We start from the raw sequence: 142,676 nt of genomic DNA on the forward strand, positions 1-142,676 counted from the left end.
GTAGACAACACTGGGAAAATGGGAGGCAAACTGCAGTGTCATAAGAAGTGGCTGCCATGTCATGTTCATCAGAGGGGGGGCACATTTGTTTGCGCTGTCCCAATAACGAGGGTTGGGGTAGCGAGCAGTGATGTGAAAGGAGAAGTGAAAGGAAAGGGGGGGAGACATAGAAAGTCATCTCCCCTGGATTGATCTATGGTTTTGGCAGCTGTCATTACACCATTGGCAATGGCGAGACTTTTAAGGTAACGCAAGCAGTTCTTTTGAATTAGGTTCTCTAGAAGAGTAAATATCTTCAAAAGGGGTTTTTCAAGCCTCCAAACCACTGAAAGTGATGGACATGGTGGAGCTGCTCGTATGTGTGCTCAAAAGAAAAACAATTAAATACCAATGTGATAGACTAGCATTGCATCCTCTATTGTTTATCAAGAAATTCACTACTGTTCAATCTGTCAAGGTAGTTGTTTAACCGATCAAGTTATGCACTGGTATTCCGGTGATATTCACTGCTACCAAAACAAAGGTGTAAAATTTAGACAAGATATCACACTCATCTTTATGCAAACCACAACCAAATGGGAAAAGCAATCTGAAGAACCATAATGTAAAATTCTTCAAGCTTTTCCCATTTTTGTCTTTGCTAAGACAGACAAAAATTTCTGTCTTAACAAGTGTTTCAGTCTTTAAAAAAAAAAACTTATATTTTTCTCTCAAGAATAAAATATTGGCTTGTTTTAAATTACCGTTTGCTTGACAAGTGAAATTGTCTTACGCCACAGGTAAATCTTGAAATGAGTCCAACTGTCTCATGTCATTGCCAATCTTTTTGTATTATTTAACAAAAATAATAGAAATATAAAACATATGTTTGTTAAGATTGACATTTCTCATAGACTCATATCATATAGACAACATATATTTTGTTCAGGGCCCACAAAGACAAATTACTTCAGGTCCATACCTCTACCCAAACCAGAATGAGGAGTCAAAGTTTATAACTTAGGAACTTTGCTTCTGGATTCTGTCATTTCCATATTTCATATAAGCTGCAGACAAGCAGTAGATATGGTTTAGTTAATAATTCTGAGCCTTACTGCATATCAGTCAGCAAGGTGGATATCAGGTTAGTTGTATTGTTTTTAATTTTATCTTTTTTTAATTTGTAAATAATCTAATTTTATTGTGTATGCCATATATCTTCTTACCATTTCACAGTTTTTCCCAGGTCTGCTTTGTAATATTTCCCAGTGAATTCAATATGGACTCTAACAAATGTGGCCGTTAAAACAGCCAATTAAATTAAGCGTGCATGGAAACTCTGTAAACAACAACTGTGCACTTGTTAACAGGCTGATTATGATTGTTTCATATGCAGGAAATCACTTTGAGAATGTTGTTGAAGGAAATTTCTAGGAGACGTAACTGACAACAGATGGATTGGTGCTCTGGCTGACTTTCAAAAGCTATTTCAATTCTGCAAATGCACTGGCACTTATGAGATTGCATTTGACTAAACACTATTATCTGCTGAGTAAAAAACAAAGTGAGCGACTATTATATGTCAACCTATATGATGAAGCTGAGCTTCCATTGTGGTCATTTGACTAATACATTATTATCATGCAACATGTATGCTCTATAACAATGAATTACCTCAAAGTGAATTAACAAATTGTTTTGCTGTCTGATTTTTGAAGTGGCCAATTTCACAGCAGGATCAACAGTGAGTAAGGTCGATTGGCTGTAACATGAAAGAGCCAACATTTATTGATCCTGTTGATTTTGGAATATCAGATAGATATGCCTGACCAATCAAGAGGGATTTCTCCAAAATGCATGTGCATAGCTATCTGATGCATTCTGTTCAGTCTGCTTATGGGAAAAGGCAGCCATTAGCAATGTTAACATTATATTAAATGCAACCTGTTAATTTGTTCATATTAGAGCAGTATTGTCACAATGCAGGGGGTTAGGACCCAGGCGCAGAGTGAAAAAACACTGGAGGCTCCACAGGTAAGTTTAAATAAAGACTTTACTTTCCAAAAGACAACGCAAACGCAAACAGGGAACCAAAAAGGCACGAGGGGCAAATCTCAGAAACACAAAAGTGCTAGAAACAAAAATGACTACCCGAGGAACTCGAAATGTCAAAATACAGGAAACTCAAAAAAAGGAACCCAGGGAACTAGAAATTCTCAGAAGCAGGGAACACACAACGAGGGCAGACAACAGTACAGGCAGAACACAGTCGGGCAGAACACAAGGCGGGCAGAACACAAGAGGAACTAGCGCCTGAGTCAGGCAAACAAAGAACTTAAATAGACAGGGGCTAACAAGACACAGGAGGACATAATGCACAATTAACACAGAGAGGTGAGGGATAATGAGAGGCAGACAAAAACAATGATTGAATAAGTGAACACAATAATACAATTAAACGCAGGGGAAAGCAATGAGGGAAACAAACTGAAATGCAAAATTGAGACATGCCGCCACCTGGCGCCCCAAAAAAGGAATAACTGTAACAAAAAGACAGAACCATGACAAATGTAGCTTATGAGAGATGTAATATTTCAGTGTATGTAGGTTGTGTTTGGATGTGAGCAGCACCCTTCTGCTTTACAAAAGCCTGAGCAAACTAACTACATGGATAATATATTTTCTTTGTAAAGCACTTTTCACATACCAGGAAATCGTAATTTGACTTTTGGGCTAAAATATATACTAGAACACAAAATTGAGATAGGAACAGTTTAACAGCCTCAGTTACTCTGTTGCAAAATTATATGTGGTATTGCCAGTGCTGTTAATGCCAGTGCTATTAATTTTTTGTTTGTAAACTCATATTATTTTAATCAAAGGAGCTGAGAGACGTTCTTCCTGTACTGAGAGTGAAGGATGTGTGTAGAGATACACTTGCACGAGGATGCTTTGAGGGAAAGAGGCATTTTTTTGGAACTTCACTCAGCTACATTTCTCGTAAATCAGGCTCCTAAATGTTCAAAGAATTTTCCATGAAACACTTTTTCTCCAGGCCCAGGACATAGACACTTGGCATTTAGTGTTAGTATATTAAAAGCTGACAACGACAGGGTGCGAATCGCAACAGGTGTGAAATAAAAGAATTGAAAAGAACCCGTGTTCAGCAGTTGTCTACGATCATGAAAATGCACTTTTTTGTACGTCACTTTGGATAAAAGCGTCTGCCAAATGAATGTAATGTAATGTAATGTAATGTAATGAATAGAGGAAAGCTATAAACCATCATAACAATTAGAGGTTAGGCCTACGGTGCACTTTGGAGGCCAGCTGACTCTTGATCCCCCCCCCCCCCCCCCCCCTTTGTGGCTGGGGTTCGACTCCTGCATATAGAACAGCTCTTCCTTTCTAGTCAGTGTAAACCTTTTAACGAACGTTAGATAAACGTTATGGCAATCAAACAACCCCCACACGTAAGCACTACACATAATGTATGACAGAGAGCAGGACCTGTTTCCCAGCATCTCGCAGATGTCCAGAATCTGATAACACGGATAGAAGTTATATGACAGCCACATCAGAGAACAGAGGACCCCTGCCTTTGAACCGCATGATTTTTTTGGATCCGACATCACAGAGAGGGCAGCTCAGTTTTTTACGATGCCGGGGGGTTGGATTCCAGAAACCAGGACAGAGACAGTACAGCTTTGCAGCTGCGCTGTTCAGGTATGGGGAGCAGAAGTCAAGCGCTTGGCCTGCGAAGACATTTTCCACCCTAGCTGGCCGCTACGTGAGACCCATCCCTCCGCCCTGTCCACAATTTGCTCTTAACCAAGGTCGGCCCTTGGCCTTGGTGTTACCAGTGTCCTCCAACATCAAGTCTGGGGTTTTTAAAAAGAATTCTCCTTCTTCTTTTTGCCCGACCACAGAGAGAGTTGAGGAAACTACCAGCCCCTTTTTCCTGCTGGTTGTCCACCTGCTGTGCTCTGAACATGTTGCGCACAAAATGTACAGAGGAAGTGGTTTGAATTTGGCCAACAGGCACGCGCATGGTTATCTGATGCAGCCTGTTCATTCTGCTGATGGGGAATGGCAACCATTAAGAGTGCTAACAGTGTAAACTGCTGTTTGTTCACACTGGGGCTGTCTAGTTTATTAGATGTGTCAAGTATGTGTGTAGACATAAAAGTAAGTCACCATTAGAAAAACTTCACAACTTGATCATCCCTAACTACAAATTTCTATGTGAAGTGCTTCTCATATAAAAGCAAATCAAATTAACTTCTACATGTATATGTATATAGTTTAAATCACAGTAAACATATACTGTAAGCTATAATGGTCATTTTGGGAAACTTGACAGCTGTAAAATATTCATTAAGATGTGTAATAGATCTGCAAGTCTGATTGCAAAAGGTTTTTGTTGTGAAATGCTATAATGCCCCTTTGAAACAAAGCACAACCCTGCAATAGCATTCATAATAAGGGAAATCACATTCTTTCCTGGCTTCTTTGACAAGACACAGCAATCCTATTATACACTTGTGTGCAGATCACTGTTCAGGCTGGACATTGGTAAACCCATGACTAACACTGGAAGTTAGTTACCTTTTCTCTGGGGGAATTGTGGGATAGCACAGGCAGCCTTGCTTGATTTACCACGCAGACAGAGCATTCCTCTCTCTCTATCTCCATCCTCTGGGCATTGTAAATCAGGCAGTGGTCAGAGATCTCAATTAAACACAGGGAAACGAGACATACTGTAGGTGTTCATCATGGTCTCCTTCGCCTTCTCCCTTCCCTGAGCCACCGTTCGGGCACCGAAGTGCTGACTGATTGCACACATTTTCCAGATTTTTCCGTTTCAGTTTAGCCAAACTGCCTGGACCACACCAAGAAAAACCCATGAAAAATGTGCGTGAGGTGAATTTCTGCGGTGAAGTGCTTCCATATACATATATATATATATATATTTTAAAAATCCATAAAAGAGAGGAAATATCATGTGGATGTCCTCGGGAATCAATAACAACATCAACTTCGTGCCAATGGGCCGCAAAATCAAGTATACCCACAGATGTTGCCTGGTCATCACTCAAAGGTGAGATGGGTTGTCTAAGATTTACACAGGAATCAATAAGGACACAACTCTAAACCAAACTGCTGCACACATCATATACACCCACACATTACAGCCTGGCCATAATTCAGGCCAGGAGCAAGCCATGTGTCTTAAATGGAAACACTATCTAAGATGGATTCTCCAACGTTTATACGTTACAAATAGTTAACGGATATGACATCTAAAAAAACTGTGGTTGATTAAGTGCAAAATCTAGGAGATATTTAGTCCAGATGTAGGCCTTTTTCCTTGCCAAGCCGGAAAGCAAAAAAAAAAAAATCAATGTCAGGTGTAATTTCCCTGTAGTCTAACGTATCCATCTCTGTCGTACATAAATTAAGCTATACTTAAGCCTGGGCTGTTCATTAGGTCAGAGTTTATCTCATTTTCTATGGCTTGAAGCGGCTCAGTGAAAGATAACATACACCCCCCTGAACAGGGCTATCCGAAGCCCATCAAACACATCTACTTCTTTAAAACCAGCTGGGAGCCAATTCTGTACCAGCATTACTGACATACATGATCTTCTGTGGCCAGGACAGATGCTCTGATTGTCCAAGGCCTGGGTCATCAAATGTGCTGGCATCAATGCAAAATTTTAATTAAAATGAATTATTCAACTTACTAACCCAGGTTCCAGGATTCTTTGCAGTATGAACAAGGCCTGAGATCATGAACGCGTGGCTTGTGTTTCCTGAGCTGATTTCTACCGTGTAATGCTCATTCACAATTAACGGGGTGAATGGCCGAGTACATTGTTTCTTTAAGTCACCCGCTTCACGCAACTTTAAATATGCAAAGTATAAACAAAGGCAAAGACCTTTCCTGGGCCTTTTATAAATATGTTCAGATTATCTAATGTGTTGAATCGACGCTCGATTACAAGCTCAACCTCACACGCAAGATACAATTTCAAATTTTTTTATTTCGTTTTGGCAGAAAACCATACCTAAGGGAGAAATGCTCTTAATACTTGGTGCATTGAGTAAGACGGAAAAAACCAAACATTTCTACAAATTCCCAAACCACAAGCAATCACATGCAACAGCAATTATCTTGGAGTCCCGTTTGGCTCTGATCCCATTTTTAAGCCACAGCCCACACCAGTCATTGCAATTACTTTGACCGCAACAGTCATCAGACCTTCAGCATTACTTACTTTATTTTGACTTGAGTGTGGTCAGAATTCTGAAATGGACATGACCCCCCCAGATACTGTGAAGCACTGGCCTTGGTTTTCGTTGAAGCAAATCGGGAATTCCCTCCTGTCAAATTAAGGTCAAATACCAGTTGTGCTGTAAGCCCATTCCACCTCTGGGCCTTATAACAGGTTTGTGATGGTTGACCATTACATTACATTACATTACATTGCAGGCATTTGGCAGACGCTCTTATACAGAGCAACGTACAACAAAGTGTAGAACCAAAACCAGGAACAAGTTCGTTGAAGGCCCTAGAGGGAAGTACAGTTCCAAGTGCAGGAAATGACTGCGTAACCCTTTGAAGAACAGGCTTTCTCGGAATGCTTTTTTTCAAATTCAAAGTCAGTGTCTTAGAACTCCATTTACCAGTAGATATTGTTACATCAGCTGGAGCATGTTTACTTAACGTTCTGATCGCACATTTGTGATCTTACGCCTTAAAGGGTTAAATGAAAGACATCTTCTGAAACTAGGAAGCGTGTGGGGTCTGCAGTTGCCCTTCCTTATCTCAGCGTACCTCTAGTATGCAAACACTGTGCAGGAACATATTCCGGGAGGTCCCTTGCTGAACTATTAATTTTTAACTTGCGGTTTTGGCTTGAGTCCAACTCAGCCCATCTCTAACCAAAAGCTGGTTCACCACAACACTTTTAAAAAATCCCCCCCACCGCTCCATGGAGGGAAAAGTGGTGTGGTCTGTAGGCCAGGAAAAAAAAGGCTTCCAAGGAGAAAATAATCGACAGGGGTTCCAGAGCCAGACGACACGCTTGTTTTCATTCACAGTGTGGAGGATCGTGGGACCATTCAGCAGGGCAGATTGGCAGAGGGCTGAGCGTTGATGGAGCTGGCTGCGTCCGTGGGGAGGCATGGAGAGACAGGACTAACACACGAAGAATTCAGACAGGGGAGCGGAGGTGGCTGGAGAACGTACAGACGCACAAAGTCTCGGGGAAATGCGTTGCGGAGACGAGTAAGAGGGAGTAATGACACGGGGCCTGAGAGAGCGGTTGTAAGAAACAGCTGCGTGTGTGGAAAATAGCTATTCACAATCCCAGGCAGACCTGGGTCAAATGCATATTTGTTTTGGATTAAATTACTTTTCTACGCTTTACTGATCTTGTCTCGTGTATTGGAACCAATTAAATACTCTGAAAAAAGTGCAGACCCCGTCTTCTGGTCATAATGGCGGGCTCAATTACACCAGGCATGATCAACAGAGCACAGAAAAGTATTTGAATCCAAAACAAGCACGTATTTGACCCAGGTCTGATCCCAGGTCAGTCTGATTATTTTACCCTCAGATGTCTGGGATATTTCTCCAGGAATAACAACCCTCTAACAATATGGACCTGCAGCCCTGTCTCCCAAGACATCAGGCGTTTCTTGTCTTTAAATGCAGGTGTGATGTCTCTCTCCTGCCCTCCCTCAGTTTCCCAGGGCGTGAACCGATCCATCCGTGCAGAACGTGTAAGTGCCGGTTTTGCATATGTCAAACAGTGGGCTGTTTCTGCACTTAGTGTACTTAAGATTTCCATTAGGAATAATTGCTCAGGGGACAACAGTCGCAGAGAGAGGTCAGAGTGACAGACAGGAGGAATGTCTGGAGGAGGCATTCTTCACGCTGAGGTCAATGTGTAATTTGGCTTCAGATGGCTGAGCTGGCTCATACATTTAAACCATGTCTTACAGTATGTCAGTGCATATGTCAGTATATTAAAAAACACAGTTTATTTTAAAAATTGTCAGTTCACAGTAAACAGTTCTATTCTAACAAATGTATTCCTATTAAAACACACGTACACACAAACACGCACACACACACACACAAACACGCACAAACAAATAAACACTGACAGCAAACGATAAAAGAGACCGATCGAAAGGCAGCAAAACCCAGACAAAATGAGAAAAAGAAACAGTGGCGGAGATGAACCTGACCCACGTCTTCCGACGTCACCGGTCTCCCTGTCTCCCCCTGAGATGAGATTGGCCTCGCTCTCAGAGACCAGGGAACCGAAGTAAACGCATTAAGGCGATTGCCTGCCCCCTATATGAGCTCACAGACCCGTCCTGGAACAGGGGAGGATAATGGGACCTGCCTGCCCTTGAGCACACACAGAAATCTAATAGGTCTGCGCTGTGGTCGGCAGAAATACTGTCGATCCGCCCGAACCACCTCTCTCTCCCGCCCCCTCTCCCACACTTCGTGTAATCAGACTCTACCGAAGGGCTGTGGCAGAGAAGCTGTGTCTGAGGGCTGCCGCTCGTCCGGACCGCCGTCTTTTACAGGAGCCTCCGACCCCCAACACCGCACACGCAGCAGCATCGTGTTTTCTTCGTTTTTTTAAATTTTCTCCGCTGTTTTTCTTCTCCTGTCTCCAAACGCATACGCGCTGTGATGTCACTGCCGCGTCATCCGTACCCCCCCCCCCAGCAGGGTGTGTGACGCAGCCACAGTCCCCCGCTTGTGCTTGCCTGTGAGGCAGCCATTATCTTCCGTAACGACAGGTCGACAGCGTGATATGGGACAGTCACGACCCGGCACAGGAGAGCTGCGTCTGCCACTGATGACTCCTGGCAGTCCGTGGGTATATAATGGGCATGTAAGTGGGTGTTCGTGCAGCAGTGCGCCGGCGAACCCTGGCTGATCTATGCCCACCCAAATCCAGCTGGACAGCCACCACTATGCTGCAGGCTTCAGTCTACCAACTGAGCTTTGTTATTTCTCTTGTGTGTCACACCATGAGGTCATCACATTATTTCACCTTATTTACAGTAAAACATGGCTGCAGTAAATGAACTTGGGCTAAGGCATTACGCTTCGCATCCACTTCATAATTTTATTAAGGTTATTATGTTATTTGCATTACAGCATCTGCGTCATTAATATGCGGCATAAAGGTATTATAAAATGCAGCATATGATACCTGCGGGCAGTACAGCATGATGCTGTGTGAACTGAGGGTTCAGTTTCAGGACTGTGGGTTTGATCCCAAGGTAAGGCATCACCATTTTTCCTTTGAAGATGGCACTTAACCTGAATTGCATCTACCCGTTCTTACTAGACTGTTATAAAGAATAATTTCTCATTCATGAAAATGTTTAGAGGATGATAAACGATGCTCACCCCTAATTAAGATTTATTTATGAGAACAGATATGCATCATGTTGCAGCTTCTGTAAGTATATATATTATATATTATTTACTGTAGATGAGTGTGTTATTGACTCATTAACAAGCTCATGAATGTGATGAATTGTGAATGTTAGTAAGCGCTATACAAAAAAGGGCAATTACTGGATTACCTAAATATGACTTTGAATTCTATCCAGTGCCAACTCAATGGCAGAGCCGAGAGACCAGTACAATGTGCTATTCTCTCCATGCTTCTTCAGGCAGACAGACAGACAGACAGACAGGAAAAAAGTCCAGTGGACTTCACTTGTGTTCAGAGAACTCACCGGCCGGTTTGATTCGAGACGTAATACGGCAACCCCATTAGTCTTACATTGCGGGCACATTATGAGTGATTGCTGCTTCTAAATGTTTTACAGAAGGGCTGAAATTGCAAAGCCGCTCGCGTGCAGAGAGGCGAGTCCGCCGTGGACGTTAGATTAGTATGTCAAAAAAAGGATAAAAAGATAAGAGGAAAGATGAAAAATGTATCGAATTGCGTTACAGTAAAAAAAAAAACGTTAAAGATGAGCAGTTAAAGTTATGAGCGGAAATTGCGAAAGGGGCCACCCAGAAAGATTTCCTGTCACGGAACGCCGTAACCCCGCCCGTCCCCCTCGCGCGCCCCGCGAGCACGCCCGGCACCTCTGCTGACGTTCGCGGGAACTAATATCGCCTTCCCAAGCCATGTATGTGACAAATGGACATCCTGTTGGGAGGCATAAAACAAACAGGAGCGGTAATCAAACATGCCTGCAGTGCAAAGAGATTTATGCACTGCAGGACCGGGGCTTGGTTGAATCAGCAAGTGTTTAATCAGTGACTGGCCCTGGTTCCCTGTTCCGCGCCCTCGCGCATCGCTGGCTGCCTTCACGCACCCTCTCCTCCGTTTCATCACAAGCGCGGCAGTAATTATCTCCGCTGTTTATTAGCACGCTTCTTCGCCGCTTTAAATGTAATCTATATCTTTCATAATAGGCTGATATCTATCCAATCACTTCTATATCCATCGCCGCACTCTGTGGAGTCTTGTAACATGTGCATGTGTATGTGTAAGTGTGTGCGTGTGCGTGTTTGTGTGTGTGCGTGTGTGTGTGTGCGTGTTTGTGTGTGTGCGTGTGTGTGTGTGTGTTTGTGTGTGTGCATGTGCGCGTGTTTGTGTGTGTGTGTGTGTTTGCGTGTGTGTGTGTGTGTTTGTGTGTTCATGTGCGCATGTTTGTGTGTGTGTGTGTGTGTGTGCGTGTGGTTTTTGTTTTTTTTTGCTTTATCATGTCCCAGACCGCATTTTGTTTCTAAAATCCTTGAACAAACCTCCTGCAGTGCACTTGCCACTACAGGAAAAATCAGATGCATCTTATCTCAGCTCCTAACTCCATTTCCTGCACTTGGCCCCAGCTATGACCCGTATCCCAGCTGGAAAATGAAATGGTTAACATGGTTTACACAAGGATAGAGCTATGTGTGTCATGGGATTCATTGTGTTATGTTAGTGTTATTGTTAATGTATGTTTAATGTCAATGTTTTTGTCCTTATAGGTTGCTCTGTTTTCTTTACGCAACCTCATTTACATGCATTTGTTTGATTTATGATTCAGTATGTTCCAAGTAGTGTTGCATAATCGCAAATGCACCTGAAGCCTTCAGACTCATTTCAGTTCCAACCAACCCCCATTTAATCTGGTAATAATAGTGCGCATGATTACATGACTCAGATGTGCGAATCCACCTCAACTAAATCCCACTTAATTTGAATCTCACTTATCTCTGTGTGCTAGGTACAAATTCCTGACTAAAATAATAAATAAATAAAAATTAAATTAAATTAAAATAAAGAAAAAAAAATAATAATAATAATAATGAATATTATCATCACGTCTCACCTCATCATAAACTGGAAACATATCACGATTTATTATATCTGCAGTCATTCTTCTCCTGATAGCAAAGTACAGACAACATAAATATTCTTAAAATTGTATTACAAAATATACAGCAAAATGACAAAAGAAACATTTTGGGTACTATTCGCAAAGGTCCCTTATACCTGAAACCATCACTGATGTCTGAAGCCTGCAGAAGGTATTAAAAAGGGTTTGACAGTTTTCAGCAACTGCACATTTTAATTCAGAAAAAAAAATTCTGTAGTTCATCACAAAGGATTTGACATTAAGCAAGCTACAGTATTGGTTCTGCTCAATAAAGGTTGTAAAATTCAAGATTCAGAAGATAAAGCTTCCATAAAATACAAAAACACATTTATTTAAAGTTAAAGTGCAGTTATATAAAGCGTAATAAAAAGCTGAAGACCAGAAATTCATTCAAGTCAAGAACACCTACTCAATACATGATTATTCAGATTCTCATAAATACATCTTTTCACCCTACAGAGTGTGAAAACAACTGTGTCTTCTTAAGTCTAGAACTTATTACCATTCAACACAGCAACTTTGCTCTTGTTTTACATCCCATTCAAAAAAGTAATCAGAAAAGTTATTGATTTTCACAGGACTGCATCGGCTCAAATGAAGAAGATTTAATCGTTCATAAATCAATTGGATGGCGTAAATTATTTGCACAACAAATTTGCTTGATACAGTATCTCAGTATTCATTGTACCTGTATAATCTTTAATATTTTTGGCCTTCGCCTTTTTTCAGGTCTACATACGATCGATGTATACACATGCTGAGGGACTGTAATACTGAAACTCTTATCTATGTGACGCCTCAGATAACAGATAAGGACAGAAGAAATTGGGACTACTTAATCCCCTTTGTACTCTTTTCTACGAGGGATTTTCTTCATTTCAGTTTCTATAGGAGAGGCAGCCAGACAGAATTCTGAACCAGGATAAGCTGGCATGAGGGGAGAAATTAAAAACTGGGTTACAGAGGGAGGTCTGCAGTCTAGAAGGATAAAGAGGAGCTGAGTATGCACAGTATCTATGATCCACACGGCAGTGTCCTATCGCATCTCACGATGACCGAAGACACTTTTCCACCTCCGTCCTTAATGTAAGATGATACAAACATAATTGCAGTCAGCAAACCTGAAGGATGCAGAGGTCAGTGTGTGCGGGGAAATCTGAGTAAGAATCTCATCTGTGTCTGAGGTCTGCTCTGGTCACCATGCCGCATGGAAAGGGCAATATAGGCTTTAGCTGGAAGGTCTCCATGGGAACCATAGCAGGTCACTCTCAACAGTTCTTCTTTAGGGAAAGAAAGCCATCAGATAAGGCTTTAGGAGCAGTCGGTGCACACTGGCACACACTGTAACAAAAATGGGTGTGCTAATGAAAAAATATAAAAAGTGAACACATGAACAGTGAGTTTGCAAAATGCGCAAGTTCAAAAGGAGAGAAGGAAAAGAGAAGCATGGCTATCCCAAACTGAAGCACCAGTGAGGTATGGTAAGAAACCATTTTTCTGTATTGCTTCACATGGTTGGTGATCTGGGGGAAGAACACGCACTGAGCAAACCTTGTTCTAGTAGACCGCACTCCAGGCTGTTTTAAATTGAATAACTTTTTCAAAACTTCACTCAAGATACATAATGGCATCAAGAAACAATGATGAGTGTTCAGACAGAACTGAGTACCAATATGTTGCCCATATTTAACAGAAAAATTTCCTCCAGTGGAACTTGCATAGCAGTCCCGCTTTCATAGCTGGTGCAAACATTCAGACACCTTTTTACCAAATGAAAATGTTCGCTTATAATGAATATGAAAAGAATCTATCAATAAACCAATGAATAAGACATGAATAATACATACAGAAACACACTATAAATCATTGCAAAGCGTGGGCGATTCGGAACAAGATGTAAATGAATGACACAAGCAATGTCTGTGGAGTTTGGCAGTAATGATTGCAGATTTTCACTGATGAGATTCATTCAAAGTCAATTTGTCGAAATTCAAATTCTCCGATCCATCTTTTTGCCTTGTGCCCTACAGAGTGCCCCCTGTAGTGTAAAAAAAACGTTTTTTAGTGTAAAAAAAAATGTTTTTTTACACTAGAACCAATTACCGTTCAACACAGCAACTTTTCTCTTGATTTCATCCATTCAAAAAAGTTACGGATTTTCACTTATAATGAATAAAAAAGAATTCATCAATAAACCAATGAATAATGAATTTCATGCATAATGAATACATACAAAAACACACTATAAATCCACGCAAAGCAATGTAAATTAATGACACAAGCACTGTTCGTGGAATTTGGCAGTAATGATTGCTGATTTTTCAGCGATTCACGCGTGCAGGTGCCTCACCACCTTCTCATTTGACTCTATTCTGATTCCTAGTACACATATACATTGGCGACATAGTCAGGAGTAAGAATGTCTGGCTGGAGGTTCGTTCAAACCCCCCCTGGTGTCTCAATTTCTTGACGACCCTAACCCCTAATGCTCTGGCGATAGGTTCTTGTAAGCTTTGAAAGCGCTATATAAATGCAGTCCATTTACCATTTACACTTAACAAACCCAGTGATAGCTCTGCACTGTCTCATTGGCTAATTGCAATTCCAAGCATCCACCATTGCAAGCAACTCAGTTAATGGTGTGCAATATAAAGTTCCATAAAAAGCTTTGCATTCGTGATACATTTAGATTTATACAGAAAAGATAAACGTAGAACACTGACTTATATGCTCACGAAATAATAACGTTCAGTTGTGTAAATCTGACTGCGCGTGTATTTCTTAATCAGATATGCAGTCCCTGGCTCTGATACAAGCTAGAAAATACAGTGAAGCAAGTGGTATCATATCTACCAGGGAAAATAATAATTCGGTATGTTACTTGAAATCCCTTTTGATGAATTCTGCTGTAAAAAAAATATGCAACACAAAACACGCAATCAGAGGTGACTAGAGGAGACGGACATCCTGTTCCTGAGCAGGCCCACGTTACCCTTAGTGATCACAAACAACGCTTCAAAACAACTACACACCCAGGATCAATTCAGGCCAAGGAAAAGGACAAGTGGCAATCTTCTCAATGCGAGTTAAAATGTGCCGTACATCTCAGATCTCATATTTCAGGAGACGGTGGCATCAGTTTTTTATATAACTGGTTTTTGGCCTCCCATTGTAAAAAAAAAGAGTGCATAATGGATTATATATATATATATATATATATATATATATATATATATATATATACATACATACAGAAGGGTGACAAATAAAAGGAAAAGCCAACATAAAGTGTCTTAATGTTGTTAAGGTGTTGGGCCACCATGAGATGCCAGAACAGCTTCAATGCACCTTAGCATAGATTGTACGAATATCTGGAACTCGGGGAACGTGTCATGAATAGACTTTATTGGTCGGGGGTGGTGGCAGAGGTGGTGAAATATTGTAAGTCATGTCTTGAAAGAATCACGATGGACCTGGGGGGCCACTGGTGAAGTCTGCTCAGGGACACCAGTGTGTATTCTGGTCACTATGGATTATACACCTCTAGTTACCTTGAGGCAATACCCGATGAAGGGCATTGTTAAGGAACTGTTCTTCATGTTTGTCAGAGTCGGGATACCAAAGGACACACTGACAGATAAGGGGACCTCATTCGTGTTAAAGATAATGGAGGACCTCTGTCACTTCCTCAAGGTAAAGCAATCTCACGCATCAGTGCATCACCGCCAAACTGATGCGCTCGTGGAGCTTTTTAACACGACTCCAAAGAGCATGCTGAATAAGGTGGTTTATGAGGACGGAAGAAATTGCGACTAGTTAATCCCCCTTTGTACTCTTTTCTATGAGGAAAGTGCCACAAGCATATACTGGATTTTTATCCATTTGAGTTGCCATATGGGCGGCAGCCACGCAAAATTCTGGACCAGGCTAAGGAGGCATGGGGGGAGCTGCCAAGCCCCCATCTAAGCCTCATTGAGCATGTGGAAGAGACTCTGGAAAAGATGAAGACTATTTGGCCCATGGTGAGGGAGAACGTGGCTCAAGCTCAAGAGGCCCAGAGGGGGGTTTATAACCGCCCCACTCAACCTTACCAAAGTCTTACTGGTCCCAACCTCAGCCAATTGGAGAGGACCATGTGAAATTGTACAAAAGGCCAATGAGGTCACATACAAGGTAAGCCAGAGCGGCAGAAGAAAACAACTGCAACTATACCATGTTGGTTCATTAAAGGAGCGGGTTGTTGATGAGGTGTTGTTTCTCTTGTCCCATTGGTCCCATAGGTCCTGCTCCAGCACAGTCGGCGGATGATGTCACAGTTGTGGATCTGGGCTGCTGGCTGAGCAAGGTCAGGACCTACGGGAGCCAGAATTGTGACGTGTTTTCCTCACGTCTGGGACACACTCACCTAATCCAGCACCATATCCACACAGAGCCAGAGAAAAAAGAGAGAGAAGCTACGCCTTCACTGAGGTGGTGATTGAGGAGTCCCACAGCGGATGGTCCAGCCCCATTGTGTTGATGCCAAAGTCAAATGGCGCCATCAAGTTTTGTAATGATTTCAGGAAACTGAGTGAGATTGTCTTTTGGAGAAAATAACTTCATTTGTCCGAGTACTTGAGTTCCCGCTGTGACCGTTTCGGACGGTGAGTTCCAGATTGGCGTAATGACCTCTGCAGGTATTGTTTCTGCTCTTTAGCCTTCTCCTGCCAGTGTACAGATGATAGGCAGTTTAGCTGCCCAGCATGAGGCCCGAAAAAGAGCTAGTGTTTGTTTCCCATTTCGTGTTTGACTTTTTTTTGTCCGGAGATTCTTTTAAACTTTTTTTTTTTTCAAAATAAAAGCACTGAAATAAATTCCTCACTACAACATCTGCTGTTGTGTTTTGTCCTTATTATTGTGCTTTGTCCTTACCCTTCCCCGGGTGCAAGCCATATGGTGGGTTACCATGTATCTATTGTATCTTGTGTGAGGGCACAGGGATTGAGTTATGGCTTATGGGTTATGGCTAAGCATCTATATTCCATAGAGCAAACAAACACGTATTCGTATTCTGCAGATATGAATCACTGTTTTGCTGTAATAGTGTGACACATGAACTCAGCCACGAGAATGTTTTATGTCCAAAGACCAGTCATCATCATTTTGTAGAACATTGTGTCTGACACTTTAATAGTCATCCTCATCTTGTAGAACATCCTTTCCAACAGCTCAGTGGTCATCCTCGTTCAGCTGAACATGCTTCCTTTCACCAGCAATCTCCTCCCAGTGTTTATTGGCTTTTTCCAAGGTGTCCTTGGCCAAGGTGAAACCCAGCATAATTCCACATCATTGGCATTCAGTGTCTGTGTTCAGTTGTATGCTGAACGGCAAAAAAGTGAAGGGGAAACGTTGGTCACTACGGCAGTGTTTAACCTAGGATTTTGCTCCATATCGCGCAGGAGGTCAGTTCTGTAATATGCTCATGGAGAGTGCTGGTCTGATGTTCTGAGAGACTTCACTTTATCAGTCCGCCCATTAATCTTCTGTGACTAACCGCCATCTTGCCTTGTTTATCTCTCACAACTATGCCCAGGATTTGGAGGCGGTGTTCAAACGATGAACAATTACAGTCAAGTTAAAAGAGAACAGCTGCGATGTTCCAGTAACCCGAGTTTGTGTGATTTCTGACTCGACTCAATGTTTTTCTTCCTGAAGGTTAAGGGCTGTGTACAGTCTCCATGTCTGCCCCACTCCACTGCTTTCACTGTACCCAAGAGCCGGGAAACCCAAAGTAGATATTCATCACAATGTTCTCATTGCTGTCTCTCTGTTCATCATTAGTTATTAAAGCTGTCCGCATCCAATGGAAACAAATGAATCTGGTCAGCAGTTTATTCAAAATTACTGTTTTTAATACACGAGACACAGACTTTACAACAACAACAAAAAACAACGGAATACTTGACAATCTTGCTATTGACTTTATTAAACTTTTTTGATAACATGAACCACAAAGGGTTAACTTGTTGAAGCTTGTAACAATGCTTAATGCGCTGCACATTCTTTTTCTCCCAGAAATATTTTTATTTCCTCAATTTTCCAGTCTCCTCAGTTCAGAAATTGTGCATGTATGAATCAATAAACTAACTGAATTTGCTTTGAAACTAAATAAAAAGGAATTTACAGTGGAATTGACTGGCATTTTTTGTTTCGATCTGCCTTCCTCTCTGACATCCTAAAAACTGTGGAAACTGTCCTCAGTCTGAACTCCCACAACCAACCATTAGACTTTAGCTCTGTCAATTTCTGTTGCCAAAGAACACCAGTCTTTCTAAGATTGAATTAAACCTCACTGGAACTGGATATTGCTACAGTACCTGTGGTTTTATTATATGTGGAAATTGTGTATTATTTGTGGTATCTGGTTAAATTATACATGATTCGTGTTATTATTATAGTCACATTTCCCTCATTTATATCTCATTTAAAGGTATATACTCTTTCCTGCATTAAAATCCCCATTTCATAATAGCTGCACAGACTCGTTCCTTAATAAAATTCATCTTGAAAAATGAAGTCTGAATGTTAAAATTGGAAAGACCATGTTCCATTTTACAAACAGAATTAGGTTTGTGGGTATTTTTTAGTTGTTCCAATGACCTTCGGAACGCACTTATTGTATGTCGTTTTGGCTAAAAGCGTTTGGCAAATAAATGGTAATGTAATGTCTCTGTCTGATATTGAGATTGTGATTATGCATTTCATATGTGTATGCAGCCTATAATTGCAATGCCTTAACCTCCATGTTCTGTACCTGTGCTTACTTGTATCAGGTGTGCTTTGGTCAAAAACCTTTGTCTCTTGGCATTAGTGAGCCCAGAGTGCACACAATTGTATGGCCCTGGAATGTGTTCTGTTCCTCTAGTCCAAGGGCTGTCCAATCCTGTTCCTGGAAAACTACCATCCCGTAGGTTTTGATTTCAACTCTAATTTGGCACACCTAGCTCTACTGTTCAGCCGCTCAGTGAGATCTCACGCTGCTGAATGAGGTGTGTGCTATTAGCATTACAGGGATATATTTTCGATATATTTTCGACTTTATCCTGGTCTCCCTGGTTGCTATGATCTTAAGTTGATATGATTTAAATTTTGTTTAAAAATCAATCAATCAATCAGGGAAAACCTACAGGACGGTAGGGTAGATCTCTGGGAACAAGGTTAGGCAGGCCTGCTCTAGCCCTTGACGAGACCGTTGAATGCTTCTCATAGGTTGTGCTTCATAAAGCATAAAATGGTTCTCAGGTGGTCCTAGACAAAGGCTGTTGCCAAATGGATAAATCATATGAAGTCGCAGAAAAAAGATTGTGTGGTATTTAGAGCAGACAGCCAGATGAGAAACACATACAGTAGGTGTTCCCCACATACTCAGACAGACCGCAAACTGCACACAGGTATGCATTCTCATGAGGATGCCCAAAAAAACGAATTTAGGAATATACTGTAGGCACATCCAAACACACAAGCACATGCACACATGCAGACACTCACAGATGATTTTTTTCTTGTGAAAATAGTAAACAAATTGTGGATATTGTTGGAAGTTTGGAACTTCCTGGCTGGCGTTGGCTCCGTTTGCTGTGCGTTCCTTGGGGCGGCCAGAGCAGTTCCGTGGGTGCCAGCCCGCTCCAGTCTTCAGCCCCCCCTGTGGACGACTCAAACAGAATCAGATGTTTGGCAAAGGGGACCCAGCCGTTCTCACTGACACTTCCGCAAGAGCGTATCCATCCCTCGGTCTGCTATTTCCTTCCCGGGGCGACTTCTTTCACGGTTTAATTGACTTTTTTTTGTTTCTATGATGTCTGACGATTTTAGCTAATTTCCTCCGGTTACCGTGGGCAAACATTCCCTACGTCGGCCAAAAGGCAGAAAGCAAGAACATACACACCAAAGCTCTGAAAGGTCAGCTCTACCTCGGGCATCTCCAACTCCCTGTAAACTTAAAATGAATTAAGTTTTCAAAAGTGCCTTTGGAAAGGTTGTTATGAATCTAGATAGCACTGAAGAGTTTTTTTTTCAGAAATGTTTGGTTTTTTATGTATGGGGGGAAAATTAAGAAAATCGGACGATGCTCTAGAAGGCTCTCTCTTAAGGCCTTCTTTTCACTCGAGCCTGTGCATGTACACGCACAAAAAATGAGATCCCTGTCTAACACGCCCACTTCCTCAATCTCATTATTCTCGTAGTCACCTGTCCTGATTTCCCCTTCCATAACTCCAGTTCCAGCTCCAGGGTCTCCCTCCGTGGAGGACACACCTTTTCCCTTTGGGAGTGGTCCCGGCTTCCTTTTCTCAAGGGAAACAACACAAAGCCTTTGTTTATTCCCGATTACCGGCAGGAACAAAATCAGCAATCAGCAATCAGCAATCAGCACTCAGCGACAAACACCACCAACAGCACGCTTGTGTAATTGCAAAACCCGCACATTGCAACCAGAATGTCAGCTCCTCTATCTCCTAACAGAACCATCAGTGGTTTTAGGGAACAAGCTCTACGATGCAGTAGAGGGTGAAAATTCTGGTCTGCACATGCCAGGCACGTCTCCTCTCTGTTCTGTGCCCCCCCCCCCCCCCCCATGGCGGACCCAACCTGTTTTCAAATGCAGTTTTAAACCCCGCCTCTTTAGCCTGCACCATGGTTTCCCTGGACCTCCTTAGTGGTCTTCGTCATAAATTTCTTTGCCTTCTAACTTTTCTAAATCAGTTTTGTTCTTTAGCTCTGGTGGTTGACATTTTTTCTAACACAATTTTCAGACAGACGTTTCAGATGTTTCCTCTTCCAGACACTTAACACAATTTCCTCATCAATAAGCATTTTTTTGTTTGTTTTGCCCTTCAGTGACTGAACGATTTACACCCCTGTTGTTCGATGCCCCATTTTGCAAAATGAAAATGAACAAAGACAATGAGATGCAGAAGAACTGTGCTGCCGGGATTCAGATGGCTTCAGAAGAAACTAATGGAAGAGTTCAGAGAAGGAAACACTGTGTAAATGCTGGACTTGAAGGTTCCCTTTAATTCAGAAAAGGAAACTATTACATCGAGGTGGGTAACACTCAATGTTTTTACTGCCAGAAGCTCAAATTGCAATTTTCCATAAATATATCCGCCAAATTATAAATTTGTCTGCAAGACCTGGACTGCATAATTCCCCTGATCCCAATTGCACACATTCTCTCTTGAACCCCTCCATTTCCCCAGCATTTTTCAAAACCAGATTTTGGTGACGTGGTTTTGAATTTAATCAAACAAGAACATGAATATATTTCAACTGTAATGTCATCTGAAAACATGCAATGTGTTGTACCTTTGTGCAGCGGGGTTCACTCAAGCTGAACTCTGAAATCCTTCAGTTGCAATAATAATAAAAAGCACTGATGCATGATCACAAAGGTTTCAAAAATATTCTTGAAGTGGAATAATGTATTTTGTAATTAATTAAATAAATGAAAAGGAAAATGAGAAATTGAAAATTTACTACCTTCTGAGCGCCTGGAATTTCATCGTCTGTTACAGAATGACTGATTTGTGTTCCCATGGTTACCAACGAACAAGTCAAGCGCAGCCATTTACAATGGAACAGTTCATGTACTTTTGTTTTTGAAACATGTAATGCATGGCTGTTCTCATTACATGTTACAAGAGACATTATAAGAGACAAGAGAGATTATAAGATGTTTTCAGGACCAAAAAAGTGATTATATTAGCATGTAAATTCCTGATAGCTTCCTGCTAAATTAAATTGAAGAGATGTTAACTTAATACTTCACTGGGCGTGACTCCACTTGACTTGTCACATGTTAACCCTTTTGGAAAGAAATACATTAATTAATTTGTGTACTTATTAAAAATGCAAGAAATTCCTTTACGTAATATAAACTGAAAGACTGACATTCACACGTTGCTCGTCCTATAAAAATCTAATGAGCAACCAAACACCAAACTACGCTTCGGACACGTGTTCTCCTTTCATTTAGAACCAAATGTTGTGGGGGGGAAAATGCATTGAATAGTCTAAACACCATTATGACCAAGCATCTTGTGTTAGCACAAACATTACAGGCATTTAGCTCTTATCCACTGCAACTTACACCGTTGTGTAAGTTGCAGTGGATAAGAGCTAAATGCCTGTGATGTTATATATGTTATATATGTTATATGTTATATATCCAGCTGCATCCATTTATACAGCTGGATATATACTGAAGCAATGCAAGTTAAGTACCTTGCTCAGGGGTACAACGGCAGTGTCCTACCCAGGAATTGAACCTTTGGCCTTTCGGTTACAAGCCCTCTTCCTTACCCACTATGCTGCACTGCCACCCGCATAAACACACATTTCCCTCTGCAGCAGCTTAAAACATGTAACTGCTGAATGATGTCAATGCCAGTACAGCTCAATCCAACGTAGTTAATCAGATGCAGATGGAGGAAAAACCTGCAGAGACGGAGGGGCCCCCAGGACTGGTGCAGGGAAACGCGGGTCCACCATTATCAGCAGCGTTTCAGAGCAGGCTCGCACAGTCTTTTCTCCCCTTTTTCCCCCTCACATTCACCCACAATGCCACATTTTCACCTGTAATTTACATAGAAAACGGCGGTGTTTCACACTTCAGCATGGGTATGATAGCTTTGGTCAGGCAATAATGATTTGTTTGCTCACAGAAAATGACTAACATGTGAACGGTTTGTGCTGTGTCATCACCACGAAAGACTTTTGATAAATATGCATAAATCTTTCCACAGGGATAGCACCTTACCGTGCTTTGTGAACAGATGTCTGGCTTTGCCACTGGGGATAACGAGCTCGCTAACCAGAAGAAAGGCACCACTCAGCTGGAATCATCATTCTCTTCAGCCAATTTCCTCATCGGCATCTGCGATAGATTATTTTTTTCTGAAAGGTTTTCTGAAAGTGTTCGTGCCGTATGGCGGAAGGAGATGTTTTGACTGTGCAGGTTAACTCTGTCTGTTCATTTTAGACAGAAAAGTCGTCATCCATACAGGGTTTGCAATACATGAATGACCATTTATTTAAAATGTGATTACACTAATAGGCAGTGGGAAAGCATACTGAAATAATTTGTTTTTCCTGATTAAACTTAAGTATGACCAACATAAGGAGGTTAAAAGGGAACTGCATTGCTCGCGGGTCCATAAATCCAAAGCCAGCGGCCTGCATGAAAGCGTTGAAGAACAGGCCCAAGATGGAGGACGCTGGACTGAGGATCGTCTGGCCTGGTCTCTTTTACCGGCGGCCCTGTGACAGTCACTTGGCGTTGAGGCGTGTTTACGCGAGCCGCTCTCCCTGACCTGACTCACCGCCAGGGAACAGCGGGGGGGGGGGGGGGCCAGCCGCGGTGACGTAGCCAGGAATTCATTTCGGGCAGGAGTTTGAAGTTGTGAACAGAATCAACAAACTTCATAAATCTGTTTGGGCAGGGAGATGAATGATTATTATTTTTCTGGTTTTCCAGCAATCCTTTTTTGTAGCTTGCGTTGGGGCGGGGGGTAGGGGGGGTGCTAAATCAAGAATTAGCATGAAAGGCAATAATGCAATAATCCGCCATTACCCAGGCATCCCCAAAAACACTACACATACACATGCAACCTCCATCCAACCATACTCCATAAATATTCCCAAATATCTCTCTTAAAGGACGGAGTGTAGCACAGTGCGTAAGGAACTGGGCTTGTAACCGAAAGGTCGCAGGTTCAATTCCCGGGTAAGGACACTGCCATTGTACCCTTGAGCAAGGTACTTAACCGGAAGTGCTTCAGTATATATCCAGCTGTATAAATGGATACAATGTAAAATGCTATGTAAAAGTTGTGTAAGTCGCTCTGGATAAGAGCGTCTGCTAAATGCCTGTAATGTAATGTAAAAAAGGAACCACAGAATCAAGTTAAGATCACACAAAGACAAAACATATGATGGTGTATTGTAATACATACACCACATACCGTACTAGCTTCATAGAGATAATGCACAGAGATAAGTATCAACTGCAAGCTCTAACATCCTCTTCAATATCCTCATCCACATCTAACTGATGTGTAGGAGATTTTGTACATTAGCCAAGCTGTCCCAACAGATCTGCTCTCTCTCTGAACCACACTAAGTGCCGTGCTTTGGCAACAACACTGGCTATGAGGATTTATTAGTACAATACAAATAAACAAATATATGACAAGAACAGTCTTTCAAAAATAACATTCAGATCAGTAAATTTTAGTAACACTGCATATCGTACACTCCACAGATCAAACAGCATTGTGGCTGGAAGTTCTCTTTAAACCCAGCAGTTATGTTAGAGCTTTCATCTCAGGTGTATCATAAATTCAGGTTGATGTTATTCTCAGCTGTTTAAGCTTGTGAACCGGCAGCCTTCACAATAAATGAGATGCAGTTCTCACAGTGCTTGGATATGTCTTTCATCCTTTATAATCCCATAATAAAATAATTCAATCCCATCCTGCAGCAAATTGGCCTCTCCAGAAATCTTGAGGTGAGAGAGGCTTGAGGCGAAACTAATAATTCTAGCTACTCGGTTCCGTTCTGCATCCATCGGGGCAGCTTGGTGGTCCTAGGCGGACCTGAGGGACGGGAAACTCAAAAGGGGTGTGGCGCCGTTCACGGTTGCCGCTGTCACTACCCACTCTGTCTCCATGACGACTGCTGGTTGCCTGGATTCATGTTCTTCATATGGGAAATGCAAAAACTCTGAAATGTGTCAACTGCATACGGACAGGAGTCCCCGATTATACGTGCCGACAGGGGCTGAATTTATTATGCTTCATTTCCACATTCATTGCCATACGACTTGGCTGTCAGCTTTAGAGAACGGCTGCATTTTGAAATATCCGTTATTTTATTACCAGCTCCAGACTGAAATAATATACAAATCTCCCGTTGTATTGCAGTAATGGTAGCCTTTTTAATATACTGTATTTCACATTTACAGATGAGCATGTCCCGTTTATTTGACTCGAGTTTCATTTTAGCCTTAACTGCCAGCCCGCATGGAATATTGTTGACCCGTTGATTAAAGCAATATTGGTCACCACAGTAAGACAAACCCGCCACCTCTTCTTTGACGTGAACGTATCACATAATTTGTCTTTGACGGCACTGTTTTAAAACCAGAAGTCAATTCATTCTTTAATATTACGCATTAAATCCGAAAAAGATGCTTAAATATGTTCAGTCATGTATAGCAACGTTCTGATGTATTATGACTTCCAGAATGTAAATATTGCATGTAATATCCGCAATTACGCATATATCAAACGTTGTTAGGATTGTGCACATAAATGGCTCTTGACTTTTTTTTTTTTTTATAAAGCGTTGGATTTGAAGTTGAACCACTGATGAAAGAAACACCACTTGAACTGGAACTGACGCGATCACGCAATCACAGTGATGACACCGGGCTCTCAGAGAAGCTAGTGACCGAAGAAATGCAATTTTAAAAACCTTGAAGGCTCTGATATAGGAATTGGGCCAAACTTCATTTAAACTTGAAACACTTAACGAAGGGCAGAGAATTATGAAGGCATATTTTTGAAAATCCATACATTTACCTATTGCATCTTCATTGAATCCTTCAAAGGCACTTTGTCTATTCAAGTATACCAGACCATAGATGGATGGGTTTCTTCTTTCAAACGTAAAAGTAAATTTAAAAAAAAAAAAAAAACTGTCTCGAAGATGTCTGAATGATGGCGTCAACAAGCACTTCATAACAAAAAGGGCCGATCTAAAGCTTTGACACTCCTCATCTATGTCTAGATAATTATTACAAACTAATAAGTGAGTTGGGGGTGAAAATTTTTTTTTAAAAAGAAACTGGTGGAATTGGGTAGAAAATAGAAAGGGTGGGACGAAACAACATATAGTGAAAAATAAAGATGATGGTTAATTCTGCACAAGTGGTGTGTGTTTACAATTTCTTGTAGTGTGACTGTGAACCAGGGGAAGGGATGGTGAGCGACGCCAAAGTAAATAAAATGACAGAATCAAAACAAACAGACCAACTAAACTGACACAGGGCTCACTGGTTACTTCACTTTCCCCTGTGAATCTAGCCGTGCAAAAATCCTGTGTGTATGTACAACCCAGACAAATGTGAATTATGACCAGGGTGCGTCTCACTTTCCCCATACCAACAATGACTACGCAAATATTTACACAAAGATTACTTAAAAGAAGATATTGGCGAAAACAGTCAAACAATAAGAGGTCGAGTCCTAAGCCACGCAAGGCCAAGGGCAGCATCAAAAGCAGCAGCTTTATCGGGAGGGCAGGTAGGTCGTCTTCTCACGGCAACAGCTGGTTTTACACCAATAACGAAAGCTGGAGTGCTGATTGGTGGAATAACTTGAGGTCGGCAGCCAATGACAAAGGTGCCCGTATACCTGCAGACGTGGAGGAGACAGAGGCAATACAAACAGGACAAGTGTCCGTTATGGCTTAGACCGTAATAGTGTAACAGCAAAAGGACTGAAATCCATTTATGACTTCATAATTTATGCATTCAGACGTACTAGATGCCTAGCCTGGATTGATATGCAAATTCTGACAAAAAAGTTGGGAAAAAAAATAGAAAAGCAGGACTGGATTTGATTCAGATAAAGCTGAGAGGGCCATTAAAAACAGTGTGTGAGGCGTGTTTGGAGGCTCTGGTACTTGACACTATATCAGGGTATGCCATCTCTGCTAAAAATAGCTACAAAAATTGTCTTCATTCATACAAGGTCAAATGAAAAATGTTAAAAGAGGATATGACATCAAGACTGAAATCCATGCCAGAAAATATTGAACTGCAGAGCGTCTTCATCACTGGGAGGGTGGACATGTACAGTATACCTTTGCCAGAAGAAATTCCAGTTAATATCAGTGTTTATGGTGTTGGTGTTATCGGCTATATTACTTTAAAAGGAGAAAAGTTATGCAGGATGGTCTGGAGGTAGTATTGCACCTAAAGGGTGTCCATTTAATTAATGGGACAAAGACGAAAAAGTGAACAATGCCAGCATCTAATGCCAGAACCAAGAAAGTAATCAGGTGGCAGTGTAGTATAATGGAGCTGGTCTCTAACCACGAGGTCACAGGTTTGATTCCCAGGTACACTGCCGTTGAGCAAATTTCTTAACCTGCATTGCTTCAGTATATACCCAGCTCTGTAAATGGATGCAATGTAAATCCTATGTAAAAGTTGTGTGAGTCGCACTGGATGAGAACATCTGCTCAATGTAATAAAGTAATCCATTAGTCCTGTCTGTTATTAGGCCATAAGCATTATCTGCAATGTTCCCCAGTATTTAAAGTTAAGCAAATAAAATCTGAATTTAATTCCGGTTTTACCAGTTTTTTTTTGTGCATTGGATGTTCCAGAGGCCTTAGGGTTAAAATGATCTTTCCTTTTTTTTTTTTTTTTTTTTTGCAAGTTGTGTTGTTACAAATAGGATACGTTACTAAACTGTGGCAAATGTATCTTATGTCACGCCATTATTTCAACATCACAGGGAACATCAGGCCTTATATTTTATAAGAATGTTATAAAATATAAGGCCTGATGTTAAAATGTTAATTAAAATCCTTCCAGTCAGCACGTCACATTTTCAACCTGTTAGAAGCTGAAATGCAGACGGAAAACTTGGGAGTAAGTTTTCGGGAGATCACTCTAATAGCATTCTAATTTGCGCAACCTTAAGCAAACAGGAACTCAGAGACATCAATTATTTCGGTGCTCCCCAAACTTTAAACTTTAAAGTAATACACGTCAGGAGAGCTGCTTTCGAAAACAACAAATGTGAATGGCAGCATTCATCAGCTGCCATTGTGCCCTGCCCCCACCCCCACCCCCAACCCCAACCCACTTCCATTCATTATACAGTCCACTGAAACAGCTGAATGATGGAGATGTGATGTTTTACATGTCGGCGTGGTGCACTTCAGCAACAACTATTTATGAACGATGACCATAACAGAGCACATTGAATGCGGTAACAGAATGAGAAACACAAATGATTCGTTGGCTGGCGGATATTGATTCAAACTGTGACCCCTGGTTTACACTAGAAATAAATGAGTATGTTTACAACAGAAGCACCAAGGGTGATTCTTATAAAATTAATGCAAAATGGAAGTTATATGTGATCATTCCTGATTCTTACTGCAGCAAGTTGCCTTGTTTTACCAATTTGATAACACTTTATTCAAATGGGGATTTTAAAAAATGGTAATATACAGTAATACAGGCAATATGTTACCAGTGAAACAACATTTTATGTACATCATTCATATACTTATAAGCTCAAAGCTATTTTAACATCACAGTGCACTTACATGTATTTATACCAAAATAATTCTTTAAAATAATACCATTTATAAACCATTCTGCCCAGTGCAATTCAGGTTCTATTTCAGATGATGTTAACACAATGAATATATGAGGCAATAAATAAAGTGAATAAGCCTTTGGAAAAGCACATCTTATATATAGATCATTCTTTCCCTGCCCTTACTGCTGGGAGCTATTAGGCAGTTGAGGTATTATTTCATTTTTCTGGCTCATATGAAGCATTTCGCAACCCTGAGTCTATCCTAAGCTATATTGCACAGTGTGGGCTCCTTGGGGAGAATGTGTGAGAGTGTGTGTGTACGTGTGTATGTGCTTTCATGTGTGTGTGTGTGTGTGTGTGTACGTGTATATGTGTCTGTGTGTGTGCGTGTGTATGTGCTTCCATGTGTGAGTGTGAGTGTTGAGTGTGTGTGTGTCTGTGCATGTATATGTGTGTGTTGAGTGCGTGTGTGTGTGTGTGAATGTGTGTGTGCGCATGTGTATGTGTGTGTGTGTTTGTGTGTGTGTATGTTGAGTGTGTGTGTCCAGATGAGTGAGTGTGTGTGTGTGTTGAGTGTGTGTGAATGTGTGTGTGCGTGTGTGTGTGCGTGTGGAGTGTGTTGAGTGTGTGTGTGTGTGCGTGTGAATGTGTGTGTTGTGTGTGTGTGTGTGTGTCCGTGTGGAGTGTGTTGAGTGTGTGTGTATGCGTGTGAATATGTGTGTTGAGTGTGTGTGAATGTGTGTGTGCGTGTGAATGTGTGTGTTAAGTATGTGTGTGTGTGTGTTAAGTGTGTGTGTGCGTGTGTGTGTGTGTGAATGTGTGTGTGCGCGTGTGTACGTGTGTGTGTGTTGAGAGTGTGTGTGCAGATGAGTGAGTGTGTGTGTGTGTGCATGTATATGTGTGTGTTGAGTGTGTGTGAATGTGTGCGTGTGTGTGTGTGTGTGTGGAGTGTGTTGAGTGTGTGTGTGTGTGTGTGAATGTGTGTGTTAAGTGTGTGTGTGTGTGTGTGTGTGTGTGTGTGTGTGTATGTGTAAAAGAGAAAGTGTTCTTGCGTCTATGTATATCTGGTGGTGAGTTTGGCAGAAAGAATTAAGTATCTGTACACCATGTATCTCAGTGGTTTCACCAGGGGACGCTTGCTGTTTATTCTGTTATTCTGTCTTGATATTTCCAAAGGATAAATATTTCAAGTGTCTTTTTTTCTTTTTCTTTTTTTTTTTTTAAAGCATGCATCACACTGGCTTTTCCAAACTTTCTCTAACCACAGCTCCAGCACATTCCACGGGGTGTGACAAAGCAGCGGCAGAAGATTAACGCACCGGCGGCTTCCATTGCAGGGCCTCGTCCCTTCAGAGTCTTCTTTCATCAGAGTCTAAATAAAGCTCCCTGCCTACAGGAAGCGAGGCCACATAAGGCAGGGAGGGGGGGGGGCGGACCCTGAAGCCCGCGTCCGTAAAGGTGCGGTCACGCGGTCCGGGAAGCACAGACAGAACTTCCTCCGTTTCCTCAGACGGTGCCCACAATGCATCACCGTGTGATGTCCTCCCGCACGGCCAGCCGTGCGCAAGCCACCAGACGCATACCTGTGCAACGGCGCGACATTTTTGTTGCTGTCCGTACGGTCTCAGTGCTTGGTTTAATTATTCCCTCTGGAATCGATTAATAACTTACCAATCGTCTTTAAAGCCTCTCATGAGCTTGACAGCTTCCACTAAATCTGCACTGACTCACGGCGGAGTGCAGGTTTTTATGGCCCGTAGTGTTAACTCTTTGCCGGGTTGGCTTTGTCCTGAAGCTGCGTCATCCCAGCACCGCGTCCAGCAGAAGGGATTTTACTGGGTGCTGTTGGAAGACGGCGATCGTTTAATCACACACTTTGTTCGGCAGAAATGCGTTATCAGGAGTAACGGAGAAACACAGAGAAGGTTATTATTTTTATTACAGATGCATAGTTTTCTGAAAAACCGAAGCTTTCAGAACTACTCAAATAAAACAAATTCGTAAAATGAAACGATGATCCCTGCCAGTTCTTCTCGAATTCTAAATTAAACAGGAACATTTTTTTTTAAATCATTGTACAAATATACTGTATGTAAGGCATGAATCCCTTTTGTTTTGTGAGTCAGACTTTGGCTGTGGGTCCATCCAACACCTGCTCACCTCCGTTAGACCACAGAGCCCAGGGGAGAAGGACTGGGCCTTGCAGGTCCACAGAGAAAGAGAAAGCGAGTCCACATCAACACGTGCATCTCGAAGGATTTCCAACGCTGTCAAAACTCATATTTTTGTATTTCTTCGAAATTTCTCAGCGCATTCCATCATCGCAACGCGTGAACGGTGTTTGTGTGTGACACGTTATAAAGGTCGCATTCGGGTAAGGGAGACATTACATCAACAACGTTCCATTTCAGTATTCAGAGGGCACTTATCCAGAATAACTTACAGTACACAGAGAACATTTTTTACAAGCAATCCATTTATACAGACGGACATTTAACTGAAGCAATTCCACAAGAAGTACCTTTGCTCAAGGGTAAAACAGCAGTACCACAGACGATGAGTTACAAGGCCAGGTCCCTAACCGTCACACGGTACAGCTACACCTCCGCCTCATTTTGTTATCGCGTATAAATTCAAACGGACGCTGCAAATGAGCGTGTTGAAATGGTCGGGGAAAGCAACAGTGATGACACAGCAGGAACGCTTCCGTCCTGTGGGCTAATTCTCAGCATCTGCTCTTTCTGGGAATATGTATAGCTTCGGTGTGATGATTCCGTGAAACTGTCAGTTGCGCCTAACAAAAAAAAACTCCAACGCTCTCCATGATTCAATGAGCCGGGAGATGAAACACATCCACGGTGAATACGGGCCGTAAAAAACGCATTTTTTAACAAGAGTAAAAGCGTCTGACCCGAGACGACTGAATGAGTCAGCCGGGAACAGAAATCTCGCAGTTGGAATTTTCAGTGGTTGACATAAAAAGTAACCCTTTTTATTAAAAAAAAAAAAAAAAAAACGCAGATAAAAACAGCGAGCGCTCCATTTGCATCCCACATACGGCTCTCTGAGTCATGATTTAATCCATTTTACCCGCCATGCCGCCCCAGAATCACCATGCTCAATGAGACACGGGCACCGTGCGTCAGGGTACCTCTGAATTAATCTGCTTTAAAAATAGTCGAGTTGTAAGGTTATAGGGTGGTCGGCAGGAATGACAGCCTGGAGGTACATTGACTGGAGATCAGATCAGTGACTTAAAACCCATTAAGGCTCATCTAGACCTAGGATCCAATTATCAACAAAGAACACTGCAGTGCAGCCATAAATGGCCCTTTACCCCAGGGTGTCATGAATTGATATCGAGCTTGGCAGGTTTTTTTTAATTTTAGACTTAATGATGGGGGAAACTGCAGATTAACTGGAAAAGGCTCATCAACATTTCTTTCCACAAAGTCACAAGTATAATTAGAATAAATCTGAATCATTGAACTTTAGCACTCTTAGCACTTACATTGCCTGTGATGTAACATTGCGCTTTTATAAACACACTAAAACCAATGGCCCCCACACTAACGTTCCGGATAATGCCAAATTAAACAGCTTTTAACTTCAAAGTTTCCACAGAGTGGAGAAAATACATATCATGTGTAAATGAATCAAAAGACCTCTTCAAATAAAACTGTTAATAGTAGGTGCTTCTTCAAGGATATTTTTATTATGAAATCAAAAAAAGACAGTTTTTACATGCAGGTATTTCAGCAAAAAATCTCTCCTACCTTCCACATATATTTAATATATTAAAGTTGTGTTTTATTTTAGAATAGTACCTAACACCAACAAAACACAACAGCCTTGTTGTTTAAACCAGCAGTGGTGTTCTTTATTGAGTTGTATAAAAAGTATAACATTTTTATTAAGCGATCACGTGATCTATATTTTTTTCAGATAGTTCACATACCTTTTCTTTTTTCAGGTCCTCATACAACCCGAGAAACCTGTCAAATTTCACCACAACGTTGGCCTCAGCTCTGCTGAGTGTCTTCCCTGCAGCGTGTTCAGTGTCCTGCGGCTAAACTGCTTACTTAGCCGCGGGACAATAAGCGGCTTCGCCTGGCTTCCGTGGGCAGGTTCCAGCCGAATTTCCATCTGCAACCGAAAGCTCTGTTCATCTGCGTTTCTCACACGCCTGATGTCCTTGTCCTTGCTGAGAGCAGACGTGCTCCTCGCACATAAACACACATCGCGATGTGTTGTTGCTGCCCACACATGCTCTGGCCCGTCAGGTGTTTTCCCTGGTGTTCGTTTTTTCTGTGGATTTGAACTGCTCTGACACGTGAGCTATGACAGCTGTTGATATCAGCAAGGAGAGGAACATCGACAAAAGACACCTGAAACATTGGCCTACCAGGCCCTTTGCGATTATCAAGCTCACCAGTGCTCTCTTTCTTCCTAATGATGCTCCGAAAAGCTGATTTTGGTGAGGCCTAAGGTTTAGCTGATGCCTCAGACTGTTTTCTTTTCTTATTTCTCAGCCTCATAATGGAGTTTCTTGACTTTCACTGGCACAACTGTGTCCATTATCTCATTTTCAGAACATTTGCTTTCAGTATTGTATGGATCAATATTTGATTATCTGACATAAATTGTAATGCATTTTTAAGCAGATCTGATCAGAAACACGTCAACTCAATTCAATAAAGAGTAATAGTTTGCATTTGTGCGATTGGGAAGGGGTGTGTTGGGGGCTGGCTCCCTTGCTTTTCTGGCTGTTTTTTTTCTTTTTTTGGACATTTCCTGTGTGACGTGTCGCCACTCTCTTCCCTTTTAAGCTCTGTTCAGTGGTTGTCGGGTTTTTGGAGAGGTTTCAGAGCACTTCTGAACACAATCAACTTTTGAAAGATGGGAAACGCTGAGATATCTCTGGCAATTTGTCAGCGCGTGTATACCGATCCTCGGACCAAACCCTCGAGTCAGCCCAACATCGACGTGAAGCTTCACAGCTGCCACACTGACTAAGCATCACAAAGGCTTATAGTGAACAAATGAGCTCGCAGAGAAAACAAAAGCAGAAGGAAATAATCCTAGTGCCAAAGAAACATTCATCAGAGGAGTTTACCCTTCTAATAAAACAGGGAAAAAAATGTTTTAATCTATACATCTAGGATGCATTTTTTTCTGTATTATCCCTCCATCCATCCATCCATTACTTATATCTGCTTATCCAGGGCCAGGGTCGCAGGGGGGCTTTCTGTATTATTCAAACAATTTTACTGATTTTAATCATAATTTATTACTTTTCGTTGTGTTTATGTTTCATTTTCTTATTTACTTTATTTAAAGCACACTATTATTATTTATTAGCATTATCACTATCATTATGTGACAACTCAACGGTTGCGTTTTCTTTCTCAGTTCTTCTCCATTGAAATTTCTCCCAGCACACACCGTTCGGTTCATATTTAAACATGGCCGCCAGTGCGTGAGGAGGGAGGGAACGCCCTCCATTCCCGTACGACCCTACGACCCCATTGCACTGCCCTTCAGGACTCCTGTCCACACTGAACACTGCCAATGTCAGGTCTTGATTCAGGACAATGGGGTTGCATCAGGTGGTTTTATATTTTTACCCCAGTGTGCCCTGGGAAGGAAGGAATCTCTAACATGAGAGAGACATGAGAGGACTGGAGGGAAGTAAAGAGGAAGCAGAAAGGGAGTTTTCCTTTCCCAAAGCCCAGTACACTCATAGGACTAAATCAATCATCTTTTCATGTATTCCAGGAAAATAGCACTACCACCATAGCATATTTAAATCCCACATCTCACTGTTTTTCCAGTCATTTTGTGAAACTGGAGAAGGAAACACAAGTCCCCACTTCCTCTCCCGATTCACACAACTGAGTTTTCTCCTTAAAACGGTCGCTCGGCAACAGACCTCTCCGTCTGACCAGTAACACCCCAGAACCAACTAAACCCCCGTGGTTCTGAAGTCCATGAGCTCTAGTCAAGAACACATTTTTTTTGCATTAACTTTTTTTTTCCTTTTTTCGCGTGAGACGTCACAATTAGTACCTTTAGGAACATTCTTCATGGCGACAGCGGAAGACTTTCTCAGATCACAATGCCCTGAGCAGGAACTGAGGTACAAATTAACAGTTCCGGGTTTTCAAAAGAAAAAACGCGTCCAGCAAATTATTAGCGTACATGCGACACTGCGACAGGGCCACAGTTCCATTTTTCACCCCTGCATGCCTGTTGTTCAGTTGGTTGGTGGCGTTTTTCCCTCCATCAGCAAACGTGAAACAGATTCTCCATAACCGTTCAGGCGCACTGTGTCACTGCTGCTGGCAGCTCTGCGCCACGGGCACACAGTGGTGCAGACCATGAGGAGAACCAGACAGAAGCTCCGCAGTTCAACCCGATCAGACAGAAAACACCAAAGACACAAGGCGAAAGGGGCATGGGAAGAGAACAGGTGAAAATATTCAATCGGACAATAAGCAAGGCGTCAACATTTTATGGTAAAGCTAGCAGCATCCTTCAGATACCTAATAAGTATTTTCAGGCTTCAACACCACTTAAGCATAAATTGAACATCGATCCAGCATCAATGTTGACACCATAAATACCATTACTGAGCCATCTGTAATGTCTCTCGCGGCAGTTATTGGCTGAGACAGTGAAAAGGTGGGGGGGGGGGTATATATTTTAATCCCGTCTCCAGCCTTTCTGATGTAACAGGAGCAAATGGGCCGGATGACAAGTCCAGCTGCTTGATATGCGGTTACTGATGAGGCCCAGCAGGAAGCCAGCAGTACCCAGCAGGAAGCCAGCACTGGAGTTGCTTTACACTGGGGTCCTAATACAGCAGATTCCAAGTTCCAAGGGCAGCATGACGTCAGCTAAAGCAATCTGAGAGGTAGCGGACGCCCTCCTGACCTTACAGTGCAGTCCAAAACTATTACGTGTTTGTCCATTCGCTTGCCGTTTGCCCTTCTCCAGAAGACATGGTGAACTAGTTCAGCGCTACACTTTGTACTTTGGCATTATTGTCCTAACATGTCAATTATAAAGCCAACAACAGAAGGAAAAAAATTACTTGCAATCCCCACACTTGACCTCAGCAAACAGTAATACTCTGTTCATTATTCAAGTTTTTTTTTTTTTTTACACTGGAGACCGTCTGGAAAAACACAATGCCGCAACTCCACAGTCACAAATGCATCCTTCGAGAACGATTTGAATTTGAAGCCCCAAAGACTTGTGAGAAAACCAAAAGCTTTGTCCAAAAACATGTAAATCATATGATGCTAATTGAAGGTTATGGTTTTCAAAAAATTTGAGCTTGCTGCTATGGGAAAAAATTACAGATCAGAATGAACCGTATGAAGGATTATCCTGAACCTCAACCAACCCCTCCACCATACAACACACACACACAACAAGCACACACACACACACACACACACAGACAAACACACATACACACGCATGAGTATGAAAAAAATATGAATCATATGCTATAGCCATTGCAGTCACCAGATCGCAACTCAATTGAACACCCATGGGAGATTTTGGACCAATGTGTCAGACAGCGCTCTCCACCACCAATGAGGGAATATCTTTTGAAAGAATGGTGTTCCATACCTCCTGCAGAGTTCCGGAGACTCGTAGAATCCATGCCAAGGCACACGGAAGCTGTTCTAGCAGGACAGAGGGTGGGGGAAATTTCGGATGGCGGATGACTGGGGATTCAAGATTTTTTTTTAATTAAATGGATGTTCTTTATACAAAAACAAAATCTTAAAATTGTACTGCTCAGGAGAAAACAAACAGGTGGGTATATGCAGTAGAATCCGGGCAAGAGCCCAGGTTGATCGCTCACTAACTTCTCACCTCATGGTCTGAGGTTGACAGGCTCTGCCCTTGTCTGTTGATCTTTGCTTATGATACCACAGGAAAGAATAATTAAAATGTCTTGGCACCCTGGGCTGAGAATGCTGTAAGATGGCATTCTCAGACCAGGGTTAGAATTTCTTGACACCACGGACAATCTCTTTGACTGTTACCCATTGTCGCATGAACAAACTACATTCACCAACAAGAGAAAGTATAAATACGAGATATTCAACCTGGTCTTAAACACATTTTGGAGCCTTAGCCTTAGTAGATGCACGGGTGCAGTCTGATTGGAGTATCATAGCTGTGCGGAAAGAAGACCAAGCATTTTGTAGATGTTAATGGAAAAACAAGAAAAACAAATCCGCTAAAGGATATCTTTTCTAAAGCAGTGTGTTTTTACAGCGATAGGGATCTGTTTCAGGCTGACAGGTTCTTCCATTGTCTTTTCCAGCCTCCGCGATTGCTGAGCCCATTCTTTCTAGCACTAATTATTCTGTAAGTGAGGAACCTGTAATTTCCAGCTCAGAGGCCCACAGTTAACCAGAATTTTGTGATTTAACTCAAAGGGGTGTTATTTAGACAGAATCCTGATTCGCAATCAATGAGAAGAACACGAAATACAATAGCATAACCATCATAATTGCCGATGTGCGAACTGTTGTGCTGACACTAATAGAATTCTTTGAAACGAACGCTGCAGTGACGTCATTCGGTGCTGTTGTGCTATACTGATGGTTACCCAGACGGACAGCCTTCTGAAATAGGCCCATTTCTTATTATTGAGCCATCGGGCTGTCAGACCTTTCTCCATCTGTCCTGTAATTAATGTCCTCATACGGGCAGGACGTGAGTAATCCTTCAGCGGCCCGCGGGAGACATTATATTCTCTTACTTCAAGACAGAATTGAAAAGATTTGAGCTGGCTGCGAGGGGAGAAGGCTGAGTGTGAGAGAGGCATCCTGGGACGACGGTGACGCCATCGTTACATCCGAGACAGCGGGTACGGCAGACGCACCGGGGATACTGCAGCTTCCATTGCCCAGGCCAAGCAGCCTCCCAGCAGCGTTCCAGAACGACCCTGACCCCGTCACAACACAACTGACTCAAAACCCCCAACCCCCTGATGCCACATCGAGGGCCTGGACGTAGCGCTTCTATTAGCACCAATAAGCGATTGGCAGATAATACATAACTCAAGACAGGGAAATGTAAATCATTAATGGACTTCTGAGAACAAGCATTCTTTCCCAATGAGCGGAACGGACGACTTAAATAAAGGATAAAAGTAGAGCAATTAAGAGCATAGGCGGAACTACTTAAAGGAAGGAAAAAAAAGTCCACAGGGGAAGACTGCAGGGGCTTGATGACTGAAATTTACATGGAACTCTAACCGGAGAACGTTCTAGAACTTGAGCTGCAATGCCAGGAAGAGGAGAGGAGCGGATTTGACCAGTCTCCACGATAAGCTGCTGTTGCTCCTGCATAGAGAACATAAAGGCAACTACTGCAGAAGCAATACAGGCAGGTATTACTACACAGGAAATTAAATTATGACGGGGCAGAATTATAAAGAATGAAACGCAAACACGCTGCTGCCTGGCCCACACCACCGTCAATAATAGATCCTGCAACGTGTTTAACAGTGATACCACCAGGTCTTCATCGACAACCTTGCGTGTGCGTCGAATGTGGGATGAAACAATGAAACGCTCAACCTCAAAACATTTTAAACGGCTAATTTCCCAAGGGTAGTTCTTGTAGGGGAAATGTTATCAGAATTGCTTTGGTCTTTTTGGGGGGGGGATAAAGAGCAGTGGAAGTAACATACTGAACATTTTTTCATATTAAATCTTGAGCACCTTACAGAACAAGCCATTTTATGGGAGGACAAGCAGATGATGGAAACTAAAGAGCGAAAGCCATTTATTGAAGATGGATGGACTAGTTCATTAATGAAACCAGTACATAATGGATGTGTTGCATATTCCCTTATACCTAATAGACAGTGCCATAAACCCCAGTGCATTCTTTATAGTTATCATTCATAAAACTAACATTGAATCCGGTGTTAAATTACTATGCTATGCTGCTCATGCTCTGCTTCCTCCAGCCATAGACAGTGATGGCAATGCGCTCCCAGGGGTTGTGGAGTGCGTTATATTGTTTTGTTTTGTGCGTCGCGTCGAAATAATCCTCTGGTTCCCCTCTGACCGACCGGTCCACCCTCTCGGATACATGTATTCCCTTGTTTGACACATTTAACCACAGTTCAATAGTGCACGCAGAGAAAAGTTCAATTCAATGAAAGCTGAGGTGTGATTCAATTACCTGAGGCATAATAGGAACAGACCAGCCCTGCTCAGGATTGCAACTCAATTCATTAGCACCCGCCTCCAGCATATTTATTTGACTAATTGACTGATTAAACACGCAGGACAGTGTTTTTACTTCCTCACTCAACAGCAAGAAACCAAAATTAAAACTCCAGACACGTCCGTGTCTGGTTCACAAAGCGTACGAGTTCCATTTACATTTAATTTTTTTTGTTATTATTTTTGGTTCCATTTGCCAATGTGAGTCGATGTGAATTCTTTAATTTAATTATATATTAATCACGCCTAGAAAATTCTGAACGGTGTGCCAGTTTGATTCAACATTCTTTAGCTGATTTCAGTTTCAATTCTGAAGTTAACTGGCCTGTACTGTTCAGGTAAGAGGGAAATCTTTAGAAAGGGGAGTAAAGTCAATACTGTTAGAAAGACTAACTGAGTATTTTATTAGCATTTCATCACTATACTATGACCACAAAAATCTATGTTTACAATCACGAGTACACGGTTACCTGTCTTGTAATGAAATAAAGTACAGCAGCAGAACCAAATTCAAACTGAAAGCAACTTTGGCAAGAAAGCAGGTTCCATAATAAAGCAACTGCAAACTGCATCACAACTGCAGCCGTTTGGCTTTGCTCAGAAGATAGGCCAATAAAAAAGGTCCAGTGTCTGAAGCAAAGGCCAAGGGCTTGATTTCCTTATGTCAGAAATGGATCAGTTTAAGAATATTGTAAAATATTGCATTTTGATTAATGTCAATTGCACAAATTTAAAATGGCACAATACCTCACATAAAAATGCATTACAATGTTTTTAAGAGTAATACAAATGGTTGTCTGTAGGCCTTTCTACATTCGTCTTCTGCTCCCTGGTGGTCAAAATGATAACGCCAAGGTGTAGGAAAGAAAACAAGCAATAAACGTTGTAATTTAGCTCTCCGCTGATGGTCTGTCATTGCCAAACAGTCTTTTATGATCACTAGAGCGCCATTCCACATGACACATATGCAATAGAGGAAATGTATATACTTGAAATAGAAGAGTTAAATTTTGGTTCTGAACACCCAACACACCCTTAAGTTTCATTAATGAAAATCTGTAAGCACATTACAAAATTCATGATCCTCAAGACCTAATGACTGATATTAACCATGCCGCAGCACTCTTTATGCAACCATTTTTTAGTTTTTCTGTTTCTCCAATACATCCCGACCATGCACTTTTCATAATATGTAGCTGAATATTCTTGATTCTCAAAATGAACACGTAATTATAACTCCTATCAGTATGTATTCATTGCACCGGGAGAGAAGCGACAATCCTCTCCTGGACGTACGGACATCCCTGTAGGTATTCTCTGGACTTCCTGACCAGAGCCTTACGTTTAAACAAGAAAGATAAAAGGAATGAATGTGCTCATTAACCGTGGAACCTGCCTATACGGAACGGAGTGTAGCACAGTGGGTAAGGAACTGCGCTTGTAACCGAAAGGTCGCAGGTTCGATTCCCAGGTAGGACACTGCCGTTGTACCCTTGAGCAAGGTACTTAACCGAAATTGCTTCAGTATATATCCAGCTGTATAAATGGATACAATGTAAAAAGTTGTGTAAGTCGCTCTGGATAAGAGCGTCTGCTAAATGCCTGTAATGTAAATGTTATAGGTGTGACCAGAAAAAGAGAAGTTAAGACTTGGTCAGTGGCTGAAACTCAGTTATGTTTATTGATCAGTTCCGGGATTCGATACACAGGACTAGCTAAACCTTTTTCTGTGTACAGTAGTGCTTTTCCCCACGCTCGCCGTATGGCCACGCCCACGTGACACGGAGCTGGCACACTCCACTCACACACACTCGCTCGCTCGCTCTCTTTCTCTCTCTCTCTCTCGCTCTCTCTCCTCTCTCTCTCGGCCAGTCTCACTGGCCCAAGGTAGTAGTAAAGGCAGCCATTGAGAGGGCTTAGAAACCAGCCGTCAGCGCCTCTCTCCTTCACACAGTAACACTGAAACGGGGCGGACACAAACAGGGGGGACCCCACCCAGCATCTGACACCTAAAACCTGGAAGAAAGACAGGAGTGCATCTACCGGTTCCAAAAAAATAAAAACTACCCCCCTTTAGGTAGAGTGTTCAGAGTCCTCTTCTCGCCTCAGCACAACAGGAAGCTTTCCTCATTCTAAAGTTTCCCCACTCTCACAAGCACCAATAGTTCAGCTCTTTTAAGAAAACACTAAAAACAACTTTAAAAGTATGCTTCTCTATCTCCCTTTACTGCAAAAAAAAAAACAAAACAAAACAAAAATGCACATTGCAATAAAAACAGCATAAAAATTTAAAATCAATACAACGACATAATTAAGATCACATGTCATAGCTAGGCATTAATAGAGGTAAATAACAATAATAGTCTTAGCCATTTTATAAGTACATGTAGTTATATATAAGGGAAGGTGGGTTTCGGAACAGGCCAGGGGTCATAACGGTCCGGAGGAATGTTGTTGGCGGTGGAACGGACTTCAGTTGCTTAGAGATGGACCCTTCCGTTATTGCTTCACTTAACTGCCAGTGTTAACAACCGTCCACACACACACACACACGCACACACAGAGAGCCCAGCGCCAATGAATCCAGCAGGCCGTCCAGAGGGCCCACAATGCACCTGGGTTCTGTCCTAGGCCCGCGCGGGTGGCGTCCCGCCGGAGAACGACGGCTTCGGGCTCGACGGGGCGCAGGACGGGGGGCGCGGCGCGGACGAGCGCGCAGGGGAACCGCCCAAAACCTTCGCCGCGCGGGGCCTTCGGGCAGCCAGGTCCAACACTTCAGGGATCAGTCCGTGTGAGCGGCTTGCTGAGGTAAGACGGAGGCAGGCGGGCTCTTTGGCACATACCGAGCGCGTGAGGGTCACAGTCCCCGGGCTGGGGGAGAGCACCGGGGCGGGGGGCTCAGTACATTTCGGGTGCCGGGAAGGACTCTCGCGCCCTCCCGCGTTTTGGGCACGGACACAATGCCACACGTAGGAATCCTGTACCTGTTAAATCCAACAAAATAAAAACAAAAAAAACAAACAAACAAAAAAACTATCCTGCCAAAAACCAGCCCGATTTTTTTTTCCAGCATGGATATGATAAGGGACGCAGCCAAAATGTCCAAATATTGGGCCGTCTGCTGACAGACACCTTGAGAACAGGCAGAAGCACACTCGCACACCACCTCCGCACCTTTGGTCACAGTGTGTCACACGGGCGGCCGATTTTCCTTTTCTCCCAGTTTCCCACAGTAGCAGTACATTCCATTCAGCTCCACGCGCTGAAAACCGAAGTAGAACACATTCAAACGTGCAATAAAACAACGACAGAGGACCAGCGGCTCTCCCCCTGGGGGGGGTTTGCGATGGCTGCGTTTGGTGCTGGGTACAGAAGACCAAACGGGATAACAAGGGCCAAACTTGGCAAAAAAAAACGTCCAGTTCCTCCCCCCCCCTCAAGAACTCCCACTGAAGTTCCCCTGTGCGTTTGAGTAGCTAGCAGGGCCCAACCTCCCAAGGCCCAATTCATCCTCTACATCAGAAATGGGGTGAGACCACAAGTGTTGTGCTTGGCATATTCTCTCTCTCTCTCTCTCTTGCTCACTCACTCTCTCTCTCTCGCTCTCTGTCCATCTTGAGTGGCAGAGCACTGTTTACAAGGACACCATTACGGTAAGGTGCCACAGTTGTCTTTTTTTTTCGGAATAAATACGCAATATACTGTATGTACACATTTTGACCAGGAGACCTTCAGTAAAAGCTGATTTAATTGAGGCCCTTCCTTCACGCGGTTTTAAAGATGGCCGAAGAACGGAAGCCGCCGTGGGGGGGTGCTGACGGAGGCCCTGGCTCACCCTGCCCTGCGGGAGGAGCCCCCCCCCCCCCCGTCTCTGCTCACCCTGCCCTGCTGGAGGAGGACACCCCGCGTCTCTGCAGAGCCACGCGCATACAACAACACCTCTCTTTAAAAAAACAACCTTTTTAAAACAACCGAGAACACGTCAAAGAGCAAAAACAGGGACGTCTGAACGAACGAGGGAAGAGGAGGGAAGGAGAGACGGAGGGAGAGAGACTTCTACACAGCCTGCGCAGGGATGGGGAGCGGGGCAGGCGGGGGCGTGGGGGCGCGGGTGGGGGTGGGGGCGCGGGCGAGGGCGGGGGCGGGGCAGAGGTAAGGGTGGGGGTGGGTGTAGGGGTGGGCGTGGCGGCGGGGGTCGGGGCGGGGGTGGACGCGGGCGTGGGAGTGGGCGTCGGGGTCGGGGTGGAGGTGGAGGTGGGTGTGGGCGTGACTCCCGGGACGGGGGCCGGGGTGGGGACGGCGGGGTCCTCCGGGGCGGGCGTGGCGGGCGTGGCGGGGGGGGGCGCGGGCTTATTGAAGTTGAGATCCAGGATGTGCTGCTGGAGGTGCCTGACCCAGTCCTCCTGGACCGACAGGGGCCCCTGGAACTCCACCTCACAGAACCTGGGGGAAGAGGACAGAGGGCCACTGCAGCGGACGCATCGCCCCACACACATCACACACCCACGGGCCGCTTAATCAAAGCCCCCTTCTGTTATCGGTATTTGGGGAAATCCATAACGAACCGTTCGCATTCTAAGTAATGCAGTGGTCATAAACAATCATAATGATGCCAGACAAGGAACCCTGGCCCTCATTTTAACCTAATCAATGGACTCATCTTCAGCGGGAGAGTCCGATTATCGATTTAGCGCACAGCTGTAAGTATCTGAAACCCATTTCGAAAAAACAGCCAGGGCCATGAATAACGATGGAGCCATTAAAGCACAAAGGGGCCTGTGTTCTCTCCTCTTCAGAGCGGCTCCTGAAGACGGACTGCAGACGGCCAGCGCGCGCACGCCGTAAAGCTGATCGCTCTCAAAAGCGCAAACCCCCCCACCGAGCGAAAATGCGGCATCACAGAAAACCAATCTCAGCTAAATCAAAATGGCAAAAGCCATCGATGTTTTAACTAAAGGCTTCACCCCACAAAAAGCCCCAGGGGGTTACTGCTGAGCTTAACGGTGGCGGGCATTCCAGACTGAACGTGCTATAGCGGGAGCAGCCCTGCAGGGGGCGCCCCCCCGTCTCAGACTCACCTGCATTTGAGCGAGTACACCTTCCCCACCAGCTTGACCAGCGGGGTGGAGGGGGGCTTTGGCACGAGGGCGGGGATGGTGCCGGTCCGGGGGGTCTGCGGGGGTCCCGTCTCCCTCTCGCCGCTTTCCGAGTGGGACGAGTGCTTGGGCGGGCGCCGCTCGAACCCTGCCGAAGCCCCGGGGAGGAGATTTAGCGCCATCTAGTGGACACTTTTTTTTTTTTTTTTACACAAAGCAACTGGGACGCTAGTCTGAGGAAAAAGAGCGACCTAAGACGGCTGCAGCTAGCAGAGAAGGGGGGGCCAGTAGGGGTGTAAATAAGCAGCATGGTAATCGCTACCTGGACGGAGTGTAGCACAGTGGGTAAGGAACTGGGCTTGTAACCGAAAGGTCGCAGGTTCGATTCCCTGGTAAGGACACTGCCGTTGTACCCTTGAGCAAAGGTACTTAACCGGAATTGCTTCAGTATATATCCAGCTGTATAAATGGATGCAATGTAAAATGCTGTGTAAAAGTTGTGTAAGTCGCTCTGGATAAGAGCGTCTGCTAAATGCCTGTAATGTAATGTACCCCAGCAGCGTTCATGGACTGTGTGCTTTGTCTCCTCCTATGAACAGGCCAGGACAGAGATGACTGCAGAGTTAACTGCCAGCGACGGTTTGACTTCTTGCTTTTAGTTATTCTGCCCATAAAAGCTGGCCGTAATTTGCACAAAGACATTCTAAATAAACGTTTGCCTAATTCCACGAGGTGCTATGATGACTTTTCTTCATTTTTGCCAGCCAATGAACTCACATAAGCATTACTGCCACTAGCTTGGATTTGCTCACAACTCTGTTTGTCGAATGTCGCCCTCTTGTGTTCAGGAGCTGTACCATTACATTACATTACAATACAGGCATTTAGCAGACGCTCTTATCCAGAGCGACTTACACAACTTTTTACATATCATTTACATTGTATCCATTTATACAGCTGGATATATACTGAAGCAATGCAGGTTAAGTACCTTGGTACAACGGCAGTGTCCTACCGGAGAATCGAACCTACGACCTTTCGGTTACAAGCCCAGTTCCTTACCCACTGTGCTACACTCCAACCATGCTTTTAGTGTGCTTAACACAGGCTACAAAACCAGAATGGAATTAGAATATTATGGAAATTAGATACTTGTTTTTAGTTCTCATTAGCAGAGTTTCACATATCAAAGAATCATCTTAATATCTGAGTATTTATTTGGATCTCAACTAGCCAATAACACATTATTTATGCGTGCTGAGTGCGTGTGCGTGTGTGCATGCGCTGAGTGAGTGTGTGTGTGTGTGAGAGTGTGTGTGTGTGCGTGCTGAGTGAGTGTGTGTGTGTGTGAGAGTGTGTGTGTGTGCGTGCTGAGTGAATGTGTGTGTGAGTGTGTGTGCGTGCGTGCTGAGTGTGTATGTTAGTGTGAGTATGTGTGTGTGTGTGTGTGTGCGCGCGTGTGCGTGTGTGTGTGTGTGAGTGTGTGTGCGTGCTGAGTGTGTGCGTGCTGTGTGTGCGTACGGGGGGGGGAGAGGGCACTCACCTCTGGGCGAGCGCACGTTGAGCTCGCTGCGGGCCACCTGTGAGTGGGGGAGGGCGGCCTGGCGGGACGCGCCGTGGCCCTGCGGTAAGGAGGAGCCCGCCTCGCCTCGGCCCTGGCCGGCCCGGGACGCCCCCCACGTGCCCCCCGTCACCTCCCGCCCCGCCCGCCGGCCCAGGGGCAGCCCCAGGGAGGGCCGCTGGGACGACGGGGGCTTGGACGCCCCGGGGGACAGGCGGTCCAAATCGGCCGAGGGGGAGGGGGAGGAGCCACACTTCTGCGGCACAGACAGAGAGCGGGGGGGGTGACACGGTGTATCGCCACGGAAACCATACACAGGACAACATCAGCAGAACACTAATCGAGTTCAAACTGAAATACCAGTTAAAAAAAAGTTTTCTAAATGGTAAATGGACTGCATTTATATAGCGCTTTTATCCAAAGCGCTTTACAATTGATGCCTCTCATTCGCCAGAGCAGTTAGGGATTAGGTGTCTTGCTCAAGGACACTTCTACACGCCCAGGGCGGGGTTTGAACCGGCAACCCTCCGACTGCCAGACAATCGGTCTTACCTCCTGAGCTATGTCGCCCAGACTAGCACAAGACTGCATATAACAGGCTGAGAGAGAAAATATTGACTATACAATTGCACTGAAAAGCAGGTAAAGGTAACAGGACCGGCTAAGCGGTGGAGATCCGCTGGTCCCAGGGCCCCAGGCGCTAGACGCTAGCTGCCCCAGGTGCTAGCTGCCCCCGCCGCCCCTCACCTTTTTGGGGAAGGGCCGGTCGCCCTGCAGGTAGCGGCGGTGCATCTCGGCCACCTTGTGCGGCTTGCTGCGCATCCAGGCGCTCAGCGTCTCGATGGGGGAGCCGTTCACGCACCACTCCGTCACGCCGAACTGCCGCAGGTGGGCCCGGGCGTGGCTGGCCAGCGCCTTGCGGTTCTCGAAGTAGAACCCGCACAGCTCGCAGCTGGCGTCCGAGGCTGGGGGAGAGGAGCGCTTCAGCGTTAGCCTTCCATTACACTACATTACATTACATTACACTACATTACACTACATTACATTACACTACATTACATTACATTACATTACATTACACTACATTACATTACATTACACTACACTACATTACATTACACTACACTACACTACACTACACTACACTACACTACACTACATTACATTACACTACACTACATTACACTACACTACACTACATTACATTACACTACATTACACTACACTACATTACATTACATTACACTACATTACATTACATTACACTACATTACACTACATTACACTACACTACACTACATTACACTACATTACACTACACTACATTACACTACATTACACTACACTACATTACACTACACTACATTACACTACATTACACTACACTACATTACATTACACTACATTACACTACATTACATTACATTACACTACACTACATTACACTACACTACATTACACTACACTACATTACATTACACTACACTACACTACACTACATTACATTACACTACATTACATTACACTACACTACACTACACTACACTACATTACACTACATCACTACATTTACATTACACTACACTTACTACACTACACTACACTACATTACATTACACTACACTACCTACACTACACTACATACACTACACTACATTACACTACACTACACTACATTACATTACACTACATTACACTACATTACACTACACACTACTACACTACATTACACTACACTACATACATTACATTACACTACATACATACATTACACTACATTACACTACACTACACTACACTAACTACACTACATACACTACACTACACTACATTACACTACACTACACTACACTACATTACACTACACTACATTACACTACACTACATTACACTACATACATACACTACACTACATTACATACATTACACTACATAACACTACAATACACTACAATACACTACACTACATTACACTACACTACATTACACTACATTACATCACTATACACTACATACATTACACTACACTACACTACATTACACTACACTACTACATTACACTACACTACACACTTACATACATTACACTACACTACATTACACTACATACATAACATTACACTACACTACATTACACTACATACATTACACTACACTACATTACACTACATTACACTACACAATACATACATTACATTACACTAACATTACATTACACTACATTACACTACACTTACACTACATACTACTACTACTACATTACATACATTACACTACATTACACTACTACACTACATTACACTACATACATCATACATATACACTTACACTACATACATTACACTACACTACACTACCAACTACATTACATTACACTACATTACACTACACTACATTACATACAACATACATACATTACTACACCATTACACTACACTACATTACACTACATTACATTACATTACACTACATCTACCACTACATACATACACTACACTACATTACACTACATTACACTACACACATTACAGATTGCATACATTATCAACTTACACTACACACAACAGTTATAACACATAACCAGGAACAAGCACTGACGAACCCGAGAGAGACGTACCGTCCAAGTGCAGGAACAACCGCATAGTTCAACTGACCTACAGGTTAACGATTAACACTAACACATACGAACCAAAAACGCAGTCTACGAAAATAAGCAGTAGTTAAGACAGTTAATGCACCTAAGTCACCTACGAAACAGCTGCCTAGTTACAACCCTAAGCTTACAGTCATTTACAGGGGGGTAGGGAGGGATGGGGAGAGGTGCAGCCTGAAGAGGTGAGCCTTCCGTCACACACAGAGGAACAAGCGCCACCAGGACCGTGCGCGCGTGCGCCAAGACTGGCTCACCTGCGTGGGACGTCCCGTACTTGTCCGGGGAGGACTTCCCCTTGAAGGAGAAATCCAGCGGCGGGGTGGAGAAGGTTTTGGGCGACGGCCTCTCGTGGGACTGGCCCTCGTCCGCCAGCGGCCTCTTCCCCAGCTGGGACGCCGCGCCCAGGAAGCCGCCGCCGCCGCCCCCCTTGCCCCCGCCGAGCGGGGACAGGGAGAGGGACGCCCCCCCGAGGCCCTGCTTCAGGAGGCGCGACCCCGAGTGCAGCATGCTGACGGGCGACTTGCGGGAGAACTTGGGGGACAGGTAGCCCAGCTCCTCCCAGGCGGGGCCGCCGCCCCCCAGGCCGGGCTCCTTCTTCACCTGTCCCGCGGGGGCGGCGCCCTTCTTGCGCATGAGCTCCCGCAGCGTGTCGATGGGCGAGCCGTTCACCGACCACTCGGTGATGCCCAGCTGGCGCAGGTGGGAGCGGGCGTGGCTGGACAGGCCCTTGCGGTTCTCGAAGTACTCCCCGCAGAACTCGCAGCGGATGTCCCGCGTGGGCTCGGGCTCAGGGGCGGCTGGCGGGACGGGACGGGGGGGGGGGGGGGGGAGAGAACCCAGTTACATCACAAAACAATAAATGGTAACTTTCACTTTCATTGTTATGGAAATGAGTACCTTGGATTCGCATTGGGAAGCTGCAGGTAAATTACAAGCCACATCAGCAGTAACATTATGAGCTGTCATATGTGGACGTGATGAGGCGTATCAGTGCTGTTATTTACGCCTTATGAAATACGCCTCATTCCTTCATGGAATGACCCTCATTAATTCATCATACCGGCAAAAAAATCCAACGGCCCATAAGAAGCTAGACACCATAACAAATGTACAGGGTTACCGGCAGGAGGTCATTGAGAGGCCCACAGGAGCATTCTAAGAACGTCGCGTGAGGGAAGAGTTCGGTCAAAGGAACCGGCACGGTGCGGGACGGTCCCGACTCACCCAGGTTGAGGGGCAGGATGCCGTCGGAGCCGCGCCAGCCCGGCGAGAGGGCCTCGGGCGCGTAACCCGCCATGCCCGCCGCCCCCCCCTCGCCCGCCATGCCCAGCTCCAGCTGCACCGGCTCGGGCTTGGGCTTGGCGGGCAGCCGCGACGCCGCCATGCCGCCGCCCATCTTGCGGGCGGTGGGCTGGTGCGGCTGGCCCGGGCCGAAGGGGTGGCGCTTGACCAGGCCGGGCGAGGCGGGGGAGGAGGCCGGGGAGCGGGGGGACGTGGGGGAGGCGGGCGGCGACTTGAGGGGCCGCAGGGGGAGGGCGCAGGGCAGCCCCCGCCGGGTGATCAGGTCCCGCAGGGTGTCGATGGGCGAGCCGTTCACCGACCACTCGGTGATGCCCAGCTGGCGCAGGTGCGAGCGGGCGTGGCTCGACAGGCCCTTGCGGTTCTCAAAGTACTCCCCGCAGAACTCGCAGCCGATCTCCTTCAGCGGTTCGCCTGCGGGACAGGGGAGGAGGCCACCTTACACAAAGACACTTCTTTAGCAAAAAGAGGCATAAAGCAGCAGTTTCACCCCCCAAGTCATAATAAGAAGCACTCCACTGTACAACTGCAAGAAAACGTTCGCAAACCCTTTGGAACCACCTGGATTTCTGCATTAACTGCTCATTAAATGTGGTCTGATCTTCACACTAATAATACAAAAACAATCAGCTTAAACGAACAAATGATTGTACTTCTTGTCAATACTGAACGCGTCATTTAAACATTCACAGTCTTGGTTGGAAAAAGTACGTGAACCTCTAGGCTAATGAGTTCGCCAAAAGCTAACAGGAGTCCAAACAATGAGATAAGACTGAAGGTGTGGGTTTCCTGCCCTATACAAAGGCACACAAAGTTTGATCACACAAAGCCCGCATTTATAAAAAAAAAACATCTGTTCATGTGAACCATGTCCTGAACAAAACTATTTTAGGACCTCAGAAGAATAGTACAGATGGGTGGAAAAGGTTATAAAAGCATTTCTAAAGGCCCGGGTGTTCATCAATCCACAAAAGGACAAGCTGTGTACAAATGGAGGAATTTAATCCTGCAAAAACATGGCAAGAGCGCAGGATGCAGTGCTGAAGCAGGTGAAGAAGAACCCTAGGGTAACGGTAAAGGACCTGAAGAAATCTCCTGAACTAAAGACTAAAGTCTCTGTTCATGTGTCCACTGTAAGAAAAAGCATTAAACAAGAATGGTATTCATGGGAGGACACCACGGAGGAAACCACTGCTCTCCAAAAAACACACATGCTGCACGTCTCAAGTTTCCAAAGGACCACCTGAGAGTTCCACAAGGCTTCTGGGACGATGTTCTATGACCGGATGATACAAAAGTTTCACTTTTTGGCAGAAATGCACAGCAACACTCTTGTTTGGAGGGAAAAAGCACTGCTCGCTCAACACCAAAACATCAGCTCAGCTGTGGAGCGTGGTGGAGGGAGCAAGGCCTGAACAGCTTGCAATCACTGAGGGAACAAAGAATTCAAAAATTGTTTCAAGAATTTTTTCAGCAGAATTTCAGGGTAGTTGTCCGTCACCAGAAGCTTCATATAAGTTTGGTGATGCCAAAAGACCTAATGACCTAAACACATAAGTAAATCAACCACAGAATGGTTTGAACGGAAGAAAATTAATGTCTTGGAATGGCCAAGTCGAAGTGCAGACCTTAACCCAAATGACATGTTGGGGCGTGACCTGAAGAGGGCTGTTCATACAAGAAATCTAAGAAATATCAATGAACGGAAGCGGTTTTGTAAGGAGGAATGGTCTAAAATTCCTCCTAATCATTTGTACAATTCTGATCGGCGGCTAATGGAACATTTGTTGTAGGTTATTGCTGCTAAAGAGGTCCTATCAGTTACTAGATACAGAGGTTGACATACTTTTTCCAGCCTGAACTGTGAATGTTTAGACAATGTGTACAGTATTACATTACAGGCATTTAGCAGACGCTCTTATCCAGAGCGACTTACACAACTTTTACATAGCATTTTACATTGTATCCATTTACACAGCTGGATATATACTGAAGCAATGCAGGTTAAGTACCTTGCTCAAGGGTACAACGACAGTGTCCTACCCGAGAATCGAACCTGCAACCTTTCGGTTACAAGCCCAGTTCCTTACCCACTGTGCCACACTACACAGTAAAGACATGAAGAGTGCAACTGACTGTGTGTTATCTGTTTAAGGAGAATGTGTGTGTCTAGTATTGAGACTTGGGTACAGCACATTTAATGAGTAATTAATGTAGAAATTCAGGTAATTCCAAATGGTTCACACACTTTTTCTTGTAACTGTTATGTCAGGTTCATCATTTGCCCACGCAGGCACACTAAACCCACTGTCTTTTTTTTTTTACCGTTTAGTTCCGTCAGATATCTAGTTTTTAAGATCACCTTTGAGAGACAGACAGTATGATTTGATCAGGCTCATAGTCCACTTTGTGGTTGAATGGACTGCTCTCGGTTTGACCTGAGCAAGGAATGCGGTCTGTATCTCTCTTCTCCCCCTCCACAAACACCGGAAGAAACATCCTTGGGGCAGTTAAAAGTCTTATCTGCGTACCCAAACCCAGGGGTGTCCTGTCCTGGAGAGTTTTGTTACCCTATTTAGAAACAGAGCATACCAGAACCATTGGGGGTTAGCGGCCCCGCATGGCCACAGAATGCCACAAGGACAACGGGTTTCTTTATGATTTTATGTTTGAATTCCAATCTGTGACATACAATTGAAATCATCGATTTAAAGTTTTAATGTCTAAATAGACATTTGCCGTGGAAGCCTGCCCAGTTGGAATTTACATTTTTAAAAGCAGCTCCAGTTTAAAGCAGACACCAACGCGGTGCGATTTGAATTTGTCACATGGAAAATATTTCACCTGAAGGTGGAATTTAACCATGGTTGGATTTAACCATTATTTGTTTGCAACTGTCACCGCTGATGTTAGAAGCAGAAGCAAGCTTCCATTTTAATAGAGGTACTCAACAGCTGGATTACTAGCATACTGGTCTCGTTATAAAAAGGCTAAAACCATGAACTGTTTGATAATATAGTGCTTAGCCCTGCTTCCAACATTATAAGGCAACTTAAATATGTCAGCTTTAAGATAAGCCAATCCTTTTCTGCCTTTCTTCCACACCTCACCCAATCAGCCCAACCATCCTCCCCTGATCTTTCATTAAGTACGTACGGGCCAGGAGAAGAGGGGGTGTTCATAAAATGTGGGCCTTTCTTCCACTTTGTCGCTTGTCATCAGCCACTTCACATCAGTCACAGAGGATATCAGGGGCTGGCTTCTGCTGCTGCCATCTAGGGAATTGAAACCTTGCATCTGAGCTGGTGTTTCTTGCTGTTTTTGGTGTGAACAGGGTCTGACATTTTGGGTCTTGCAGCTCATGTAGTATTTTTACATTTTTATTCTGGGTTTTTTGGAATTTTATGCAGAACATTCTTGAGGTTTTTGAACGTTGACCTTGATTTAATCTTGGGAGCATCTTGGGGAAATACAAGCTGTAATTTTGTATCTCCTTTCATTAATTTCTTTTGCGACAAACAAAATAAGGGCGTTAGCTGTTAAAACTACCGAAAAAGTGAACATATTTTACTCACTTCCCCCGAGAGTTTTGCGATGTACTCAGAACCAGGCAGCCGAGAACTCACCATGAGTGATTGGCGTCAGCTCGCCGCCACTCAAACGGAAGACCTGCAGGCCCGCCCTCTCGGCGGCGGTGGGCTTGTACCGCTTGCTGGGGGGGGGAGACAGGAGCGGAGAAGACGGGGCGCCCTTGGAGCCCGAGCCTCCTTCCGCCGAGGCGCCCTTGTAGAGCCCGGGAGAGGGGGAGGAGACCGGCCGCTTAGCGGAGGAAGAGGAGGCGGAGGGAGGGGTCAAGCCAGAAGCCAGGTCCTCCAGCTCCTCGGAGTCCTCGGGCTGCAGCGAGCCGGCCCGGTGCTTGAAGTCGTCCGTGTGGATCAGCTGGTTGAGATAGTCGATGGGGGAGCCCTTGGTCTCGGCGTCCACCACCCCGAAGTGGCGCAGGTGGGCGCGGGCGTGGCTGGAGAGGCCTTTGCGCGTTTCGAACCAGGCGCCGCACAGCTGGCACACAATGTCCTTGCTGGCGTCCACGTCCATTGCTGAAAGGAGAGAGAGACCGCTTGCGTTGTGCAATCAACAGAAAATGCCATCTGCACTGTGGGGGATGGGGAAAGTAAGACTTCCAGTTAGACGAACCCAGCCTTCTATTGTATCTAGGACACACGATACATTACATATCAACAGCTACACTGAAACACCCACTCACTTGGAACAAAAAGTTGCAACACACAAAGAGGGCGAGCAAGTACACAAAACAGAGCAGGATGGACCCGTGTGTCCACGGCACCGATCCTCCGATCCCTTACTTAGGTTGAGGGGGGCGTCCGTCTCCTGCGGGGCCCAGAAAGGCTTGGCGGAGGCGGGAGGGGCGCCGGAGGGCGAGGCGGTCTTCCCGCCGCCGGGCTTGGGGTCCAAGGAGCGGAGGGGCGAGGAGGCGGGCAGGAGGGAGGAGATGGGGGCCTTCCGCAGCAGCGGGGAGGCCGAGCGGGCGTTCCCCAGGGCGGCGGGGGAGGAGGAGCGGCTGGAGGAGGCGGCCGCCTTGGCGCGGGAGGGAGCGGCCAGGGGGGACAGCGGGGAGGGCTTCCTCTCCGCGACCGCCGCTTTGGCTCCTCCGAGCTTGGGCCCGGGCTCCTTTCGGGAGGAAGGGCTCCCCGGGGGTGGCTTCTTGGCCGCGGAGGGGTGCGGAGGCTCGGGGAAGCAGCGCCCGTCCCGCTCCTTGATGAGCTGGTACAGGAGGTCGATGGGCGCCCCGCTGCTCTCGGACACCCCGATGCCCAGCTGACGGAGGTGCGAGCGGGCGTGGCTGGACAGGCCCCGCCTGGTCTCGAACGGAGCCCCGCACACCTCACACTGCAGCAGGCCGGTGGCTAGAGGGGGAGGGAGGGGCGAAACGCAGGACACGGCAGAAAAGAGCAGCAGTGAGAGTCTATCGAGGAGCACAAGTCCTAACACATTCATTTGTTCGTGATTTCATCTGAGAAGTGCGCGCACCCGCTCAGATTTACACTGCTAATCCCCAAACAACACACCTCCAGTCGCCACCGTCATCCTCAAATGCTTCCCCATTAATCCAAACCAAAGAGAACCCTATGAACACTTCCCCTTCACTTTTTTCTTCCCTTCTGTTCCATTTTCTTTACGGAGCTGAAAATTCCAGCTGGGACCAGAAGGGATTCTACCGCGGCAGTAGCTGGTCTGTGGTTGGGCAAAGCTGGTGCACTAGCTGACTATAGGCTGGTAAGGTTTTGAACAGCTGGCTGGCCAGCAAAAACAAGGCAGAACTGCTGAAAACACAGCTTAAAGAAGTTCACATTATATTACATTTATTTAGCAGACGCTTTTATCCAAAGTGACGTACAAAAGTGCATGCCAAAGGTCACTGGAACAACTACAAAACGCAGGTTCAATAAGGTACAATACTCATTTTGTACAGCTATTCATAGCCAAGAACACAAAGTCCAGTTCACAGAGTGAACATTATTCTGACCTAACCTATGCTAAGTCAAACTAGGGGGAAGTACAAGCAACCTCAGGCAGCTTTGAGCTGCTATTTTCAGCAGAGTGATGATGATGTATTTCTTCCTACTTTAAGTGAGATCACATAATAATCTGCCCTTCTCTCCCCAGGCCTTACGTGTAATCCTCTCTCCCTGCTTTCTCTCTCTAGCTCGCTCGCTCACCCTTGCTGTCCGGTTCGTCCCTGGGGCTGCCAGGGTCCATGCGCTTGTTCCCAGAATCTGAAGGAACCACACTCTTCCTCCCAGAGCCTGCTGTCACTCCTTCCACTGTGGGCATCTTGTCTTCCTGCACACCTGAAATATAAACCGGTAGAATTGCACATGTGACGCGGAACAGCCACATGCACGTCTCATATCGATGGCGAATGCTGCCAATCAAAATATTTGTGGTACATTTACATTTTTTGACCATGTTGCAAACAAGTTTTTCAAGCTACTACTTAAACATTTGTTTCTGTGAACGCACGCTGAAGTGTATACATTCATAAACCATGACAAAAAATGTTTGAATAAGCTTATGGAAAATTTAAACAAAATTCTTTACTTGTCTGATGTTTAGCCTTAAACAGCCCGCCAAATTAGCATAAACTAGCGATTGTTTAATCTAGTGTGATACAGTCTGAATTAGACAAACAGTGAGAACTTCACATGACTGACACCAATAGTAAGTCAACCTCATTCGGTCGAAAAGTCACAAGTTTTTATTTTGATTAATGTTAGTAGCGGTATCCTTACTATACAATCCTGACGACACAAATGTGCATCGTCACAAAATGGTAATTGGACAGCTATAACAAGAAACAGTCTTAAGTTATTTAAATGTTCGCTAAATTAGCAGTAAGCAGCATCGCAACTTGAAGTAGCAGAAGTTTCAACGCATCAATGAATTTAAATGAAAAGCAGCCACTCTTCGCTGATCGACAACTAGTATATATTGGCAAGCTAGCTTACAGCTATGTTAACTAACGTTAGCCTGCCAGAAAAGGCAGTGTTGACCGCATATTTCCTTACTAATCAGCTATGCTAACCCGGTGCACACACAATGAAAAATGGCATAGGACAAAAGGAAATTACGGATATGGGACTGGTAGATCTAGCTCTACGTGTAACGACTTCTAGCTCGCTACAAATCGATAACGAGTAATTACTGTAATTTGAAATGGCCTCTTACGACTGGGCTTTGATAACTGGCACCGGCTAACGTCACTACTACTAACATACTATTGTAATACATTATACGTTCCTTGAATGTGTATCGATCTTAATGAGCAATAACTAGCAGCCTCACGTTGCCTTTAAAAATAAAGCACAGATATGCAAGGCTGGTTGCCGAACGTATCGGCTGGCTTTTTACTCACCGTTGAGGAGTAGCACGGTACCGGATTCCGCCCCGCTCGTACCAGATAGTTCTGCTATTGTTTGTGTCTGCGGTGAGGTGGAAGCGGCCATTTTGCCGAGTCCACATGCATCGCAAAATTAAGGCGTGACCAATCGAGCTAAGGGCGGTGACGATAACGCTCGACACAGCTAATCGACTGTAGACACTACACACATAAATAAAACCATGTCTAGATCATCTGTCACACAATCACGCTAATTTTCAGTTTTATACGTTACCCTAACATATGCGCTACTCGCGAAAACTGTAATCAGTAATATTGCAATCCTAGTATATTTTTAAAGACACAATTATGCGTTTTCTGATCCACTGCAAGTACATATGATTTTAATATATTGCTGTATAAAGATGAACGTCATTTAATGCAAAATTATTTATTAAAGCTGCTACTAATGTTGCACACTAATGTTGTTTTGACGGTGTCTGCTGTGTCAAACTACCTTTCTAGGGAAAATATGTGCTGTGATTTGATTTAGCGTCCATTGCACACATTACATTATAGAGATGGCTCCCTGTATTCACGGTACCCGCTTTACAGGCATTTAATGTGACTTTCAATATGAGGCCATATCCGAGTCATTCGGATTTGTAATGTTACTTTACCTGGATTTTGTGCGACACACACTATCACTGTTAGCACAAAGTTATTTGCGATCTACTGAGCACCATCAACCTTCAAATATTTACATGCTGCCAGTTACATTTTTTTAAAAGTTATTTTAAAACTCATATAAGGATAGAAACACACAAACACTCTTGTTCTCATACATCCCTTTCAAATACGCCCTTGCAAATGGTGACCTGACACCTGACATTTTAAAGGCAGCAGGAGGGCTTCCGCGGCTCACCTTGCGTTTGAGCCAGAGGCGCCGGAGACGACGGCGGCAGGGGGGGCACGGCGCGGTCCGCAGCCCCGCCCCGGCTGACCGCCAGCTCCTCGTCCTCAGAGTCGGGGTCGGGGTCCGTGGCGGGGCTGCGCGGGGGCGCGGTGGGAAGCACCAGGTCGGGCCGGCTGGAGAAGAGCTCCCGCAGGATGTTGATGGGCGACACGGTGACCTCCCAGTTGGTGATGCCGAAGTCGCGGAGGTGGGCGCGGGCGTGGCTGGACAGGCCGGCCCGGGTGTCGAAGCCGGCGCTGCAGAACTCGCAGCGCATCAGGCTGAAGGTGTCGGGGTCAAAGTTGGCCACTGCACGGAGAGGAAGAGGAAGGTCAGGCTACAGGAAGCGGAATATCACAATTTTCGTTATCATCACCACCCTGGCCTTTTCTTTCGTCTCTTTTAAGTCTTCTCTTTCTCTTCTCCAGAGTCGTCTACCAGACACAAGAAACTGAATCTCAGCCCACTTTCCTTCAGGTAACCTGTTTGGCATTTTTTGTATCACTGTTACAGATGTTTGAAGGCTTTTAAATCTTAAAATCTCCCCTGAATCAATAGTGGAAGTCGCAGCAGTAAGTGCCGATGAACATGATCAGGCGGTCCAAACTGGGGGAGCATTAAAAAAAATAAACAAGAATCACGTTGGCAGTGATTCTCAGCCCTCAGCCATTTCCTCTTCACGAGATCTGCATTCTCTCCTCACCTTCCTTACCTTTTTTCCTCTTTTTTTGGTAAGAGAACTTCCTTTCAATGGCATTGACCTCCTCGGGGGAAATGAAATGGCGCACGTTGTAGCTGACGCCCACTCGATTGAGGTGGCCCCTCACGTGATTGGCCAGGCCGATGCCATTGTGGAAACGATCGGGGCAATACGGGCACTTCCTCTCGACGTTCTTCAGCATCCCCACCCCTTCCCCGACCTCCTCCTCCTCCTCTGACAGGAAGAGATTCCCCTCGTCGTCTTCGTCATTGTCCTCGTCCTCGTAATTTTCTTCGTCGTCATCCTCTTTTACCACGGGACAGGCTACGTTGTCTTCCGGAAAGGGACGGAAGTTTCCTAAACGAGAGAAAAAGGGTGCAGTGAGGTGACTGTTTTTCTAACTTTGTTCTGAGCAAAGACAACGGAAGATTTAATGGAGGGAGGCAATGGGAATGACAGACAGGAACACAATACTACGTTAGACATAAGAAAATAACAACTGATCCATGAAAATGTAACTGATTTTCATTGTTTTATGGGGGAGGGAGCAAGGAGTAAAGTGCTTGTGTGATGCGTCACTGTCCTGTCACGTTAAGGTCATTTTGGCGGCATGGCCTTAATGGTCATAACTGTCACTCACCCGCTGCCCTGACCCTCTCCCCAAATCCGGGAACTGGGGAGGGAGCTCGGGGACTGAAGTGGAAGGGCTCAATGAGGACGAGGGGCAGCATGTGCCTGAGCTGGGTCTGCTGCCCCTCCGTCAGCCCCAGGCTCTCTGCCGCCCCCCGAAGGCCGTCTGAGAAACTGCGCTTCAGCTGCAAGGCGAGGGCAGGCACCTCCTTTGAGCCTGCAGCAGAGGCAAGGGCAAGCGGGGTCAGTCACACGGGGTGGGGGTGGGGGGGGGGTGGGTGTCCCGGGTGGGGCGTCCAGATCGACCGCACACGCGTGCAGTAAAGCTGGACGACTTGGAAACCCAGCAGTTTCACCTCAGATCACCTCCAGGTAATTCCGGTCTATCCATCACATCAGGGAGGGTGAAGAGCGAGGGTGAGCGCAAGCAGTATGGAGCAGGAGTTTAGGGGCCCCAGGTAAATGACGGGAAGGACCGCAGCTTCTGAGCAGGAGCCTGCCGCCGTACCCACGGGCAAGGCACCGAAATGCTTCTATGATTATGCGTGTTTCGCTGCAAGGGGATTGTGTGTACAACGCATCTCCAGCCTGCATAAGCACTTAAGGGAAAGATTCATTTACACTGCCAATGACCTGTAGCTTAAGGTTAAAGACCAACTCTTGTTCAGTTTGCCTCTGTGCACTGGAAGTCAATAAAATGGGTTAAAAAATGGGTTAAAATATACAGATGCTGCAATGCACACAGATAACAGGATCTAAAGCCGTGCAAACAAAGGAGATAAAATTAAATGTGACACACACATTTAGGTTTATATTTACTACAAATATGATTGCACATGCACCGAGTTCACTTTCGGAACTTTTTCAATAATATTCTGATTGAGTGGGGAATATTATTGCTCATGAAAATGCGCTGAATTATGGCCATGGGACTGTTCGTTCACTGTTCAGACACTGCACACTTCCTCAAACACAGCTGACACTGAGGCCAGGCATTTCTATCTGAGCACCGATGTGCAGTAACACGCTCATTTGGCTGCTTTGGGAGCCCGTGTGTAGCTCACCGGTGCTGAGCTCCGACTGTCTGTCCTCAGATAGGAGGCCACGGCAGGACAGCAGGCCTTACCTGGATCGGCACTGAGCTGCTGGCTCTTCTGGGCTACCTGGTCCTCGTTTTGGTCCCATTTCCGCGCCCCGCCCGTCGCCGAAGGCAGTGGGGAGGGGCTCGGCAGGGGCGACGCCGAGGGCGGCCCTTCCCTCCAGGCCCCGCCCCTCCCCGCCCTCCGGTTGCCGATGCTCTTGAAGGCCACGTCCCTCCGGCGCGGTCCCGCGGGGGGGGTCACGGGAGGGCGGGGCGGGGAAGGCCGGGGGCGGGGCAGGCAGGGGCGGCCCCCCTTGACGGCCGTGCCCAGGCGCAGGCCGAGCGTCCCGCGGCCCGCCGGCGAGGAGGCGGGGCTACGCGAGCGCCGCGGGGGGAAGGGCTCGTCCCCGGGGCGCGGCGGCGGCGGGAGGGAGGGGTTGAGGAAGTCGCGGCTGGTCCCCGGGCGGCCCTCCTCCCGCGGCTCCTCCTCCTCCTCCTCGTCCTCCTCCCAGGCCGCGGGCCAGGAGGGGTGGGACAGGAGCAGGTGCTCCCGGAGGGCGGTGGGGCTGGAGGCCCGGAAGCTGCAGAGCTCGCAGGGGAGCGGGGGGGAGGGGCGGAGCGGGCCGGCGGGGCCCGGCGGCGGCTGCGCGGTCGGCCCCCGCGCGCGCTGGCTGTTGCGCTCTTTGATGTGCATCTTGGCGTGCTCCACGTACACGCGCGACGAGTCCGTGCCGAACCGGCACTTGGGGCACCGGAGCCGGGGCGGGGCCGAGACCGCGCCCCCCGTCTCCGCGGCCGCCCCCCCCGGCTCCCCCGCCCCCTTCCCGCCCTCGTTCAGCTTGCCGATCTCCTCCAGGATCTTCTGCCGCGACTCCTCGTGCTGCCGCCGGTGCTCCGCCAGGGCCGGCCGGTCCTCCAGCTCCCAGCCGCACTCCGCGCACTGGAACCGCCCTGCCACCCCCGCCCCGCCCCCGCCCCGCCCGCTCTCCTCCTCGCCCCGCCTCCTCTGCGCCCCGCTCTGCCAGTGCTGGTGCATGTGCTCCTGCAGGTGGACCTGCTTCTTGAAGTAAATGCTACATTCCACGCAGGTGAACACCTCCTGGCGGAGCGCTCCTTCCTCCTCCCTCGGGCCGTCGCTCGCCGCTTCCTGTTCCGGGTCCCTCCCCGCGCCTCCGTTCCCGCCCTCCTCCGCGAACTCAAAGACCCCGCCCCCGACCTCCGCGAGCAGGTCTCCCCTGGCCTTCGGGGGGCTGCCCTTGGGCCTCTTCCACAGGGCCAGGGGCGTGGCCAGCTGGGCGCCCAGGCCGGAGAAGGGCTTGAGCAGGGCCCTCTTCCTCTTGCGGCGCTGGGTGAAGGTGCAGTGTGCCCAGGGTGCCGGGGGCGGGCTCTCTGGGTCCGAGTCCCCGGGGAAGCTGTACACGTCCAGAACCGGCTCCGGCTCCTCCTCCCTCCCCTGCTGTCCATCCCTCTCTCCCTCTTCCTTTCGGCACCCGTCCTTTGGTTTAGCCTCTGACAACGGCGGCTCAGGAGACGCTTTCTCTGTAAACTCTCTGCCACCATTTTCTTCAGCTGAGGAGGGGGGGGGGGAAGAGGAAGTATGCTGAACAATCCTGTGACACCACTGATGATGAGACTATAAATCAGAGGCTAATTAATTCACATGCTAGCGCGTCTAGCATATGCAGACTGACACTAAGCCGGGTATTAGCGACACGGTCACCCCCCGCCCCCCCCTCCCCCGAGTACTCACAGTCTGGTGAGCTGGGTTGTGCGGTCTTTGGCTCATCTGCTTGTGTGCTGGCCCCGCCTTGGTCCTGCCCATCCACTGGGCTGAGCGGGTCACTCTCTGGGATTAAGTGCTGTAGTTTTTCAGGTGCTTTGTCACCCTCACCGTCAGCTCTGGAGAGAGGGGAGCAATAGGGAGAAGGTGGAAGGGGGTGGGGGGGAGGTGGTTAGATAATTACAATTACAAAAATAAGTTTCACCCCCGCAGCACATTGCTGATTTGGACAAATAGATAATCTGGACAGATGAGGACACATGGGCTGAACAGGTGTGGCTCGGTCTGCCTCACTTGCCACTGAGTCTTTAAAAACTGAGATCTCTGTATCACTGCAGACATCGCTTTCCCACTTCTATGCATCTCATCCGCTGTGGATCTTTGCATCCTCTACGCCTCTTACTCTCTCTCTCTCCCTCTGTCCTCTGCTCTCTCTCCCTCTTTCCTCTGTTCTCTCTCCCTCTCTCTCTACCTCTCTCCTCTGCTCTCTCTCTACCTCTCTCCTCTGCTCTCTCTACCTCTCTCCTCTGCTCTCTCTCTACCTCTCTCCTCTGCTCTCTCTACCTCTCTCCTCTGTTCTCTCTCCCTCTCTCCCTCTTTCTTCCACTCTCTCTCTCTCTCTACCTCTCTCCTCTGCTCTCCCTCTCTCTCTACCTCTTTCCTCTGCTCTCTCTCTCTCTCTCTCTCTCTCTCTCTCTCTCTCTCACCTTTCTTGCCTGTGTCCTGAGGCGGGGGATCCGGGGCTGTGAGCTGCCAGACCGTGAGGGTTAGAAAAGTGCTGTAGCTCCTCCTCTGACACAACACACGACAACAGAGACAAACAGCAACATCAACATCAACAGCAACAGCAACGGCAACAACGGTCACGCCATGGGCACGGCACTCACAGGCACAACGCACTGGAAGAACAGGGAGTCGAGCGGGCTACGGAAACGCCGGGCGCGGCTCGACCTGGGAGCAGCCCGCACTAGCGCGGACGTACCGCGGCCTATTGGCCACAGGTATTTCTGAGGGTAGAACCTGAGCGTTAGCATCTACGGAAGGTCGTTTCCAGGCAGCGCACACACGTAAAACGCATCCTTCATCCTGGCTGTTACTGCCTCAGCCCAAATTTTTGATGTTGAATCACGTTTGTGGAATGGCTTCTAGTTATACTTTTCTTTAGGCAGCAACATATCAAGCTTTATGCTGCTACCAAATAATGATTAGATTATATAAATTATTCTGCATATTACTTATTTAAAAATGTAAACATACATAGCCAGAAAATCTTACAGCATTTACACATTTTTTTACATACTTATTATTATTATTACAGGCATTTAGCAGACACTAAATCCAGAGCGACTTACATTGTATCCATTTATACAGCTGGATATATACGGAAGCAATGCAGGTTAAGTACGTTGCTCAAGGGTACAACGGCAGTGTCCTACCCAGGAATCGAACCTAACACCTTTGGGTTACAAGCCCAGTTCCTTACCCACTACACTACACTGCTGCCCTACTTAAGACATCCATACTGTCAACATCTCATGCAATATGTGTGGTGTAACACAAAGCAACTTACAGTGTCTCAAATTATAATATCAAAAGTTTTTAAAAGAACTCTTTTAAAAACTGAATTGCTCAAGTCCTTTCGCAAAACAATTCAGCAAACCAGAAATTATGAAGACACTAACACTTCATTTCATAATAGTGTTTCAGACAATGAGAAAGTGTGCAACTGTTTTAAAGCTGAACCTGGATATAAAGAGTACTTGAAATAAATTTGGCATGCAGTATTTCCAAATACACATTTTTCAATCTCAGGAAAGTATTTTAAACTTTTCACATTTATAATAATGAATAAGTACAAACACAATTTGAACATTTACACATCTATGTTTATGGATTACACAATACACCCTCCCCTGCAAGTTTACAGTCATAACAGTAAGGGTTTAATCTGTGAAGAAAGCACCAGATAATGAATGGAAGCTGCATGTGCAAAATATCACCTTAAAGTCTTTGAAATATAAATAAAACGTACTTGTCAATATGTGTATATTTTTACACAGCATTTGAAATTTCTAACATTTTTCCAAAAAATTTACTAAAGTTCAAAAAACCGTTTTCATTGAAAATAAAATAAAAAAATCACTGTATGTTAATTTATACAAAAATATGTTCATATTACCCAGGTCTGTTTAACTCTCATACTTGCTAGCTAGCATACACAAGTAAGATCAGTTTAATCAGCCCGAGGACAGTGGTTCTCAACCCTGATACTGGAAAGCCACAAAAACTGAATAACCATTTCAGACCCACAGAACTGGGCGAGTTGACCACGTAAACAACAAGTTTAACTGATCAGTTCTGTGCTGACCAGACCTGGGTCAACGTATTTGTTTTGGATTCAAATACTTTTCTACGCTACTGATCTTGTCTGGTGTGTTGGAACCAATGAAATACTCTCAAAAAGTGCAAACCCCGCCTTCTGGTCATAATTGGCGGGCTCAGTTACACCAGGCAAGATCAATAGAGCACAGAAAAGTATTTGAATCCAAAACAAATACGTATTTAACCCAGGTCTGGTGCTGACACTGTGGCTCTCCAGGACCAGGAGTGAAGAATACCTCCCAAGATGAAAACTTAATAAAAAATTAGCATTTTTTGATAAAAATTAGCAGCGACTGTAAATACACTGCAACACATGCAGCCTTTCATACACCTCTGCTGTAATTTTGCTATATGAAATCACCGGGTACTCCGGTTTCCTCCCACAGTCCAAAGACATGCAGGTTAGGTTAACTGGAGGGTCTAAATTGCCCCTGGGTGTACTCCTGCCGTTGCCCTTGACCAAGGCACTGGCCTCGGAACTGTCGGTCCCCAGGCGCTGCACTGTGGCTGCCCACTGCTCCTAAGTAATTAGGATGGGTTAAATGCAGAGGAAGAACTTCACTGTATGTACATGCATATGCACGTGACAAATAAAGCCTTCTCTCCTTCTTCTTGAAATCACACCTCTCTCAAAATGAAGTCCCTGCTTTGGAATCTATTCTTCCCACTAATATATGTATGAGGAGTCCAACTGAAGTTATTTGTCTCTCAGCCCTACGGGGCTCTCAATAAATTTCTCTGTCGTAATAAGACAACACTGACAACACGTTTCAAATGAAGCAGCACAAAGAATCACAGGTGACATTCGATACAGGTATGAATTTAACAAAAATTGGTGTATTCCTCAGCTTCTGAGGGCAAATGCAGCTACACCCTAAGGCAGAAAACACTGTACTTCACATCAGCAATGTCGAAGCGCTCATACTGTGCCCTTCAATGTATACGGAGTATCAATTGCGCCCCCAATTTTGTTTGATTCAGGAACTAGCGCTTGTGAGCATAACAGACACTAGAGGGCGCTATATTTGCAAACTGGCCAAATGCCTCTACACGTCCAAGTGAGAGTCTACAACCCTGGTTCTGGAGAGCCACAGGGTCTGCTGGTTTCTGATTTCACCTTATAATCAGCAGCCAATTCAGACACAAGCGGCTAAATCTGTAATCGCCTGCGTAAAATGAATCAATGAAGAGCTGAGCAGGAAGTAAAAACCAGCACACCTCGAGGCTCTCCAGGGATCAAGTGCTTCAAGTTGTAGTGTCTTTGGTTTCGCTGCAACGAGCGCTGCTCTGGCAACACTACACAGAAACGCGCTTTCCGAAAAAGGGGATTAAAAATGATCACCATCTAGGGTTTCCTTTTCGGAGTCGGAGTCCCAGGCCAGGGAGGAGGGAAAGGCTGAGGGCCGAGGGCTCCTCTGTGCGGTCCCCCCTGATCCTGTCCTGGAGGAGGAGTCCCCCGTCCCCTCCCCAATTCCGTCCCACGGGCCCCAACTGTCCGCGTGCTCCCCCCTCGCCACTGGAGAGCAGGAGCTCTGTGGAGGACAACGACACACAGGGGCGCTTCACACCCGCGAATCACCTCCGCCATCGCGGCGAACACAGGAGACAGGAAAGCAGCACCGAAACTCAGGGCTTCGACAGAAACGAACAGAAAGAACGTTACTCGTCACAGTGGTACTGTGTGTGTGTGTGTGTGTGTGTGTGTGTGTTCGGAGTAACAGGATGTAGGACAGCGTTCTTTGTCCTCTTCCCCCTTCCTTCCCCTCACCTGTAAGGTGCTGTGAAGGTGGGTTGGGGACTCTGGGTTCTGGGGAGAGGATGACAGTGGGTCCAGGGGCACTGTCTTTAAAGTGGGAGGATCCCAGGAGGGGGAGGGGGAGCTCTCTCCTGGTTCCATGGTCCCCGAAGTCCGTAGTCCACCAACCTGCTCCTGTCCCTACATAGCAAATGACCCCCTCAGCCACTGAACAGACACACAGAAACACAAGTTATGTCCGACTGCACATTGCCAGGTAATCGCCTCCTGTGCTCCCTCCCTGAAGACATTTCATTCCAGACACAATGAACGCTCAGACAGATTCACTCTTATCTTTGACTCAAATGGCGGAGCTGTTATGAAATGCGCTTGCGAAACGCCACTGATCTCTGTGGAGCAGATATGCAGGTAGTAAGTAGAGCACCTGTAAAACAAAGGGGTACTTTGTACAGATTTAAGAAGTAATTTAGGATCAGAATGTAGGTTTCAAAAGACTGGTACACTTGAGATTAGCCGTGAAAACAGCAACAGAAATCAGCATTATGATGACTGATTGCAAAATGTTTCTGTAATTTATGATTACAAAATGGTGACTTGTGAAATCACCTCAAGATAATCTTGGTTCTGCCACCTTAAAGAAGCCCACTGTAAATTAACTGTTTTTTTTATATTTAAAAGTCGTTTTTTGATTTGTACTTTGGAAAATAACATTCATAATAGCACGCATTGATTTGGCGTTTTAGGAAATATTATCACATGATTTCAAAATGCATTATTCATGTTCACCTGATAGTCCAATGGACAGTATCTAGGAATAAGTACTTCTGCCATCAAGCTAGTGTTTGTCCAGTATGTACATTTTATCACCTGCTCAACCTGACCAAATTTGCCACTACAGTACTTCTGTCAAATGTCACCAGTAAATATGTATTTCAGAATACTACAATCACAGCCATTTCAAATCAGAGCACAACACAATTATCTACTTCAAAATTTTAAAAGGTTTATGGCACTGAAACTATAATTAAACTGCGAGACAGGACCTGGTGTTGCCAAGTCTTTACTCTTTGGAAGCATGAGCTCTATCTCTATTGGGAGATACTGGAGGTAGGTACCCAAATACTAATGGTGTGCAATAACAACCTTTGCAACAAGCAGAAAGTGACTGGAACTTCACACATATGCAGGAGCTCTTCACCCCACCTCGTCTGATTATTTACATGCAGAGGAATGTGAAGTTCCATCACTAGGCACAGACAATCTACTGCACTTCATCCAGTCTTTGAAACAGACATAATGTATTTTGGGTCACTGTCTTAATCAACGTGTTAGTGCTTGTAACTATAATGAAACAATCAATCAACTGGGAATACTGAACATCAACTCGGGGAAGAAAAAAACTAAATTAATGCACATGTCCAGACTGTAAATGATGAAAGCAAAGGCAGCAAGATAGCATAACAACAGCTACTGTGTAGCACAAGCTACCTAACTAGCTTCGTCCCAGTGCAGCTAGCTGGCTAGCTGTCTCGCAAAGACTAGAAAGCTCTTTGTATTCAACAGAAAAAGCGTTGCACGGTGATTTTAATTCAAAAACCCAGAACCGTCCAGTTAACCTACACCTTTACAAACGTCGCGATTTTGGCGTATGTGATGCTTTTAGTTAGTTAGCGTCCAAAGCGCTCCTTGCTGACGGTGTTGTCAAAGTACTCACGGAGAATGGCCTGGCTTGCCTGCCGTTCGAGGTGAGCTCCTGGGCCGTTTAGGCGCCGTGCTGCATGTTTTTACTGGTGTGTATGGTTGTTTATGTCAGTACGTGTGTATGTGCGTTGACTTGCTCCGTGTGTGTCGCTGTTTTTTTAGCTGTCACACCGGGGTGCGTTCTCTTTCGCACGCGCTTCGCGGAGCCGAGACGCGCGACTCCATTACTTTCCACTGCAGCCAGGGCAGGCCACGGCTAGCTGCGTGACATCAGCAGGTGATAGGGGAGGGGTACAGAGAGCGCGGGACAGTTCTGTCTGCCATATTGAGTGTGGCAAAGTAAATCATTTCCCGAGTTCCTGTACACTCGAGAAAGGTAGTCACTCCCTCAAGTTTTGTACAAGAGACCAATTTCCTCCCACCAGATTTGCTTAGTGACTAGAAAGCTAATCCACAGTGTTGGGCGCACCGTTGCTCAGTATGATTCTGGAAATTGTAAACTCACCAGCAAGCAACAATAATTATAAACACAATGCAGTAACTAGAAATACTGGTTTCTATTCCTTGAAAGAGGTTTAATTTTTGCTTTTAGTTTTATATAGGTCAAAGTTGTGATATCCTGTTCGGGCATAAAAGGAGTAATTACCATTATTACAGTAATACCGCCTTTGAGTTTTTGTTTTATAGCAGAATGGAGTTCGGGTCATTTAGAAAAATTAAGTGTGTACTTAGATAGCTGTTTAGAGTGTATTCCATTTTTTCTCTCCAGTGCATGCAGTGGTTTTGAATTTTCTTCAGCCTACATTGTATTTGTCACGGATTGGCGGGTAGGGAGGACCCAAACGCAGAGTAAGGAAAGACAAACTCAAAAAGGGAAAATTAACAAAGACTTTACTAACAAAAAAAGGCAAACACAAACAGGGAACAGAAAAGGCCACGATGGGCAAAAACACAAACTCCAAAATATCTAAGAAAAACAGAAAACAAGAGGAACTCAAAACACAGGCAGGGCAGAACACAGGTAGGTACATACGGTCAGAAACAAACACAAGTCGGAAACAAACACAAGGAACCAGCACCTGAGTCAAGGGGACAAAGAACTTAAATAGACAGGGGTAACAAGACACAGGTGAACTCAAAGAACAATCAAACCAGAAAAGGAGGGGATAACAAGACACAGGTGGGAACAATGATAGAATAACGAGACAATAATGGAAAACAGTAATACAATTAACACAGGGGAAACCAATGAGGGAATGAACAGAAATACAAAAACTGAGAAGTGCCGCTAACTGGCGGCCCAAAAAAGGAAAAATAGAAACAAAAAGACAGAACCATGACAGTATTCTTATATTTATGTAGAAAGAAAAGGCATAGAAGAATACGTATTGATGATCTTTATTAACCATATGTGAACTTTCACAATAACAAAGTAAAACTTTAGCCCCACTTAGAAAACAGAAAATGCCCTATATAGTTGTTCAAACACATACTGCAGCAGAATTCCTGTGTTTAATCAAAGTAAATTGCAATTGTTTCAGAAAGTAAAAATAAAAGATTATTACTGATAATAATGACAGTGTTTCACATTTTCCCTCACACATTCCACAGCCTACAGTTCAAAATAAGCTGGAAAAGATTTTTCTGCTGCGTTGCACAACTCAGTCTTAATAGCACTGACATGTAGGCTGTTCAGTGCTAAGCGGTGCATTAACAAGCTTTTCCCCTTTTTGCGCTGGATGTCTTTAACCCTTGTGACCGAGAGGTACTGTGCAGTGAATAATATGAGCACAACACAGGTTAACCCCTGAACTGTGTGCTTTCAGCTGCTTTCGATCTCGGCCTTTGTCTCCGGCACAGCCTGTTCTGTGTTCGTCTGTCCGCCCATCTGGTGTATGTCCTTCAGGAGACCGGCAAACTGCTCCTCCTGAGGAAAAAGGCAAGAGGCCAGCAGTAAAATTATATTACGTTACATTACATTTATTTAGCAGATGCTTTTATCCAAAGCGACGTACAGAAGTGCACATCATGGTCGTTGGACGGCTACAAAACACTGTAAGGTCCGGTAAGGTACGATGCTCATTTCCTACAGCTATTTCTAGCCAAGAACACGGTTCAGTTCACACAGTGAACACTATTCTGACCTAACTTATGCCACGCCAAACTAGGGAGAAGAACAAGCTACAATATTAGGACAAGTACAAATTACAAAAAGTGCTGGAACGGGGGTACATGTAATATCCACCTCCGCAAAGTAAAACCACCTCCAAGTGGCGCAATGTTAGACGGTACACAGTCATTGGACAGGCCAACTGTATTGGGTCATTGTTGTGTAACACTCACTGTCAGTTAATGAACAACTGAAGCGGCAGAGTGAGTTTTGTCTTACCAGTTGGCTCATTCTCTCAGCTGCTGCGACGGCAACGTTCAGTTTCTTTTCGTCTTCCTCCCTCTCTTCCTCTATCACTCCCAGCCTGATTAAAACACGGAGAGTGTCGGAGAGAAAGATAGGACAGAAGGAGGGAGAAAGAGAGGGCACTTTAATAAACTCTGCTAATGCACGAGAGTTCAGCAGCAGGTAGTACTACAGATGAAGCTGAGGTTATAGCTCATTTGTGGTCACTATCATGTGACTAATCAATCTCCCATGACTGGTTGTGCCATTTCACCTGAAGGTGGCACTAGCAAGCTGCTCCTCCCGGTCTGCCAGCAGGTCTCGAAGATCCTGAACCTCTGCCTGCAGCAGTGCATTCTGGTCCTGGCTCTGGGCGATGAAGTCCTCCAGCCGCTTGGCCATCTCGAGCTCGCGCTCTGTCACCTGCTCCACGGCCGACCGCAGCTCAGACAGCTCCTGCTCGTGCTGTGAATACCAAAGTACCTTCATCACCCTCCCGGTTTCAGTTGGTCATGAACAGAGGCGTGAAAACATCAGCAGGAAACCTGCGGAGTATGAGGGAGCAGGAGGGCAGGGGGGGCACCAGGTATGAACTCTCACCTTGTCCAGTAAATTAAGCTCTTCGTGCTGAGTCTTTGCCTCATAGGGTTCTTTGTTTGCGACATTGATGATCCAAGGAACCGGAGTGGGTGTGTTTTTCACATTACCAAACTGAGACAGGTGGAAGAGAAGGAAGTATTTAGGCCAAGGGGGAGAAACACAATGACAGCGTACCGAAAAAGCAGGAGAGGGAGCGAGGCATGCCTGCACGTGAGAAAACTCAGGTTGTTCAGCTGCGTGGACCACAAGGTGGCGTTCAGCAGGAGAAAGCTGGGAACCCAGGTGGGTTGGCTAGACTCACGTTCTGGGGGTAGGAAATGTCAATAGGGGGGTGGGAATCCGACGCCTGGTCCTCCTGAGGAAGGACTTCGTTGCTGGCCTGCCTCTTTGGGGGGCGCCGCTGGTGCTTGATGCGATCGGGGACGCTCTGGGTCCTCATCACGCGCTTCCGCGCCTTGGCGTCGCGCGCCCCCTGTCCGCCCGTCCCGTCCATGGGCAGCTGCGCCAGGGAGCTGTGGTGGGGGCTGTACTTTTCCAGCTCCCGCGGGGCCACGAAAGTGGGCTTGGAGTGCCCCGCACCGAGGCTGTGGGACGGGAGGGCTCAGGTGAACCACGGCTAGCACGGTCAGTCGCACTAGTGTGTGTGTGGGTTGTTTACGTCAGTACATGTGTCAGCGTGCTGATCAGCCTGCTGCCTGCTCACCACATTGCTGTTGTCAATGTGACCCGACTTTTTAATCGTCTCACCGTTTTTCATTTTTTGGCACCAGAAAAAAATCTTGCTCCTTCAGCAAAATTAAATGAAAACATTTAGACTGCAGGCGGTAACAGTTCGGGTGGGCGCTCTCTTCTCTTCTCGCGCCTCGCGTATCTCACCTTCCGACATTGATGCGGGGGGTGTTAGGACCCAGGGAGGCTGAGATCTCGTTCAGGATGGAGGGCAGGGGGTGTAGCTGGTCTATGGTGTCCTGAGAGAGAGAGAGAGAGAGAAGACCTGTCTGTTATTCCACCTGTACACAGCCAATCCCCAACAGCAGCTGAAAAGGTTCGGCACCGAGGACGGTCCCGAGCCCCACTTCCCGGGCGCGGCCGAGGCCCCCCGCACCTGCCGCATGGGGGCGATGATGTCGGTGAGCAGGCTGTGCAGAACCGCCAGGCGCAGCGGCAGGTCCACGTAGCCGTTGAAGTGGGCCATGTCCAGCTCGCTGTCCGGGCTGGACACCCGCTGCAGGAAGCCTCGCATGCTCTCCCAGTGCTGCTGGAGGAAGTCGTTCATGAACAGCATGTACTCCTCCTTCTCCCCAAACCTGCGAGCACAGGGAGAGCAGAAACGGTGGAAGCTTGCCTGATGTGCATTTTCTGACAGATGCATTCAGAGTTTTCCTTGTTAGTTTTTTTGCTGCGTTTTTTTTTTGTTCCCAATGCATTAGGTCCCATATGAATGCTACCAGTGTGGTTTATGGCACCCCGATCCACACTCCCAGTTTTGAGGCATTTCAGCCTGCCGTATCCGAAGAGATGCTGGTCTGCAGCTTGCGAATTAAACATTGTATTCAGCTCATTTTCTCATGCTGCCACAGTGTTAAGGCATTTCGTGGAAATATCTGTGCGCTTTGAGAGATTTCCACGGAGCCCTAAGTTATCATGAGACTCACGATGTGAAGTTCGCCAAGTTCTGGATGACCTTGGCGGTGAGGGTAAGCGTGCGGAGGGTGGGCGGGTCGGGGTAGGGCTGAGTCAGGCCGAACAGGGAGGGGCTCAGGACGGCCGGACACAGGAAGCGCAGGAAGAGGGACGCCGAGATGAGGCGCTGGCCAATCTCCACCCGACCCCGCCCCTCACACTCCTCCACCCATCTGGAGAAGATCTCATTCAGCTCCACTGGGAAGGAACTGGCAGGGGAAAAAGTGAGGAAAAATAACGATTAAAAAAAAAAAAATCAATAAATAATACTTTCAATTCCAAGAGTTATGTCTAATGGACACAGTTCATGCACAGGATGAAATGATGGGGGGGAAAAAATCATTATCACTATAATGATCCTCATTGTTCATGCGCTACAGCGGTGGAGTGGATGGCACTGTTGTCTCAAAGCAAGAAGGTCCCAAGTTTAAATCATGGCCTGGTGCCTTTCTTTGGGAGGTTTGCACGCTCTCCCTGTGTCCGCGTGGGTTTCCTCTGGGTACGCCGGTTTCCTCCCGCAGTCCAAAGACACGCAGGTAGACCAATTGAAGACTCTAAATTACCCGTAGATATGAATGTGTGACTGAATGGTGTGTGTGCCCTGTGATTGATTGGCGACCAGTCCATGTCCAGGCTACAGTATATTCCTGCCTCTTGCCCAAAGCATGCTGGGATAGGCTATAGCCTCCCAGCGACCCTGACCAGGAATAAGCAGGTTAGGCAATGGATGGATGAATCAATTGTTGTTAATCAATTGTCCATCAGTGATCATGATTATTATTATTATGATCATTGTGATCACCGTTGAGAATCACTCCCGTTCCTTTTAATATCTTTACCTTTCTTTCTAATATCTTTACCTTTCTCTCTCTCCACCCTCTCACCTGTGCATCTCGGTGATTCTCTTCACCACCTCTTCACACGTCTCCATCAGGTGCTTCTGGTTGCCAAGCAACTCGGAAGCGGGGCACTTGCGGGGATCAACCTCAGAGCTCTCCGACGAAGCGTACAAGCGGGCGATGAAATCCCCTGCAGGGCGAGAGGCCGTGTCATTTCAGCCCCCAATTTGGCGTTGGGAATAAACGAGGCGGAGAGAGACGAGTCATAAAATGATTCGCAAGTGGAAAGCAAAACGCTGAAACACACAGAAGGAGCCACCGCACCCCACAGTCTCCGTACCGAGTGTCTCGATGAGGTACTTCTGCCCCACCAGCTTCATGTACTCGTCGATAGCCTTGGTGGCCAGAGTGTTCTCCCGGAAGATCAGGGCCTCCTTCTCTCCACAGCGCTGCACCTCCGCACTCCCCAGGTCAATCAGGAAGTTCTGGACACTCAACCACACACGCATACACACACACACACACACACACACACACACAATACACACACATGCGCACACACACAAACACACACACAAACACACATGCAAACACACACACACACAGGGCTTTAACTCTGTTATCACCCTGTGCCATCCCTCTCCAGATACCTCTCCCTCCTTTTCTTCCATTCCTTCAATCTTCCATTTCAGTCTACATTACATTACATTACATTTATTTGGCAGACGCTTTTATCCAAAGCGACCTACAAAAAGTGCATTTCATGGTCATAGACAACTGCTAAACACTGTTTCCCAATGGAAACAGTCTACTGTTTCCATTGGGAGTTTACATTTACATTACATTACATTACAATCACTTGGCAGATGCTCTTATCCAGAGTGACTCACAGTAGCGGGGAACATCAGTGCTAGATGGGTGTGCCAGATGCCCAGAGCTCTGGCAGGTGTGTAGAACCCGAGTCGCCTCCTTACCTTGGCCATGCCGATGCTCTGCAGGACGTGCACCAGCGCCCCAGCGAGCTCCTCCTTCTCCTTGACGCTCAGCAGTGGCTCCAGGCTGCTGCACATCCCCATGTAGTCCACCGTCACGAACTCCGCAAACTCCTTGTACTTCTCTATGGGCAGGACGTGCAGGTTCTGGAAGCGGGCCTTCACGCGGATGGAGGCCTGGGGCCCCAGCTGGTCCCTGGTCCCGCCGGGGCCGGGCACCTTGTAGGGGACGATGGGGTACCACCGCTCCTGGTAGGCCCGTCCCGTGATTTCCGCCAGGGGGATGGCCACGCTGCCCAGGGGTTGCATGTAGGCCTCGTCCCTGGAGTGCCGCTTCTTCTTGGGGTCCTCGTCGCGGAAGAGGTGCAGGGTGAGCTGGGAGAAGGCCGGGAGGTTGTCGAGCTCCAGGAGCTCGCCCCAGAAGAGCTGGCAGCCGCCTCCTCCCGCACCGCCGCCGCCGCCTCCCAGGACCCCGCCCGAGGACCCCAAGCCCCCGTCGCTGGCCTGGCTGGAGCGGCTGGCGGACTTGCCGACGGCCCGGCTGCTCGTGCGAGCGAACAGGGTCCCGTCCAGGTGCAGCTCGCAGTAGTACCGTCTCTTCGGGGGCAGGTCCTTGGCCTCGTTCACCCACAGGCTGAGAGAGCTCTCTGTGCGCTCGCAGTTGTCCTGGGAGAGGATGAGGACGGGCGTGAATGCTCGCAGTGCATGTGTTTGTGATGTTGTTGTTGTCGGAGTTTCCTATTCTGCATTTGACCCAACATGATTTTATCTGACCACACAGTCACGTATGAGATGCAGATGTGAAGGTTGTGCCATGTGTGGAAGGGTCAGGGGTACAGATGTGCTTTTCAGAATGTCAGCGCCATGTGCAAGAGGGTCAGAGGTCATACAGATGTCTTTTTGAGAGTGTCAGTGTCCTGCTTTTTGATAGGAACAGAGTTGTACCTTATTGGGATGGGCAGCTCTCCTCAGGTCCTCAATCCAACGGTCTCTCTCTGCAGCTGAACTGCACCCAAAACAGTGGTTGTTCTCTGTGTTAATCACCTGGGGGAAAATCGTGCGATTAGATCTCCTGGTTAGTAGCATATTAAAGTGGCGTAGAAGCACAAGGGCATAGCTCTCTTGTGTAAAGTTTTGGTGCAGGAATATTATATACTGTACTATAACAGTACCAGCAGCAACTCATGAACTGGAAAATAAGGTAGTTTTAAACTTGCCTTTAAAGAGACGGTTCACTTAATGGAGTTTTTAAAATATTATTTCAGTTTGTGTGTGCTGAAGGATATTTTAGATATTTACAGAAGTTTCTGACAACCTACTGGCTTTACAATGGCTAGAACAGTAACATCCATGGATTCTTAGTTTAAAGATAAAAATAAAATAAAAACTAAAAAAGTAACCCAAATGCAGCTAGTCCTACAACGTTTTGAATACATTACTTTTATAGTGTTTACAATTAATGCTATGTTGTAAATTATGTTTATGTTTATGATTGTGAATAAACACTATATAAGTAATACATTTTGTAGCCATGCTTCTTTCATTTTCAGGTCCAAAGCGGAAGAAGCTCTTAATTCCCGGGATCAAGGACCAGGTGGTGTAGTTCAGATTCAGGTGACCTGTTCCATCAAGCTACTTCACAAATTAAAATGGAAGCTACAATTAGGACAGGCCATGAAACTGAGGAGTTTCAAACACAATGTCAAAGATTTAATTGAGCCTGAATCTTACTGATGAGGAGTTGCAACAAACAGGAGGATGAGAGGTCAAAAAGGAAAACAAAATGGTGGGCAAAATGGGTCAATAGGCTTGCCTATAAAGTGAAATAAAGACTTTTGTTTTCATTTTTTTCTTGCGAGTAATTGCATAAAAGATATTCAGTCCTGACTATTTGTTGTTGCTTTGAGGTCTTATCTCTCTCCATGTGTAGTATTGCTGATACGGCCACATCTTTTCTTGGCCATAGATACTTTCTAGCAGTTGCTTCTTGGTTACAGAGGTTACTAAGGCTAGATGGCCACGTAAAGATAAGCAAGCCTGTACAGATTATACAGTATTATTGTTAATTAACGTGCCTCAGTTTCATAATCAAAGTCTGTTTTCTAGCCTGTGTTGGTTGCCAAGCTTGTGTATAGTTTACGGAGATGATTTGTCTCTTCTGCATTCAGGATTAAAATGAACTTCTGAATTAATCCTTTTAATTAATTAATTAATAAAAAGAATGTAACCACTTTAGATAACTTAGACCAACCAGTTGAACGCAGTTGGCTGCTTTCTTTGATAAGCAAATGATTCGAGTTTCACAGTGGCCATCGCTGGAGCGAATGGGTTGTGGAATGTCTTGCGAGTCCATTTCTCGCACAGTTCAGTGTTTTTAAGGCTGGCCGATGTCCGGATGTCTCAGTTGGGGCAGGCACGGGGGGCTACCTCAAAGCAGTACTTCTCCCCCAGGATGGAGCTGTGGACGGGCCGGACGATGGTGCTCTTGTCCGAACCCAGGTCCAGGCTGTCCGCGGCCGTGACCGGCACGTAGAGGGAGTCTCGCGAGCCGTGCACCCTGGAGGGGGGGATGGAGAGGGGAACAGGTTTCCTCCTGACAAACGCGCCGACGGGTTACGCATCACAGCGACGCTGCGGCACCTGACCGTGACTCCGCCCACCTGCCGCCGCTGGTCACCCCGACGGTGTCCATCTGCGTGTTGCTCTTCCTCAGGGCTCCCCCCATGAAGCGACGCTTGATCATCCCCTTGGGAGACGTAATGAGAGAGAGAGAGAGAGAGTGAAAGAGAGAGGGAGAGAGAAAGAGAGAGAGAGAGAGAGAAAGAGAGAGAGAGAAAGGGAGAGAGAGAGCGAAAGAGAGAGGGAGAGAGAGAGAGAGAAAGGGAGAAAGAGGCAGGGAGGGAAACAGACAGAGAGACACGCACAAACAGACACAGAGAAAGGGAGAAAGCGAGAGAGAGAGAGAAAGAGAGAGGGAGAGAGAGAGAGAGAGAGAGAGAAGGGAGAGAGCGAGAGAGAGGGAGGGAGAGAGACAGACAGAGAGACACACACAGACAGAGACACAGAGAGAAAGGGAGAGAGAGAGAGAGAGAGAGAGAAAACAAAATGGAGAAAAAAAGTCAGTTTTAAAATCTCTCCACTGAACTCAGGGAGTGCTGCCCGTGCTCGCACAAAGCCGGGCTCAGAGGAAGCTCAGGTTCAAAAGGAAGCGAGCCATAATGACAGCATTAAATGAAGGCCATTACCCGCACTCCCCCATCAGAACTCTTTATCCTTGGCCCAGTGTTGGTCACATGATCAGGGGTGCATTCTGGAGGCCAAAGAGAAACATGCAGTTAACCTCAGTCAGAACATCAATGAGAAACAGAAAAAATTGAAAACAGTATCTTTGTTGGGATCGGATGGTCACAGCTTTAAAATAGGCTCATTCAAGCATTTACTAGTTGGATTTACATTTTGCCCTCTTATCTCCACACTGTGACATGCCCACCTTTTCACCAATTCATGTTATGGTCTTTATAGTTTTTTATTATATCTTTATGGATTTGTACTGTATTTAATTTTTTTTTTTTTTTTTTCCCCACCCTAGGAGGACCAAAAACTTTACGGACTTTACATAAAATATATATTCATTAAACAAATTTGCACCCATACATATATTCATATTCTCTCACTTGCTTTGAAGTTACAAATAAAAATAAAAAGTAAAGAAAACGTAAAACATAAACAATTAAGACCAACCCTCCTGTGTTACAATTTTTTCCCACCTGGCCTTTTGCTGTACAACTTTGCCAGCATTCATGGCAATCATCCCCTCCATCCTACGATGAGGTTTGACCCGGTTCTTAAATCTGTGCAATCTCAAGCGTTTGATGCTTGAATTATAAATCTTTTGGCAAATAATATAATTATGTTTTTCATTATAGGATTTGTACTGTATCTCTATGTAATGCATGTAGTCCGTATGTATTTAGAATTTGCACGTTTCTTGGATGGCATAGTTACGTTGCACGGGTGTTTTAGTGATGCTGCATCGACATATTAATCAGGTGTACGCACTTAAGTTTCCCCTATATTGTAAGTTACTCTGTTCTTCTGCTTTATCTATAAACACACCTATGAGTGTGTGTGTATTAACGCAGAAGAGGAAGTCATCATCAAACATGATGGACTACCATAAACGTGTGTGTGCGTGTGTGCGTGTGTGTGTATGCGAGTGTGTTTGTGTGTGTGTGTGTGTGTATATGCGTGTGTGTGTGCATGCGTGTGAGTGTGTGTGTGTGTTTTCCCTTGTGATGGGGCTGGTTTTTCAGGTTGGTGAGGGGGAATAAAGTCAACTCCAAGAGTGCAACTGCGCACTCGTCTTAAAAGACCACAGGAAGCACAGTCATTTCCCCCAACATTTCTTCATCAGATAGACAGACAACATGCATCGCAATTAGTCGCACAGAAAAACAACAGTTGCAGACACAGCCGTGGAATCACAGTGCAGTGGTTATTTGCATCTTGCATTGACCTCTGTAGGCTGTTCATTCACGGCATGCAATTCATGTTATTGGCTGTTTTTTTCCTGTATTTCACTGGAAACCTATTGCATACTGTTTCAATCAACCACCTCAACCATCATCAGTTACCTAACTGCACTACGCCCACAGCTGTGGTGACTCTACGAGAAACATTTAGGGATCATTAGCTCTGAGAATAACCCAGACAGTTGGAGAATAGGCGAGGTATACACTGAGACAGGATGTGGTATACTCTTTTCGTACATCCTGTAGAACACACATTTTTATTTTGTCCATGAATTATTTAATTATTATGCTGCAGAGCATACAGTAACTCAGTTCAACCATAGTAGCAAGCCTCATATCCAGACCCCCTCCCTCTGTGGTTTTTATTAGCTCTAACATTATTTAACTGGTTGTAATGCACATTTTTACTAGTACTGTACAAACATGTTTAACAGGACTCATTGGAAAACTACATGAAATGGTTTGTTCTGCTAAGAAAGCAATTTTTCAAAAGAACAATGAGTATGCTTTATTTAGAAATTCTACTTAAACAAATTCCATATCTCCAAATTATCCACTTTCATACACATATGTAAATATGCTCACCACCTGTTTAACAACCTCCAGAAACAGTATCCAATGTGAAGAACACAAGGAGCATTAACCCTTGCTTACCTAGAGCACCTCCGCAAACAATCCAGCGCCTGAACCCCATAGTTACTGGACTATCCGGAAAACCTAGAGTCTTTTTCCTTTCGTGCGGCAGAGCCGGTTAACAGTTTAGCATTTTTTTTTTTTTGTGCGATTATTTAAATCTTCAAACAGTGGCAAAAGCCCTCTTGCCTTAATAAGAACGTGCACTACACTAACAGACAAATGAGCTCTCCGTCTGTCAAGCTCTCTGAGACACTCGAGTGTGATGCTATCTCTCCCGAAATTTAGAGGAAGCAATTCAACCGCCGCTTGCGCGCATAATCACGTCAGCCATTTCCCCTGTGCCGGCCTGCTGTGCCGCACAGACCCCATCGTAGCTTGAGATGAAACACGAGAAGATTTGTATTTGCTTGTCTTGTGTATCTCTCAATACGTCGCACAAATTAATATTTATACAGCAGTGAAATGGGATTGTGTGAGGGCAGGACTTCACACAACTGCAAATGTCAAATATTGCAGTAAGATGATGATCATCTCAATGGATGTGAAAAAAAAAATGTTTTGTAACATGAAGGCTCAGCTGATTCCTCAAGTTCCTGTCTGTTAACTCTCAATAAATATGCAACAGTACTATTTAAAAATATTACAGGAGACAAAAATTGTGGTTTGCGGTAATATTTAAGTGCACCCAGTGATACAATTGTGATATAATTTCAAAATAAAATATATATTGCTGAGATGTTGAAGTATGGCCATTTCAGGGTTAAAACTCAGTATCACTACACATTATTGTGAAAAATATTCATAAAAGTATTTAAAAGTTTTAAACATGATACAATTAACATTAATCATTACAAATAAAGTAGATTCTATGAAGAAGTGGTTCAGTGCACGTTGTATATAACAAAATATTATGGGACAGATTTATTAAAGGACTGTAACTTTTCAGACACAAAAGCAGTTGCTATGAAGTCATAATATTTATATGGGATTTACTAAACAAAGCACCGTCTATAAGTGATTAAACTTTTAAAAGTTTATGTGTTACATGAAAGTGAGAAATGCAAATCATTTATGGTGGAAATAATCTGCAACTGAGCGGTCTTACACTTATTTTAAGATTGTTTTTTTATTTTTTTACAAAGGTGTTGAAAAGCGCAGCATGAATATTAATTATTATTAATATTTTCTTTAGAAAACTGTTCACAAATAAGTTTTTTTTATTTTACATTGTAAAATAAATAGGCATACTATTATATTTTTGGCTAAACTTTATCTGTCCCACAAACTTACATTACAGTAATGGAGCAAACATATGTATGGATAGGTTTGCAATATTCAATACTTATTTAATAGGCCTAAGTATTTGTCAATTTTTTTGTATTTATTCATTCACCACCCACCCATGTACAGGCCTAGCTAACATTAATTGTGGAGTTTACAAGGTCGCTACAGTAACGTTAGCCTAGTTAAACAGTAAATGATAACAGGTAGTTGGGATTTGGATAACTTAGAATAGGGGGGTGAATTTTTTTTCTTTTACTCATTACTACAGCCTGAAGTGAGCCTCTTTCTCAGTGCCTGTTCTAACTTTGTTAGCGAATTGGTTGCCAGACGGCCGGTTTTTGACCAGAACGTCTGGTTTTCGCATTATTTTTACACGTTCGGTTTGTGGTCATATCCCCACATCCCCACCGACCCATAGCGACAGTAACTAGGTAGCCGGCTAACCTGAATGTTACGAATGAGGCGTGGAAACTGTTGGCAGCTACTGTAATGCCCACATTAATTCTGCCTCCACTCTTTGTACTCTTAGCCGGCACTAAATTGGCTGTGCAGATATGGCCTATACCTCACGCACAAGGGTGTCGGGGTGTAGGCTATGCACATACATATGGGGGCGACATAGCTCAGGAAGTAAGCGCGGTTGTCTGGCAGTCGGCGGGTTTCCGGTTCGATCCCCCGCCCTGGGCGTGTCCCTGTGTACCTAACCCCTAATTGCTCCCAACGAACTGATTGGTACCTTGCATGGCAGCCTTTCACCGTTGGTGTGTGAGCGTGTGTGTGTGTGTGTGTGAATGGGTGAATGAGAAGCATCAATTGTAAAGCGCCATATAAATGCAGTCCATTTACCATACTCAAATCACTTTCCATTGTGGGCTACATGGGGTGGAAAAGAATGAAGGTATGTGTGACACTCTGAAAAGGAGACAGGATTTGAAATTTGTTTCACATCAATCACTTCTAATTTATTTTCAGATAAAATATGAAAATACCTTTGTAAGTAGGCTACACAAGACTTCTATTGAAATCATCAGCTAGAAGTTAATGTAAAACGCAGTTTTCAGTTGTTCTGTAAGATTGTTCTGCATGTGTGTTCAGTTGGGTATATAATGAATTGTGAACACAGTGTTACGTTCAGCCTTCTCCCATCATGAATTAATCCGTGTCGATTCATTCAGTCCCCATGATTTGCTCATTTTGCAGGGATTTTTCCACCTGTTGCTCTGTCGGTGTTGAATTGTATTCCCATGTAATAAGGCGTGAAGCTGTAGCTGCCTCGTTGACCATTACCTATATTTCCTGATCTGTAGGCCTACATGTAAACGTTCTTATTGCAAAATGTTATTGCACTGCAACTGTTTCCTTAGTAAATCTGGCCCTAGGTGTTTTGTTTATAACGCTAAATATGCTGCATATATGTCAAAATGTAATAAACCCCCAAACTTTAATGAATGAAGTATTGTTTATCAGTTTAGAAAATATTGTACAACATATGTATAATTGTGTATATATATATATATGTATATATATATATATCCTGCAGCACTTGTACTGTATATATTTTGCAACACAAGCATAAGAGCAGGTATATGAAAGTATAAAAATTCATGCATGGCGCATATTTTTCTACACATCGTTAAATTATAATCTTATAGGCCGGATTTCATACGGTCACGAGAGCTTTCATAAGGGATAATATTGCGGTGAATATTGTGAGCAGAAAATTATTATTGTGAGCTCGGAAGGCAGCGTGGGTACTGACCCAAGTTACTGTGACTCCCAGTGAGATTCTGCATGCTGACGCTGGACAAGCAGCTGCTGGCGCGGTTCCGGGTCCACATGATTGGCTGAGAGAGAGAGAGACAGAGAGATTGAGACGTTTACCAGAACGCATTCAACCAATGACACAAATTGTACTCTATTATTAATAATAATAATAATAATAATAATAATAATAATAACTTTATTTATATAGCACCTTTCATACAGAGTATGTAGCTCAAAGTGCTTTGACAGATCAACACAGTCATACCACAATATCAGAATAAAACCATGTCACCAAGGTGGCTATGTCACAATAAGACCAAGCAAACTGCTCCAGGAGATCTACCATCCTGTAGTTTTTTCACTCCAGCCCTAGCAAAGCACGCCTCATTCAACAACAAGAGATTTCGTTCAGCTGCTAATTAGCAGAATCGGGTGTGCCAAATTAGGGTTGAACTGAAAAACCTACAGGACAAGTAGATCTCCAGGAACAGGGTTGGGAACCAAACACTAGCATACGCTATACAAACAGAGTGGTTTTCATGAGTCGTGAGTGGCTATCTGTGTGCCCCTACAGGTGACTGCGGCACTGAGGTGTCCAGGTTGTCGCTGTGTCCTACCTCATCATCCCGTGGGATAAGGATCTGTCTGTCCTGCAGATCGCATCTGCTAATGTCCCAAATCGGGATTTCCTGGGGCGGGACCCAGGAGAGCCTAGGTGGTTCCAGAGGCACAGCAAGGGGCTCGATCCCTTCCCCCTCTCCCGGCACACCGCCTGTCCCATCACAACATTACAAACCAGGGTTACGTGGGAATTGCTGGCTGGCTTCTCCCTATCACTCTACGGACGACAGTACATTTGCAGGATGTAGCCAGCTTCGACGCGTATGAAGCTGAAAATGAATGAGAAGGTGGTACGAGAACATCGAAAAATTTTCACGGCTGCTGGGGGTGTGAAGTAGGACTTAATCCAGAGAAATTTATCAGCCTGTCTCAGATTAAACGAAATGGAACCAAAAATGCTTCTTTGTGCAAGCAGATGTACATGGAAACTGTCATTTTATTGAGATCTGATTACAAAATGGTGCATGGCTTCTTATTATGGCTTTTCTGTCCAATGAAACTCACACCCATTTCTCAAAGTGCAACTTTCAGGCTAGCACCTCCAGTGAAATAATGTGTGGGACAATTATTTAGCAACCAGAATGTGTGCATTGTTTGAAAAATTGATGCTGTCAATTACAGATGGACTCAATGTTGTAATGTCATTAACCAGGCCAAAGGCACTGGCTAGTTTCTGCTATTTGGCTTGGAGTCCCTTATGCGAGATGTTTAAAAGATAGATAGATATACTTTATTGAACCCTGTGGGGTAATTTGTCCTCTGTATTTTGACCCATCCAAGTTACTTAGGAGCAGTGGGCAGCCACAGTGCAGCGCCCGGGGACCAACTCCAGTTCTGAGGCCAGTGCCTTGGTCAAGGGCAACTGCAGGAGTGCACCTAACATGCATGTCTTTGAGTGTGGGAGGAAACCGGAGTACCCGGAGTAAACCCAAAGGGGAATTTTGAAGAGGTGTGGGTTAACAAGACCTCAGCTTCTCTGTCTTTTTGTCTTTTGCAGCCAGGAGAATAATTTAAGACATTTGTTTTTTAAATCCTCTCCATAAGTCTAGTATTGTAAATCCCTATACAGTATATCATGCAAATCTGTATATAGGAAAATATATCATGAAAAGGTTTCAGGGCAGTTCAGCGATATTATCTCTCCACCCTTTGCACCCCTTCACTTCCTGCCTGCTCTGTTTCGTTGGGGTTATTTTACTGCATCTCTGCTGGCTCACATCCTGTCTCAATACTCACCCTCTGCTGCTCATACATCTCAACACCCACTTGCTTTGCATTTTACAGTTTTTTTTCTTTTTTCACTAGTTATCTCTCTCTTTAAACCCTTTTTTCTCTTTTGGGTTATGGTTTCATAGGTAGAGAGCAGGGGCATATCAGTCAATTATTGAGAGCATGTAAACACTGTATAATTCAATGTTATTTTTTCAGAAATGGAACTCGTTTAGTGTCTGACATTTATGAGAGGAATCACACTTTTTACTTCATAAAATGGAGCTGGACATCTGATCGTGATTCTGCACTAGTTTCAAGAATTTTATTCCTTCAATTTACCATCAGGTGCCGCTGTCTCACTATCAGACAACCTTCCTGGTTTCTACAACACATCTTTCTTTTGATGACAATAAGGTATTTCTGTTCAAAGAAGACTGGAGCAAAAAAAAAAACAGAGAATTCATTTGAAGAGTAGGTTTTTTGGAATGTTTTTTCAACATTCTAAGCCAGGGTTCTAGAACTCCATTGCTTTCAATTACCACTACTGATTGTTACATCAGCATTAGAATGTTCAGTTAAGAACATTCTAATCACATATTTGTGATTTCTTTCGCCTTAAAGAGTTCAAAGGAGTGAAAAAGAAAGAGTCTGAGCTAGTGGGCAATAACAGATAGTAACAGTATCTCAATAGTATTCAACAGTATTTCTCACCATCTTGGTAGAGGGGTGTGCTGTTTCGACTTTGCAGTCGAGGCCTCTTGAACTTCTGGGAGACCGTGCGCAGGTACTTCCTGAAGAGGGCGCCACCTCCTTTTCCTCCCTGTGCCTCCTGTGGGGAAGAACCCGAGGGGTCGGCGGGGGGGACGTCGGACGCCTGCGAGGAGGGGGGGGCGGTGGTGGAGAGGAGAGACCCGGGGGGCTCCGAGAGGGCCCTCCGAAACGGGTTCTTCCGCGGCGCCGCGCTCCTCTCCGGCTTGGGGCCGTCCGCGCGGGTGGAGTTCTTCATCCCGGCGTCCTCGCTCAGGGCTTTGCGCCAGCTTTGCATCTTGTTCCACTTGGTCGCGGTGCTTTTCTCCGCCCTCTCCGGGGCCGCCGGTGCCCCAGCCTCGGACTTCCCCGCCTCCCCAGAAGGCGTCCTGTCCTGGGTGTGCCACTTGTAGGTGTTTAAAAGGTGTGACTCCTCCGGGCGATCTGGCTGAGGGTCAGCTAGGGGGTCCTTCTCCCCCACCTCCTCCTGGGTATTTGGAGCCACCTGCCCAAGATCGTCTTCCTTTTCGGTACCCATTGTCGGTACGTTATATCTCTCTCCTGTATTTCCTGTGCCTGTGTCCTTATCCTTAATGTCCTCTGATCTCTTCAGTCAGAATTGAAGAGACACGTGGAGCAGTGATTGAGAGATAGGCTGCTGGCTTTTCCTTTAACGAGTCTTATTTTCTCCCTCCTTCTTCCCAAGCTCACTTCTTTCCATAACTTCAGTTGCTCCAGCAGTCGTCTTTGCCTCGCTTGCTTTTTGTACTCGTTACAAGCCCTGTTTTTTTGTCGCGTGCGCTTCGACGCTGTCCATGCTAGTCTTGCAACAGTGACATGAACTCACTTCCTCTCCACGCAGTGGCTGCTAACTCTGAAAGTGCAAGCTCTCCACCAAACCTTATATTTATGCATCAAACTACTTTTGAGTGTTTAATATAGGTCCTTTTCCTTCTGTCTGACCACAATGCATAAATACTATGGTCTCTACCCGCTCATCCTTTCCCCCTTAATCTTTCATATGCAGTCTTTCAGGTTTTACTGTTCCACTATACCACCTGATGATTTCCCCTCATTCACTTACAATTATTTTCTTTCTTTCCCATTTTCTTTGTCTTCCAGAAAGCCACTCTTGATTTCTCCTTGTCCTCCGTTACTTCAAATATTTATCATTGTTCTTTGTCTATTGGACATAGATACGTATGTATGTGTAAACATTTGTAATAAAAGTTACTCTTCAGCCTGTCAACCTGTTTGCATCATGGAGGAAGTTTGTTTCTGCACCGAAACCAGATATCAGCCAATCAATTTAAAGAATTACATTGCAAGATAGAGGCACACAGGACATAGTGAAACGCCCCGAAAACCACAGTTTTTTTTTTCTTCTTTTTTCTTTTCTTTTTTTGAAGACTGGTTCATCGCTGATTTTGTAAATACATGATTTCTGGCAGGTACCAAGCGTTCTGAAGTGTGAATCTTCTTACATGGCCTTGACCAGAATGTTTAATCGCTTTATCACCCTTCATTTTCTGCCCCCCTTCTTGCAGTGCAGGTAAAATCTCAGTGCAAACATCAGTGAGTTTGTGTGGTTTGGTTCATTCAACAATATTTTCAACTTCCTCATGTTTTGGCACAGAGTGAATCTGTCTGTACCTTTTTGCTACCTTGAGAGACTCCCTCTTTGTTTCAAACTATTGTGAAAGTGAACATGCGTCTGCTTCTTCCTCTGCACTCTTGCTCTGTGTACCGATAAACCTGATTGGTCAAATGGCAAATGCATTCCTCAAGGCTTCAACCAAAGCTGAACAGTGGAAAAAAAAATTTGGAAAACGAATTGGGACTACTCCTTAAATACGGCTGGACAATGTAGGACACCAGCCGATTTTAATCGAGACAGTTAGCTCCAGATACCGTTTTTTTCAGTAGGTGCTCAGTTTAGTTTCCTGCCAAAGCAAGTTCACATCCTGTCAGGCAGATACGTGAGCTCTTTTAAAAAACCACTTCCTGTGTTGACATGTGAACTGAAACATTTTTAAAACGTCCGTTGACAGACTCCCAGGTTTTGGTTGTGAGTGTTGCCATTTGTCCATTTGTTCTTCCACAAAGCTTTGAAAATGTTGAAATAGACATTCAATGGATTAATGACAGGCATTAATCCATTGAAGGATATAGTTAATTCTTGACATTTATTTGTAATCTATTATCAATTACAAGGGTTTTGATCAATTCAGCAGCAAACTCAGTAATGTTCGTAAAGTTTTATAGACATGCATTTTGATCAACAGTCTAACCCTTTGTTAATGGATGTGCTTTAAAACCTTTCATTTCGCCGAGGTCCCTAACTTAGCTGCGTGTGAATTGAGTGAATTGGGAGCTGGACAATCGGGAGTAATGTTAAAAATCCACAGAGAGAGCTGATGTTGCTAACATTGATGCAATGGGATATGATTCAGAATGCCGCTGCCCGACTCATCTACAACCTTCCCAAATTCTCCCATGTCACTCCTCTGCTGCGATCACTCCACTGGCTACCGGTCGCTGCCAGGATCCAGTTTAAAGCACTGACCCTTGCCTACACTGCTGCCAACAGGACAGCCCCCATCTACTTGCAGGACATGACTCGATTCTATGTGCCTGCTCGATCACTCCACTCTGCGGCAGCAGGACGCCTTGTAACCCCTCCCACCCGCCCAAAGGGATCACAGAGCTTCTCCACCCTAGCTCCCCAGTGGTGGAACGAACTCCCCGTCCCCCTCCGAACCTCCCCCTCACTACCCATCTTCCGCCGTGGCCTGAAGACTCATCTCTTCAGACTATACCTAGACTAACCACCACCACGCTGTCTATTTCACTCTAAATCCCCCGCCCCCTTTTCATGACACTTGTTACATGTTGCCCCATCCCAACACTTTTTGGTAATTTGTATTTGTCCTAATACTGTAGCTTATTCTTCTGCCTAGTTGGCTTTGCAGAGGTTAGGTCTGAATAGTGTTCACTGTGTGAACTAAACTGTGTTCTTGGCTAGAAATAGCTGTACAAAATAAGTATTGTACCTTACTGAACCTGTGTTTAGCAGTTGTCTATGACCATGAAATGCACTTTTTGTACGTCACTTTGGATAAAAGCGTCTGCCAAATAAATGTAATGTAATGTAATGTAATACGCTCCACAGTATTATTTGAGTTATACCAATGACCCAAAGGGGCATGTGTAGCCTGTCACAGTACAGCCAAAACCCTCAGTCAACAGTCATGGATTTTTTGAAGGATCACATGGACCTAAAGGACCTAGCATGCACAAAGAAAACCACAAATGCTTTCTCTGCAGCTCAGTGCTTTATTGAGGACAGGGCTGTACTTCTCACCCCAGATGGGACTCAAACCCACAATCCCTGGCTTAGGAGGCCAGTGCCTTGTCCATTAGGCCACTGAGGCACAGTAATGCACCTGTGAGATATTAAAAAAAGGTAAAGTCTATCATTGAAAGGCTGGATACAATAAATGAGTAGATTTAGCATTCTTTCAATCTGAGTAAATAAAAATAGGACCTTTAATCATAGCAGAGGACGGTTTTAAACCACCGTCCAGCTTCCGCCGTGCCACTCTGCTACAAGCTGTGAATGACATCATTGCTAGCTAACGCTAAACTCGCTCAAACTTGCAAAAGCAAAACTCTAATGCGGTGGATCCCAAACTCTTATGGCCCAAGGCACCCCTGCAAATAGTTTCCCCTTTCCACAGCACCCCAAAATGACATTGCACAGACTTTGCAACGTGTATGAAGTGTTGCAGTTTGGAACATCTTAAAGATCCTATATTTACATAATATTAGGCATAATATTTGCATTATGAGCTTACAAAGGCTTACAAAAAATCAGTTGAGCTTTTATATGACCCATTATGAATTGAAATCAGCTTTTAAATTCACAGTAATCATTATGTATTAGTTTTATCATATCCTTTTTCATTTTTAACATAAATTTCAAGGCACCAGGGCTGTCAACTTTAGCATGAAATTGAGTTAAAATTAAACCTTCTAAAATTAACATGAATTTGAATATATTTGAATATAATTTGTATATGTACATTGTCAGGTGGAATATGCATAACATGCAGTACAGTTCACCTTGTATCTTTTATTGGCCTAAGCAATATTGGCCACAAGGGTGTAGTATAACACAAAAAGGACATTGACACATTGTTCGAAATATTATGTTTTTTTTCAGTTATGCAGTTGTTGGTCTCGACTGTATTAGAGCTGTTCATGCAACAGAGCAATTGTCTCGACTAAAAAAACTGACCATGAGTTTCAACAAATGAACCTTGGTCTGGGGCTTTATTGTGTGGACATGTGAAGTCGTTCGTGAATTCTGTCTGTTTACATGAGGTCAGAAGGTACAGAAGTTAATGTTCTACGGGGTTGCGAGTCTGCGGTCATTGTGGTTATTTCTGTAGGAAATCCTGAAAATGCCAAACTCTCAGTGCTGTACAGGCACGGGGCATGCCCCGCCAAGGCGTAACATACCTGCCATCCTAATGAAACGAATGGCGTTAAATGGGTATCAAAGTCTTACCGTTTCTCACAACCCCAGTTCCTCAAACATGGCAGTCTTTGATGCCAACATCAGGTGCTTCATGGGCAAGACTAGCATAACATGTCCTGTTTCTGCTAAACGCTATCTCAATGATCTGATATTGTAGCAACCGATCTAAAATATGAACTTTATAGTCTTGTGCTTTAAAGCTTTTCATTGCGGCAAGATCCCTAACATGATTGGGTGTGAATTGGGAGCTGGAAAATCTGGAGGAATGTTAAAGTTCTGCAGAGACAGCTGATGTTGTTAGTATTCATGCAACGGGGGACGCTTCACAGTATTACTTGTGTTATACCAAAAACAAATTCCCAAGAGGTATATACAGACTGATACAGCGTACCACTCTGTCAACAGTCATGTCATGGGTTTTTTTTTTTTAAAGGAGAATGAAGTCTCCCAACATGTGCAGAGAACGCATCAAATAGTGTGCCTGCTGCTCTGTCATCTCTAGACGATTCTGCTGAGCCTGGCACCCCAGCTGGGAATTGAGTCCACAATCCCTGGCTTAGGAGGCCAGTGCCTTATTCATTAGGCCACTGAGGCACAGGGTGTTTACCTGCTAAGAAAAAATTGGAGGCTTTATTAAAATAAAGTCCACCTTTAAAAGGTTGGATACAATAAATGAGCAAATTTAGCATTATTTAAAATGTGATTAAATAAAGCAAGACCAAAAAATCATAGCAGAGGATGGTTTCGATCCATCGACCTCTGGGTTATGGGCCCAGCACGCTTCCGCTGCGCCACTCTGCTACACGTTGAAAGTTCCGGTCTTTGTGCCTGAGCTTTTTCACCGTTGTGTGTGGCGTCGTTGCAAACGGATAATAATACTTAGCTACAGGCCTGTAAAACAAGCCCATGGCTGGACGAAGCCTGCATTAGTGGTCCGAGGTTTTTGGGACTACCTTGATGACATGTAACTGTCTGACTCATGACTGGGGCTGGATATTAAAACACGGTAACGCTGTGGCACCGGTTCTCATACGACTGGTACCTACCAGACCGACTCGCAACACAGATTTCACTGTTTCGTTTCAATGCCGTCTTCACTAACGATGTAGCCTACTCGTTCTGTCGACCATGTCAGTGACACCTGGTACCATTAGCAAGCTAGCCAACGCTAAACTCGCACAAAAGCAAAACTGCAAAACTTTGCAAAAGCAAAACTAATTGTCATAACTTCTTTATTTTAAACATAAATTTAAGGGGACCAGGGCTGTCAACTTTAGCATAAAATTGAGCGGCGAACTTCTGACATTAGTGCTCTCTTTTATCTCTGCATTCCTCTACAGTTAGGTTGTGCTTTAAGACTTTTCACTCCGGTGGGGTCCCTAACATGAATGGGTGTGAATAGAGTGAATTGGGAGCTGGACAATCGGGAGGAACGTTGAAGGTCAGCAGAGAGAGCTGATGTTGTTCGTATTCATGCACGCTCCACAGTATTACTTCATACCAAAGACAAATTCCCAAGGGTAATATACAGCCCTGTACAGTCTACCACACTGTCAACAGTCATGTCATGGGTTTTTCTATTTATTATTTTTTTAAATTGATACAGAAGCCTTCAAGCATGTCCAGAGAACCCATCAAATATCTTGTCAGCAGCTCAGTCATTTCCATAGGATAGTGCTGATTTACTCACCCTAGATGGGACTCAAACCCACAATACCTGGCAAAAGTTCATCTTTGAAAGGATACAATAAATGAGAAAATGTATTGTATCAAACCTTGCTTTAAATGCAAGCACAAACGCTCATAAACAGGGTCAAATTGGCATAACAATTTCTGACTAAAGTAAAAAAAAGTAACATCACTGAATAGTCAGTGCACTTTCGAAACGATTTAATACCTTTATCTACTCAGATTTCGTATATTTACTCGTTAAATTATCTATTAAAGGGAGCCCAGATTCCAATTTTGTATTTATGTTTGTGTGGAACGCCCATTGTAATAACATTTCAGGCAGAAGTTTTACCTCCCCACTATTACCATAGAGCGTATATCATAGAGTTCAGTAACTTTTACAAGTGAATCCCAGTCGTTCTCGGCGGCGGCGCTGTGGTCGGCTCTCACGCAAGTCTACGGTCACACGGTACTAGTCACATGACTAGTGCGGGAAGTGGAGAGAAGATCATGTTATTCTGGCGATTGAGCCACACAAACTGTAGTTGTGTCTTGTCACTACATTTATACGGTACCTAGCTACCTAGCTAGCTTGTATTTAGGACAATGTTAAGATACGTCGCGCACAGAACTGATATATCCATTTTCGGATTTTATTAATTTTTAATGCTAGTGTAGGCTAACGGATCGTGTGCAATTCCTTTTGGTGGCTAATTAATTTATGTACTTTGAGCCGTCACCATGGCTACTTCTGATCATTATAATTGCAACCACGGCAGCTCAGGTAGGTTCTCTCCGATAAGTAACATTAACTAACCAACTGGTGTTTTCAGTTTTCTCCGTTCATTATGGTGATGTTTACTCAGAGTTATCGCTTTGCCTTATTTTGCTTGCCTTGTAGTTTTGTATTCCTTTATTGTGTGTGTAGTAGCTTGCTAACTGGCGAATGCAGTGGCATTAATTTGATGCTAGCGCCTTGAAGATTTGTGAAAGTACTGAGTTTCTGCCTGAATCGCGATGCAAGATTGTGTTGTGTTGTGTTGTTTTGTTCGCTTGCCTTTAGCTATGTGTTTTAGAATTTTTGTGGGTTTTCCTCAGAAATATTTTGTAGTGTAATTACAGTGTTTTGCTAACCGTGGCACGTCAAATAGGGTGAACATGACATTGGATTATAATTGACACAGCTGCGTTATCTAACTAGTTAGCTTAGCTAAATATTAACATATTGCATAGATACCTGGCTGTAACTAAATTTAGTTAGCTGATCCTTACTTCATGATCGGGTGGAGTAAATGAGTGACGTAGCTCATCTTTGTAGAAACTGATTTGTAGAGAGAAAGAAAAGAGAGGATCGGACTACCGGTATCACACGGGACGAGTAAAGAAGAACATTATTATAATGAGATGTAGACAGGGATTACTGCGTTACACTTCAAATGAAGCTCACGCGTGCCGAGTTTGTTAGGGGGACATCGCAACCAGTTCTGTGGGATTCCTCGTGTATGTGCTCCCGTCACCCTCTCCCAAACAATAAACTTTGCTCTGTATTCATTTAAATATGATCTAGGTGGACGGGAGCTGAAAAAAATATTGTGTTTCATCCTCTCCCCAATCCCACTAACGCCTTGTAAAGTATATAGGCACTTTGTTTCTCTTCCTGTCCTTCCTTTTCTTTTCTCACAAAAACCAGTATCAACCCTTCCCTTTAAACATCAAAGAGAACCCATTAAAAAGAAGTTGAAGTTGTCGTCTCGCGCTGTGGTTGCACGGACTTGTAGCTATAATACGCTTCCACAAACTCCCGCTGCCATCTGACTGGCTTTCACTTCCTTTTCTCTGTCTCTGGCCCGCAGACGCGCACTGCACATCTGGCTGCACAGAAGACGCTTTGTGAATTACACTATAGAATAGAAAGGCATTGGCACTCATGCTTACCACATGTGCTGTCCCAGTAAAGCCTCTTACGTTCCTTGGCCGTATGTGTCTGCTGGCCATGGGGTGCAGGTGCCCAGACAGTCGGTGTGTAAATATCGATAATTGGTTGTGCCCAGATGTGCACTTTATGGTCAAGTGTTTCCTGCTCGTTTTTTAATCTCAGGTCTGTACTTGTATGGCTGTCGTGTAAAATGTGGTCTGTGTTGTTTTAACCTTCGTATACCTGCCTGCAAAGCAAATTTCCCTCCGGGGACAATAAAAGTATTGATTGATTGATTGATTGATTGTATAACACAGGTTTTTGGTGACGACGAAGTTTCTCCACTCTTCAAGAATTGAACAATCAGGATGTTGTCAAGGGGGTTCGCTACTAAATACTACCAATACTAAATCCCTTCTGGGGCTATTTTTAATAGCCGACGTTAGCGAGCACTCTTGCAAAACTGGTGTTGTGCGACGCAAGGCCGTTCCAGTGACTTCCTCTCAGTTTCGCTCGCCTTTGGCATCCCGATTGTCAGTATCTGAGATCGACGATGTGATAGGGAAGTGTTTTCGGAGTGGTTAGAAAGTAGAAACTGTGTTTATCTGTCTCGCGCCCTCTCGTTCCGTTGCTGATCGCCACGTTTCGGCGAGGTGAAAAATGGGAGGACGTCGGAGATAAGAGGGGACCGCGCGAGAGGCGTGCGCTGTCGCGCTGCGGTGGGGTTGGGGCCGCCCGTGAGTGTGTGGGTGGCCCATTTCGGAAGAACAGAGCCGAGATGTGAGCTCCGATAGGGCCCCGTGCCGCCGGCGACCGAGCGAGCCGCGAGTCCAGAAGGCCCTGTCCCGTGCCGGGCCACTGCTTATGGGCGAGCCAGCCGGAACGGCAACATTTTTCTGGGTCTTTATTCAGATTTGATTGACTTTATCTCGGCGTTTCAGACATGGCGGCTCTCAAATGATCTTATCGGTCGTGTTTATGTATATGTTTTTCGAGCGGTGTGTCACCCATCGACTAGACACATTTCCCCGATTAGTGATCTCCTTGTTGCTCTGTGTGGATCCCGTTCCTTTTTTTCTGACAAGAAATGTTTGTCAACACTGGGGAATCTTTCACGGAGGTTGTTTTTGAACTTTTAATAGGGGGCAGACCAGCGTTCTGCACATGAAGTGACACTGAAACGTGTTAAAACATGAGAGAAGAGGTCTCGCTAAAAAAAACTGCCCGTTTATTGCCCCTCACTGTGACACTAAAGAATAAAACTGAAACATACCACAATATTACAAAATTTATATTACAAATACCATTAATATTACAAAAAATTATTATTATTATTGCCCCACACACCCACCCCCCACCCCCCACCACACACACACAACACTGCACACCTGTACTCATATTTGCGTTTTCATTCTCTTATCTCTCATCACTATTTTTTTTGTTTGTTTGTTTCTCCACCGAAATGCTAAAAAGGTAATCTCGCAATCCCCCTGGCAGGTCTTTGCAAAATGCTTTCCTCATGACAAAATCAAGATACTGCACATGCACAGCGACAGCGTCTTGGTTCCCCTCAGTTCTCCTTTCTGAACGGTTGCGTGATGAACTTGAGTTGACACTGATAGATAGATAGATAGATAGATAGGTAGATATAGGCTACTTTATTGAACCCCGTGGGGTAATTTGTCCTCTGCATTTTGACCCATCCTAGTTACTTAGAAGCAGTGGGCAGCCACAGTGCTGCGCCCGGGGTACCAACTCCAGTTCTGAGGCCAGTGCCTTGGTCAAGGGCAACTGCAGGAGCGCACCTAACTGCTCGCTGTGACTTCTTTTCCCACCCTCAGTTCCTTCTCACCTTTGATCACTTTTTAAATTTGCCCCTTGTAAATCTAACTGAAGTGCGTTCATTTGAAAGGTAGGGCACGTACCTGTGTGTGTGCGCAACTGGGCGTGGAGTCCTCAGTGTCTGAACCTGTTGTCTTTCTAATTCCTTCTAATTACTTCTCGCTAGGGTTTTCGACACACTTGTTCCTGGTTGTGGTTGTACACTTTGTTGTACGTCGCTCTGGATAAGAGCGTCTGCAGAATGCCTGTAATGTAATGTAATGAATGAAATCTGGCGACATAGCTCAGGAGGTAAGAGCGTTTGTCTGGCAGTCGGAGGGTTGCCGGTTCGATCCCCGCCCTGGGCTTGTCGAAGTGTCCCTGAGCAAGACACCTAACCCCTAACTGCTCTGGTGAATGAGAGGCATCAATTGTAAAAGCGCTTTGGATAAAAGCGCTATATAAATGCAGTCCATTTACCATTTACCAAATCTGTGTTGGACACTTTCATCTGCAGGGTCTTTGGCCATGTTTGACATCCAGACATCCATCCTTGTGTTCAGAATGGCCATCACACGTGTGAAGCCGCAGAGTATGTCTAACCCGTGCAGGAGCTGATGGTCTCTGGTTTTTTTCCCACTAGCAGCTATTGGCGAGGGAACTAATGAGAACTCCTAACCAGAAACTAATGTACACGGCCCCTGTTTTTCCAAGAAGATCTGTCAGTCAACCAGCCGGTCTTTTTTATTTCTAAGTGCCATTTACAAACGTGTTGTCACGCAGCACCTGACAATACATAACCGAGCCGGTTTGGGAAGACTGGAACATTATTTCATGGCTTCCCAAAAGGCAATCCAGCCCGTGCTCCCGGGCTGCTCGTCTTGTTGAGGTGCTGCTCACCTGTGTGGATCAGTGCCAAAGACCGGGATCAGATCTGGCTGCAGTGTTGCCCAGGGAAGGAAGGGTTTCTGTTGGGCAGGCGATAGCATCTCGGGTGCCACCAGCACCAAGGCAGCTGTAACAACCCTGCTGGCTGGCAGGACGGAGTGTGGCACAGTGGATAAGGAACTGCGCTTGTAACCGAAAGGTCGCAGGTTCGATTCCCGGGTAAGGACACTGCCGTTGTACCCTTGGGCAAGGTACTTAACCTGCATTGCTCCAGTATATATCCAGCTGTATAAATGGATGTGAAGTGCTATGTAAAAAAAAGTTGTGTAAGTCGCTCTGGATAAGAGCGTCTGCTAAATGCCTGTAATGTAATGGCTGATTGGGCGCCTGCAGTTTTGTCTGTTGAGCTGCTCGTGTCTGTCGCGTTTCTTCCTCTCACTGCGGTCTGTGCAGGCCTGGCTTGCGAGCGTCGGCTTGATCAGAAGCAGTGGCTGACACAGCGTGTTTTGAGGGGAAAGAGTGTGATCGTGTGACTTCTCCTAAATCTATAGCAAAGGTTGCGCTGGACATTGCAGTGTCGAGTGTGTTTGGGTGCTCCCTAGGTGAGGAATAAGGACAATTTTTTTCTCCACAATTTCCGGACAAAATAAAAAATGTGAATAAGCAGTCTGTTCTCGTCGCTATCTGGTGGGATTCCCAAACACAAAACAAAGTGGCTATTCAAGCTTAAGAACCTGCTAGACGAACATTCCTCAGCGGCTTTAGGTCAGGAGTTGGGTTGCGTGTCATTCCCTCCAAAATCCAGGTCACTGGCGTAGGACAGTCCAGGGGCATGGGAGAGGCAAAAAGAGAAACGAGAACTTTGGTCCCTGGTCCTTGATCCCTCCCATTGAAAAGTCGACATGAAAACTGAGAGTCAGACACGAATGTCCGAGCTGAATTAGGTCGTTGGGTAGTTTAAGAATCGTACTTTTTTGGAACGTGTTTACTCGTGAGGAGATCAGCCCAGTCAGGTCAGTTGCCTTGGTATTTCCAAAGTGAGTCACCCTCGAGCTACGTCGTTTTTCACAACTTTACTGCCTAGCCAGATAAGTGACTGCGAGAGTCGACATTGGACTTGCTTCTGTTCCAAAGGATTGTTAACTATGTTACTGTGTTACAGCTTGTAGCCCCACCGGCCCACATGTCTCATGCGTTTGAGCTGGCCTTGAGGCCGGAGAGCTGGGCCTCACTTGGTAGTTCCATTCCACCCTGCTGTGCAAAAAGGTACTGGCCCCGCTAGTATGAATTCTCAGGAGACTGAGCAGTGGAACTAGCTGTACAGTACATTCTGTACCACACAGAGGAGGGGACGGACTGATCCTGTGCCTGCAGCTGTTCGCCGTCTCCGCTCATGAAGAACGAACAAAAAACCCAGGAAACCATTAACACAAATTACATTTCGAAAGGAAGAGATTGACATGAGAGAAAGTGCAGTGTACGTGCAGTACGGGGATCTGAAATGTGTTGAAGGTGAACATAGGTCAACCGGCTGACAGCACACACTGAACAGTGCACATCGAAACCACAGGGATAATGTGATGGAGGAGAAGAGAATCACTCCTGCTCATCTTTAGCTGTCGGCCATTGTTTTTCTTCTGAAAACGGTGAGGATATGGTGGGCGGTTTCGGGGAGAGCGAGCTTTCGGGCTTCGACGTGAACGCCGGGGTTTTGACAACCCCGTCAAACTAGTGCGGGACTCCCAGACATCCGAAGAATTTCTCCGCGAGGCGCGTCGTTGTCGTTCGCGCACTTGCTTTTTACGCTGAAGGCGTGAAGCGGAGACGATCTCTGTGAGCCCCGGAGGCAGAAGGCGACGGAGAGAGTCTCGAAGGCTTCATTCCGTGTGTCGCTGTTTACAGTTTAGGAATTCCTCCTGTCGCCTGCGTAATTAAACGCGAGTTAAAGACGTGGGTGGGAGCTGGTTCCTGAGGGCTGGACGTGTCACTTCCTGCCTGAGAAGACACAGGCTGTGTGTGCTGAAGCGTGTAGGCTAGCGCGTGAAAAATCATCTGTCCTTGGTTGCAGCACTCACCACACAGACTTCCCGAATATTTCCGGAAACGTTGGCACGAGAACTGGAGCTTCGTGAGATGGGTTTCCTCGGACACGTGGCCGCACACAGGCCTAAGATCACCGAGCTCAAGGCCAAGCGTTGGCTGGAGTGGTGTAAAACACACCGCCATTGGACTCCTATGGAAACGTATTCTCTGATGATGTGATGAATCACGCTTCAGTATCTGGCAGTCAAGACGGACAATTCTGGGTTTCGCGGAATGCATAATGCCAACTGTACTGGCCCAAATAGTGCCGACTGTAAAGTTTGGTGGAAGGGGAATAATGGTCTGGGGCTGTCTTTCATGGTTTGGGCTAGGCCCCTTAGTTCCAGTGAAGGGAAATCTTAATGCTACGGCATACAGTGACATTCGGGAGAGTTGTGCACTTCCAACTTTGTGGCAACAGTTTGGGGAAGTCCCTTTCCTGTTTCAGCGTGGCAATGCCCCCCGTGCACAAAGCAAAGTCCATTAAGAAGTGGTTTGCTGAGTTTGGTGAGGAAGAACTTGACTGGCCTGCTCAGAGCACTGAGCCATATTAATGCCCATGGTCTTGGAATGAGGTGTTCAAGAAGTACATATGGGTGTAATGTTCAGGAATCCACATACTTTTGGAAATGTAGTGTAGCATAGTAATCCTAGTTATATTTATACTAGTTGAGTTACATAATAGTTAAATCAACTAGCATGAGACCCAGATATATTTGCATATTAGCAATGATGGTAGTCAGAAGTGCTCTTAGACCACCTAGCCTCTGACGTATTTATCATGTGACCCCTTTCTCTCTGTCTGTCTCTCCCTCTCCCTCCCTCTCTCCCTCTCCCTCTCTCTTTCTCGCCCCCTTTCTCTCTCCCTCTCTCTTTGTCTCTGTGTCTCTTTGTCTGTCTCTGTCTATCGCTCTCTGTGTCTCTCTTTCGGTCTGTGTGTGTGTCTCTCTCTCTCTCTCCTCTCTCCTCCCCTCCCCCTCCCCACCCCTCCCTCTCTCCTTCCCTCTCCCTTTCTCCCTCCCTCCCCCTCTCCCTCTCTCCACCTGTCCCTCCCTCTCTCCCCACTCTCTCTCTCCCTCTGTCCTCCCTCCCCTCCTCCCTCTCCCCCTCTCTCTCCCTCTCTCAGAGAAGGAGCACTTGCTCACATCGGTGGCTCGCTATGGCTCCAGCGAGCCCGGCGGGGAGCGCGGCAGCCCCAGGCCGAGCCCGGGCGGCGGCTGGCTGGGCGCTCAGCTGGAGGAAGAGGAAGAGCTGCGGCTCAAGCTCAAGTACTTCTTCATGAGCCCCTGCGACAAGTTCCACGCCAAGGGCCGCAAGCCCTTCAAACTGGGCCTGCAGATGCTCAAGATCGTCATCGTCACCGTGCAGGTGAGCGCTGTCCCACAATGCACTGCGCCGCGCCGCGCCGCACCCGTGCGCAGCTCAGGGATTATTCCCTCCTGCGGGGCCAACTGAATAAGCCTGTAGAACAAGTACAGACATCCACGTGTTCACACTGACAATGGTAGCGTTAATGAAATGTACTGGCAAAGCAAATGTTACTCCATTTGAGCTGTGGGCCACGTTGAACTTAGCCCCCCTAACGCCCTGACTGTTCTCCTTAAGCTGGTGCTGTTTGGACTGAGCAACCAGATGGTGGTCACATTCAAGGAGGAAAACACAGCCACTTTCAAGCACCTCTTCCTCAAAGACTACGAAGACGGGTCGGACGACTCGCTCGCCGTGTACACGCAGGACGACGTCTATGCCCACATCCACTACGCCGTAGAGCAGGTACCGCACTGCGGTTCTCCCCTGTTACTCTAACCTGCTCGCTTACAGCGCAGGTTGCTGTTTCTGTAAAACAGAACACAGTCTCACTCGTCTGTTTCTTTTGACACCAAACCTTTTTTTTTTTACTTTTCGTCCCTCACTTTCCCCCTTGCTTTTCCATCTTTTACTCATACTGCTTAAACCTATCGTGTGGCCTCTCCTCACCATGGTGTTCCCTTACTCCTTCTCTCCCTCCCTCCCTCCCTTCCTCTCTCTCTCTCTCTCTCTGGTCCTGCTGTTCTCTCCCCTCAGTACCTGGCGCTGCCGGAGACCACCGTGGGGCGCTACGCGTACGTGTTTGGGGTCGGGGTGAACGACAGCGCCCTCTCCCTGTGCCAGCAGTACTTCAAGAGGGGCCGCATTGACCCGGCCAACGACACCTTCAACATCGACCCTCACGTTGTCACGGGTAACCGCACCAGCGCGTCACCGCGTCCGCTCCGATCGTGATGTCATTGTATACCGTGAGCGCTTCCGAGAAAGGGGCTGTTGCAAGCGCAATATTTCTGCGCATTATGCAAAAATGGTGAAGACACAGATTGTGATTTATTCAACTTGGACTCACCCAGCTGCATTTCTCAAGCCCTGCGCATATGATAGGGAGAGAAGAAACTGCCCTTTGTGAAGTAAACTAGCCTGTTCCCATCCCAGGTTTTGTTCACACGGTCACAAGGGCTAATTTTCCCTCCTGTTTGCAATAAAAAAGAATAACATCTGCAGAAAATCTAAGTAAAAGCATCATCTGATCTGAGTAAAGCTTCCTTAACTGAACCCAAATAAGGGGAAGCAAGACTGTGAAAAATAGGGAAATGACTTGGTGAACTTGGTTTGTACGGTGGAAATTGCTTTTCTCTGTAAACTCCTTGGTGTAGAAGTGGCAGAAGGAAAATGCCAGTATGTCGTATGTAGTCATGAGTTAATCTGCAGCATGGCCTTAATTTGCCTCACTGTCTCTCTCTCTCTCTCCCTCTCTCCAGACTGTATTGGAGTAAACCCCTTAGCCATCCACCCATCATCCTATGGCAGAGACTACAGGAACTTCACCCTGAAATTCCACAAGTGAGTGCGTTGCCCTGCATTTGAGTTTTTGTTTGACAGTGCTGATAGAGGCATCATCCTGATCAGATATCCTATCTCCCTGCTGCACGCACCACCGACGCCTCCTCTCTCTCCCCCCCCCCCCACCTCCTCTCTCAGGCTCATCAATGTGACCATCGGGTTCCAGCTGAAGGCCATAAACATCCAGACCATAATAAACAACGAGGTCCCCGACTGCTACACCTTCGCCATCACGGTGAGCCCCCGCGTCCGCGTTTCGCCCGCCCGTCTTTGACGGTCCGTCCTCCGGCCCGCGCCGACGAGAAGCCGGCAGGAAGCCGACGGGAAGCCGCCCACCACGGTCCAGCCTGCTGTAGCTTCGCTCTCGCCGCTGAAGCTGACCCCGGCCGCCGAGCGCTCACACTGACCGCACGGAGTTCAGAGTTCACAGGCTCCAGCGCTGGCTAGCGTTAGCGGCAGGCCTGTGATGAAGCTGTGAAACGGCTCAGTGTTCAGAGTCTCTTTCTTTTTTTAATTAATTTATTTATTTATTCGCAGATTGTTCTGGATAACAAGGCTCACAGCGGCAAAGTGAAGATCAGCCTGGACAACCAGGCCTCCATCAAGGAGTGCAAAGACCCCAACGTGTCTGGACATGGTACGGGTGAGGAAGAGAGTGGGGCGGGGAGCAGGGGGTGGGGGTTTGGGGAAAATAGGGTGGCAGCGTTACATACTTGTTTGGGGACTGAGTAACAGCTACAGAAGTGGACTGTGAAGAATGCAAGCTGTACTGTAGTAAAACATCTCTACATGCACTAGGGCATGTGGTCATTGAGTCTTTTAACGTTAGACTCCCTCACTCAGGCTATAAGTCACCCTGGATAAGTTTGCCTGTAAAATGCATTAAATATGAATGTAAAATGAGAGATGAGTGGAACAAGACAGAGGCGTGGGATATGGTAGAGGAGTTCATCTAAAAAGCTATTAGAAATCTTTTCATAGTTGAGTTGTACTTGCCGTTTCTTATGCCATTCTGCCTGTAATCTTTTCTCTTCCGCTGCTCTTAATCCTGGTTATAGATGTATGATAGTCTGCATGCATTCAGGATCTGGACTTTGGCTCTCTAAGGTTAGCGTAGTTAACTTGCGCTGCTGCTGTGGTGATGTCGGCACACACAGTCACAGGTCTGCGAATGGTGTCAGCCACGTCTGCTACTATTGTCATGTGACCTACCTCGCTCGCTGTCTTTTCCCCTTGCTGGTTCTGACCACACGCTTTGCTCCTCCGTGCTGTACGCACGTTTCACACCCCCCCCCCTTCCCCCCCCGCAGCGGAAAACTACACGCGGCTGGCGTTTGACGGCGTTGTAGCGGTGGTGTGCTCGCTGTCCCTCCTGCTGTGTGGCCGCTCCATCCTCCGGGGAGTCATGTTACAGCATGTAAGATTTGTACAGAGCGCAGTGAATGCACATTAGAGTTTGTTTCTCAACACATATGCACAGTACAAATGCTTTATTGCATTGTTTCACTGATACTGACACAAAGCTAAACGATTCAGCCAAATTACACATTTCCTTCTCTGATATCCATGTCCCCAATTTCTCTCTCTCTCTCTCTCTCCCTCTCTCCCTCTCTCTCCAGGAGTATGTCCAGTACTTCAGGAACACGTTGGGGCGCAGTGTGAGCTGGGGAGACAGGTTGGAGTTCATCAATGGCTGGTACATCCTGCTCATCATCAGCGACATCTTCACCATCACCGGCAGCTTCATCAAGATCGGCATCGAGTCCAAGGTGACTGCCTCCCCTCCCTCCCCCCCCACGCCTCGCTTGTGTAGTCCAGGCAAGCAACAGCATGGCACAAGCAGCAAGGGAAGAGATTTCCCTGTGATTTCCCTGTGATTTCCCTGTGACCCGAGCACTCGGCTCATGGGAAATCACAGGACCGACGCTTCCCTGGCTGCTTGTGCCATGTTGCTGCTTGCCTAGACTCTGTATGTCAGCGTGACCGGGGAGTCGTCATGGTTACTGTCCCTCCAGGTGCATCCTTCTCTCAGCCTGGTCTCTCTCTCTCTCACGGCTCTCTTCCTAGCAAGAGAAAGCGAACAAATCCCTTTCTCTTTTATTATACAGCATTGATGCGAATCTATGTGAATCATAAGGCATCAAAAGCTAATTTGATATTGGGTAGACTGATGGCTCCTAATTGTAAAGGTCTTTCCCTTGCGTACACAAAGCAGCTTATGTAACTCCTTGCGTGATGCACGCACTGTCACGCTGTATTGACAGCTGGCGTGTAGAGGTGTGGTGAGTCGGTCTGTCGCTCCCAGAATGCACTGTGGACAGATATCTTTCGCCATGGTCTGAAGACGCTTCACTTCAGACTGTATCTGGACTAGCTATCGCTACTCTGCAGGGCACTCCCCATCTAGCATTGCTCTTATGACTTGAATCCTTCTCATTTGTTCCTGTAGCACTTCATGTTATACTTGTATCTCTATCCAGCACTTATACTGCACTTTTATCATTGTTTTGATGTTGCAGCTCATACTCATGCCTCCTAGTTTGACTTACCATAACCTTCTGACCTAGCCTATAGCTTACTGTATGAACTGGACTTAATGTGTTCATGGCTATTGATAACAGTTACATAATGAGTGTTGTGCCTTATCGGACCTGTGTTTCGCAGTTGTTCCAGTGATCGTTGGTATGCACTTATTGTAAGTCACTGTGGATAAAAGCATCTGCACAAGTTCAGCAAAAGGGCACGTGCAAGATTTGTTTAGGTTCAAGTCAAAACATCAGGTTCAAGAGCACCTTGCTGTGTGCAATGAGAATCTCACCCCTCTCTCTTACAGCATGGAAGATGTATATATATAAGAATACTATATATAAGAATATATAGTATTTGTCTACATGTATGCCCAATCTAAATGCATTGTAGTAATGACCACGTAGTATATTAGAAATATTGTTCAGGAAGTGTATCGGATGTTTTCACTATGCAGAAGTTAAATTTAACATGCTGAGCAGCTAACACTTTCTCTCTTTCACACTCTCTCTCTCTCTCTCACACACACACACTCTCTCTCTCTCTCACACACACTCTCTCTCTCTCTCTCTCTTCTCTCTACAACTGCTCTCCTTGATTTCTGTCCTCTCCTCACCGTAAGAAATGGCTCTTATGATGTTTGTCAGGATCATGTGGGCACCTCCACCCTCTGGTGTGGGTGATCATCCCCACACCTCAGCTTCAGAAATACAATGTGGGTCTCTCACACACACACACCTGGAAATGTACAGTACACACATACACACACACGCACACACCTGGGAAAATGCACACAGGCATATACAGTACACACACACAGGAATATACAGTACATACACACACCTGGGAATGTATAGTACACACACACACACACCTGGGAATGTACAGTACACGCATATACACACAAATACCCCTGGGAAAATGCAGTACACACACACACCTGGAAATGAACAGTACACACAGGAACATACAAATACAAACACACACACACACACAAACAAAGCTCTGTGTTGTTCACCCTCTCTCTCTCTCTCTTTCTCTCTCTCTCTCTCTCTCTCTCTCTCTCTCTCTCTCTCCCTCCCTCCCTCCCCCTGGCTCGTAGATCCTGATCGTGACCCTCCGGGCTGCTTTCCCCAACGTGATCCGCTTCTGCTGCTGCGTGGCAGTGATCTACCTGGGCTACTGCTTCTGCGGCTGGATAGTACTGGGGCCGTACCACGTCAAGGTAGCGCTGCCAGCGCGTCGGGCACGCCCTGCCGTCGGGCACGCCCTGCCGTCGGGCGCGCTCCCCAAACGTTTCTCAGGCTGCGAAACGAACCGACAGAATCCCAAACTTATATATATATATATATATCACAATGTACTTTTGGGACAATTAAGTACCTCAGCATATAAGCAAAAAGACATGATTCTGAGGAAAGGAATGTCATGCGGGTGTCTTCTGTAAGCCGAAGGAGAGCCCACGCTAAGGGGACAGGTTGAAAGGGAAAAGGGTAATTGATGGAGAGAATGCCAAACTGAAAATGAGTGAAAAGATGAAAAGACCTCCTTCCCCCCCCCACTCCCCACTCCTCTCTGGTCCCAGTTCCGCTCGCTGTCCATGGTGTCGGAGTGCCTCTTCTCCCTGATCAACGGGGACGACATGTTCGTCACCTTCTCCGAGATGCAGGACAGCAGCACGCTGGTGTGGGTCTTCAGCCAGGTCTACCTCTACACCTTCATCTCCCTCTTCATCTACATGGTGCTCTCCCTCTTCATCGCCCTCATCACCGGAGCCTACGAGACCATCAAGGTGCGCGCTGATTCCACTTTAAAAATTACGATACCACAGAATTTACACATAAGCCTGAAGACATGCGGCATAATAATGGCTGCACGTAACATATTATTGAGGTTACCACTGAGCTCCCCCTTGTGGCGGTCAAGCGCTAATGCAAGTATACTGGAGACACCGCAGAAGAAAAAGGGTGGGAAAGGTGGGGATAGTGTTAAATTCTGAGAGTGAAGAAGGGAGGGAAACAAAAAGTGGAGGAGGGATAAGTATAGTAAAGGAAAACGGTTGGATGGGGAGATTCAAATCTTATGTTACCAGGGGAAATGGAAGACCAATTTTACCAGAACCGTTTATTCTGTCCCCCCTCCCCCCCCTCCCCCTCGCAGCAACAAACGCACGAGCCGTTACACATGACCGACCTGCACGCCTTCATCGCCGAGTGCACGGACACGCCCAGCTCCGGAAAGTTCCGCGGCCTGGAGACCTCGCCCTGCTCCTTCTTCTGCTGCTGTGACAGGTGAGGGGAACTGAGAACGTGGGGTGGGGTGGGGGGGGGGGGGGGGAGTTACACAGGACAGAGTAACACGGCTGAGACCACATCCTCAAACTGTGGTGCCTGTTGTTGCTGAGGGGGAGGCCATTTACTGTGTGAATAACCGTGTGTGAGTGACTACTCTTTTGATGTATTGTCGGTGAGGTGGTCTTTGGTTGAGAAAAACTTAACGACGTTTTACTTTCCAGAACTACTACGTACGAGGACGTCCTTTTGGTGAACTGACCGTGGAGTATGGCGCCGGTGCCCTCTACTGGTCATGGCACACTACTGCATACCACTCGGTACCTGAAGCTGTGGTTTGGAAGTGCGCACACAGACTGATGCGCACGCATTTTCTCCCATTTCATGCACTTCTAAAGCCTGATTGACACGACGATGGGCGGGGATTGGCTGGACTGGAATTCCATTGGAGGCGTGCCCTGTGACTTCAGCAACGTATAGCCTGGGCTGCGGAGTGGCCTGGTGTAATGTAGTAGAATCCTTGTCCCCCTCCGACACTTAATCCTATCATCTACTCGCTCCCTGTCACAAAGATGTCAGTATTTTATCAGAATGGGGCCATGTCGAGGATAGTGCCAAGTTCAAAAGAGCAGAGTCAGTGAAGAGCAACACCGGCATCAGGTACATCCGTTATGGAGTGCAGTGGGCCAATACTCTAGCCATTCATTTTTAACTTTTTATTTTGTTTGGGTCTCGTGTGTCTATACACGTATAGATTTTGTGTACGGTCTACACAGTGTAACAAACTAAACCTCTTTCCCGTACTGTATCAAAGTCATTTTTCTACCAGTTGAGGTAATTTTATTGTGTGAGAGGCGGCGTACGTAGGGGCCAGTTAACGTGATTCCTCTCAGCTCTCTGACGCATGGATGTTTTATTCTGAAACATGTGTGTGTATTTGTTTAATGAGCTGCATGCAGGGAATACAGGTTTCCCCCTGTCTTCAGGCGAGATGCCAGACGTTGTCCCATGACAACCCTTGCCCTGTGTCCTCTCTCCCGGCACAGATGCCTTAGGTTTCGGTGAATAAACAGAGGGCCCGAAGTGTGCGCAGGTTGAAACTGCTGCCAGTCAGAAAAAGGTGACGCTGCTAGCGATCGGTTCCACGCGGCGTGTAGAACGTACGTTCGGAATTCACGACTAAGCCTTATGGGCACACGCCGTTTTACAGGGAAAAAAGCAGGAAGGAAGTGACCGATGTTTCATTTTAAAGTGGGGCCGTCGTGTTTATGGGCAGGGTGAGTCAGGGTGCAGTGAACACACCCTCTCGCGCAGATCGGCTCAGCACTCTCCGTCTCTGAGAGACTGCAGCCCTGCGCGGAGAGAACGAACAAGCCTGCCTGACCCACTGACCCGGGAATCAGGAGACACACCACAACATGATGAAACAAGGTCATTTTTTTCCCCCCTTGAATGTTTTTTTTTTCCTCTTTTAAATAATTGAATTTATTGGATGACGGAGAGCGGTGGATCATATTTGACTAAGCTGAGGAGGAGGAGGGTCTGTGACTGCATGATAAAAACAGTCGTTATAATGATGAAGGAATAACGAGGATGCTCAGACAGAAAGGGGTCCACGATGTCTACCCAGAATGCCTATAACTTTATGTCTCTATGTCTTTAATGATGTCGACTTGAAAAACTCTAACTCATGATTGTTTATTGAAAAGCATTTTTTATTTATTTTTTCGTCTTTTTTATTTTATTTTTTTTAGTGTTTTTCCTGTTTTGTTTTTATTTTCGCAACAAACGCACAAACAAGAGTGTGATCTTCTCTGCGTACGCAGGACACTCATTCACTTTTCGGTACCTGGCACTTTTTTTTTTAAAGTGATTAATTTTATCATTGTATTAATCTTCCTGCAATAGCACGTAGCACACAGTTCGGGGGTAGACACAAGCATGCCAGCGGTCTGCCAAAAACGCTGCAGTGAGAGAGGACTGCCTCCGTTCCTCTCCTCCAGTGGAGAGACCCAGACTACGATTCAGCAGTCCGCACATCGCAGAACATTGCATCGTGGGACACGGCATGAGCTCGAGACTTCGGAGTGCTGCTTGACAGTCCCAGCTCTGCATTCCGTCAGCCCGCCTCCCTCTTCCGAAATGTTTTTTTGGGCCAGTTCATGTGGGCCAGTACCGCCCCCCCCGTGTCCTTGCCCGTCTGTTGCAGTCGTGCGTGTTGTACGGGTACGTCAAACGTTTCGGGAAGTGCAACTGCTGTTCCCCTTGAGGAGTGACCGTCTAAATCAAGTCACGGCCTTGTCTGTGTATACGGTGTAAATTATATACGTGGTTTATATTCAGAGGTATCGATGTGCTGTCTTGTCTTCGTTTGTGTCCTTTGGTTTAATGTTTTACAGTGTCTGTAATATGTACACAAGGACTCCAAAAAATGCAAGACGCTGTAAAACGTTTAACTGAATGAGCTCCAGTTTTCTGGCGTCAAGAAGCGTACGGAGCTGGAGTGGCCATCCAACCCTTTGAACCGATTCCTGTGCCGCGCTCTTCGAAAGATGTAAATCCTCTGATTAAAACACTAAACACTTTGTCTCTCTGAAGTCATGTGACTATATTTTTCTGAGCAAGAAAGAATGTTCTGACCAATGTTCTGGCGAGAGTAACTTCAGAGGGCCTTGCACTATTCGTTTGGCTAACGGCCTTATCCAGGCCAAATTTCACATCGCACAGTTGTACACCTTCGTGACTGCGTGTGTTCTGAGCACCACACAGAATGCAGCCAGTCTGTTCTCCATGGAGTGCTCTGAGTCACAGTCTAATTTAGGATGATGATAGCTGAAAGATGCACTTAGTTGTCTCTAAGGTGAGCCTATTCCGGTGCCTTGCCCTCTTCATAATCAACACCAAACAGCACAATACATTTTTTACGATCTCATAAAATAAAATTACAGTGTTTAATCAGAGACTACTGGGAGATTAATAACTCCTAATTTAATGAAAATGATTCTAGTTTACTGAGGCGGAAAACGTCCATAGCCCTCTTTACCTGTAATGACCTGAAACGGCCAGCAGGGAGAGATAGGGAGCTTTGGCAAAGGCAGGTGTCTGCCAATCAAAATGAGGGGAAAATGCCAGACTGCAAAGAGAGAGGATTAGGAGATTAAATAAAAGGAGACTGAATCTATTCAAAGAGAAATGCTATCCGCAGAGACATTGTTGTGTGGGTACACACAAAAGTACAGTCACAAAAATGCAACGCTGTGTACAGTATAAATGTAGAAGTTAATGTATTACTTTCAAAAGTATTCTGTACTTTGACACCAAGATAACATGACGCCTCAAACAATGTATTCAGTTACAGAAAAGCACATATTTGGCCAATGTGCACATCAAGAGTTGCTGACACAAACCCAGCACTGATTTATGCACATGTGCGGATACAAAAACGTACCCCCAAAACCAAAGACCTTCGACAAGACCGGTTCACGCACACAGGCGCGCCGTAAGCATCAAGACGAGACAGAAAAGTTTTTTGCGTCCCTCACTGCATTTGCTTCGTTGCGTGCCGCCTGGGCACCGCTCTGCGTTTCATCGGGAGCTTCCTTGTACTCTACGCCTAATAGGATCATGCATTATTTACGGCGGTACGGAGCCTGAGCGGTGCACTTAACTCGGCGCGGCAGCTTGGAGCGGCGCCACGCGTCCTTGGGTTTCAGACTGATAAGCAGCTGACGGACGCGCCGATCAGAACTGAAACATTATGTGCACGTGTGATATTGATTTTCGCTCCGGCATTATGTGTTCTTGCATCGTATTTTGTCTGTACGTGCTCTGCAGGGCAGTGCACACAGTATTCCGGTGGTGTGCACTGTGCAACAGTGTCAACTGAGTGTGCGTTGATGTGCATCTGCTACAACACCCGTTCTACTCAGCCTACTAGGTTTTACACATTTTACATGATACGGTTATAAGGTTTAAAACTGAAGAAGGTGACAGTATACACTATCATGGCACAAAATACTGTATACTGCCCAATATTATGTTGTAATGGGCCTGTGCATCATAATTTGCCATCTGTGTCAGTGTAAAATAGCATTTAGCTTAGGAAAGCATTATCTGAGCTGTGGAGTGTTAAAACCGTGCATACATATCAGCTTGATTATGGTGCAAATCTATGATTTTCTTGCGTTAAAAATGTGGGCTTTAATTCGCAAAGGCTGCTCCACGTCCCTGTGCACAGTCCGCAGAGACTTCCGTTTCAGACTCTCCAGCTGCGTTAATAACCAGAGGGGGAAAAAACAGGAGGCGTAAACAACAGGAGAGCTGAGAACTGCCCGGTCCCTTCCTGTCCCGGCTGCCAGGCCGTCTGTGTGCGAGGTTTCCTCTCATTGTGGCCTCTAATTGAAAATGGCCGCAGTACTTTGCAGCTAGCAGACCTCTGCCACTGTCATGGCTGGCCTCTCTCTTTTTTTTATCTTTCTGTCCTGACGTGTGTGTGTGTGTGTGTGTGTGTGTGTGTGTGTGTGTGTGTGTGTGTGTGTGTGCGTGTGTGCATGTGTGTGTGTGCGTGTGTATGTGTGTGTGCATGTGTGTGTGTGTGTGTGTTGCTGGAATGCGTGTGGATTGGCACGCATGTTTAAATAGGCTCCGTGCACGTGTAATTTGGGCACCGGCTGACTGAAATCTAAAAATCACGTTGTAATTCTAGAAGCTGAGGTAGCGGATGACTCCCACCCACGCCAGCAGGGTGGAGGTGCCCAGAGAAGGATTCCACAAACATCATAAGAAAGCTGGTTCTGTAGGGTATAGAGAGAGAGAGAGAGAGAGAGAGAGGCCCCGATCAGTGCAGCTGTTTGACGGGCAGGTTTTGAGGGGAGTGCTGTCCTGGAGCAAATGGACAGGACCACACTGAAGGACCCGGAACCAGGTGAAAAAAACAACAGGAACAATAACAACATGGTGGCTGCAATCGCAAAGAACTTGACACATTTTATGACAGCTAATGAGGTGGGCTGACGCGGGGAGACTGCTGTGGAAGGAATCTAGTGTCCACCAGGACAACTGTGGAAGTGGTTTACACACAGCAGTAAAAACCTCTGAACTGAATGCTGATGGACCACACTGAAGAAGGACCCAGGGCCCGGTGAAAAAACAACAACAACAACAGGAATAGGTCCACAGCCACGGCAATCTTGCCCAAACTAAGCAGGAAAGCCCAAAGCATGTACTGGAGGCATCTTGACACGTGGCCTAGCGTTGGCATAGTGTGAATAGCTACAGACCGACAGATGAGCAGCATGCCTTGCCTGCCTCCGCCCAGCCTACTGCAAAGGACAACACAGACGGACACAGGTTAGAGTATAACCCATAAAACTGGGGTAGATAGCACTGCGTGTACGGAGTGTAGCACAGTGGGTAAGGAACTAGACTTGTAACCGAAAGGTCACAGGTTCGATTCCCGGGTAGGACACTGCCGTTGTACCCTTGAGCAAGGTACTTAACTGAAATTGCTTCAGTATATATCCAGCTGTATAAATGGATACTATGTAAAATGCTATGTAAAACATTGTGTAAGTCACTCTGGATGAGAGTGTCTGCTAAATGCCTGTAATGTAATGTACACAAGTCTCACAAGTAGACTGAGAGTGCCCCTTCAGATGGCTTCCCTGCAGTCTGTTAATTGTTTGCTTGATTCTGCTCTTGTTCACACACAGCTTCGGTCCTTGCCTTTCATTCACCACCAAACCGCCCCCCCCCTCCCTTCGCTGGTGTGTTTTTGTTTTCTCCTCCAGTTGCATAGCTGAATGCCACAGACCAAAATGTTGATGTGGGCTGTACAGGTCTATTCAGCTTTCTCTTTCAGCCTGAGTCACTGGCTCTTTGTCTGTGGTTTTCCCTCTTCTCTCCTCTCTTTCTCTCCCGGCCCCGCAGCTGCAGCTGAGACGGAATAAGGGAACAAAACTAGACACTCATGTCACCGTTCAGTCTAAGCAGCAAAGAAGCTGAAACTCATTAGCAGATTCATGTGGCAGCTACCGTCTACTTAAGCTCTTATTTTTAGTCAAATGTGGCATAGGGGTCACATCAGGAACATCAAAAAGAATTAAACATTACAGCGTAAATGAATTAACTCGTGATTAATGTGTGTAGATGTAGTGTGTAGGTTACAAAAATGCTACGGATTAATCATTAATGATTTAATTAAATATTTCCACTGCAACTCTAACGCTCCCGTCCCTTTCTCTTCTATAGCCGCGTTTCCACCAAAATTACCTGGAACTTTCAGTCCCAGGAACTACTTTACCAAGAACTAAAAGGTTCCTTCAGCCAATGGTTGTCTGCGTTTCCACCGGGGTCTAAAGTACCGCGAAGATTAGGCAAATTAGCCCACTGACGTTGTCGTCGGTCCATCTGTCATATGATTTCTTCTGTAACCCCATACTACCGAAGTAGCCTACATTATTTTCTAATAACCGGGACAGCCCACTTATATACAACGGGTTACCAACAATGACTATATATGGTTACTTTTGTATTTATTGATTTTCATATATCCTCTCAAACACATTCATTAACAGCAGAAAACATGCACACGTTGTAAACAATTTGCTGTTTTATTACTTTCTCGTCCTCAATTCCATATAGGCTAATCGCAAAATGACAATAGAACGAAAACTCGGACTTGCGTGAAAATGTAAATTAGTAGTGGTACAGCCACCGTTTGCTTTCCTTCGAAGTTACTGCTAGCCGAGCAGCGAAGTGTGCCCTCCAGATGCGAACCATGCACCATAAATGAGTCCATAGTCTTCCTGGTCTTTTCGTGGAATTGAAAAATGGCAGTAAAATTGAGTAAAATTACGGCAACTGAAAAAGCTAAAGGGAAGATTACTAGAATTAACCCGTTATTTTACCCGGATAAAAAGTGCGGAAGGTGATTTCCAGTTTGCTTGTACTGTATCACCAATGTTAATTATGCAGAACTACCGCATACCTCACATAACTGTATCAAACGTTTTGAGTCAATTACAACGGGCTAACAAAGAAAATCCGGAAGAAAATATTCAGCAACCGAATTAATCCGTTTGAATGTTTTGGTAGCCTACGTAATATGCTGTCCCAGCACGAATGCTTAGCATTTTATAAAACGAATACTAAAGCAAGAAAAGAACAGAAGAGCACACGTTATAATTCCAAGACGTTGACAGGCTATAACCAAAAGTAGGCTACTGCGCCGCATAACATACAAGTTTGATTTGAAGTTATTATGAAAATTAATTGGTTTGCCGCTGCATATTTTCAAACATGGCGGGTAATGGCGGAAAATAAATACAACACAAATGCTACGAGTACTCGACCAATCAGAAATGTTCAGCGCTGCAAGCTCCACCCAAAAGGTTCCTGTACTTTCGGAAAGTACTACCCCCCGAGCAGGAACGTTTTGGGGGGTAAAACAAAGCCCCCAGAACTAAATTTAGACCCTAGTTCCTGCGGTGGAAACGCACCGAGTTCCTCAAAAGGTTCCTAGTTCCGGGGTATAGTTCCTGCGGTGGAAACGCGGCTTATGTCTTTGTGATCCATGTACATCTTTCTGCAACACTCCATTGTAAGAAACGGCGGGAGGTATGCTGGGAAGGGAGGTACTAGAGAGGTACGAGGGAGGGGTGGTGGGGAAGTGGGGAGGGTGTTATTGAAAGACTGCGCCGAAGAAACGGGAGCAAGAAGGGGCGGTATGCTTTGGGTAAAATGACATCATCCCTCTTTTGAATAAGTCTCGGTCCATGCTGTGATTGGTTGATGGCGGAAGACATAAAAGTTTCTTTATTCAGTCCCATTTCAACTTCACCCCCGCGTTTCCTTATGGTAACTCCCTCCATAGCTATCGCTCCATCCCGGGAGTAGCATATGTCTTGACTGGCGCGCAGGAAAAGAGAGCGCACAGAACGCCCGCAGCACAAGAGAAACACAACCGCGGTCGCTTTTATGCGAACAAACGTGCCAGAGACGAGTGGACGCGGTTCGGCATTACAATCCAGCTCGTCTAATCGGCTATTTCTGTCCGCTTTCTCGGTTTATGCACGGATACCGCCTGGAAAAAGGGAACAAGGTGGCCAGCCTGTTGGGCGTAGCTAGCAAGCTAACTTAAGCGTGCATCAGTATCCTGACGGTAAGGCAATTATTGTAGCTGCATTACATACCAGGTGTTTTTACCGTTTCTTATCCCATACAAGATGGCTAGCGGGGCTATTTCCCCGTAATGTAAACCAGCAATAATTTGCCTCTTTTATAAAAAGTCTAAAAAAATTCCTCCGTTTTTGGCCGTAGTTTAAACGTCAAAATCGGTTCCTTTGGTGCCTTAATACTATAGCTTCCTTTCTCTAGCTAACGGTTGTTCATGGGCCAGGGATAGTAGCTGGCGAGCGAGCTTCGGTTCAGCCCTATTTTCCGTATGTTCTTAACGCTAGCTTGCTACTTGGGTGTATGGCACACGTTAAAATCCATGCATTCGATTTTGTATGTGTCCATTTTACTTGCATGCGAGTATTTGGCATTCAAGTAAATGTTTTGTTGTAAATGGAAAACATTCAGACACAGGGCAAGATGAAATGGTTGCTAGTTCGAGGTAATGTTGGCGACCCTAACACACATTAATGCTGTTAGCTTCATAACTTCGGCTAAATAAATTGGAATTTAAGTCTGAAAATATATTTCGGTCGTAGTCTACTCATTTGAAGTCATGGGTGTTTCGTCCATAAACTAGTTGTGTTGGTTGACATTTGATTGTAGTAAATCAAATAAAGTCTCATTTTCAAGGGTCATTTTAAAGGAATAAATGTGGCTAATTCCGTTAAGAGCGCTGTTAGCCGGATGGGGCGGAGTGGGCGATTGGGTGGTGGCTGACATTGATTAACTGGAAAATTGGAGCGCAGTTTTATTTTGCGCGTGATATCGAATCGATCATGCCCGCGTAAGTGTGGACAGGCTTAAATCGTTTGCTTTAATCGCGATATCCATAAGTGCAGGTTCAGCAGCGTTAAGGTTAGCGGGGTTTGAATGCTGTTTGATTAACTTTTTCCCGTCCCTTTATTTGTCAAGCGCAGAAGCCTATTGTTTTTGCCTCAAAAATGAAAATCCCAGTGAGTTGGCTGCTCAGTTTTGTCTTGCAGCGAACGCAGACAAACGAGCTTTAACAATTCTGTTCACACCAGGGCGTCGTTCAAAGTCAGTTTGATAACGACCCCCAGGCAAGTTTCACAATTTGCAGTTACTAGCTACTTATTACCCAGCGGAATCCCTACACTTTACAACAACAAGCTTGGATATTCCTCTCTGCTGACCCGTTGAAAATGTAACTCCTATTTTTTTCTGATACTATCGTGAGATAGGAAACAACGGTCTTTGTTGACAAACTGGCTCCTTTCTTTGCATTTCGTATTGTTATCCACTGATTTATAGTAGCTAAGATTCTGGTGTTGCTGTTTTTCTTTATTAACTAAAACTATGTTGCTGTGTTTGTTTGCTTGCTTGTCACGCTTGTACACCATATACTAATGGAACAATTGACCCCGGAAACCATTGGAACGTTTTTACGCAGTGTTTTACAAACAATTAACCACTCGCTTCTACTTCCCGATGAGAATTTAGATTGGCTGAATTTTTTTGCCTCCAAAATGAGCTTGTATTTGCTTCCAAGTTTTTTTTTTGTGAATATCGAGTGTTGCTTGTAAGGATGTCTGGTCTGATAGTTTTGACCTCTTTACAAGGAGGAACGATTTCACTCCATCCACAGTGCATTTCAACGTACCAAAACCGAGCACACATTCGCATAACCGACCGGTTAGTCAATATGAAAAAAAACACGCTCTGTTCTTTTTGCTGGTGACATTTAGCAAAGCGCACCGGAAATCAATAGCTTATAATTGGCATGCCTCGGAATGCTATCGCTAGTAATGTGTGGATCATTGTAACTGCATCGAGTTGTCTAAAGCGACAGTGCTTGTTTGCCTCATACGTCGCTTTGTCTAGAGATGAAGATTCTTTCCTATAAGATATCCATCTGTGTTTACATTTTTTTTTACATCTGTCTGATTGCCTTAGTAAAAAAAAAACAAAGCCTGTTTGTGTGTGATGGTGCCAGCAAATATTATGGTAAGGCGTGTCCGCGTGGAGCCGGTTCCATTATCTGCCCAGATCTGTTCTCATTGTGGTTTCGATGCCTACAACAGCTCTCTGGGCTATTCTGGAGAGATGAACCGTGTTTCGAGGCCGAACTCAGTTTACCTGTATCCTGCGCTTTCCGTCGCCTCGCATTCACGTCACCTTTCCTCGAAGAGATGGGTTTATGCTGGCGCTTATCACTGTCCTTTTCTAAATTGAACTCAGTCGGTTTTTAGAAGTGGTAGTTAAATCACCGTTACTTATTGATGGTGTCTTGTCAGCTTGTTAGTGGACGGGCAGGCTGGGCAGCCGGGGGAATTCCCGAAGCGTATAGCACTAAATTCAGGTATTCCCCTCTACTTGGCTCTTGTACCTTGAGCTTCTGAATCTAGTTTTGTTTTTCAAGAAAGAGAAAACTCTTGGATTTTCTCTCGTGACATCGCCTGTACGCCAAAGTCTGGCTACAGGTTTAGAGTGGTATCTCTTACAGCATGGAAAAGACGTACACAAGCACCATTAGTGAAATTGACTGGGACTTGCCTGGGGCGATGCAAATGGCCACACCTTCCCTTACTGACAGCAGGCAGTCCCGGGTTAACGGTGGTGGTTTATCTGTCGCTCTTCAGAGTGACCGGCTATGATTACACCCTGTCAGGCCGGGTGTTTGCGCTAGTGCTGATGAGGGAGCTCCTGTCTGGATCATCGCTGTTGTTGCTGTCACTGGTGCCCATGCGTTCCAGCCGCGGAATGTTTTCTTTGCGCCATGGTGATCGGTTTTATGAAATTGCCGTGATTTGCCCTCCATTTCACCTCTCTGCTGTGGTTTGTGTGGTAATTGAATTGCATTGGGTGGCCTTGTGGCTGCATATGGTTGACTTAAAAGAAAAATAAATAAATAGTCTTAACAATTTTTTTTTTGAGGTCTTTTGGGATTGTGTCTTGTCGCTGTTGGTACTGTGGTTGATGCAGTTGGCCTTGGTCATGTTTGAACTGCTGATGTAGGGTATCGTCAGTCATGGTGGTAGTACTGATTTTCTTAACTCAAACATCCGGCATCAGCCCAATGCTGAGTTTGTGTCTGATGCGTTATGTAGTGCATAGCACATCAGCCATAAACTCAGCATTGGGCTGATTGCGGTCTGTTTGAGGTGCTCCTGATCCTGTAAATCAGGGCTGCCCAACCCTGTTCCTGGAGATCTGCTGTCCTGTAGGTTTTCACTCCAACCCCAACAAAGCACACCTCATTCAACAGCTAGAGATCTCATTGAGCTGCTAATTAGTTGAATCAGGTGTGCCAAATTGGGGTTGGTGTGACAAACTACAGGACAGTAGATCTCCAGGAGCAGGGTTGGGCAGCTGTACTGTAAAATGTCATGCACAAAGTTGATCAGACTCATCTGAATCTGTTATTTTTGTATCATTTTTACAAGCCAGATCACAAGAAAAGTTGTACAGTGACTCTGTAGCTCTGGTCTCTCAGCTCAGTAGTAACGTAAGCATGTCCTTGAAGTATTTTCTTGTACAAAAAAAAAGTTGAAATTTTCCCATCATAAATTGACATCTGTGCTCCTCTGTGAATGTGGAAATTTGGTTGCAATTTGCATTTCTGTTAGAATGTAGAACAGGGCAGCATTGTTATTGGCTAGAAAAAGCAGCATCGTTATGTCCTGGAAAAGCTCTTTTTTTTGACCCCATAATTTCCATACCTCGCACCCCTAGTTCAAATTGTAGTCATTTAGTTTGTTTGTGAGCAGCGCAGTAGCTGAATTCTGTGTCAGCTTGGCTCGATTGCAGTCACGGTGGCCTGATTGTGTGCGTGTGCTACGCTGGCTGGTCCTCTTCCAGATTGGGGTTCCTGTGGGCCAGCGGACAGAACCTGTCGTCATGTTGTTGGATTCGGTCGCACGTGTGACCATAATTGATATCAGTCCATTAGCGCTCGCTCCCGTGGGGACTTATGCTGCTCCTGTGCTGAAGCTGAGGTGCTCGTAAGGGGGCTTTTATGGGCAACTGAGGAGCCGCTGGCCCCTCCGATCCGCACGAGGGGCCCCGCATTGCAACAGCTTCTCTGTAACTGTGGCTGATTTACCTTTGCTTAAATTGGGTAGTAGTAGTAGTAGTAGTACACAATACAATAAATATAAACAGTCTAGGCAGTATAAACAAGTCAACAATCTATGTATTAGGTAGTGACTGAAAAGGTACAGGCAGAAGCATAGTGCTTATATATGCCTATCCTACATTCTTATCAATTTAAGCTACCCTCCAAAAATAAACATAATAATAAAAGTGTGTGTGTGTGTGTGTGACTCACTCCAGGGCAGTAAACTCTGGCCTTACAGTGTGAATGAGCCACATGGTGCGGGAGTGTGGGGGACCAGGGGATGGCTCTCTCTCTCTCTCTCTCTCTGGGTCTGGTCTGGTTCTTTCCACTCGGTGTGGAAACTGATGCGATCCTGAGTTTCCAGCGTGACCACAGGTCTGCTTGTGTGCGTGCGTGTGTGTATGTGTGTGTTGGCGGCAGAGAGGGTGTTTGGTCTGTGTGTGTGCGTGCGTGCGTGCGCGTTTGTGTGTGTGTGTGTGTGTGTGTGTTGGCGGCGGCAGAGAGGGTGTTTCCAGCCTGACCGCGGGTCAGTGTGTGTGTGCGTGTGTTGGCGAGGGAGGCAGAGAGGGCGTGTTTACAGCCAGTCCAGATGATGTCAGCTGTTTTCCTCTGCGCCCTATCCGCTGACGCCGATCCGATTCTGTTTGGCGAGTCCGGCTGACCCCGATCTCCGCCTGTCCGGCTCACGGCAGGGACGGAACGCTCTCCGCTGGCACACCGCGGACAATGGAGACCGTCTGTCTCCTCCGATTACCCCCCCGCGCTGAGTTACGCTGCGTATATGCGCTCTTCTGTTTCTGTTTCCCATGACGGAACCACTGGAGTGGTCATTTCAGCTTGGAATTGCATGTTTGAAAAATAATTATGCTGATGAATTGAATATTGAGGGTTACGCTGCCATGGTCAAATACCCCTAAAATGCAGCCGAAATATCCACAGAACTTTGGAGACTGGATCTTAATTTTGGGGGACTTGACTCAAATGCTCTTTGTTTGCACTCGTTTTTGTCCTTTTACCTTTCTGTGGCAAAATAATTTGTATTTTTGCTGGAGGTTCTTTGTTTGATTTGCACACATGATTCCGCCAGCTTTGGTAACGATGAAAGCTTTGTGTTCATTGGTCCCTTTGTGGCATTCAAATTTTATGAATACAAGTTTTCTCATGTCTCAAGTATCTTATTGATCTTTGTTGGATGGTGACCAAATTAGTTTTGGTTTTTTTTTTTACTATGAGGAAATGCAAAGCTTAAATTGCTTAAATGGCTGATGTGCTTTACTTGTCAAAGGTAAAATAAAATTTGAGCAACACTGGCAAGAGACACACTGCTGTAAGGCGGTTGCTCACACTTAATTGGCTGGGGTTATCTAAATATTTAAAGTGTGAAACTGAAGAACACTTGCCTGGGGAGTACTCGGGGCTGTTTTCCCTTCATCCATTATCTATACCCGCTTAACCTGCTGGGGGTGGGGGGTGGGGGGGTGCACTGCAGCCTCTCCCAGCATACATTGGGCATCAGGACTATTGCGCGGTTGGTTAAATTGTGTGTAGAAGATACCTGAAGTCATAATGTAACCTGAGGTTTTCTGTCTCTTAAGTTATGATGAGTCTCTTCCTCTCCTTGCTCAAATGGAGTGATGGAGTGGTTCGTCAGGCTGCCTTTTCATCGGGGTCCTACGCGTTCTGAGTCTAACCGATTGCATGACGTTACAGGCATTTAGCAGACCCTCTTACCCAGAAAGACTTTTCCATAGCAGTGATTCTTAGACGTAGGGTTGAAAAGACTTGGCCAAAATCTGTGTTAATATGGCTAGGGCGGTTGTTTGTTTAAGTCTGAGTGTTCGTGCTTGCTACCTAACTGGTTCCACTGAGTTAATGTTTACTGGTCGTAATAAATGTGGAACTAGAAGGGGCGATGCTCTTCAGACCACACCCCTATTGACCCCCCCCCTCTGTTTTTGTTCTGGGTGCAGGACGGGCAGATCATACAGGATCAGCATCAGTCTTTGTCCAGGGCTAACGAGCTCGGTCTCATTAATCCCCCGCCCCTGGGGCAGTTCTCCGTCCGGCGCTAGTGATGCGCACACACACGCACACCCAGACACGCACACGCACACGCACAGACACAGACACACACACAGACACAGACACAGACACAGACACACACACAGACACACACACACACACACACACAGACACACGCACACACAGACACACGCACACACAGACACACGCACACACAGACACACGCACACACAGACACACACACACACACACCCAGACACAGACACACACACACACACACACACACACACACACACAGACACAGACACACACACACACAGACACACACACACACACACACAGACACACACACACACACACACACCCAGACACAGAGACAGACACACAGACACACACACACACAGACACAGAGACACACACACACACACACAGACACAGACACACACAGCTGGTCGGGGTGTGTTCTGTGCAGGGTGGCACCACGCAGCATGTGTCCCTGCAGTGGAGGGATTGGGTTGGCAGTGCGAGGCTGTCAGCTGTTCGCAGGATTATAAATGCATGTTTGTCTGGGTAGCGTAGTGTGCTCCCAAGCCGTGCTGCTGGAGTACAGTCTGCTAGCTACTCAGAGATTAGCGCGACATTATCTTATTCCGATCATTAGAAAGGTCGAAAGTGCAGACGTTTCTGTCAGACCTCTTCTGCGCATGAAGCCAGGAGGCCTGAAGACAAAAGGATGATCTGGCCTTAATCTCTTTGAAGCCTCGCTGGGTGGAACTGTGCCCATCATCGCACTGCCTGGTATGACTGTCACGCCTGGGTGGTGCTGTGTCATGGGCGGTAACCAGGTAGCGGTGAGTTCAGTGAGAGCCCACCCCGCCCTCACAGCCGTACAGGCCCAGCTGGGGGGGCCGCAGGGCTGACTGGCGGGTGATTGGCTGCCATGGCTGCCGTGCCGGTAGCTCTTCACAGGAGCAGCAGGCCCCCGTGAGGCTCCTGTGAATGCAGTGCTTGTGCTTCTGTCCCTCCTGCTGTGGGGTGGGGGTGGGGGCGGCTGTCTCAGAACGGTGTGGGAGCCCCCCCCTCCCCCGGCCTGTTATCGCCTCACGCGGAGCGGCTGGGAGGAAGAATGCGTGCCTCCTCGCCCCTCCCCTCCCCTCCCTCCTCCGCCGTGTTCCTGGGAGGAATTCGGCGCGGCGGACGCGGCGTGTTTGCCAGCGGGGACGGGCGGCTTCCTGCCGTCGTCGGGCCGAGGGTGTTGAGGAATGCGCCAGAGCCCGATTAGAATCTGGGCGACGCGGGAGGGCGGCGCGTTCCGTCCGGGCCCCGGGCCCCCGGGCGCTGGCGTCACACACCGCTCGCGCCGAGCGACAAAACTGCCCCCCCCCCTCGAGATGAGAGCCTGTCTGAGGGAGAGGCTCTCTAATGAGCCCGTTAAACGCAGGGCCTCAGGCTAACACCCCTGCGCTGCTACAAGCTGCCAGAAACGAGTTCGAGTTAATCCTGCGGTGGGGAAGACGCTCTTAGCATTTAGGCTAATATCAGCTGTTATGAAGGCGGGCGCAATAATTGCATCTGCGAATAAGCGCTATATTTGGGTGTATAGGTTATATTCGAGTGGAATGTACACGGTCCGAGCTCCCTTAAAAGGGTGGTTCACTTTGGGGGGGGTTTTGATATTTCAGTTTTAGTGTATGTTTTCGACTGGCCCTGGGTTTTTGTGTGTGGTCTAAAAGAAAATTCCCTTCAAATATCTTTGAAGCTGGTTGTTAGAAACAAAAAATAACTAACCAGTCTGAAGTTATGTGGCTTTTGTTAGCGGTAGGTCTGTTTAGAAGTTTTAGTGTGTTCTGAATCCTGCTGCACTGAACTGTAAAGATTAGCTGCAAGGTGGCTGGAAGCCACAGTGGCCGTTGTAGACCACCCTAATGTTTACCGCTTGGGGGAATATGGGACTCCATTAAGCACACACACCTGAAGGGTGTGGTTTCAGTTACATAGCCAATATTGAATTAACGCTGTGTCCATTGTCCCTCTTCAGAGGGCGGCTGTGGGTCTTTTAGTCTGGGGGCCCTGAGGGTGTGGGGCTAGGGGTTCCTCATGCCACAGGAAACTGGATTTACAAGCTCTGCCGCCATTCCGGCTCTCCCAGTGCCTCCATTCCGGCTCTCCCAGTGCCTCCATTCCGGCTCTCCCAGTGCCTCCGTTCCCTTCACGTGTGTGGAACCTGGACAGGAAGTGCGGAGGCTGGTACGGCGGTAACGCGGAGCGTTGTTCTGGCTCGCGGTCGGCGGGGGGAATCGTTGGGCCGTTCGGGGGTGAAGCCTGCAGCCCTGCTGCAGATCGGGGGGGCGCTGTGTGCGCCCGCGGTCCTGAGCGGCGGCAGCTCCCCATTGAGCGCGTGCGGCGTTCCCCGTCAGCCAATCGCAGCGCTGCTCTCTCGCGGGCGGAGCCCGGCGCGGGTTTAGGCGGGAGGACGGGTCTCCCTCTCTCTCTCTCTCTCTCTCTCTCCCTCTCTCTCCCTCTCGCCCCTCTCTCTCTCTCTCCCTCTCTCTCCCTCTCGCCCCTCTCTCTCTCTCTCTCTCTCTCTCGCCCCTCTCTCTCCCTCTCGCCTCTCTCTCTCTCTGGTGTGTGCGGCCGGCTGCTTGGCTGTGCAGCAGAAGACTGCAACACCGCCTTGTATGGGCAGATTGAGCAACAGGCTCCCTCTTCCAAACCCCCCCACCCCCCTCACCCGACCCCTCCTGGAACAGTTCATTCACCTTTTTGTTTCTCTCCCCCTCTTCCTCCTGAAGTTAATAATCTCCTTCCTCAGGAACAGTTCCTTCTTCCTTTTTATATAACTTGTCCCACGTGAGGGTTTTAAAAAGAGAAGGCCACCATTTCCGGCACAGGACTCTGTGACTCTGCCTCCACTGTCCGATGCGTGTCTTAAGAAGCGCTGGCATTCCTTTGTGGAGTGTGGTCTCCCCGCTTGCCTGTCCGTGTTATTTGGAAAGCAGGCTGAGGTCACCAGAGGGACTTTCCTACTGGAATCAGGAACTAGAAACCTGAAGTGAATTCAGGTCCTGCCTGCTTTTCCACTGTCTGCCCTTTGATGTGCACGTAGAGCCCCTGGGTCTGGCACCAGAACACTCAGCCCCGTAAGAATGTGAGGGGCCAGTCACCTGGACCACTCCCAGCCAGTCAGGTGAGAGATCCGATGGAAGGTTTCGGCTGCAGAAAGGTTTCCCTCGTTTTTGGCTGGGCCTGATGGTGAACAGCAGCAGCCTAAATCCACCCCTCTTAAAAAGAAACACCATGGAAACGTACAGGCGCACAGCCTGCGTTGTTGTTGTGGTTCTCATGCCCTGGCCTAGCTTGTGTCTGTCCAGACCCCCCCCCCCCTGAAAGGGGGCAGGTGTGCCCTCTGTGCCACATGGGGCCCTGTCAGCCGGTGCGCACGAATACTGGCTCTGCGCTCAGAACGGGCCCCGCGTTTCCCAGCATGCTCCTGCCAGACCACAGACGCGTTCGCGTAGCGGCAGCAGCCTGTTGGCGCCGCGCAGATCCAAAGGCACCACATAGCGTAGCCGCGCAGTTCATTAGCGCTCTGCTGAACAGCTGTATAAATGGATACAATGTAAAATGCTATGTAAAAGTTGTGTAAGTTGCTCTGGATAAGAGCGTCTGCTAAATGCCTGTAATGTAATGTAATGTAATGAACAGGACTCCATTGAGCGGGCGGCGCGCTAAGCTAAGAATAGGAACGCGCACAAGCTCGCCATTGTTAGCGCCGCGGCGCGGCGGCGAGGCTGCAGCAGCCGACGGACGCCGCTGAATGGGGTGTGTGTGTGTGCGTGTGTGTGTGTGTGTGTGTGTGCGTGTGTGTGCGTGCGTGTGTGTGTGTGTGTGTCGTAACGCGGCGCTGCGAGCTCGCGAGGGTCGCAGGAATGCGGGCGTCGCCGGCGCATTAGCGCTGCATGCCGCGTTTTGGGGCACGCCCCCTTCCTTCCCCCCTCCCCCCCCCCCGGCTGAAGCCTCTTGACAGCTGTTTACTGGCTCTGCTCCCAGGAGCCCGAGGCTGGGGGGGGCGGTGTGGGGTCCTCTCTCTCCTCCGCCCGCTTGCTCTCGCTCCGCACCCTCATCCTCCGTCACCCTCATGCTGTCCCATTATTGTGCACATGCTCACGTTCTTCCCTCCGCTCTCGTTTTCTCTCTTTCTGCCCTTTCTCAGTCTCTTTGCGCTCACCCTTTCTCTCTCCCGGCCTCCTCTGCTCTCTGTCTCTCTCTCCTGTGCCAGTCCGTGGGTCACTTGTGTGACGTGGAGGTTGGAAGGGCCACTCAGTCACGCGTTGGTCACGGCGGCCGTACGCAGCCGCGTTCTCGGAGCGGACGGCTATGCTCCCGACCGGCGTTCGACACCATCGCCTCCGTACGCCGAGCTCCCGCCCGCTGGGCAAACGTATTCTTACCAGCGTGCCATGTGGGTAATCCTGAACGGCTTTGTGCAAAGGGCATTAAACGTGACCCATTTCTCTCTCTCTCCCTCTCTCCGTCCCTCCCTCTCCCTCCCTCTCCCTCCCTCTCCCTCCCTCTCCCTCCCTCTCCCTCCCTCTCCCTCCCTCTCTCTCTCTCTCTCTCTCTCTCTCTCTCTCTCTCTCCCTCTCTCCCTCTCTCTCCCCTTCTCTCCCTGTGCCTCTCTGTCTCTCCCTCTCCCTCTCTCTGAAATGCGCGTGGAGCCGGGCCGTAGCCGTGGCGAAGCGCTTGGCTGGTAAAAGAGGCCGAGGAGCAGATTGCTGTTTGGGGACGCTGATGACCCGATTAGGGACGGGCTGAGAGAGGGGGGGAGAGAGGGAGAGAGAGAGAGAGGGAGCAGCCACACACGCCTCTGTCTATGTCTAGACTCTCAAAGGGGCTTATCACGTGCGTGCGTGTATGTTTGTGACGGTCCGTTAGTTTGTCTGTTTGCGTGGCGGGGGGGCGACGCGGTGCCCTCACGAGCGGAAGAGTCGCGGCGGCAGGTCAGGTGGTGTCCGCATCATCCGCGTTCGTGGAGCCGGAGTCGTCCGCTGGTTTGTTGTGGTTCTCATGCCCTGGTCTAGCTTGTGTCTGTCCAGACCCCCCCTGAAAGGGGGCAGGTGTGCCCGCTGTGCCACATGGGGCCCTGTCAGCCGGTGCGCACGAATACTGGCCGATATACTAACCCGATGTCATCCGTGTTTGTTTACGGAGCGGGTGGTTTGCCGCCTGGCTGCTGTCCCCCGGTGCGCGGACGCGGGGTCACGTTTCCACCGTGTGCGCGAGTGCCTTTGCGTCGCAATTTTCCGTTGCCTTATGGGAAAACGACTATGCCAGTTTATTTTGTGGCTTCGAAAGCCCAGTGAATTGGGTTTAAAATGCGGTTATAATTGCTGTTGGCACTCATTTCAAAATGTTGCCCCCTCGCCTGATTGGTCACTGCGCGCCTCCCCCGGCCAATCGAAACAGTTTTAGTTTTTTTCGTTTTTTTGCAACCGCTGCAGGCCCCACCCCCGGCTGCCGTCTCAAAGGATCTGGGCGAATCAAAAGGCCTCGTTCAGAGATCAGGTCGCCTGCGCGTTCGATTCCGCTCGTACGGGAACGTGAATTTCCCCGCGCCTACGCCGCGTGCTCTGCGCGCTTGCGGGGAGCCGTTTAGTCGCGTTGCGCGTTCGCCGCTCGGGCGTGGGGGTCGCGTGCAGACGCTGCGGAGAATCTGTGGAAGGAGAAATCGGACACGCGGGCCCAGCCTTCTTCTGTCCCTGCTCATGAGCGGTCTGTCGTGTTTGACGCTTTCCCATGATGCCAGCCTTCGGCGGCTAGCCAGGGGAGGCCCACGCGAGCCTCCTGCCAGTTCATTCATCGAGGAATCCGTCGCACACAAAGGGCGGCTTGTGGCTTTTCTTCGACGTCACCGAAACACAAAGCACTTATTTTAATTTCTGTTTCTGAACGTGGCTTTGAAGTTTGAGCGCGTGTGAAGCAGGACCGAGTGTGAATGCTTCCTGCCTGCTCTTCTGACCTGTGAGTGTGTGTGTTCTATGAGTGTGTGTTGTGGGAGAGCTGCAGCTCTGGCCTGTGAGAGTGTGTGTTCTATGAGTGTGTGTTGTGGGAGAGCTGCAGCTCTGGCCTGTGAGAGCATGTGTTAATAAATAATAATAATACATTTATTTTTTATAGTGCTTTTCACAGTTTCTAAGACGCTTTACAACACCAAGAAATCAAGGAAACAATCAACAAAAGAAACCAGGACACAAGCATAACTCTCAATAGACAGACAAAGATAAAATAAAGTAATAAAAAGAGTGTTTGTGGGAGAGTGTGTTGTGGCAGTGCTCCAGCTCTGGCCTGTGAGTGAGTGTGTGTGTGTTGTGGAGAGCTGCAGCTCTGGCCTGTGTTGTGTGAGTGTGTGTGAATGTGTGTGTTGTGGGACAGCTGCAGCTCCGGCCTGTGTGTGTGTGTGAGTGTGTGTTGTGGGAGAGCTGCAGCTCTGGCCTGTGTGTGTTGTGGGAGAGCTGGCCTGTGTGTGTGTGTGTGTGTGTGTGTGTGTTGTGGGAGAGCTGCAGCTCTGGTATGTGTGTGTGTGTGTGTGTGTTGTGGCCTGGCCGTTAATTCATTGGCTCGTGGGGAGTGTGATCTGGAGAGCGGTTTGATTCGTCAGGGTTTCCGGCTCCTGCAAAGCTGCCAGCCCAAATCTGGACCCGCCCCCCCCCCTTTAACAGCAGAGTCGGGGCGAGCGTTGATCTGGTCCCTTTCCTGCTGGGCTCTCCTTTCCAGGCGGCCCAAAGTCAGACGATGCGCTTTTTTCCCCCGTTGTCTCTGTTTGCATCCCGGCCCTCAGCCCTAAACGACTAAAACAGGCTCGTTACTCACAGATGACTCACTCAAACGTGACGCGCGGACAACTCTGGCACCGCCGTGCTCCTGTCGCCGTGTGAATTTTTATCGCGGAGCTGGTAAGCAAATCCTCGGGTTGTTTAGTTTTTTTTTCCTGCTCGTCGCTCGGGTGCGTTTGATTGGACGGGCGCCGGTGTGCAGCCGCTGCTTTTGGCACATCGAAAGTGTGACGTGGCGTTTCCCTGCGGTGCGGTTTGGGACCAGGCGGAGCCGAGAGAAGTGTGTGGGGGCGAGAGAGAGGGAGAGGGAGAGGTGCGGAGAGAGGGGGAGAGAGAGAGGGAGAGCGAGGCAGAGTGATGGGGAGAGTAAGAGGCGAGAGGGAGGGAGAGAGCGGAGAGAGCGGAGGGAGAGAGGGAGAGAGAGGGAGAGAGGAGAGAGAGGAGGAGAGGGAGAGAGGAGGAGAGAGAGAGGGAGAGAGGAGGGAGAGAGAGGGAGAGAGAGGGAGAGAGAGGAGAGTGATGGGAGAATGGGAGAGCGAGGGAGGGAGAGTGGGGGAGAGTGATGGGGAGAATGGGAGAGCGAGGGAGAGGGAGAGTGGGGGGAGGGAGAGGTGCGGGGAGAGGGGAGAGCGAGGAGAGGTGGGAGAGAGGAGGCGAGGGAGGAGAGGCGAGGGAGGGAGGGAGAGGGAGGGAGAGTGATGGGGAGAATGGGAGAGCGAGGGAGAGGGAGAGTGGGGGAGAGTGATGGGGAGAATGGGAGAGCGAGAGAGAGGGAGAGGGATGGCTCCCCTCTCTGGCCTCTGCTTGGGAGATTTATAACTGCTGCAGTGAAAAGGACTGTCTGCAGTCTGTGGGTGTGGGGGTGGGGGGGGAAGCTGGAAAGAAAAAACTGATAAATGTTTGTTTGTGTCGTGCGGTTGAGTTGCGGGTCAGCTGCCTGAGAGACTGTAATGGCACAGTAAAGAATCAGGCTTCAATTTAGAATGGGGGGGGGGTGTGTGTGTGTTATCCACTACTAGCCTCAAACCGACGTAACTGGTTTTTCTGGACCTCCACAAGCGGACTGTTTTATTCCTGAACAGAGTTTCTCTGTGTGTGTGAGTTTCTCTGTGTGTGATTGGAGGCCGAACTGGCAATGCCCTGATGCGCTCCTCTAAACTCCTCCCTGTTTAAAAGTGATGACCTCACGCACGAGCGCTGTGCGCCTGAGGCCCTGAGGAGGAGGGGGGGGGGGTGGGGTGGCGGGGGCGTCGGCCTGCAGCTGAGAGGCCCCTGGGCCTGCTCGTATCCGCCAAACTGGATTTGCACCCCCGGTTCCCCCCCCCTCCCCCCCCCTCGCTGGACGGCCCTGTCTGTTCAGCCCACACAATGGCTCAGCTGCCCAGGACATCTGCATGACTGTTGACTGGGAACAGGTCTTATAGTGGGGGGGAGGGAGAGGAGGAGGAGGAGGAGCAACGCCCTGTAAGTAGCGCACAAGCAGTGGAGTAGAGATTGGGGGGGGTAGTGGAAGGGGGGTGAGCTCTGTGATGCTTATTCCCCTGCAGTGAAGATGGGCTGCATTTGGGGTGGGATGGGGGTGGAGGTGGGTGGGGAGATTGTGTTTGGAGGCCTGTCTGGGGTTTTTGGGGATCAGCCATCGACCAGCAGAAGTGCTGGTTCCCATAATCCCCTGCTCTCCAGCGGCAGTCTGGGGCTCAGTGCTGCTGTCTGTGGCTTTGCCTGGTGTCCTGGAGAGTTATGCACACACACTTTAGGAAGAGATGGAGAAGAGAATTTTTTTATTTATTTTGTACGTTTATTTTTATTAATTTATCGATCATCCCCATGGTAAAATGGGGCTGCCTGTCTGTGTGGATGGGGTTGGGGGAAAGCTCGTTTGAGTCTGCCTGCTGTTTGTGGTTGTTTTTGTTGTTTGATTACCGCGACTCCCTGGCGCGTTTTAATCTCCACGGCGATAATGGCACCCAGTCGGGCCACATGTTTCTCATTTGCTGAAGCTTGCGCTCCGTCTGGATTCTGCGGCCCAGCGACGGGCTGCCGGCTGATTGGCCGTTGTCAGCCAGCGGCTTTCTGAAGCGGTTTTTACTTGAGAAAGCGGGAGAGAGCTGCTACTGGGAATTTGACTAAATTCAAATAACTGTAATAATTTACTCTGTCGCTCACGCTCGCCTCTGTGTTCCTGATGCTCCTGTGCGATTCGCTGGCTGCCCGTCATGTGACTTACCGCCCGTCTCCCTGTGGACACTTCGCTGGGTCAGAGAACGCCTCGTTACCCTGGCAACGGGCGATATTATTGGCTGCCCCAGCTTGTCACTTCCTGTTTTCTCTTCTCCTTAAACCCCAGGAGTGCATTCCCCTGCTTTTCATTATTAATTTTAAATTTATTTTAAAGCGCTCATCTTTGCTGAGCTGTCGTGCGCATGCATTGGCTTTTCTGCTGTTCTAAATGCCTGACAGTTTGCATGTCTAGTCTTGTTGGCTTTCTGAAATTTTAAGTTTTTTTTTTTCTTCCCCACCTCTTCCCCAGATCAGGCAGGAGGGCCGCACAGCACTGGGGGGTCCCGTCTGACTGAGGGCGTGAATCCCGCGAAACTGCGCCAGTGAGGGGCAGCGCCAGGCCTGGGGGGGAGATGAAACCGGATGGGGTCGACACTGCAGCGCCCATGGAAGTCCTGGGGGCGGAGCCTGTAGGCGAAGGACCGCCCATGGAGGAGGAGCCGCAGCCGCCTGCCCCGCCCTCGCAGCTTGAGGAGGCGGCCGAGCAGCAGCAGCAGCAGCCGGAAGTGCAGACGGCGCCACCTGCCCCCAAGGAGGGGAACGGCAAGCCCGCCGACCCCAAAGCCAAGACGAGAGGACCCGCTAAAACCAGGCCCGCAACTGCCGCCGGCGCCAAGACCACGGGACCGTCCGGCCCCGCCGCCCGGCCCGGAGCGGCCCAGGGCCGCATCCTCAACGGCGTCCAGAAGCCCCTGTCCAACGGCCTGGCCAGGAAGACCAACGCCACCAACGCCGCCGCCCCCGAGAAGAAGAAGCTCCCCGCCACCGCCGCCGCCGCCCCTCCTAAAAGGCCTGCGGGACCGCCCGCCCCCGCCAGACCCCCGGCCAAGGCCGCCGACAGGAAGCCCGTCGGAGTGAACCGGCCCGCCACCGCCCCCGCCGCCGGGCCCGCCGGCACCAGGACCGCGACCGGAACCGCCCAGCCCCCCAGGAAAGCCCCCGCCGCGCCCAGCAATGGGGTCAAAGCCAAGCCCAAAACCACCGGTAGGTACATGTTCTGCACTTAAGACACCTAGACTAGGTCACTGCATAGTCCGGGCCTGGGTTGTTGTCCTCATACTGCACCCCTTACCGGCTGCCTTGCCTCTGTGTGGATTCAGCTCCACATTCTAGATTATTCCATGATTACTTGAGAAGATGGTTTTGCTTACGAAGGTCAGTTTTTCCTTGATAAATGACACTTTTATTCTCTCTCTCTCTCTCTCTCTCTGTCTCTACTGCGCTCATTCCATCATTCACTTTTTCCATTCCAACTTCCTGTCTCCCCCCCTCCTCCTCCCCCAATCACCAGTAGCTCCCAGGCCAGCCTCTGCAGCTCCCTCCAAACCCAGCACGGCTGCTCTGACCAAAACCGATAGGCCGACTGTTCCCAAGGCAACCAGGTAAGGGATCCAATGGCGTGGTAAATTTTTTTATTTTTTATTTTTTTTTTTTTGCCCCTCCCTATGAGGAGAGTGCTGGGGGGCGGAGCCTGTGCACTGAAAGTTGCGTAAACGTGGCAGGCAGGCGTTCACTGAGCGGTTAGCGCTTGCGGAGTCCTCCGGCCTGCGTCGCCTGATCGCCTCTTGTGATCCTGACCGCTCTGCCCGCCGTGCGTCTGTGGTAGTCCAGCGTCGTCTTACGCCCCCCGTGGTCCAGTTAACCGATTCCTCAGGAATCCGCTCGGGCCTTTTAACTGCCGGCAGCTCAGTCCGTAACACAGCCGGTGAACAGTAGTTCAGCTGTGCACGTTAAAAAAACGTTCAGTGCGTTAGACGCGTCGCGTTTGTTCAGGTTCGTAGCTGAATCGTTGAGGGCGCATGCTGATTAACATGCCAGATACGCTAACTGGAATGTGGCTACGGATCGCGCTGCGTTACATTGCGTAATCCCTGTTCACCCCGTTTCCGTTCAGAGTGCGCGGTGTTGAGTCGAATGTCTTCATTACATTACATTACAGGCATTATCCAGAGCGACTTGCATTGTATCCAGTTATACAGCTGGATATATACTGGAGCAGCTCCTGGGGGCAGCTGGCGGGGCTGATTGGGTTTTCGGAGCGGGTGCCACACGTCCAGGCTCCTGTTCACTTGCACTGCACCCCCCCCCCCTTTTCTCTGCGCTGCCTCTGATTGGCTGTGACAGTGCCATTAAACTCCCTGTGTGATTAGATTAGCCTCTGTCCTGCTTCCTCAGTAATTCTGCTCTTTATTAAATGAGTGCAGTCCCCACCCCCCCACCCCCCTCAGTCAGACCCCCCCTCTCTGCTGGCCTCCTGGGGGCTGGGTACAGGGTCTCCTTATCCCTGCCTACCGCGCGTCTGCCCACTTCCTGCTGGAGACTTGGGAAGTGACGATGCACTTCCTTCACCAGTGGCCAGCTGTGCGCGGGTGTGCATGCGGGTGTGGGTGGCTGTAGATGTGTGCTTGTGTGGATTGGTGTGTGTTTGTGGGTGTGTGGATGTGTGTTTGTATGGATTGGTGTGTGTTTATGGGTGTGTGGATGTGTGTTTGTGTGGATTGGTGTGTGTTTGTGGGTGTGTGGATGTGTGTTTGTTTGGATTGGTGTGTGTTTGTGGCTGTGTTTGTGTGGGTGTGGGGATGTGTGTATGTGGAGATGGGTGTGTGATTGTGTGTATATGGTGTGTTAGTGGGTGGGTGTCATCGCTGTCCTCATGTTGGTTTGATTCTTAGTGGCAGTGCCTCGTGGGTATTGCATGCAAGCAGAGGGTCTGCATGGCACCAGTTACTGTAGTTCCAGCACAATGGAGCGGACTTCCTGTGTGCACTTGCTGTGTGTGGAACAGGATGTACACTAGTGCATTAACGGATGCTTGTACCGTGTGCAATAGCACTGCTAATGGAAAGTGTGTGTGTCTGCGCGCGTGTGTTGTACGACATACCAGGTGGTTGTACTCTGTGTGCGTGTCTATGTGTGTGCTTGTGGTAAGTGTGTGTGTGTGTGGTACGCGTGTGAGCATGTGCACGCTGAGCCCTGTCCGGTCTCACTGATGTAAGCGCTGATGTAAGCGCTGAGGTAACTGTAGGGAGCCGCCAGCCTTGGTCAGAGCCCCACTGATGCTGTACTGCTGAATTACCCATGAGTCCCTGAGCGATGGAATAGAACATCACTGCCTGCTGAGAGGAGAGGGAGCGAGGGAGAGAGGGGGGAGGGAGGAGTGAAATGGGCTGTGAGGGAGAGTAAGAGGTATACAGGCGGTCGGGGAGATGTACAGCAGATGGAGGGAGAGCAGAGGAAGGAGGGATAGAAGGCTAAGGAGGGGGGAGGAGCGTCACTTCGCGGGTGTGGCAGATCCTTCCCATAATGCAGCTGGGCTGTGCGGGGAGAGGCGTGTGGCTGTGCATCGTGGGAACGTGTGCGCACTGTGGATTTCCAGGGCTTCGTATGCAGCAGGGCCAGTGAGGACTGACTCTGCTCATTCCACACACACACACGGGCTCTGGTCCTCTGCTACTGGCTGACGGTCGTCCTCTCTTTATGTTTGAAACCCTCATTTCGTTCCCTCCCCCCGCCTCCACCGCACCTCTCTCACTCAGTGTCCCCTGGGGGGTTTTATGTTTTGTGCGGGTGCAGGAGAGACCTGTGCTCTGTGAAGCAGACTTGTCACTTCACTCTGAATTTGAGAGGTGGGGGGGGGGTGGAGAGGGCGCTTTGTGCTTAAATCCCATTTATCCTGACGTGCTGCTGCCTGACCGATCACTGTAAGGCGCGTGTGGCCCCTGTGCGAGCATCTGGCAGGCAGCCGCTCTGAGTGACAGGGGGGCGGGGCTGGGGGCTGCAGGCTCAGCTCCGCACACCGCTGTCAGTCTGACTGATCGCTGTAAGACCCATGAGCGCGTGGGCGCTGTGTGAGCATCTGGCAGGCAGCCGCTCAGTGGCAGGGGGGCGGGGCTAGGGGCTGGGGCTGCCGGCTCGGCTCCACATGGCGGTGTCAGTCTGGCTCGCTCTTTGTTAATGGATTAATGGAGGTGTGAACACTCAACGCTGTCAGCGTTGGAGCCTGTTTTTATTTTTTATTTTTTTTATAAACCTGCCACTGATGATCATGTCAGCCCATTACAACCTCCTGCTCCAGGAGTCCTCTATCTTATCCAGAAAGGGCCAGTGTGGGTGCAGGCTTTCATTCAAACCAAGCAGTTACACACCTGATTCTGCTAATCGAGGTGCTAAGCAAAGATTCCAGGGGGTTAATTAGTAGACTCAGGTGTGTCACTGCTTGGTTGGAACAAAAGCCTGCACCCACACCGGCCCTTTCTGGATAAGATTGAGGACCCTTGTCCTACTCTTTTACTACCCCCTGCCCTGTGTGTGTGTCTTACTAGCCCCTGTTCTCTGTGTGAAATTGGAACCAGCCTGAAAAAGCTATGGAGCGAAGCTTCGCGAGCGAAGAGGAGATTTTTTAAAAATCCTTTTTTGGGGAACGTGCGAAACAAAGAAACCGAAGCACTCTTACTGTTTCGGCCTGAGCGTTGTGTGGCTCTGTAAGCGGGCCTCAGTCAGGGAGCATCATGGGAGAGTGAGATTCCTGCGCAGCCCCCCCTGCCCCCCCCCCCCCTTTCCCCTGGCTTTGCTGCTTAATTAAAATTTCATTTTTAATAAGTGAGACGACCTCTCATCGGGATTCTGGCTTTCCCTCTCGGCTCGTCTGAGTGTGTGTGTGTGTGCGTCTGCGTGCGTCTGTCTGCGTGTGTCTGCGGACGTCTGTGTGGGTCTGTGTGCGAGCGTCTGCGTGCGTCTGCGTGCGTCTGCGTGCGTCTGCGTGCGTGTGCGTGGGTCTGCGTGGGTCTGTGTGCGTGGGTCTGCGAGCGTCTGCGTGTGTCTGCATGTGTGGGTCTGCGAGCGTCTGCGAGCGTCTGCGTGCGTCTGCGTGCGTCTGTGTATTCTTGGTTGGGTTAACTGTGCTTTCGGATGGGTTAGATGCGCCTCATTTAAACTGGGGCCTGACTTTGATCTCGCATAGTGACACACCAGGCAGCCCAATTATTTTAATTATTGTGAAATATGCAATTAATGCGACTGCCTTATAAAATTAGAAAAAAAAAAAAAAAACCCACTGGCAACAGTTTGGGACTTTTATGGCTTCTCTGTGTGCCTCCTGGCATCTTGTAAATGACTAACATTTAATTATGACCCACTGCCCCCTGAATTCACAAGCCTCAGTGCACTTCTGCCCCGCTCTACTTATAGACCAGCGGCCATAATGAGGGTGTGCCTGAAGCCCTGTGGCGTGGAGGCGTCGATGATGTCACTGAACAGAACGCTGTAAACATTCCGCTCCGTTAGAGCCTCTGCGCGCTCAGAAACAGCCAGAGTGCGTCTTCACTTCCTACTGGGGCGAGAACTGTGCTGTTTTTCTCAGGGATTTCAACTCGGTGTCTTATAGTAGCTTAGGGGTAGGACAGACCAAATAAGGATGTATGTATTTTAATCAGTTCTACGTTAGTCATTTGGAAATTCGGCTGGACGCGTCCACTGGGAAAATGTTACACCGATACTTATCCGAATGAAGATCATTGTTAAAGTGTCGCTTGAATTTTACCTATATAGTAATCGATCATTCAAAACCCTTTCCAATACCTCAGTGCTAAAAAACAGGAATGCATTCATTTGGCTTTAATGAGCAGTTGTGCCAGAACCTGGCTAACTGCGTACCCAGACCTGTGAGTGTATGCTAAATCACTATAGGGCTAATGCAAGTAAACTAGGAAACTAGGCTTACCGGAACCAAATGACAAATCCTCAGAATGTGTAAAAACAAGCCCAGAAAAGGAAAAATATGAAACCGCGGTAATATCACCACAACTTGACTTGATAGAGATGATGGAGAGAGGTAGGGGGGTGGGGTGTGGTGGGTGATGCTTTGAGCAGAGACTCGGTCGATTTTCAAGCGATTGGGTTAAATAAGTGTGGAGAGTGATTGTCGGCCATAACAAAGTGACAGTGAAGTATTTTAAAGAGTCCGTACGTTTGTTTGTTTGTTTCGTATGTTTGTGTATTTGAAAGTTGGCGTGGGTAGCTAAGCAGCGGTAATGCCTGCCTTTCCTGCCGCGTGTTCCTGCGCTCTTACGCACGGCTGGCTCTTGAGTTAAAGGCGGCGTTGTGTTGTATTATTCAGCAGGTGCTCTTGTGACATCGCTCGCTTCCTGGGTGAAACGCATCCCAGCGGCTCCGGCCCAGCGGCTCCCTCTTGAAGGCCCCAGCGGCTCGCTCTTGAAGGCCCCGGCGGCGACCGAGCCCGGTGTTCCGGAGGTGTCTTAAGGCCCGAAGCTTCCCGCGTCGCTGGACCGCTGTTAACGGCCAGCGCAGCAGGCACGGCGTGGGAGTCCCGCAAACTCCTCATGCTGGGGTCGGAGCGGGGCGGCGGGAGGGTGGGGCAGGAGGGGGGGTGGGACAGTTTTTCACCCCCCCCCGCCCCGTGCCCGCGCTGTCATGACCGTCCCACGCCGTTTCTCCTCGCGTTCCCGCTCGGCCCCGCCCCCTCGTGTCTGAGGGCCCGCTAGTGAGGCGGAGGGTAACGCGGTCGTTAGGTTAATGGCGTGTGATCGCACGAGTGACGCGGCGTTTTCCGTCTGCCTGCACCCGCGAACCCGCCCCCCCCACCCCCGGCAGCGCCTCCTCGGGTGAGCTGAACGTCCAGCTGATTCTCGGCTGACGTGCGCCACGCTGATTCTCTGTGAGACTGACTGTGTGTAGCTGATTGAGACTGATGTGCGTCACAGCTGATTCTCTGTGAGACTGACTGTGCTCTCACGAGCGATCTCTGTGAGTGACAACTGCTCACAGCTGATTCTCTGTGAGACTGACTGTGCTGCTCACAGCTGATTCTCTGTGAGACTGACTGTGTTGAGGTTGAGGCCTGCTCACAGCTGATTCTCTGTGATACTGACTGTGTTGAGGTTCAGGCCTGCTCACAGCTGATTCTCTGTGAGACCGACTGTGTTGAGGTTCAGGCCTGTGAGGCTGACTGTGGTTAAGTTAGGGCTTGCTCTGCCCTGTATCTGTGTTATTCAGTTGGTCTTTGTCTCCCGTGTGACCCGTATCGTGCCTCCACAGCCGTCCAGACCTCTCCTCCTCTCCACCACTTCCTCTCCCAAGGCTTCTCCTCCCTCTTTCTCCACCTCCTTTTTTTAGTTCTACCACACTGCCTTTTTTTGCATTCTGTTTGAACAGATGAGTCATCTGTCCTTGGTTTCAGTCACTTAGCTTTTTTTTTTTTTTCTTTCTTCTTCTTGCAAATGAGTCTACCTGGCTGAGCTGATGCCCTGGACCAGTGTAAATGGTGTCATTTTCACTCTCTCATTTTACTCTTCCCCCCCCATCAGGCCTTCCTGTCTAGTTTTGGAGCCGTCTGTGTTCATTCCCTCAGTGTTGTTTGAGCAGCAGGATCGTGTCGCCTTGGAACATGTTCTGCTCCGGCGTGGTAAAGTGGGCCTTGAACTGCAGAGCTATTTAATCATTGCTTTTTTTTTTTCTTTCTGTCAGAGCAAAGAGCTGACTGGGTGGAAAGAACACTCCCCCCCCCCCCCTTATGTCATGTGACGTGTTCGTTTGCACGTTTTTCTCCTCGGCGTAGCTCGGACCGAGGCAACGCCGCCGCGGCCGTATGTAGGCTAACGTCCCGCGCGCTGGCCGCGATGGCGGCGGGCGCCGGCGGGCGATGCTCGTCGCCCTGACACGGGTGAAGGTCATGTGGGGTTTAGTCAGAGCGCTGACTGGAGCGGGCCGTGTGCCAATCAGCCCCCAGCCCCCCATCCCCCACCCCTCCCGGGCACTGAGACTTCCCCTCAGCTGCTCCTCTCCGGAACGTGTAGGGATGGGGGGGGGTGATGATGAGGAGGGGGGGTGGGGATGAGGATGGGGGATGATGGGGGGGGTGGGGATGCGGGGGAATGGGATGGGGGGATGGGGGGGGGGGGGGTGCTTCAGTAAATGAGGGCTTCATCGCTGGGGAATAAACGCCCTTTCAGCTCGGCCCCTCAGAGGGAGAGAAACCTGCCTCACAAACCTCCCTTTATCCCTCTCCTCTCGCTGCTCCACATCCCTCTACCCCAAATCACCTCTCCCTGCTCCACATCCCTCTACCCCAAATCACCTCTCCAGCACACACACTCTCGCTCTCACACTCACTCACTCACACTCACTCTCTCTCTCTCACACTCTCTCACACTCTCTCACACTCTCTCACACACTCACTCACTCACTCACTCACTCACTCACTCACTCGCTCACTCGCTCACTCGCTCTCTCTCTCACTCTCTCACACTCACTCACTCACTCACTCACTCACTCACTCTCTCACACACTCACTCTCTCTCTCTCACACACTCACTCACTCTCCTGCTAACTCCTCCCCCCCCCGCCCACACTGCTGGAGAAATGACTAAACAGCGTATCGGATGATTAATTCAGTTTGTGACAAAGTAGATAACCGTGTGAACGTTATTCTCTCTAATGGAGTGGCAGGGCTTTCGTTTGGCTGTGCTTTGAGGTGACTGCAAACAGCGGAAATTCCTCAAATGGACAACATCTGTGGAATTTCAGCTGTTTGCCTGCCAAACCTACAGCTGGCATGGACACTTTTTTTTATTTTTTATTCTGTGGGCACTAAATGAGGTCAGTTATACCACCATGTCGGTGGCATCTGATCGAGCTCTGGAATAAAATTCCAAGAAGTCTACAGCATCGGTACAAATGTTGTGCTCGTGATGTAATCTGTCTCATGTGACATGCCAAGCGTGATGTAACGTCTCTCAGAAGCAGTCTGTTATAATCTAGAATGTTCTGAATTCCAAGTAACCTCCTGGATGCGCTCTCTAACGCGGTTCTGCTTTTCCAGGCCTGCCACCGTTCCTCTGGCCTCTCGACCCGCCCCCACCACCACCACGACGGCAGCGGCGGCAAAGGCAGCCGCCACCTCCACCAAACCCTCCTCCTCCAGAGCAGGTGCCACAGCTCCCCCTGCTGGTCGCAGCGCAGCAGTGCCGCCCACCAAGACCGCAGCTCCTGCAAAGAAAGGTACACATTCAGAGGCCCAAGATAACGCGTGTCCTGGGCAATAGAGAGGACTCTGTTCCCTTAGGGGAGTAAAGGGAACCTGTGATTTGCAATGAGGCAGTCTGGGGGACCTCTTTTTAGGTGATTTCTGTTTTGAGGCTGAGCGGATGTGGTCCTAGCTGCGCTACTCGTGTGCAGGGCTGAGAGTGACAGAGAGATGGGTCTGTTTCACACTGAAAGCATACTAATCCACTCCCCACTGCCACCCTGGGCTCCTGTCAGTCAACTTCCTGTATATGTCTGAAATGTATTAGTGCTGTCTGACACGTATACTTGGAACACAAGGCCTGTGCCTGACGCGTGTGCTGTGGAATATAATGGGCTGTGCCAGCTATGTTTGTGTTTGGTTCTCTTCGCTCTTAAATCCATGAGGGGGTGTGGCCGCTTGATAAATGGGGTGGTGTAGTTTTCTGCTCCCCAGGACGTTTGAGGCCCTTAACTTTATCTGCGAAAATGAACCCATTTTTAAAGCTTTACCGCATGGAAAAGAGAAATTCCTAACTGTAATGAAAACGACACAATGGAGAGACGTTCTGAGACCCAGTCATTCATTAGTGGTCTGTGGTTTCAGTGTGAGCAGCGTGTCCGTCAGTGCCAGCGCACGCTGCTCCCGTTCCCATGGCACCCAGCAGGCACGATGCGGAGCCCGTAAGGCTGACGAGACCAGCGTTTCCCCCTCTGGCTGCTTGTCCTGATGCCGCTTTTATTTCCCTCCAGTGTAATGCAGCCGGGTCGGTTTGCCTGGTTACCCCTGCCTGCTGCCTGCCTGCCTGCCTGCTGCCTGCCTGGTGCGCTGGGCGCTGTGTTTATCGTTTCTCTTCTCTCTGTGTTTGTAGATGTTAGCCGACCGACCGCAGCGGCGGCCAAGAAACCGGCGGCAGCAGCGGCAGCCCCCGCCCGGCCTTCACCGGCCCGACCCTCTAAACCCGAGGCTCCCAAAGCAGCCGCCGCCGCCGCCCGGCCCGACACGGCCGCTGCCGCCGCCAAGCGGCCGGCCGCCGGCGCCAAGGCCGCGGACGCCAAGCCCTCCCGGCCCAAGCCGCAGGACGCCAAGCCCACCGCCACGGCGGAAGTGAAGGCCAGCCCCCGCGCCGCCGCCGCCGGGCCCCGGCTCGGCCTCGCCAAGACGGCCACGCCCAGCCCCAGGAAGGCGGTGGGCAGCAGCACCCCGCTGGCGGTCAAGCGTGGGTCCAAGCCCACGCAGACGGTGCAGCCCCTCTCTGCCAGCGGGGAGCCCGCCAAGAAGACCCAGCCCCCCGCCGCCGCCGCCACTGCCACTGCCACCGCCGTGACCGCAGCTGCCGTCGCCACCACTGCCGTCGCCACCGCCGCCGCCATCGCCATGGTAGCGGCCGAACAACCGCCCCCCGCGGAGGCCCCGCAGCCTGCCGGGTCCCAGGGGGAGGAGCCGGAGGAGGCTCCGCCCTCTCTGTCTGTCGTGAGCGGAGTGGAGAGCGAGGCCGTGGGCCTTCCTGCCCAGCAGCCCCAGGCTCCGGCGGAAACTCCGGCGGCCATTGTGGCTCCGCTGTCCCCTGCGTCCTCGCCCGCCGCTCCTGCGCCTTTGCCCCTGGAACCAGAGGGGCCGCCACCGTCTGTGGGAGCTCCACTGAGCCCGGGCGCCGACAGGCCGGAACAGGAAGTGGAAGACGGGCAGGAGGCGCTGGTTCCTGTGGCGGCAGTGGCGCTGGTGAGTCAGGCGGCTGAGCCGGAGGCGGCGGAGTCCGTTCCCAGCGAGCTCCACGCCGCCGCCGCCGCCGCGGCTCCCAGCTGCCTCCTCCCCGAGCGAGGGGAGGCCCTGGAAAAGGCCGACGAGGAAATCAACGACGATGAAGAGCTGGGGGAGGAAGAGCGGGAGGGCGTGAGCGGCACTCTGCCCGTGGAGCAGGCTCAGCCGGGTTCTGCAGGCCCGGCCGGGCCCGTGTGGCGGGGCGGGGCGCTGGCTGCGGAGCTGGAGGAGGCGAGCCACCAGGGGGCGTCAGAGCTGAGCGCTCCAGGTGTGCTGGAGAGCGCGGACCTCCTGGGCGATGCCAGCCTGAAGGGAGCGTCTGCCAGCTCCCCCGACAAGGTGCCCGACACCCCCACCAACGAGGAGGACGATGACGAAGACCCGGTGTGCGACATGGAGGTGGGCTCGGAGCGGGCGGAGGACCCTCCCAGGGTACGGCACGAGGGCGAGGATGAGGAGGAGGACGAAGACGTGGAGATGGCCAGCGAGGGCGTGACCGAGAGCGGGCTGGAGAGCTACGGCAACGTGGACGAGGACGACTTCGCCGAGGACGAGCGCCTGGACAACCTGAACCGCGCCCCGCCCACGGCCCCGCCCCTAGCCCCGCCCCTGGCCCCGCCCGCCCCCTGGTCCCAGTGCAACCCATTCGCCGACCCCTTCTCCCAGCTGCCTCAGCAAGCGGCCGACCTGCTGACCGGGCCCTCCGAGCCCTGGGCCCCGGACCCCGAAACGCCCACCCAGTCCCCCGCGCAGGCCTGGCTGGAGCTCAGCACCCCCGCCCTGGTCCCCGTCCCGCTAGCCCGGGACTCGGCCCGCCCCCTGGGGGCGCCCCCGGCGGGGGGCATGTCGCAGTCCAGCACGCTGAGCGGGGCGGAGCTGGCGGCCCAGAGCAGCAGCAACACCAGCACGCCGGAGGAGCTGCGCCGGTACGGCAGCGGCTCGGAGGAGCTGGCCCCGCCCCCGCCGGCACAGGCCCCGCCCCCGCCGCCCCACGCGGCGCACGACCTGGCCGACGAGGATGAGGAGGAGGAGGAAGAGGAGGCGGAGACCCTGCCGGCCGACGAGCTGCTGGGCGGCCCCTCCACGGCCCCGGAGTCGGCCACGTCGTCCCCCGCCTCCTCCTCCTCCTCCTCCTCGGCCGACGAGGCCAGCGACACGGAGGGCGAGATGCAGATCAGCGAGCCCGACGCGCGCGGCATCGACAACATGGCCTTCGACAGCCCGGCCGCCGCCCAGAGCCTGCCCGCCCTGGAGGAGCGCGAGGGCGAGGGCGAGGAGGAGGAGGGCGAGGGCGGCGGGGGCACCCCCCAGTCCGCCAACTCGGCGGCGTCCTACGGCTTCGACTGCACCACCTCCACCTCCACCTCCAACTCCAACGCCCACTCCAGCGCGGAGAGCTGCAGCAAGAGCCCGGGGATCTTCTCCCTGGAGAACGAGGACCAGCTGCTGGAGGAGGCCAAGGACGCCCCGCTCATCCAGGAGCTGGGCCCGCCCGCGGGGGGGGAGGCGCGCCCCCGCCCGGAGGAGGAGCAGCACTACATGCTGTGCGGCAAGACGGGGGCGGAGCTTCCCGAGGGGGGGGCCCCGGCCCCGGAGCCCCTCCCCTTCTCCGCCCAGCTCGCCGGCGACGCCCCCGACGCCCAGGCCCCCTACTACTCGGCCATTTGTGAAAAGACTGATAACGTTCTGTCAGGTAACGTATAGACCCGCCCGGTGATAACGCCCCCCCCACCCCCACCACCACCAACCCCCCCCCCCCGCCCTGCGTCGCTGTTCATTTCCTCTCCAGTTGGGATAAATGTCTTAGGAGGGAGGGCGAGAGGGAGAGAGGGAAAGTGAGAGAAAGTTGGAGGGAAGACGATCAGCGCCGCTTCCCTCTGTGGCGAAACTATTATGATCATGATTATGAGTATATGGCTTAAACTCCTGTATGTGCAATAGCTACTACTATTTACTTATTAGAATGGTTCTTTTTGTTTGTTTGTTTTGTTTGTTTTTTTTTCCTTTTTAATTAACACTGCTTATCCAATTTGCCCTGAACTGGCACGGACTGACTGCTCTCTTGCGATGAAGTTCTTAAATGGAGGAGGAAAAGAAAAGAAAAAAAAAAAGAGGAAAAAAAACACGGAAAGGAATGAACTCTCTCTACCCTTGTGTATTTATCCTGCTCTTTTTTACCGAACAAATGTTAATGAATTTATTTGTATGTTTGTTTATTTTCGTCTTCTCCCCCCCCCGCGTCGAGACGCCCGCCCCTCTTCACACTCCTCTCTCTCCTGCACTTTAGGGTTAGCACACCCTCTCTCTTTGTTCCCTTTTGACTCTTTACCGTTTTAGCTTTGAATAAAGATTAGATATTTAACATGATGTATTTTTCCCGGACAGTTTTTATTGACATGGGGTAGGGGAGGGAGGGGACGGGGGGTGGGTGTTTTAAATTTATACGTTCTTTAGTTTTAATTCATTCTGTGGGGCAGCACTTGTGTCTTCGCGTGGAAATTAATTTCTCAGCAAGCACAAATAAAATGTATCATTTGCTGTTAGTTGATCTTAAAAAATTTTTTTATAAACAATCATGAGGCTTTACTGTGCAGTTTGTACAGTTTCTTACGGCTTTTGTAAGAAACGTGCTTTGCAAACTTAGCATGAGACAAATTTTGTTTCCCTGCAAGAGTGAGTTAAAAACTTTATGAACATAATTTATGAATGTAATTTCAACAGTCAGTAATTTGCGTACTGTACAGTATCAGGGATTTTATAAAATCCTTGATGTTGCAAGTTTATTGTGGTCGTGAAGAGGTGGTTGGATTCCGTCTGAAAGGGTTTTTCAAAATTCCACAAACATTTTTTGACCCCTAGTCCCCTTATCACATTTTGATAGACTATAAATCTCATGCACATATTGACTAGTGCCATGATACGCACCAGGTGGCAGTAGTTTGCACTGACATGTTTGGACAGGAGTTACTTTCTGTGCAATGGTGATTAGGCTATAGTATTGAATTTTGGCTAAAACCCTTCTAGTGGCCTTGTTCTCAATCCTGGTGTCAACCCCGTTGTCCCTCAACCCCCAGAAGTGTGTTTGTGTGTGACTGCTCTCACACAGCCCATCTCCACCCAAACAAACACACTCCTACGCACCTGCACCTGCCTAAGGCAGGTTTCGGGATGAACAGGTCCCTCCATTTTGTGTCCCCTTTACCCTTTTGTTGTTGTGGGGTGGCGGCTTCAGAAACGTCGCCCTTTGGCTCTGAAGCATTGAGGCCGGTGCAGACTCACGTTCCCAGAATTCCCGCTATGACCGTACACATGTACACACGGGAATTCCCACCATGACCGTACGCATGTATACAAACGGGAATTCCCACCATGACCGTACACATGTGCACAGACTGACTCTTTCCCCCTTCCCTGACCAACAGGGGAGTCAGTCTAATGAGTGGGGTGATGTAAGTGGCCGTGAATGTGATGTGATTGATTGATGTGTGTGGGGGTGGGGGTGTGGGTACGGGGGGCGGGGGGGAGAGGTATATACTGTGGAGCCCCCATCGCTCAGCCACGTACCTGCTGCTCTTCTCCCCTTCCCTGCCTGATCCTCATCATCCCGAAAACCAGAGGAGGAGCCAGAGATTTTACCCCTGGGGGCACACTCATCATTGCCAAAGACATTCCAGCTGCTGCCCTTCCCTTGTGGTCATGTGACTGCTCGGTCATGCCTGTCCTGCGTTCAGGGCCCGGCCCAGTCCGGCCCAGCCCAGCCCAGCCTGGCCCAGCCCAGTCCAGTCCGGCCCGGCCCAGCCCCCCCCCAGCCCAGCCCAGCCCAGCCCAGCCCAGTCCTCCAGTGCAGCTCAGTCATCCCGGGTGTGTGGGGCCGTGTGGAGTGGACTGAGAGCCATGGAAACGGGCCTGTTATGGGCTGTCAGTGCCTAACACGCCTACGCTGGGCTAGGAGGAGCCTTTCTTTCCAAGTCATGCATTTGTGTGTGTGTGTGTGTGTGTGTGTGTGAGCGAGAGAGAGAGAACGAGATTCCACACACCTGT

The 142,676-nt window shown here is 47.6% G+C and overlaps 5 protein-coding genes and 1 non-coding gene across 13 annotated transcripts in view; 3 read left to right on the top strand and 3 right to left on the bottom strand.

Moving 5' to 3' along the window:
* Positions 1 to 39,713: 39,713 nt before the first annotated feature.
* wiza (WIZ zinc finger a) lies at positions 39,714 to 66,854 on the bottom strand. Of its 4 annotated transcripts, none has more exons than XM_064324080.1 (18): positions 66,565 to 66,854; positions 64,863 to 65,030; positions 64,437 to 64,626; positions 61,420 to 61,504; positions 60,683 to 60,831; positions 58,978 to 60,501; positions 57,862 to 58,068; positions 57,225 to 57,578; positions 56,492 to 56,830; positions 54,407 to 54,538; positions 53,033 to 53,593; positions 52,295 to 52,765; positions 48,594 to 49,082; positions 47,624 to 48,166; positions 45,464 to 45,681; positions 44,699 to 44,972; positions 43,138 to 43,303; positions 39,714 to 42,502 (listed from the first exon to the last, which is right to left on the bottom strand). In XM_064324080.1, exons 2-18 carry the CDS (start codon positions 64,989 to 64,991, stop codon positions 42,022 to 42,024), a joined length of 6,312 nt encoding a protein of 2,103 aa, XP_064180150.1. In that variant the 5' UTR covers positions 64,992 to 65,030; positions 66,565 to 66,854; the 3' UTR covers positions 39,714 to 42,021. The 4 variants fall into 4 exon arrangements, with proteins under 4 accessions (XP_064180150.1, XP_064180149.1, XP_064180151.1 ...); XM_064324079.1 differs by having other exon boundaries at positions 64,863 to 65,057; XM_064324081.1 differs by having other exon boundaries at positions 57,234 to 57,578; positions 64,863 to 65,057; positions 66,565 to 66,853.
* Positions 66,855 to 67,933: 1,079 nt separating this feature from the next.
* rasal3 (RAS protein activator like 3) lies at positions 67,934 to 85,146 on the bottom strand. Of its 2 annotated transcripts, XM_064324083.1 has the most exons (18): positions 83,821 to 85,146; positions 81,894 to 82,048; positions 81,272 to 81,356; positions 76,306 to 76,370; positions 75,721 to 75,806; positions 75,488 to 75,617; positions 74,006 to 74,104; positions 73,043 to 73,726; positions 72,409 to 72,553; positions 72,114 to 72,258; positions 71,202 to 71,438; positions 70,652 to 70,853; positions 70,423 to 70,514; positions 69,848 to 70,130; positions 69,547 to 69,657; positions 69,221 to 69,411; positions 68,941 to 69,025; positions 67,934 to 68,478 (listed from the first exon to the last, which is right to left on the bottom strand). In XM_064324083.1, the coding sequence occupies exons 1-18, from the start codon at positions 84,392 to 84,394 to the stop codon at positions 68,374 to 68,376; spliced, it is 3,474 nt and encodes a 1,157-aa protein (XP_064180153.1). In that variant the 5' UTR covers positions 84,395 to 85,146; the 3' UTR covers positions 67,934 to 68,373. The 2 variants fall into 2 exon arrangements, with proteins under 2 accessions (XP_064180153.1, XP_064180154.1); XM_064324084.1 differs by lacking the exons at positions 81,272 to 81,356; positions 81,894 to 82,048; positions 83,821 to 85,146 and adding an exon at positions 78,247 to 78,522.
* A 2,071-nt stretch (positions 85,147 to 87,217) lies between these two features.
* On the bottom strand, positions 87,218 to 87,290 carry trnar-ccu (transfer RNA arginine (anticodon CCU)). Its single transcript has one exon. It is a non-coding gene; the product is annotated as a tRNA-Arg (tRNA).
* A 3,216-nt stretch (positions 87,291 to 90,506) lies between these two features.
* On the top strand, positions 90,507 to 107,061 carry mcoln1a (mucolipin TRP cation channel 1a). The gene is made up of 13 exons (XM_064324085.1): positions 90,507 to 90,854; positions 97,903 to 98,144; positions 98,382 to 98,549; positions 98,841 to 98,997; positions 99,566 to 99,647; positions 99,786 to 99,882; positions 100,185 to 100,284; positions 100,958 to 101,064; positions 101,267 to 101,416; positions 103,276 to 103,398; positions 103,759 to 103,965; positions 104,334 to 104,464; positions 104,689 to 107,061. Exons 1-13 carry the CDS (start codon positions 90,812 to 90,814, stop codon positions 104,723 to 104,725), a joined length of 1,644 nt encoding a protein of 547 aa, XP_064180155.1. The 5' UTR covers positions 90,507 to 90,811; the 3' UTR covers positions 104,726 to 107,061.
* Positions 107,062 to 112,250: 5,189 nt separating this feature from the next.
* LOC135248964 (nascent polypeptide-associated complex subunit alpha, muscle-specific form-like) lies at positions 112,251 to 141,002 on the top strand. Of its 4 annotated transcripts, none has more exons than XM_064324090.1 (5): positions 112,251 to 112,625; positions 128,106 to 128,839; positions 129,150 to 129,237; positions 136,692 to 136,870; positions 137,746 to 141,002. In XM_064324090.1, the coding sequence occupies exons 2-5, from the start codon at positions 128,209 to 128,211 to the stop codon at positions 140,337 to 140,339; spliced, it is 3,492 nt and encodes a 1,163-aa protein (XP_064180160.1). In that variant the 5' UTR covers positions 112,251 to 112,625; positions 128,106 to 128,208; the 3' UTR covers positions 140,340 to 141,002. The 4 variants fall into 4 exon arrangements, with proteins under 4 accessions (XP_064180160.1, XP_064180157.1, XP_064180159.1 ...); XM_064324087.1 differs by having other exon boundaries at positions 112,252 to 112,625; positions 129,147 to 129,237; XM_064324089.1 differs by lacking the exon at positions 112,251 to 112,625 and adding an exon at positions 113,402 to 113,426 and having other exon boundaries at positions 129,147 to 129,237.
* Positions 141,003 to 141,967: 965 nt separating this feature from the next.
* The window catches only part of LOC135248614 (putative mediator of RNA polymerase II transcription subunit 26), a 3,811-nt gene continuing 3,102 nt past the window's right edge, over positions 141,968 to 142,676 (top strand). Inside the window, exons 1-2 of the mRNA XM_064323437.1 lie at positions 141,968 to 141,973; positions 142,367 to 142,496. Coding sequence (XP_064179507.1) covers positions 141,968 to 141,973; positions 142,367 to 142,496 — 136 coding nt within the window. The remainder of the gene's footprint in view (positions 141,974 to 142,366; positions 142,497 to 142,676) is intronic.

Source organism: Anguilla rostrata, chromosome 2 (assembly GCF_018555375.3).
Source record: "Anguilla rostrata isolate EN2019 chromosome 2, ASM1855537v3, whole genome shotgun sequence".
In the NCBI taxonomy this organism is placed as follows: Eukaryota; Metazoa; Chordata; class Actinopteri; order Anguilliformes; family Anguillidae; genus Anguilla; species Anguilla rostrata.

Coding starts and splice junctions, on each gene's coding strand:
- wiza (XM_064324080.1), bottom strand. CDS start 64,991: ATGGAACCAGGAGAGAGCTCCCCCTCCCCCTCCTGGGATCCTCCCACT. Junction 48,167..48,593: donor CATCCTGCCCCTCAACCTGG/GTGAGTCGGGAC, acceptor CCGTCCCGCCAG/CCGCCCCTGAGCCCGAGCCC. Junction 42,503..43,137: donor GTGTACTCGCTCAAATGCAG/GTGAGTCTGAGA, acceptor CTCTTCCCCCAG/GTTCTGTGAGGTGGAGTTCC.
- rasal3 (XM_064324083.1), bottom strand. CDS start 84,394: ATGGGTACCGAAAAGGAAGACGATCTTGGGCAGGTGGCTCCAAATACC. Junction 71,439..72,113: donor AGAATCACCGAGATGCACAG/GTGAGAGGGTGG, acceptor TTCCCCTGCCAG/TTCCTTCCCAGTGGAGCTGA. Junction 69,026..69,220: donor CTTGCTAGTGCCACCTTCAG/GTGAAATGGCAC, acceptor TGTTTTAATCAG/GCTGGGAGTGATAGAGGAAG.
- mcoln1a (XM_064324085.1), top strand. CDS start 90,812: ATGGCTACTTCTGATCATTATAATTGCAACCACGGCAGCTCAG. Junction 103,966..104,333: donor GAGCCTACGAGACCATCAAG/GTGCGCGCTGAT, acceptor TCCCCCTCGCAG/CAACAAACGCACGAGCCGTT. Junction 104,465..104,688: donor TTCTTCTGCTGCTGTGACAG/GTGAGGGGAACT, acceptor TTTACTTTCCAG/AACTACTACGTACGAGGACG.
- LOC135248964 (XM_064324087.1), top strand. CDS start 128,209: ATGAAACCGGATGGGGTCGACACTGCAGCGCCCATGGAAGTCCTGGGG. Junction 128,840..129,146: donor AGCCAAGCCCAAAACCACCG/GTAGGTACATGT, acceptor CCCAATCACCAG/TAGCTCCCAGGCCAGCCTCT. Junction 136,871..137,745: donor CGCAGCTCCTGCAAAGAAAG/GTACACATTCAG, acceptor CTGTGTTTGTAG/ATGTTAGCCGACCGACCGCA.